General features: G+C 45.7%; 2 protein-coding genes and 1 long non-coding RNA gene across 3 annotated transcripts; all 3 read right to left on the reverse strand.

The window, feature by feature from the left end:
- Window positions 1-11,460: 11,460 nt before the first annotated feature.
- Window positions 11,461-37,479, reverse strand: LOC129384204 (arylsulfatase B-like). The gene is made up of 10 exons (XM_055069424.1): window positions 37,216-37,479; window positions 36,204-36,288; window positions 34,052-34,201; window positions 32,292-32,395; window positions 24,812-24,922; window positions 22,004-22,123; window positions 19,867-19,993; window positions 15,097-15,390; window positions 12,483-12,928; window positions 11,461-11,589 (listed from the first exon to the last, which is right to left on the reverse strand). Exons 1-10 carry the CDS (start codon window positions 37,477-37,479, stop codon window positions 11,461-11,463), a joined length of 1,830 nt encoding a protein of 609 aa, XP_054925399.1.
- A 19,199-nt stretch (window positions 37,480-56,678) lies between these two features.
- On the reverse strand, window positions 56,679-85,633 carry LOC126529397 (arylsulfatase B-like). Its single transcript, XM_072284101.1, has 10 exons — window positions 85,376-85,633; window positions 80,654-80,762; window positions 78,126-78,285; window positions 76,428-76,540; window positions 67,151-67,261; window positions 65,321-65,468; window positions 64,396-64,569; window positions 61,438-61,731; window positions 59,600-60,045; window positions 56,679-57,131 (listed from the first exon to the last, which is right to left on the reverse strand). The coding sequence occupies exons 1-10, from the start codon at window positions 85,429-85,431 to the stop codon at window positions 56,997-56,999; spliced, it is 1,746 nt and encodes a 581-aa protein (XP_072140202.1). The 5' UTR covers window positions 85,432-85,633; the 3' UTR covers window positions 56,679-56,996.
- Window positions 85,634-101,572: 15,939 nt separating this feature from the next.
- On the reverse strand, window positions 101,573-115,580 carry LOC126529393 (uncharacterized). Its single transcript, XR_011889893.1, has 6 exons — window positions 115,359-115,580; window positions 112,755-112,903; window positions 110,969-111,004; window positions 110,748-110,842; window positions 107,648-107,740; window positions 101,573-101,823 (listed from the first exon to the last, which is right to left on the reverse strand). It is a non-coding gene; the product is annotated as an uncharacterized lncRNA (long non-coding RNA).
- Window positions 115,581-144,179: the final 28,599 nt, after the last annotated feature.

The raw sequence follows: 144,179 nt of genomic DNA on the forward strand, positions 1-144,179 counted from the left end.
AGTACAGAACACTCGTCAGTAGTGTGCATGGTAGAGGCAAACCATGGCCACGGGATCTTGTTCAGGGGGAAATGAATGGCCGTTGGGTGTCGTGTTTCAATCTGTATTGCTACAGAGGATTGATGTTGCAGAATTGATTGAGCAGGCGTATGATGAACGGTGTCTACTAACAAGGCAGAACTTGAACTTCCGCAACTTGAAACGCACAACTAGAAATGCTTGTGATGTGTGACGGAATGCTGTGCCACTCCTGTCGTTACGGAGAAAATAAGCGTGGTCAGAGAATCTACGCATATCTGTTTTGTTGTGGTTTTTCTATAATTCTGCTGGAGGGTGTGGTCATAGACTCAGGGGAATTAGACAAAGCCATTAAAACGCGTATCGGGTAGGGAAGGGGCGAGTTGTTTAAGCTTAGCACCGCAGATGCTTTTGCTGTGGGAGAAATAAGCGCTCTTTTCTACCGGACTTTGGCTCATTCGCACCGCTTTCGTGAACTCGAACCATTCAGGGGAGCTGTCTCAGACGTTCGCCTACCACCACCACATCCCAGACTACCTTTATGTATTTTAAGTTTAGGTACCTTTATGTATTTTAGGTAGATGACGAGATAAAAAATTGAAGCTATTGTAAAGGAAGCTGCTTGAACCAGTTATTAAAACAGAACATCGAAGGCAATATGTGCCCTCGAGTTAGACGTTGAATTTCATCTGTGACTTTATGCACGCAGGGTAAACAAATTACATTCCACCTTGGCTGATCAAGCTTGCTCACGAAATATCGATTGTTCGCACACTGAGGGTCCTGCTAATTTAACGCACATGACAAGACATACTTGTGTTACATACATGACCGCATCGTCCCTCAGTATACATTGTGACATACTTCTCACTCACTAGGGATTTGCAGATCACTTTTTCTGTGGACGGCACAGGAACCAGGCTTGTTTGCGATTGAAAACAAATGTAGGCGCTCCCGCACGTACCAACGCCATGGCACCAAAGTTTCACCTTGAACTGCGCAATGATTGTGAAACAGTATGCGTACCACCACAAGCTATCAAGGTTTGAGCGCATTCGGCATGGAGGAAAATTTTCATTTCAGTGTTTTTACATACTGCGTGAACCCTACATCAGTCAGGTAAAAATGACGAGCGACATAACGAAGTGCGTTGCCTGCGTGGTCAAGATTTCTAATCTGGTTAAGTTTCCAATCTGCTTAGCGGTAATCCGGCCGAGGTAATTTTTGCAGGTGTTCTCTCATTCCTGCTGTTTTTATTAGGTGAGGGAAGCACTTTTGGGTACAGTGCAGCTGCGACGCCCTTGCTGCGCCGCTCGGTGCCAGAGCGCACGGACCCACAAGAGTCTCGCATGCGTGTAAGCACTCCCTGACGTCACACAAGCCATGCCAAAAAGCGGTAGCCGTCGGTGGCAGAGACTTGGAGGCGGCGATTTCACATTCATATGCCTGGTCGTAATGTGCATTCAGAGCCAAGTTTTTTTATGTGTATAATCATATTTGCCCCTCCACTATCAGATACAATACTACAATGAAAATAGACTACCGTGCCGTGGTCCCTGTGATAGTACACTTCAGAACGACGCACATGCCAGCATTTCGTGCATCACTCGTTCCACGATTTTAGACGCGATGCGGTTCTGGTAGGCCACTGAAAATCGCGCGGACCACTTTAACGTGTAAGGAGGCTCCCAGCGGAAGTTTACAACCGAGTTACAAACAATTTGAGGATGGCAAGCACAATACCTTTCTTAGTGAGTAACGAACACGCTTTGAAAACTTGTTCTTCAGGGACCACCGTTCGGTCATTCATGATGCGTGTTCAACACATTTTGTAGGGCATAACTCTACCTCGCTCTATTGCGCTCTCCGCGCGACTGATTGAACCCTATGAGATTAAAATGGAACACACCATGTACACGTCATGCTCGATGCGGCGTGTCAGCATCGCTGCAGTGTAATAGCCTGTCGTAGCAGGATTTCGTACGGCCGATCGCCCTGTTCGCAGCGATTTCCTTACGCTGGTAAATTTTTTTAGCTCAGTGGATATCAGTTGTGAACAGCAACCACGAGGTATCGTTTCTACGGTGCTTCATCACTATCATGGCGCATCATCATAGCGCGCAAGGACGACAACAAAGTGCTGAGAACATATTGTTGCGAGGCTGACACATCAAGCCCTACACACTCTCAAGTTCCAGCGATTGCCACAGAGGGCGAAAAATCAACCACAACGCGTTCCGACATGAAGCCCTTAACTGCCCTGTGAAATAACGACAGCGAAGTTTATGTAACCTCCTGTACTCAACAAAAACCGTGCGTTGAATGCCAGTAAAATCAAGCTGGTTCCCTCTACACGACGCTAGGTTTTCAAATGACTACTCGTACGCGCGACATATTCTGAAAATCGCAATACCGTAAAACGCAACCACAGAAAGGTATATACCAGAAAGGCTTCTATCAAGGTATACCCGAACAGTTGGTTGTTTTCTGCAAATATCGCCTGCTATTTGGTAGACTGGCTTGGCAGACAATTGTCGTGACGTCACGCCGTTTTCAAGCATGAAGACATTCATATTCATGCGTATTTAAATCGCTTCAACCGCTCGACAGGGTGCGCATCTAGAGATTATAGCCGATGATATTGATGAAAGAATAAACTAATTTCCTAAGCCATATGCACTGTTTCGTAGAACACTGGTGCCTCTATTATTTATATATGTGCAGTAGCTTTGAGAACCGTTGAAAAGAGCCCCATAAGAGGTGCTACATGTGCATATAGTTTCAGAAGAAGTAACAACGATATTTTTTATACGTACAAAGAAGAAAACGAGCATGCAAAATGTATGCAAAGTTTTTAGCAGTATCGTAACATCAGGCGGAAAAATATTAAATCGCGGCAATATACTAGAGGTTAACAAATACTGTAGGTCATTAAGTCATTGTGCGGTGTAAGCAAAAGTTGTATGCAGGTCATTACCAAAAACATCATGACTTGATCGAAGCGAGATGAGGTGAAATCGGGAAATCCGTTCCAGAGTGATATGTCCCCGGACAGTGGTGATTCGTTAATGAATGGTGCGTTTATTAATATATGCATGAAGCTTTGATAATGAAGCCGACATGAAACCTGCGTGAAATCTTGAAGGGACAGCAGTTGGGATCCAGCGGCATAAACATCTCTATAAAAAGACGAATATTTCCTGATGCTCCAAGCTAAAGACGACGAGGATAACGACAACAACAATTTTTAACGTCTTGAGAAGAATTGCTTCTTTTTTTCTTAGTTGCACTAGAGTCATCTTGTCATTCGATATTGATTCTATGATACATATGATGTAATTTTTATGGATTGGCTATGCTGGTCAGGTGATGTTGAACTTCCCGGAAAGAAATGGTTGGTGCGTGAATCTACGAATGCCTGGAAAAATTTGGTTGGTACACCAATTTAAGGATGCCAGGAAAAATTTTTGCAAGTTTCGGCGCCAGCTCAGAACTACTATTTGTCTCCCACGTGTTCTGCATTTCCTTTTCTCTAATATTCAAAGCGTAATAAGAAAGTGATGGCCCATTTTGGCCCTCTATGCTTACACAGAGGTAAAGATTCCTTTTTCAGCGTGAGCCCACATGCACACCTATACCCTCCGAATCGCATGAGGACTCACGGATGATTTGGGCCTGCTTATAAGATGAAACAAGGCAGAATGAGGCATTGAAAGCATCTGAAGTTAAGTAAGGCAATTTATGACACCACAAACATGCGGTGGTGCTGTCCGTAGCGTTGGCGTATGCTAGACATGTGGCAGATCCCATTCACTCATCCTCAGAAACGATCCTGCGGTCGTAGTTATCGCATTTGCTGGCATAGTCTACTGACGATGTGTACCAGTAAAAGGGTTGCGTAGAGAATAAGGGAAACGCAAACGTACCTATTTGTAGTGGCAAGCTTTGGAAGCAAATGGGGCGGGCACGATTACGAAGGTGAAACTGCAAAAGCCACCTTGCGACCGCAAAAAGAGCATTCGTCTTTCATCATCCCTTCCGGTCCTTGTATTGCCACGCGGCAAACTTGTCCCCATAGCGTCGCAGCAAGGCCCAAGAAAGACAAATGATGGGCTCGTCTATCGTTGTGCACCAACTTCGATGCTCTATAGAAGGCAATTATCACTATAAATAAAACGTAGGGTGAATGGCCATCATAGACACTGCAGCGCAGGCCACCGAGCCCATTAGTAGGTCCGTGCAGAATAAGGAATATCTAACAGTTACTGAATCCTTGATTTGTAACTGTCATGTTAAAAAGTTGTATGTTTGGAAGTAATTCATCCTTTCCCAATTTTTACATATTATTGTTTCCGCAATAACTTTTCTTAGCCTGCTCCGTGACTCCTGGGTGCGTGTTCTCGAGCTCTGTGTCTGCCACCAAGAACAGATGTCAGACGCCGACAGAACAGATGCCGACGATGCCCTCTCGGTGAGCGCATATTCCCCCCTCATCTTTTAAGAGGTTCAATACTTACAAGCATTTGTCTCGCAAACCATATTTATTTCAAGGGAATTTTCCACGTCTCAATGATTTCTCTCGTCGTACTGGAGTGCTGATTGCCGTGCTATCGTTTGATAACGAAGCTTTCCCTCAAGTCTAAATATTTTAAGGCAGTTTGTCGTGTGCGTATCATGGCCACGCACGCTTATATCGCCTTCCGTTTCTCTACCACGGTTGCGCTTTAAAACCACGGCGCTGCAATTTTGCTTCAGAGATTTTCCTTTCCTTCCTTCTTCTCCGCCCTTAAACTGGCCCTCTCAACTACTACACGCAGAGACAAAGCAACAGTGCGCGCATTAGATCCCATGGATGAGATGAATATTTACAATTATTATTAGGGTTATAATTATATTGGAGTGCTGATTGCTGTGCTATCGTTTGTTAACGAAGCTTTCCCTCAAGTCTAAATGTTTTAAGGCAGTTTGTCGTGTGCGTATCATGGCAACGCACGCTTATATCGCCTTCCGTTTCTCTACCACGGGTGCGCTTTAAAACCACGGCGCTGCTATATTGCTTTCCTTTCCTTCCTTCTTCTCCGCCCTTAAACTGGCTCTCTTAACTACTACACGCAGAGACAAAGCAACAGCGCGCGCATGCGATCCCATAGATGAGATGAATATATATATATATATATATATATATATATATATATATATATAGAGAGAGAGAGAGAGAGAAAGAGAGAGAATTATCAGTCATAAGCTCTCGTAGTATAGCCCTCTGGGCCGTTTCCTTTTTTCTTTCGAAAGTAGTCCCATTAGGGTTATTATAATTACACGAAGGTATTTCGCCCTCGTCAGCAGCAGTCCTGAGATAGTTATTCTGGCGGCTAGCTTCCCACGCTATGCGTGCCGCCCCCGCACCTGGTTAAGCTGTTCCTAGACGCTAGAGTTATACTATGTCCGCGCAACCTTGAGCGATCGGAAAGCGCGTTTTCTCCTCTTGGCCGGCGGAGAGGGGAGGCTTTGTTTCCGGCCGCAAAGCCATCCACGTCTCAGTAAGGTGCCTGGTGGTGGTCTCGTGCCGACGATGCCCTCTCGGTGAGCGCATATTCCCCCCTCATCTTTTAAGAGGTTCAATACTTACAAGCATTTGTCTCGCAATCCATATTTATTTCAAGGGAATTTTCCACTTCTCAATAATTTCTCTCGTCGTACTCGAGTGCTGATTGCCGTGCTATCGTTTGATAACGAAGCTTTCCCTCAAGTCTAAATATTTTAGGGCAGTTTTCCTAGTCTCTAAAGCCACTCGAGTTCGCTCTTCTCCTCGGGCGGCCATTTACACGTAAGTATGAGGCTCGGAGCAGGAGCTATGGCGCTTTAAAGTAACTTGGGGCCTGACGAACCAACCGACTGAGCTATCTTTCCGGGCAACATCCAATGGTCACGAGTTCAAATCACCTGCTATGTTCCTTTTTTTTCCTTTTTCTTTCTTTTTAATGTCTTTTCCTTTATTTTATCACTGTACGGGAACCCTCCTAAAAAAAAAGGAAAGATATATATCTTCAATTATGTATGGCCACACATGTGCAGGTCATAAATACCAGGTTCTCTAGCCGAGTGCCATCCGTGCGGTATAACCGAGCTCAGATTGGTCCACCTTGACTGATCAAATAGGGCACCACTGCAGGTTAAATGAGGCGTACAACTCCTACGGGACCCGCCGCGGTTACTCAGTAGCTATGGTGTTAGACTGCTGAGCACGAGGTCGCGGGATCGGATCCCGGCCACGGCGGCCGCATTTCGATTGGGGCGAAATGCGAGAACACCCGTGTACTTAGATTTAGGTGCACGTTAAAGAACCCCAGGTGGTCGAAATTTCCGGAGTCCTCCACTACGGCGTGCCTCATAATCAGAAAGTGGTTTTGTCACGTAAAACACCATAATTTAATTTTTAATTTAACTCCTGCGGGGACGGTAGAGTATCTGCCTCCCGTGCAAGAGGACCGTGATTCAAATCCCGGTGCCGCACAATTCTCCACTGTAAAATACAAAAAAATACCGTGTGTTGAGAAAATTGCACAAACAGGCCTGGAGTGCGGCCTCATCCCGGTGACCAGAACCGGTAACGCACTCTCTCACCAGAGCAGGATTGGCCACCCTGGTGCAGTACTTGGCCACAACCTCCTATATGAACACAACAATCAAACCCCGGCCCTCAGTCCCCAGCTGCTGCGAAGCAACTGACCACGGCGGCGGTCAGACCTGCCACGCTGCAGAGGGTGCTAAGAATCTCTGGCTCCGGACAGGCCGCCATTGGAATATGAACCTGGCAACGTTTAACGCTAGAACGTTATCTAGTGAGGCGAGTCTAGCAGTGCTATTGGAGGAATTAGAGGGCAGTAAATGGGATATAATAGGGCTCATGAAGTTAGGAGGCCAAAAGAAGCATATACAGTGCTAAAAAGCGGGCACGTCCTGTGCTACCGGGGCTTAGCAGAGAGACGAGAAGTAGGAGTCGGATTCCTGATTAACAAGAACATAGCTGGTAACATACAGGAATTCTATAGCATTAACGAGAGGGTGGCATGTCTTGTTGTGAAACTTAATAAGAGGGACAAAATGAAGGTTGTACAGGTCTACGCCCCTACATCTAGTCATGATGACCAGGAAGTCGAAAGCTTCTATGAAGACGTGGAATCGGCGATTGGTAAAGTCAAAACAAAATACAGTATACTTATGGGTGATTCCAATGCCAGTGTAGGCAAGAAGCAGGCCGGAGACAAGTCAGTGGGGGAATATGGCATAGGATCTAGGAATAGCAGAGGAGAGTTATTAGTAGAGTTTGCAGAACAGAATAATATGCGGATAATGAATACCTTTTTCCGCAAGCGGGTTGGCCGAAAGTGGACGTGGAGGAGCTCGAATGGTGAGACTAGAAATGAAGTCGACTTCATACTCTGCGCGAACCCTGGCATCATACAAGATGTAGACGTGCTCGGCAAGGTGCGCTGCAGTGACCATAGGATGGTAAGAACTCGAATTAGCCTTGACTTGAGGAGGGAACGGAAGAAACTGGTACATAAGAAGCCAATCAATGAGTTAGCGGTAAGAGGGAAACTAGAGGAATTCCGGATCAAGCTACAGAACAGGTATTCGGCTTTAACCCAGGAAGAGGACCATAGTGTTGAAGCAATGAACGACAATCTTATGGGCATCATTAAGGAGTGCGCAATAGAAGTCGGTGGCAACGCCGGTAAACAGGAAACCAGTAAGCTATCGCAGGAGACGAAAGATCTGATCAAGAAACGCCAATGTATGAAAGCCTCTAACCCTACAGCTAGAATAGAACTGGCAGAACTTTCTAAGTTAATCAACAAGCGTAAGACAGCGGACATAAGGAACTATAATATGGATAGAATTGAACATGCTCTCAGGAACGGAGGAAGCCTAAAAGCAGTGAAAAAGGAACTAGGAATAGGCAAGAATCAGATGTGTGCGTTAAGAGACAAAGCCGGCAATATAGTCACTAATATGGATGAGATAGTTCAAGTGGCTGAAGAGTTTTATAGAGATTTATATAGTACCAGTAACACCCATGACGATAAGGTGAGAGAGAATAGGCTAGAGGAACTTGAAATCCCACAAGTAACACCGGAAGAGGTAAAGAACGCCTTGGGAGCTATGCAAAGGGGGAAGGCAGCTGGGGAGGATCAGGTAACAGCAGATTTGTTGAAGGATGGTGGGAACACTGTCCTAGAAAAATTGGCCGCCCTATATACACAATGCCTCATGACCTCGAACGTACCGGAATCTTGGAAGAATGCTAACATAATCCTAATCCATAAGAAAGGGGACGCCAGAGACTTGAAAAATTATAGACCGATCAGCTTACTGTCCGTTGCCTACAAAGTATTTACTAAGGTAATCGCAAATAGAATGAGGAATACCTTAGATTTCTGTCAACCAAAGGACCAGGCAGGATTCCGTAAACTCCACTCAACAATAGATCATATTCACACTATCAATCAGGTGATAGAGAAATGTGCGGAATATAACCAACCCTTATATATAGCCTTCATTGCTTACGAAAAAGCATTTGATTCAGTCGAAACCTCAGCAGTCATGAAGGCACTACGGAATCAGGGTGTAGATGAGCCATATGTAAAGATACTGGAAGATATCTATAGCGGTTCCACAGCCACCGTAATCCTCCAAAAAGAAAGCAACAAAATCCCAATAAAGAAAGGCGTCAGACAGGGAGATACGATATCTTCAATGCTATTCACAGCATGTTTACAGGAGGTATTCAGAGACCTGGAGTGGGAAGAATTGGGGATAAAAGTTGATGGAGAATACCTTAGCAACTTGCGATTCGCTGATGATATCGCCTTGCTTAGTAACTCAGGAGACCAATTGCAATGCATGCTGACTGACCTGGAGAGGCAAAGCAGAAGGGTGGGTCTGAAAATTAATCTACAGAAAACTAAAGTAATGTTTAACAGTCTCGGAAGAGAAAAGCAGTTTACGATAGGTAGCGAGGCACTGGAAGTGGTAAGGGAATACATCTACTTAGGGCAGGTAGTGACCACGGATCCGGATCATGAGACTGAAATAACCAGAAGAATAAGAATGGGCTGGGGTGCGTTTGGCAGGCATTCTCAAATCATGAACAGCAGGTTGCCACTATCCCTCAAGAGGAAAGTGTATAACAGCTGTGTCTTACCAGTACTCACCTACGGGGCAGAAACCTGGAGGCTTACGAAAAGGGTTCTGCTGAAATTGAGGACGACGCAACGAGCTATGGAAAGAAGAATGATAGGTGTAACGTTAAAGGATAAGAAAAGAGCAGATTGGGTGAGGGAACAAGCGCGGGTAAATGACATCTTAGTTGAAATCAAGAAAAAGAAATGGGCATGGGCCGGACACGTAATGAGGAGGGAAGATGACCGATGGTCATTAAGGGTTACGGACTGGATTCCAAGGGAAGGGAAGCGTAGTAGGGGGCGGCAGAAAGTTAGGTGGGCGGATGACATTAAGACGTTTGCAGGGACAACATGGCCACAATTAGTACATGACCGGGGTAGTTGGAGAAGTATGGGAGAGGCCTTTGCCCTGCAGTGGGCGTAACTAGGCTGATGATGATGATGATGAACGTTTCAGCGGCCTGAACTGCTCAGGAACATCTTTTGTATTTATATATTGTGTTCGTGTATGTGCACTTCGGAACTGTTGTCGCTATGCCCTTGTCGTTAATCTTTGTTTGAAACTTAAACGTAGTTTGAAGCACACCACTGAACTAAGAGGGAGCGCCGTGCGCCACTGCCTAGAGGCGTCTGCATTTCCACGATCTAAGTCAAAAATAGCAGTTATTTGGGTGCCGTGTAGCTCGTTTGAAATTTTCTTAATGCTGTTTTCAGCGACAAAGTTCAGCTGGCTTCTACCTCAGTGTAAGACAACGTCCTCGTGGTGGCAATATAAATAGTAAATAGTAAATATGGCAATAATAAATTCCCAGGCATGTACTGTACGAGCTGGTTCACTCTGTATCAAGTAAGCATCGTTTGTTGTCTTCATCACACCCTTTTGTGGTTTTCTCGTGTCCTCTTAAAGTGCACGCCCCAAGATGTTAGATCTTATCTCAACTCTGGTTGATATATAGGCTTGCTACAAGCTATGGATACAAAAGGGTATGGAGTTACGGCTCTCGGCAGTAGGAGGTTGCATCAATTAAAGCGTCTGCATTGTTATCGTGACAAGTACTCTGTGAAGCAATTGCAAAGCGGCAGTTTACATGTGGAAGGATGAATGTAAAAAAAAAAAAAACGCGCCGGAAATATCGTAGCACAAATCGCAAGGTAAACCTTTGATCGAAGCAAGAAAGGACAAAATAACTGCGCATTTCACAAATATCACCTTTATTGTTTCGGCAAAACTAGCTCGTATCCATGCTGTAGGCAAATGAAAATGCAGGCGTGGAAAATGTCATTGTTGAAAACGTTATTATGTGCCAGAAGAACGTGCAGGTGAAAAAGCCAAAGTAGCCAGCGCCGCACGAAGCCGAAAGGAAACTCGGGATATTACAGAACTAGCACACATGAGGCAGTGGCAACGCATACGGTGTCAACTGATGGCACTCCGTTGCATCAAAAATGAGATGTATTCCTCAGACGAATACTGAAAATTTCTATATTCATGAAGGTAGTGCAAAGTGTGGAAATGTTTCCCGCATTTGCCGTGCTCTTTCCTAAGCAAATGCGTTCCTTTTCGGCCTACCACGCGGAATCCGCGTTCTTTCGCTTGGCGGGAACCCACTAACTGGCATGCAAAGACTGCAACACCGTTAGATGCACGTTTTCAACACTGCGCAAAGGCAGCGGTTACATGATAAAACTCTAGGGTGCTGGGCAACCTTTCATTGTGAGTCCTGGCAACACATGAGTGATATACATTTAGTAAACTTGAAAAAGGCAGCTTTCATTGCAGTGGAAGGCTTCATTAGTATCAACATGTGCTGAAAATATTTGTGGCATTTTTATGCGCAGTGACTTGTGGTGGTCGTTGTTAGGCCTCTCTGTGGTACGTGTGTTTAGACCTGCGGAAGTGTCATTTTTAATATTTGCTGATTTCGTTTGTTTTCTTCAGCAAATTATTTTGTACAGGTAACTTGAACGTCCGAATGCGTGCTGCCTCAAACCCCTCTAGTAGGACTACGGTGAGTCCCATTTCTAGCTATTCATCACACCAGGCCATACAATTCCTGGATTTCCTGGCTAGGCAACGAAAACAGTACATATGCCTAACGAGCAACGTGGTCGCGCATGAAACAACAGTGCGTTAAGGCAAGGACACAACGAAGGCACGACATGTAATCGCGTTCTTCGAACCCTAGGTTAACACGATGCTGTAATAATTGCCACGATAAAAATACCAGTAACACTTTCTTTTTCTTATTGATAATCAGTCCATCCACGGAGCCCATGTCCTGTTGTGGTTTTCAGGAGAGCTGGCTGGGTCATACGGCAGGTTTCGGGCAGGCACGGCGACTGAGCGATATGCATCTAGACGCTTCATGAAGTCAGACACGATCTGTAAAATAAAGCATGATGCTTAGCACCATGACGTTTTTGTTCAGGACGTATTGAAAAAAAGTTAGCGAACGCGAGCTTTCACGCCCCTTCAGTGAGCACTACCATCGAGAAAATGTTGTCACTAGTTCACTGTTGGGAGGATCACTCTGCACCTTGCTGTTCACTCTTGATATTCTTGCCATGTCTTCTGGCATTTTTCTTGAAACAAGATCTTGCATAGCGTTAACTCTTGCTTTAAAGGCGAGCACCCCGGTGGTAAGTGGCTTATCTATAACTAAGAACTGTCACAACGCTGAAAAGGAACGCGCAGAATATATTGGCATAAATTAAACTGTTGGGATTGAGGTCGCGAACAACACAGTGAATTACGAGGAACACCGTAGAGGACGACTCTGGAATAATTTTGATCACCGAAGGTCGCCACATGCACTTCGCATTACATTTCCCGTTTTGCACCACAACTTAGAACCGCGAAAGAAAACTGCACAAAAATGTAGCGAGCCAAAAACTGTTGAAGAGATGTTTGCGAGCGCGGTGTGTTCTATTGGTTCGTAAGTGCTGTTTGTCTTTATAGCCAGCTTCACTAATAATACTTCCGGTATTACTTTACATCGCCAACTTCTCTTAGGAACACTTTTAGCGAGAAACATTCCGGTGAATACGGGTCCATTTTCTTCATCGAGCCGAATTTTACCTGCCGAGCAGCCATGGCGAGAAGGTGCTGAGCATGGAGCATTGGCTCAAAGTGCCGGCGCGTTCCTACTGGGCTGGGAATAAGATCTGCCGTGCTCCTAAAATTTCTTTAAACATATACAGCTGTCACAAAAGTTCACGATACAACTGCGGTGCTATATTTCTAATAAAAAAAAGTGCTTAGCCAGATAAGCTTACTTCGGGTCGTTCTTTGGCCAAGTTGTTCAGCTCGCACGGATCTTTCTCAATGTCGAACAGGAAGACAGTGTCGTTGGCTGAGAAGTTTTCTTCCGTTCCTTTCCCACACGTGAGGGTCGCCCTCTGCCTCCATCGTCGGGGAAACCTCAAGTTCTTCGTCTTGTAAAGCTTCCTCAGAACGCGGGCAGTTTTCGATTGGGCGAGAAGTCGGTAGAGGTCCGCGTACGGAAGACGGCCACCCGGAGTCTCGTAGCGGTGGTAATTCACACCAGTGGCGTCGATAACCAACTTATACCGGGAGTTGCGAATCGCCGCCACGGAGAGCTCGGCCGGGTATACGGGGTCAATGTTGTAGAGAAGCTCGGCGCGCGGCGCATGCGATCCATACGAGAGATGCTGCCACATGTCGACTCCGTCGACGTCTCCTAGCCTAGCGGTGTCGCCGCCTGAAACGAGTACGTGCGCCTTGTAAATAGAGAAAACAGCGGTGTTGCGCTTGCGATTAACAATTCGCGGGTTAGTGTGCCTTCATTACCTAATTAGCGCTCTCTTATTGTCTTGTGTTCGCTCCGTCACGAGTTCATTCCGCCAGTGCACTGCTCTGTTGCTTATTATAGCAATTTGCCTTGCTCAACTTCGAAACGAGGCTTTCCTTGCCGGTATCACTACTCTGGGATGTTCGACTCTGTACGCGCATTTTTTTTTCATTTCTGTGTTACGAATGAACGAACATCTAATTACTGCATTGAAACGAAACAAACAACAACAACGAAAAACTAAAGGTTCTTCGCATACAAAATTGACTGAAAGGCCCGGCGAGAGCATGTTCAGGTCTCCACTTGTGCCCTGTGCCACTGTTGCACGTGGCCTTACATGTCAATGTCGGCTTCATGTGCATCAATGGTGAACTTCCGATACCAAAGCGCACATATTACACACCTAGGTGAAGCAACATTGTTTGTCATTGCAAGATATTGTGGCGCCACGGTCCCCGTATTCGACGAATGACTGCTCTTGCTTCCGAGACCTTGGTCCGCACACTTCCTTGGTTATACGGTTGAAATGCGAAGTATAAGTATAAGTATGTGCTAAGTATATGCTAAGTGACTGAAAATCAGTTGAAATGCTAAGCATAACTCGCGACACAAAATGCAACATTGAGTGCCTGCACCTCTCAGAGGTCCATGTTATGCATACGAGGTTCGCACAAGAAACTTCACAAAATCAGTGCACTAACTATGCATATTTCACTGTGGCAAATAACTTGGGAACAGTTGCGAAATAGAAAGCAAATCGAAGCTCTACTCTTTTTATATATTTCCGGAAATCTTTAAAGCACTTTCAGTGTTCGCACTGCACATTAAATTTGTGCCATGCTGCAGCTCGGTACCCTTAATTTTTTTTGTCTCTAGCAACTGTTTGCACCGCATAAGTTAGTGCTCTGAACTCTATACGCCGTTCTGTTCTATTCTTGGTGGCTTATTCGTATGTCAAGGGAAAGAAATTACACGCCATCCCGCCCCTCGGAAAGTGGATGTCCCGCGAAGCTATTGAAAATCACCACTACCACTGCTGAGGGGGGTATGCAGTATGCTTTATTGCTTTAGAGTAATGCTATAGTAATGATAATTTAGAGCATGGGTAGTAATGAGGGTAACGGTAATTTTGGCAGCACGCTGGCGCTAGTCGTATTGCCGTTGCTTTTTCCCTTTGCCGCTCCTTATATTCACGTTGCTCCTCGGGAGTGCTGTGTGTTGCACACCCATAGCGATGCTACAATCATGAAATTAGTTGCTAGGCTGGTTCTCTTATATACGAAAGGCTAGTGACGTCACTCCCCACGTACGTCGCAAGCTGCCGTTGCAGCGACAGCTTGCGCCACAGTAATCTTTACCGGGAAACGTTAGCGGGGAGCGCTACGTGCGTCGCTTTGTTATCAGGAGCACCTTATCAATTATGCGGTTAGGATGCTTGTTTTGTGCTTGTTCTTTAATGAAAAGAATCATGTTCTGTATGTTGTAGGTGCAATTGAAAAGAATGTGTGCACTTTTCGCTCCACTTTGGCAAGTGCTTGAAGCCTCTGCCTTACGGGGTTACGAGCCACTGCGCCTGCCTGGCACTACCGCCGGTATCGGCCCGCATCCTTCCTATAGCTGACGCGGACACGAACAATGGCGACCACCGAGATGCTAACAGCTTCGCTGTGAAAGTGCTTAGCGCCTTAAGCGGGAAAGTTTCGCGAACAAAGCACACTGCTAGATGCTTCACCTTACCTTCACTTAAGGAACTCAGAAATATGCACGTGCTAATGAGTCCTGCAGCTATAATGACTACCATGAAAGTAAATCAATTTCAAATGCATGATTATTGTATGCAGAAGGTTTCCGCCGAAGCGCTTTGTCATGCTTGTTTGAAGTTGGCTTTGTTTGATGGAACGAAGTCGAAGAGGGCTTTAACATTCACGTAGAGCATTACTGAGTGCAGATTACATCACATTGGGACTGACCGATCTGGAGTACGAAAATCCAGAACTATTCTAAAATACCGTGCTGCGCCGTCGTGACAGCCATTGTGGGTTTCGAAAAGGCGGACAATACGCTGATCTAAGACTAACCTGCAACACTGTACAGTGTGGTGAACCAGTCGGTGAAGTGCATCAGTTGGTTGGACACTCTACGTTTCCGCTTGATTAGGGTACTCCAGACGAAAGCAGGCACCCTGGTCGACCCTTCCCAAACCGACATCTTGGTTCCACGCAGCGGCCAATTGAAGCTCCTGCTGGAATGGTCGCCGAACGGTGTGCCACCGTTATCGCTGGTGAAGAGCACGACGATGTTCTCCAGCATGCCGGCTTCTTCGAGCGTCTCGAACACTTCGCCCACTGACTGGTCCAGCGCGTCTATCATTCCTGCATCGAACGGATGACGAGTACGGTGTGCCCGTTAGGCTCTATAGGAAAACGGCGGTGCCGTCTCCGTCACCGACGGATTCATAGAGGGTAGTTAGGTGCCATGCGGCAGCGTAGTTATATGCTCAGCTGCCTCGATGCATCTGCCATCATTCTTGAAACTTCACTTAACGTGCGCAAAGTCAGACACTGAAAACAATGATAGAGGTAAGTAATGTAATGTTCAATAGGCTGGCAAGGGTACAATCATTTATTTGTAGTCAGTATCTTGAGGCTGTTCAGGAGTGCGTTTGCTAAGTCAAGTAGTCAGAACTGGACTGGACCATAAAAAGAAAATTGACCTTCATACAAGTAAGTTAAAACGCACATGATATGCATTCTAAAGAAATAAACACCACCATACAAATGACGATGAAATGATCGAATAATTTGCAGGGATGAATATCTTGAAGCAAATTCTTAGTCAATCAGAGACGGCGTAGTGGAGGGCTCCGGAGTTCTTTGACGTGCACGTACCACCGACGTTCTTGCTTTTCTTGTTTCGAAGTTGGGATTCGAGGCCGTGACCTCACGTTTAGCAACACACAGTGCAGCAGGTAAGCTTAAATTACAAGAAAACTTTCTAGCAGCTAGATGCAGCACCTTGAACTATGTAACGGGAAATGCAAGCGTAATTTTAAAAGTGTCCGTTAAAGAGCTAATATGAGTATCCGATAAGATAGTTGAAACTAAGAAAAACAAAGACCGCAGTGCAGTTCTGGTGATGAGTAGATGACACAACAGGACGTTTATTTTGCACAAAAAAAATACGCTTCAGGAGAAATGGATCGCAGACATTCATAATCATGACATTTCCATATTTTCTGGCTCAGTATTTAGTCAGGTGACTCAGGACGCAGATAATGGCATTGATCAAAGGAGCCTTTGTGCGATTTTTGACAAAAACGGACTGATTTATATGGTGATGATGTGTGCCACGAATGTAGCTTTTACGACGCTACTTGAACGGCTGTTTGCACTCGTCATTTATTATTGTTTTTATCTTCTGGATGTATTTCATAATGTATATTATGACGTCATAAATGCACGGGAAAAAACCTCAGGTGGTCGAAATTATTCCGGAGTCCCCTTCTATGGCGTGCTTCATAATCAGATCATGGCTTTGGCACGTAAAACCCCATTATTTAATTTAAATTTAAATGTAAAAAAGCGTGAACCAAACCCCATCATAACCGTGAGTTAAAGTTTTAATACTTTGTTGATGACCTTGTGACCACGCACAGACAGAACGAAACGAAAAGCAGCGCTCTACTCGTATAAGAGCGACAAGCACACTCGTCGAAGTAAGGGCCTATAAGTCAACTTTGTTCAATATTTATAGGATGGTAATTTTTACGCTTCACGGAATTTTAAAGAACGCCTGTGGCAGAGAGCATAATTCTAGTTCTTAAACTGTATTCCAAGAGGTGGATATTACTTGCACGAGAAATTGAAACAAATATTCTAGTGATAAAATAACTTCACTAATTCACTTCATTAATTACTTTATGGTCCATATTGCATTGCCGAACAGCAGCTTGTGAGTTTGTAAGGCGTATCCGCTTGGAATCAATTTTCACGATGACACCAGTTGGGACATATTCATTGCCGAAATTGCCAAAGTGTGCGACGAAATACATGGCAGTTCCAGTCCCTTTTGTGCTTGAATATGTAAAAAAAAAGCGTTTTGTTGAAAAGTAGGCGGAGCACTGCATTTTTACCGGGAGGTATATTATGCATATTTTTAAGCTTATGCTAACTATGGGCCCTATAACGTAAAACTATTCCAATATGTTTCTATTTCAATCTCCTGACGTCAAATTTGCGTAACCACCGGCGCAAGCACCGGGTGGTCACCCACAGGGTTTTCTGTACACACCAATCAGACACTATCCTCGTTCATAGGAGGTCACTTTTGTTTGCTTGAAAAACGAATAACATTGCCTACACTGAGCGGCTTGTCGTATCTAATTGGCTGACAAGAGGCGAGGAGAACGCTCAAGTGGAGAGGGATCCGCTGGGGCAGAGCCAGTGCACTGAAAATCGATAACCGGATGAAGAGGGCGGTGCCGGTGTCTGAGATTGGTCGGCTTTCCCTTCCTTAGCTTGCGGGGGCTCGTCGAAAATCGCGGCGGCATGCAACGGAAGCTTAATAATGGCGCTAAAACTGACCCTCAGCAAAGAAGAGTTGGCAGAATGAGGTGGTAAACGTGCCTAAAGTGCTCGAAAACGTTACACGGCCACGCAAGAAGTTTTATTATACGCAAATACACCCATGCTCTCCGGCAGGTGCGAGTAGCCAGCGTCTCAGCGATCGGCGGCAGCCATCATTTATTCCTTTCGGAATGGGGCAGCCTGCGGCTATTCCGAAGAAAATTCAGTTTTGTTCGGCGTATTAATGCATCTTCATCGCGGACACGTCACGCGGTACACGCGGTGAGTTTGTGCGGTTTTGTGACGTCGCGTGACAGGCAGGTTAAGTGGGTGCTGCCCGAAAACTTTTGACCAATAGCTGAGGACTAATGGCGAAAAGGCGTTGAATCAGAAATAACTTTTTTTCTTTTTTCTGTCAAATTATGCATAAACAGTGTGTACACATCATATCAGATGGGGAGGTAACGCGGTTTTCGTGACGTCGCGTGACAGACAGGTGAAGTTGGGGGGGGGGGGGGGTCGAAAGAAGTTTTTGACCAATCGTGGAGGGCTGATAGCAGAATTGGAATAGAAAAGTTTGGAATAGTTTTACGTTATAGCGCCCTATAAAGTTTGTTCCCCACGCTCACCGGCTACTATTCATTAATTGCAATATGTGCAATGAATAAATTAATTAACAAGTTAGTGATTTCTTGTTAGTTTCTTGTCATTTATTGTCATTTCTTGTCAATGAACGGTGTTTCGGTATCTCGTGCAAGTAATGTCGGGCTTTCTGAACACACTGCTCAAGGACTAGAATTATGCTATCTGGCACAGGCGATTTTGAAAAATTCTACAAGCCAGAAAAAGAAGACCACCCCTTGTACGACTCACCGCACAGTAAAGTGATATCGCTAGCGATCGCGTACATTTTAGAATATATACGACAGTATTCGTGAGCTGCGCCCGAATCAGATAAGGCACGCTTTTTTTGTTGTAGAATTCTCGACAATGCCTAAGAAGTTCTGTATATTGCAGGCACGTTTTGCCCTTAGAGACAACGTGATAACGGTGATAACCTGGTGAAAATGAACGCCAGCATTATTATAACGACAATAAAGGGCAATTATAGTACCTATATTTCACGGTAAACTCCAGTGCATTTTTGGCACGAAACGTATCAGCCGTAAATTATGACTTGTCCTGCTTTCTTGTGCATTGTCATTTGTCTCTATAATGGCGCTAAAACTTGATGTCGGGTGAAACAAAGATATCTATACAGACACGTTGCCTACTTATTGGCCACTGGTCATTCAATCAATCAGATTTGGTAGAAGTTTTACAACATTGCTTCTAGTGAAATTGGATAATTTGTGCGCCGTTCAAATTATTGTTTTTAATTAAACGAATTCTTGCATTTCGGTGCCGCCAAGCAGCCTTGAAACCCTTTCGACCAAAGACACCGTGTTGCAACCTATATTGAGCGCAAGTGCGCATATCACGTACAGGAATATTTTTTCTCGCCATTTAATGCAACAATATACATCTTGCCACAATAATTATCACACACCGTCTTCAGAATTTTTTCTGAATAGCATAGCTTGCCATACGCCATAATAATTTGAACGAAATGGGACCAGTTTTTGCTTGCGAAGAAGCTGCATGAGTGGCCGGTGAGACTTATCGTCCATAACGATCTGTTGGCAATCCGTGGGCTGGTCATTTCATATCCCGGCACATCTAATCAATTATTCCCTTCAGGCCGCAAATTGGCTTCCAATTTCCTCGAGAAAGGGAAGCTGAGATTAGTTTTAGGAGAGATGATTTTACCACAGCAACGTGCTTTTGAAGTTGAGAGGCGGCACTAATTAGAAGAGTGATTATAACCGTTATACTAACTTTTTAACCGAAGGAGTTAGACATCGTTCGTAATGGCTTGACTGAATCTCGTCGTCGAAAGAGTTCAGAAATGTTCCCGCACTTTCAAATATTGGCGCAACAATTTATTTTGAAAATTTAATTTCTATCGAAAAATGAGCAAGTTTGACATTGGAGCACAAAAATTAATAGCCTAAGCGGGAAACTGCTCTAAGCTGGCACACATTCCTGACGTGGCTGTTCCCGCCTCAGTATTGTGGTTGCATGATCAAGCTTTATGTTTATCGATTTACGATTCCTTTGGCTTCGCGGTCGTTAAACAATGGGTCCTTCATTGTCATCCAGGCATGTATTTTCATGTGTTGCAGTTTGTCGACACGGGAAGTACATGTACAAGTGAGTGCATATTATGGGCCTTTGAATTACCCGCAAAGAGAGTCCTCCTCTCCTCTCCAATGTAGGGAAACTTCTCTACGTTTTCTTGTGGTGCCTGGAGAGGTTCAGGGCCTCCTGACCCGTGCGGTGTCTGATGGCTCAGGACAAGGAAGAGGGGCTGCGAGCGGAAATAAATGAAATTCTTATCTCTCCGACGTCAGTCGAAGACGTTATGCATAATGCGGTTGTACTCTCCTCTAATCAATCAATAACATTTTGTTGCAGTTTAAAGGAGTGTTAAAGAAAGGTACCGAATCAGGCTAATCTGTATCGAATTATCTTTCGTTCTCTGTTTTTAACTTGTAAAGCCAAAAGGAAATGTCCAAAGATTTCGCGCCAGAAGTTTGGCACCGATGACGTAAGGGCCCTGCTTCAAGCTTCAGAGAATTTTAACAGGAATTTTTCTTTTCTAGCGCAGGTAAGCTTAGCGAGTGATGCCATGCCGAGTTATCTTTTGAGTGCATGGTAGCTTTCCCTTTCACAAGATTATTCACTAGCTTTTGCCAGACGTAATAAAGACCTATTGTGTATTGAATGACTGTCAGCAGAGGCAATGTTGGCGTTCCCAAGAGCATTTGTGTTTAGATAATGAGCGCAGTATGCTATATAATGACCTCCCTGTAAAGTGACAGGACGACCTTGTTAAGGTTGCAGAAGTGCGCTGGCATGTGGTCGTGGACACCTATAACCTGATGCATGGAAAAACAGTATCATAGAATTCAGTACTCACGAAAGGCTGGTGCTCTGTCTACACAGACAACCTCCACTGTACTGCATCCAAATGAAGGCCACAGTAACATATGATTCACTCTTTTCACCGCAGCAAAACGTTGCACTACCTTATTCATGATGCTCCTCTCCGTGACGTTCTAAGGTATTGAATTTATTTAAAGATATCACAGCTGCATTGCCTTGCAGGTTAAGTTAGACGATTGACGACAGAGATTAGGAGGGAGGGCACTTGCTCACGTATTTGTTCTTTGATAAGAATCGGGTTATTCCAGGTCGGGCATTTCCTAACCCTGCATTGTTACACAGAATATATCCAGCCATACAATTGACCAATCTTTACGAGATAAGCTCAGACCTAGTTAACATGGAACACATGCTTTGGCGGTGCCCCACCTCACGCGACGGCTATGGCGTCACGTCGTCCAAATGGGAGACTGCCCTCAGCAGCGCCGATCTTGAAGCACAGCAATGGGCTGTCCATTGGGCCTGTGACGCAGCAGAGAGGCTCGGTCTTTCTGGACCGACGTGGGAGTGGCCCGATACGTGCTGACGCACGCGTTCCGATAGACCCGAAGAAAGTTTTACCTTACCATACCATACCACGTCATATCGAACAGTTTAAACTTTGTTTGGAGATTTCAAGCACTTATAATATTCTCTGCCACAGAGGCAGCTAGTACGGTGATCGATTGGGCGATCTTTGCTCTTCGACGACGTTGGCGCTTGTAGCCGTTTTACCAGCCATCAGCTTTATCAAAATTGTAGAGGCCAAGAAGTGGGCCCGTCATCACTGATTACTCGGCGTCTAATACATGCATTGAAATTGTCGCTATAGGACAACAAAACGCACGTCTAAATTAGCGCCTAATAAAAATATTTATTTGAAGTATGGCGTTAAAAAACATGTGGCAGGCCAGCGGGTTCCAATGTTGGTTATAAAGGAATGGAAACTGCGGCGTGGACGAATGGAACCTTTGCAATATTCGTTCACACTGCACTGAGGTCCGGATCCGATCTACTTGGTCAGGCATCATCATTGAAGGGTTCAGCGCAGAAGACGCAACTCGGTGAGTGGAAAAGAAACAGAGTTCTGATTCTAATGTTTGCCACTCGCCGTGTCCTACATTTTCCACTGTGTATTTGAACTATAGCCCATATTAGCAGTGGGCGAGTACAGCTCCGACTTAGGGGCTGCAAGGTTAAGTTAGTTCAGAGAAGTGGTGTGCACATCAAACACAAGAACAAAGACGCAGCTTCTGCACTTTGAACACACGTACCCATTAAAAGCATGGTGTTAGAGGTTTTCTTCTTGCTACAGTTCTGCCGCCCATTGATTAAAAAAGAACTACCAAAAAGAGGAAACACCAGAAACACGTATGGCTTCAGGTTGCCTCACCTTTTTTCTGTTGCGAATCAGGTACTGCGCCCTTTGAGTGTACAGCGTTGAGGAGTATTTTCCATCATCCGACCATCGGGGCTCCGTTCCAAACCAGAAGTCAAGACCGGTGCGGTTTTGCTGCATCACGAATTGATTCATTATATGTGGGCGGCTAAAAGGTTATTGAGTCTAGGGGGCTCTTGAGCTCGCCTCATAAAAAACCCCTGCTGCAGTTTGTAATGTAATTCCTGCAATTTGTAGAAATGAGATGCACGTTTCAACATCTGAAATTTGAAAGAATGTGCTAGAAATTTACGTCTCTCCGGGTTGACACCTGCAGGGTGGAGGGAGTTTCATGGCCTGAAAGATTGGATATCTTCCTCATGGCTTAGGAGAGTGGTTGGTTAGATTCTAGGAGATGAGAGAATTGTCGTTCAGCTGCGAAGCTTTCTTTCCGAGGAACTACTACGAGTTTACTTCATATGTTGCTGCTACTTCCATATATTAGTGATCTTGACTAAAAGATATGCTGAAGAGTTCAAAACCATGGGGATGTTAAAATAGATTCTTTTTGTCATTCTAATGCTGAATCAAACTACTCCCGAGCACGTATGTGACTACGTGTGCACCGATGCAATATATATTCCGGTGCGATCGTTCCTATAGTATCTTGATGCGTTATTGGACGGTTAGATGAGGTTATGTTAAAGGCATCAAGAACAGTTTGCGTCAAGCTTCTGCTAGTCATAACTGATTGTAGTCCCCGAAAATTAAATGACAGTTCAGTTAAGTTTCCGTTGATTTTTTCTCTTTTTGGTTGATTTGAAGACCCTTTTGTTGAAATTAAATGCTGTGCGTAATTTTACGAGGGAGGAGTTGTTCTACATCAATTGGCTGGCAATTAGTCAAATAGCTCAGCGTTCCTGGTAGCGGTCTCCCTTAATTTTCACCAATGTACACCGATAGCATGATCACATGTAACGCTTAGTTTTTATGGGACACGCACGTGTGCGAGGGGCCTAATTTGTCTCTTACCGACTGGTGTGCGAAAATTCTCTTGCTCCTTTTAAATAACAAAAGCTGAAATTTAAGAAACTTCAGGTAAGAGAAATTTCACTCGCACAGCAGAAATGGATAATTTTATGGCCATCTTTTTTTTTACTAACACCAGTGATACAGGACATGTACATGACGACATGACGTCGGGAAAGTCATGTGCCTCTCGTAAATAAAAAGCTCAACTTTTAAGCGAATTTTCGTGAAAAAAATTTTATTTTGCACTGAAGGATAGCATAATTTTATTGCTAACTTTCTTACTATATACAGACAACAGTTACAGGACATACACTTATGAGAGATGCGTATTGCGTCTGTCACTGAATAGTGTCAGAACTTACGTGCCTTTCTGTAAAAAAACAAAACATAGAAGGTTAAGGTGAATTTTTGAGAGAGGAATTTTAATTGGCCCGGCAGGAATGGAAAATTTTCATAGCACTTTGTTGTTTTACATACGCGCCAGCGCTTCCCGAAAATGTACGTGTGCATTGAATTAGAATGCGCCTTCATCACATTCAAAATTGTTGTGCGAGGGTTCTAAGCTCATCTGAAATCCCACTTTACGCTGCCCCCCAAAAGGAAAAACCACGGCCGCTGGATAATAAAATACGTGGAAAAACAAACTGCGTATGATGTAAAATTAGAGCTGCAAAATTTTGTTCCGGAAAGTTGGGTGAGAGTGGTGAACTGTCTCGTTAGTACACTTGCATGCCACGTACGCACAGACTATGGCATAATTAACTATATAGCACAAGCGTCAACCAGACGCTATATCAGCGCTTACGGCAGCGGTAATCTGCGACACTGGAAGCAGTAGGTTCCGAGGCACAAAGTACTTGCCAGTACAAGCGTCGTCACACGTAGTGAGGTCACGAAACTTTTGCTTTGGAGAGGAGTGCATCGTCTTGAAGGAAACAGTGCAATATGAGACGCGTGCGCTGGAAAGTGCTATGTGCGCCTGCGCGTACTACTGTCGGCCTCGCAGATTATCGCCGTTGTAAGGCGCTGAGTGAGTGTGGTCGATGCCGGCGCGATATATAGTTAAAAGGGTGGCAGTTTAGGCTAGTTGGTATTCCATAGTCAAAAAAGTTCTAAAGCGCGTTTTGCGCATTAAACTCAATTCGATACGCTAGTCCGTGTTTCTTGTCGTTCCGCCTTCGTTCGCACTTTAAAATTTATAGAATGCAGTTAAAGATGCCGGATGCCGTAGAGTGAGCTTACCATCTGTTTTAAATATGATGTAGTCCGGTAGGACGAAAATTCCGTATTGCTAACATGCGCAACGGGGCTTATTTCGCACAAAGACGGTCATAACTCATGCGATAGAGAGAGCAGAAATGAGAAAGGCAGGGAGATTAACAAGAAGGAAAAGTCCACTTTGCTAACCTACACTGAGGAAACGGAGAAGGGAGAGGTAGAGAGATAGGAAATTAGAGAAAGAAAAACACACAATCCAGGCAGGCCGGTTATTCAAGTTATCAAAAAATATTGAAGTAACTGATTCTCAGACGCAGGGTGGAGAATGTAGTAGCCAGTGTAGATTGCAGTAGCCATGCCCGTGTATTTCATTTCAATCCTTTATCCTCTGTACTGAAATGGGGACGAACTAAGTTTAGGAATGCTTTACAGGGACAATTTCTTGCAATAGCTGCGAAAAAGTGCTCCTGTTACGGTAAGTGCAGGTAGAGAAAAAGCATCTCTGCAAGAAGCAACTAATGTGAGCTCCGGTGGAGGCAGAATGGAATGCGTGGTGGCATCGAGTGCACTTACGTAGGTCAAGCTGTGGGTGTAGTAGTCTTCCTCACCGTTGTAGTAGCCATAAAAGCTGTCGAAACCACGGTAAGTCGGCGTAACGCTCGTCTTGTAGTAGCCGAGATGCCACTGCAATACGGATAAAAGTGACGCACTTGCAAGTATACGAATGCATGCAAGTTATTCCTTTTATTCGCACCACCCATCTGCATGACGTCAAACGCTTACTACAACTGGATGGATGATGGAACGCGGAGAAACACACCGAAGGACAACCACGCTGCAAGCCATATAACTAGCTCTTCTGGCAGGAAAGAATTGTGATGGCAGGTTAATGAACAAATATGTACGACACATATGTTACTACACTTAAGAATTAGGTACAGGAGCCGGCAATGCTAGCGGCGACAAGGGAGCCCGTGGCAGCGTTGCTTGTAGCGTCACCACCGGCGCATCGTGAACTTTTGTGGTGCAAGCATTATCAAAGCGATAAGCCTGTTTCACATGAAGCAATATTCATCACACCCGAAGTGCGATTTCGGTCACGTGCGATGGAAATCGCACTAGCAAAAGTCCACCCCCCCCTCCCCCCCTTGCCTCGCCCCATGCGACTACGACCAACTGGGGCCGAATCTTATAACTGTTCGGAAGGCGAACCGTGCACTTGGCGTCAGCGATTGGTCCAAATTTTGCTTGCGTCCGAAGCTGTCAGACATAGTGGGGCGGCACCGCATATTATGAACACGTCACGCATCAGTCAACCGTTTGCAGAGTGAATTCGCCGTTGGCTGAGAGCGGAACCGGTAAAGACGTAGCCCTTTTTCGTTTGGGTTGATGTGGCTTGGCTGTTGTCTTGTTAGCATGGCCACGTGCGCTGGTCGAGCGACACCGCAGACACGCGGGCGTCGCGCGCGCGTGCGTTGGTTGCTTCGGAGGTTATTACTTGCCTTCGCCGTCTGCTTGGCGTTGCTCTTTCGGCGTTCACCGCGGCTGGAAGTGCCATACGCGTTCGAGAAGATGACGGAAAATCATTCGCAACGCCGCTGCCGGCTTTCTAAGAAGTTTTGCAAACTACGCTACGAATTGCGAAGGTATGACACCCGCTTAAATGGCTTTTTTAAATGAAATATTCTCTTTCATTTTGCTAGCTACTATTTATTTTTTTATTTCTTCGTTGATGGGCAGGACCACGAGTATGCGGCATGCGTCCCATCGCAGTTCACGCAGCGGAGAGAGTTTTGACAGTTTTCAGAGGAGTGTTCGTTAGCACTGCACTTCGCACAAGTCTGACGGCCTCGGCAGTTCTGTGAACTGTAGCCGAATCGTTGGCGCTTAAAGCATCGCAGTGGATTTGGGAAGTACGGTCCGACCCGCATCTTGACATGCCCGGCCTCGATTGTCTCAGGCAGCGCACTTGAAGTGAAGGTGATAATAAGGTGCTTTGTCATGATTTCTTTCCGTCGCACCTCATCCTAATTTGTTTCACATAGATCACGTTTTGATCTCTCCAAGCTTCCACAAGTTCGGCGTCGGACACTTCCATAAAATCGTCAGCGGAAACAATGCTGCGGATTGTGTTCATATTTCGGTGTAAGGTCACGGTAACTGGAATGACCTCAAAGGTGAAAGGGTTCTGTAAATTTTCATACTGTTTTTTATCCTGCTGTTCCGAAAGAGTTACGACTAGGTAGCTTCCTAGCTTAGGGACATGGGCCTCTAGCATCATTCAGGTACTTCTCAACAAAGGAAGGTGAGATTACTCTCACGCTCTTTTCTTGTTTTAATTCCGCTACACACTTAACGGCATCTTCGTAACTAGAGTTCAACAGCATAAATATCTTTGTTTAACAATAACGTCCGACCTTAACTGGACATCACATACTAACACCATTACGTCTTGTGCATTACGAAAACTTTTTTCTCAGAAGGTACCTGTGGTTGGCACCAACTAACGTCTAGGGGGCTTACATTTCATTTGTGAGACCTGTCCTTGAGTATGCTAATGTCGTATGGTTCTCGTATACTAAACCAAGCATATCTAAACTGGAAAGCATCCAGAGAAAGGCAAGTAGGTTTATCCACCAAAAATACCGGCGCAGTGATGCCCATACTCCCTAACGCAGTCAGGGCTTGCAACTTTGGCTGTTCGGGCAAAACGAGCTCCTCTAAAATTTATGCATCAAATACTACACAGCCGACTAAAAATAGATGCCTCTGCATACGTTACCTTTTCCAAATCCTGCGTAGTTCGTCATAATCATCTATATGGACTAAACGAGTTCCTTTGGAATAACTATACCTTTTAGTCTTCCTTATTCCCTATGTTGTTCGCGAGTGGTATAACCTAGATGCATCTATAACTAACAGAGCATCGCAGTCTGATTTTGTTAAGGTATTAGAATATGAAATAATTAGTTAGGAAAGAATAGTTCTTATGCACATATAATCGTCAGAACTCCCATCTTCTGAACTATAGCTGAACATTTACCTCCTTTGTTTCTTCCTTTGTTTTTATAACACTGTAATAACCTGTAATACGCTGTAATACGTACATGTAACCTGATGTGTACTATTTATGTGAGTTGCTCTTGTTATTCATATTATTAGGGTTGTAAAATTGTGCATTGAACCTGTGTAATGTATATCCATTTACATGTTTTGATGTTCTTACCAATCGGTATGTAAAACATGCATTGTATGTATAATCAGATGCCCACCTGCTATGGTCTCGATATGAGGCTAGCAGTATTCTAAATAAAAATAATAAATAAATAATTAAATAATGCGAAATCATTAAATGGCTCGAGGTGGCAAATCCGGCGTTGTCGACGTAGCCACACGATAGTCTAAAAAAGCTACGAACCGTCGAATTTCGGAAGGAGCCGAACCTGCGGCTTTTGGTGGTAGTCGAAGAGCCTACCTTTGGTGTTATTTAAGAAGGTAATTAAAGCAGCTAATTAAGCTAGAGTTAATTAAGGCACATGATTTCACAACCTTTGATGAGAGTAGAACCTACGACCTTGTGCTGTGCGCTCCTTTTGACGGACGACGTAACGGCGCTTCTGCTGACGTGGCCGCTCGAGTCACGTGACTCCGCCAGTAGCGCCGCCAGACGTCGACGTGCTTCTTATGACGCGGCCGCAATGCTTTCGCATTCATCCGCGTAGGGATGACTGAGTGCCTCTTGAATTTTTTCAGAATGTGCCACATGATACCGTGGAAAGTTTTCTCGCTGCTGGCCAGGGATTGCAATACTTTGTTGTTCCCTCGTTTGTGAGGGCGATTAGGATCTTTCGGAAAACAACCATCCATAAAGAACCTTCTGTTTTCGGTAGCGACGTCAGTCACCTACCTTGGAGCTTAACAAGAGGACGCCAGAGAAAGCGTAAAACAGGCCCTGCAAGCGCCAGCTGTACGCTGCAGCTATCACTAAATATGGCATACTAAAGGTGGGCTATCCACACAAAAGTAAACCTTGCCACCCAGAAAATCAGAAGTAAAAGGAAGTGCGTAGAATACACGAAAGATTGAAAGTTAGACAGAAAACCGAACATTGAAGAGGAGGACAGGAAAAGACGATGGCCAATTCCCTCCAGGTGGGTCAGTCTGGAGGCGCCGACTATGTAAAGCAGAAACGAAGGAACTGTGCTGCACCCAGTATCCGCTCAACACCCCCGATCCCCATTACCATAGACATGGCCACACGTGAGAGTTTTTAACCCTCCTTTGCTCGGGTACATGGTGTCAACCAACAAAATGCCTGCCAACGCAGACACCCCTGCCGGGGCTAACACCGCAGTGAGAGCACGCATGGTCATGCCGCTTGCTGTCTCCATGGACTACGGAAGCAAAACTCGCAGAACCTAGAAATTACCGCGAGGGACGCTGTTGCATTGCGCAGCTCCCCCTCAATTACTCAAGTGTGTTCAATCTGTACTTGTAGTTAGGCAGTTTCATTTTCTATATCTTAAAGGTTTATTGTGGCCTCCTCAAAAATGTTTTAATGTTTGGATTCTGATACTTGCAAAGGTGAAGCCCATTGTTGTTCCTGATGAGCGCGTATACAAAAGCTTAGAAATATTGTCACGCTTAACACTTTCTCTCATAGCAATATGTAGTATGCTATTCAAGCAGCTTTTCGAACACAAGAAAGCAATCCTTCTCCCAGTTTTGAACATTGCGTTTAGGCAGCCTATTCAAGCAGGCATAAACTTTTGCTAATACAATGCGTTGCGGAATATCAGATTAGATTGTAACTTCAGGCTTTCCTTGAACTTTAATATTTAGGTTGATTAATCTAGCTAGAAATTGCTCCTATCAGCATCATCTAGCATTAGCATAATACAGCTTATGTACATGACTAGTAGATTAACAAATTGGATTGTTTGCTTTAATTTCTAGCGAAAGAACCATAACATGTGCTCCAGTTGCATAGCTTTTTGCTAACCTGGGATTCTCAGCCCCACTTTAAGATAATGTACTGAAGAAGGTAGAAGCATGTCGAGGAGATTCGCCGATAGTTCCAGTAGTTTCCTACTTTACGCTTTCCATTAGGAGTACAAAATACTAGCGCTCTACTTTGTTATTATTCAAACAAATGTACCTCTAAGAATGCATTTAATGTTTGTGATTAGGCTACGCCACCGCACTACGTAATGCAGAATTTCGATTAAGACTTCTTCGTACAGATTTACAGTGTACTAACAGCGCGAGGCAGAGGACGAGAAAGAAGGCAACGTCCATGTCTGTTAATATGCTACGATGCAACAAGTGACTGCATCTCCTAAAAAGTTATGATGTCGATGTTTACGCCTTTAGAAAAATTCAGAGAGGACTTCCATACGAAATTAAAGCGATCGCGCGGTGATGTAAGAAGCAGGATGACACTAATGTTGATGTGCACAGCACAAATTCCATTGCACATTAAGTTATCACGCATAATATGCGGATTTGTTCAGGAGCAGATGTGACGTTAGCGTTCTGGTTGGCGCTTGCTGCTGTGTTTCGTGCAATAATATGACAAGGAGCAGGCAACGCTGTGCACAATTACGAACAATATACACACATCATTTCTTCGGGGGCTGACCCTGAGGATCTCACTGCGCTGACACGACGACTTCGCCGCAGCCTGATTCCGAATACTGCATATGCGGTGAGGGTAGCTATATGGGTTTGTTGACAAGTCATCGTGTAATTAGGTGCAGCGCAGGGAGGAGGACACGGATATAGAAGGCACACGAGACAGCAAGCAGCGTTGATTAACCGGCTGCGAACAGCTATGACCACCCACCATGGCCCCTCACACTGGCCCCAAACCACCCGTATTATTTTCTCATATTAAAGACATGTCAATAATATGATAACGCACAGTATCTTTATTAGACTTGAAGAATCATGCGGCGTATCACAAAAACTGGCAGCAAGCAACCCTGTGCGTTTTGCCAGCCGCATTGTTGAAATCTAAATCGTATCAAATGGGCCCTCAAAATATCGAACTGCGCCCGGTGCTGCTGCACCAATTTTTTCCGCTCCAGTCGAAGCACGTGAAACAGCCTATAGGTAACTTCCGAATCCGCCACATGGCTACGATAAGATGGCTACGACATCCAGATCCCAGGGACTCTCTTTATTGGTGCTGTGCTGAAGTTTCTCGTTTGTGGCCTAGAATCGATGCGTTAGGTCGAAGCCGAAAGAGTATTTGCTGCCGATTTCCTTATATTCGTCGGTATCAAGGATTTGATGCGGAAATTTTGGCCTTATGCGTTGAAAGATCCGGCGCCTGCCTTGGGAGCAGCATCAGTCTGGAGGTGCTTGTGCGTAGCGAGCCTCCGAAAGTGGATCGCTACGCACAAGCATCGAACAGTAAGGTAGGATACTTGATTGTTTTAGACCTTCGAAGGCGACTCCGCACTTTGACTCATATTGCAGTATGTCACATCACCTCGCAATGTATAAGCGGTAACGTCTGTCGTGCTTTCAGAAGCTAAATACCGATATTGCGCACAAATTGAACGAGGCTAAAGATTTAAGTTACCTGGTCAGTGCGTCTTCGGATAACAGCAAATGGGACTTCCTTTTATCAGTAGGGATGCAGCTTTCTCTTGTTAGTTAGCTGATACGTGTGACAAGGCAGTCTGCGTCTGATGAATGGCGCTTGTTCTTGCCCAGAGTACTCAGTGGTTCAGGTTCGGAAGCACAGCAGCAATCCGCCGCACGTAGGAATTCTCAAGCTTCGCTGAAACATGAGATGTAAATTACAACCAATCGGACCAAGCTGCGTTTCTACCCATAGGTTTACGAAATTTGGCGAGGGTTTTCTCTTGAACAACGTTACTTCCATGAGTGTAAAGCCTTGACTTAGAAACGAATCGAACCAGACGAAATGGGATTTTGCTGCGCGCACAGTCTCGAAAAGCAAACGAGTGGCGCGGTAGTCAGGCTGACTGCTCCAAATCTAAAGAGAGCGCTGTTTCCCGTTGCTTCTCAATTTCTTGCAAACAAGTCAACTTAGAACTCACCGAGCTGACAGTGAAAATGGAATTTTCTGATGGCAGCGCTAAACTGAAGCATGTTATCAAAACAATATGTCGCCTCGCGACATAGCGTGTGCCATGATCAAATTCAGACTTTCAGAGCTATAGTTATTGTTCCTGCTACGGGTATCTGCGGACAAAAGTAGATTAGCGAGAATATTCCTGCTGCTTGAGGAGTTAGTAACACTAATGGTGGGCCAGAAAGTGAAGCTAACCAAGCCAATTGAAGTTTAGGTGCGCATCACAATAATTTAATAAAGCGCCAACGTAAGAAAGCGCACTAGGCACTTTTAAATACCAGCAACATATTAAAATATATCAAAAGAGAGCAATGATCTACTCTGGCCTCTGGCCTGCTTGAAGGCCTTGGTTTCAGGGATAACAGGGGGAAAGTGAACATCTCTGCAACTGAGGTTAGTAAGGGCTATTGGAAGTTTGGTGGCAGTAAAGTAGGGAGACCACAAAGAACGGAGGTGTACGAAAACAAGGTTCCCTGTAGTTATTGAGAAAGTTTGGAGCTGGGAATTCTTTGCGTGCGTGTTTTCCAAAAAAAGATAGGTAGGCTATTAGGCAAAACTAGGACAAGAGCTGGGTGGCGCCACCCACCATCCCGTTTCAAAGGGGACGCTCATAGCATCCATCCATCCATCATGAGTATGCGGAGCGCTTGTGCGTCGTCTGCTGCGGTTCCTCCCCATTTTGTGTGCCTGCTTGCACCGCTGATAATTAAGGGCCACGAGTGTGCGCGATCGAGATACAAACACGTGCTGCGAAGGGGAGGAACCGTAGCAGACAACGCGCCCCGCTTTTCGGCAATCCCTTTGATTGCGTCTTCGTCCCAAAACCTTATATAGCGACCGTAGTCGCACAAAAAGCTTCGCCCTTACTATATTGGCCCCAATTCCAAATAAATATCAGTGGCTGTCAGTCTGTGTGCACCTTCAACGACTATAGAGAGCACGCACCTTTCCAACCAGGTGAGTTTCGTAGCCGAGTTCTTTGAGGTACTGCGGCAGAATTCGCACGTCCTCGGGCAGGCCCCACGGCTCTCCAGCATTGAGGGGTAGCCCTTGCATGCCCGATACACAAAAATAATAAAATAGACGGCATTTGACGTTCTTGCCGCATCTTTCTCAAACGCTTCACTAATTGTTGCGACGCCGTCTGTCATGCTGAAAGCTTTCCTTACTAAATGCCACACAGTCCTAAATTCGTGACTGTCCCTGTGTTCTGCCTCTTGTGGAACGTTTTCCATCACGTGTCGCAGTGACTTAGTGGCTAGGGCGTTGCGCTGCTTAACTCGAGTTCGAAGAATAGGCACGGGAAGTAGCGGCCGCTTTCCAATGGCGATGAAAGGGAAAAACGCTCGTTTGCTTATAGTAAAAAAACGTATTAAAATTTGTGTATAAAGCTTTCAGGGCATATATCATGTGAGTGCTACTGCCATGTAAGGGACCCTGGGCCTCTATCAAGCTGCTGCGACAGCTTTTTGCCCAGGGGTCCCTCCAGTTCCTTTTGTTTCTGGTAAATAAAATTGATTGATTGATTGATTGATTGATTGATTGATTGATTGATTGATTGATTGATTGATTGATTGATTGATTGATTGATTGAACTATGAGTCTAAAGCGTGCCTCATATTCAGATTATTGCCCCGGCAGGCAAAACTCAAAAATTTCATATTTTTGAAAATATTTCTCAACTGCTGTTTTTCAATAATTAGCCCCTTATATTGGCTGAACAACCTTTTGAAATACTCATTCTTTATTTGCCCCTTTTGCCCATTCCGTGGGTGCAACTAATGTGGGTGTTCTTACACAGTTCTGAGCTGTACTCCTTGAATCACGATCACGTCTTGCTTTGCCATCAGCGTTCCGTGTACTGCTGAGAGTCATTTTTCTAACGTAAAGGCCCTGTTCTGTCCTAAGGAGAAATAGGTCGTCTATGCCCGTACCAAGTGTCGCAACCTTCAGTAATTTCTAAAGTAAATATAAAAATTATTGTCCCTATACAAAACCTTCAACAACACTCATTAATTTCACCGCCCTAAGACACACGTATAGAACTATATTGAAATCTCTTTGCCAAAGAAAGAGCGACCGAGAGAAAATCAATGTGCATGGTTACAGTACTTCATTTTGCAATTTATTTGTTTTTTTTTTTTTGTGTCTGGATTGTGTGTATTCTAAGTTTCTCTGCGAGCCTTTCGCTCATACGTGCGTCATATTTAGGTAAGGCGCGGAAAGGCCGGCACAATAACATACTGACGCACACCACCAGGTGTGTTTGTCGTTCAACCTGTGTGTCGCCGTTCGTGCCCTTTTTAACAAAAGACACAAAGCCAACATGCCCGACCGTCCTTCCTAACGTACACCCGTGAGCAAAAGTATACGGGCCACAGGGTCGCCGAAAAAAAACAGTATTCCATTGCAATTAACACGCATAAACGGAAACTGAGAAGGGCACTAGACAATTCGTAATGCCAAGTTTAGACTGCAGTCTTTAATTTCAAGTTGCATTCGCAGACGGAGGAGAAATTGAGTTTATTCGCGCAACGCCTAGTCCGTATACCTGCCTGATATACGCCCAATTCCTGGTCCGCTCACGGATGTACGTCAGTTCCTATTCGAACGCGACCTCTCTTGTATCTTTGCATATCGCTGCAGCGCGTCAATGGTTTCTGTCTAATGTATGAGCAATGTTGAAACGTGTCAATACGAATCACCTGTGCGTATCGGGTAACGGCCGGACATGAGAGCTGATCTCGAAGGCGTGCAGCTGGGCTGGGCGTACAGGCTGTTCAGTATGACGCCATCTGCCGCCAGGGCGTCCAAGTTGGATGTGGGTATTTGCGAGGACCCATGAGGACCCAACCCTGAAGGAAATGTCCTATTTAGAATTGATAATGACAGGAGTGACGGGCGATAAATACGTGTTTATGTAACCCTCAATGTGACATTTCGGAGCTCCTTCTCGAAATCTTCTATCGCATTTACTACAGGTCTAGCAAAGCGTATGTAAGCGGCTCTTGCGCAGGAATCGTAAAGTTATCAAAAGATTTAGATGAAATGAAAATGACGCTGATAAAACAAGAGCCCGAAAATTCGTATTGAACGAGAACTTGTTTCTTTTTTTTATTTCATGATTGCGATGTAAATTAAGACCTACGGCGTAACGGATGCGTTGCGCTCTAACGTAAGGAAATCGTATTCGAAGACAACTTCATTCTGTTTCAGGCTTCTAGAGCGGTTTCGACGTGAGATAATAAACATGCTTGATAACGAAAACGCTAGTTTCGCATTAAGAGGTGGAAGCCTCGACGCAAAGACAAACTCTTTGATGTGACAAAGCTGATTGCATAAAGCACGCCAGTCTGGAAGCCGAGTTAAGCCAGGGGCCCTATAACGTAAAACTATTTCAATAGGTTTTTATTCCAATCGCCTGACGTAAAATTTCCGTAACCGCCTACGCAAGCATCGGGTGGGGACCGACAGGGTTGTGTAAACAGATCAATCAAACGCTTTCCTCGTTTATAGAAGGTCACGTTTGTTTGCTTTAAAAAGGAATAGCACTGCCTACAGTGAGTGGCTTGTCTTATCTAATTGGCTGACAAGAGGCGAGGAGTACGCTCAAGTGGAGAGGGATTCGATGGGGCCGAGCCACTGCGCTGAAAATCGATAGCCGGATGAAGAGGGTGGTGCCGGCGCCTGCGATTGGTCGGCTTTCCCTTACTTGGCTTGAGATGGCTAGCCGAAAATCGCGGCAGCGCGCCACTGAAGTTTAAGAATATCGCTAAAACGGATCTGTAGCAAAGAAGAGTTGGCAGAGCGAGGTCGTAAACGTGCCGAAAGCCCTTGCAAACGTTACACCGCCACGCAAAAAGGTTTATTGTACGCAAATAAACCCATGCTCTCCGGCAGGTTCGAGTAGCGAGTGACTGAGCGATCGGCGGCAGCCATCTTTTATTCCTTTCAGAACAAGGCAGCCTGCGGCTATTCAGAAGAAAATTCAATTTTGTTCGGCATATTGATGCCTTTTAAACGCGTACACGTCACTTTGACGCGGTGAGTTTTAGCGATTGGTGACGTCGCGTGACTGGCAGGTGAAGTGGGTGCAGCACGAATACTTTTCATCAATAACCGAGGATTAATGGCTAAAAGCGTCGAATCAGAAATAACAATTTTTTTTCTTCCGTCCAATGATGCATAATCAGTGTGTACGCGTCACATCAGATGGGGAGCTATCGCGGTTTTCGTGACGTTGCGTGACAGACAGGCGAAGTAGGAGTGGTCCAAAAAAGTTTTTGAGATATCGCGGAGGGCTGATTGCTGAATTTGAATAGAAATGTTAGGAATAGCTTTACGTTATAGCACCTCAGATAATTTCGATACTGCTCTGTGTTAGCGAAATCGACAAAAAAAATTACTTTATCATTGTCTCCGCAATGAGCACGTCACGTGGCGGGGTTTGTTAAAGCCAAGCTTTCCTTGCCTAGTTTCCCAAGGATAGCGTAGCTGTCTGGCTGCGTGACTGGTTGGTGTTGACGGGTTTGTCGCAGTCACTGCTGATATACTTGTGGATATATATACCAAGGTTATGGGAAACTACCAGTGATTGAAGCGGCTTAAACAACCCTCGTATGCTAACCAAGTATGCAGGCATAATAGAAAAGCTATTATACTACCTTCTCACATAAAGCATGAACAAAGAATGTCGGCTCACAGGCCTCTCTAAGGCCCAATGCTTTGTTAGTGGAATGGCGAATTATATTTAGCTGGGTCTTGGACTTTGTTGATTTTCTTTGATTTAGCTACTCAGCGCCGTTTTGTACTTTTCTTGCCTCTGGCCAACAAGATATGCCAATCAATGCCCCTCACAAGGAACACTGATTGGCATATGTTGATTCATGAGGGGCATGTGATCTTCGGCGGTCGGAACGTCGTACAAGGAAAGTGTTGTAGGCTGAAACGCACAGTTTCAGACGGGACACATGCATGACTTTGATAGAGGGCACTGAAGATGACGAGCTCCATACAGCTCGGTGATCCGTATGGGACCTCAGTGAGCTGGCGTGAAACCTTGTAGGGCTCCGAAGTAGCGGGAAAGGAGTTTCGAAGAAAGGCCGATGTGGTGGTTGCAAGGGGTCCAAAGAAGGACGAAGGAGCCTGGTTCGAAGAGAGCGGTTCTGTGGCGGCTATCGTAGAACACCTGCGGAGTTTGCTGTGAGGCAGAGAGACGATCCTAAGGAAAGCTACGAGCCGTTTGAGAACGAGCAACAGTAGCGTGGGCATATTCTGTAGCAGCGTGTGGAGCTGATGGAAGTAGTGTCTCAAAGGACAACGTGGGTTGGCGGCCAAACATGCGATAAAGGGGGGAGAAGCGGGCAGTATCGTAGCGGGACGAATTGTGTCCGAATGTCACATAAGGCAAAATTTTGTCCCAATCACGGTGATCTGCTGAAACCTCATGGATAGCGTTGTGACGAGCATGGGGCTGAGGCGTTCTGTAATTCCATTAGCCTGCGGGCAGTGGGCGGTGGTTAGCTTGTGACGTGGGAAACACGAGAGAAGAATAGCGTCGACAACTTGTGAAAGAACAGACCGACCACGTTCTGTGAGTATCTGCCGTGAGTCCCGTGGTAGAGGATGACGTCGTGAAGCAAGAAGTCTGCAACGTCAGTGGTGCAACTGTTCGGCAGTGCCCATGTGATGGCGTGTGATGTCGCGTAGTCAGTAGCTACGACGATCAACTTGTTCCCCGAAAGGGAATTCAGGAATGGCAGAACGAGATCTTGACCGATGATGTAGGATGGAGGAGCTGGAAAGCCTAAAGGCTGAAGTGTGCCGGCAGGCTGCAAGGACAAACAATTGCGGCGTTGGCAGGACTCACCAGAAACGCTAAATGGTAAAGCCCTGACCAGAAGGACTGAGGCCGCACGCGGTCGTAAGCACGGGATACTCCATGGTGGCCGGCCTTTGGCGCATCGTGGAGCTCGCGGGGAAGAGGAGAACGCAGTGTCATAGGTACTATGAGCAGCAGCTCAGGGCCGTCAGAGTTGGTATTGTGATGGTAGAGAACATTGCCGCGGAGTACAATCAGGTGGAGGGATGGGTCAGAGTAATTAGAGCGTAGGCAATGAAGGTTGGACCACATGTTTGCATCGCTAAGCCGTTGATTGCGTATATAACTCAAGTAGGAGACGGCGAGGACGCAGCTGTCGGAATCACGGGCAGTGGAATCGGCAGGGGTCCACGTGGTAGCGTGATTGGCAGTCGGCGTCGTGGCTCATGGAGCCGAGCTTGTAAAGGATATCAAAGCAGTATTATTGAAGTTTTAGCGTCCAGTGACTGAGAGCCAGCACAGAGCATGGTGATCCGTGATGACTGAAAAGGTGCGGCCAAAAAGTACTGTCGAAATTTTGAGACAGCCAAAACCAGAGCAAGGCATTCGCGGTCAGTGAAGGAGAACTTGCGCTCTGAAGGGGAGATGAGGCGGCTGGCGTAGGCGATGACGCGGCCTTGTTGCCGCTGTGCGAGGACAACGTGTGAAGTGACTTTAAAGAGAATGGAAGAGATAAGTGCAGTGCCGTGACGGTCTCTCACAGGAGGGCACCTCAACAACACTGCACGGGGAAAGGAGTGTGGGGAGAAAAAGATGAAGAGAGAGGAAAGGATAAGGCGGCAGAAAAATAACATAAAAAGTGAATGCGGGGCTCAGAGCCGCGCTCTTAGTTGCGTCGCACTGCAAAAGTCAAGTAGTGCCGCAAGCGCACTCTTGACGATAGAGAAGTGGGCTGCAGGAAAAAGTAGCGCTTTGGTCGTGTCGCAAGGCAGTCCCAAACGCCGATACGATGAATACAAGTCCGTGCGCTCCACACAGAAATCAGGACAGTTAAGTAGGAGGTGCCCGAGCGTCTCCACATTGGCGCAGTTGCTGCCCACGGGGCTGCCTTTTCCCTGTAGCCTGTGTAGTCTGGCGACCATCATGTAGCATCCGGCACGCAGGCGAAAAAGGAACGAGCGGTCCTCACGGGAGAGTCCGGCGCGGGGGAGGAGGCGAGGGGGCGTACCTACTGCAACGCGCGGGTCCGGAGGCTGCGCGCGAAGAGTGCGCAGATCGTCGTCTTGGCCACGTCGAAATGGGTGACCGAGGTGGCGATTGGGAAGCGATCGGAGGGAGCCTCCTTAGCGAGGGTGTCGGCCGCCTCGTTGCCCGGTTAGCCGATGTGCGCAAAGACCCGCTGCAAGGGCAAATCGCAGCCCCGCCAGACGAGATGGCGGAGTTTTGAACCGACCCGCTGCACAAGCGGAAGACCGACATAGTCCTTCACAAGCATGCACCGTAGAAAGCAATCTCGTGAGCGTGCGGAATGCATCACCTTGTTCACGACATCATGAAAATGTGATTTCCTTCTTCAGGAGCTGTATTAGTGAACGGTTCAATGTCGGCGAAGTTCTTGACAAAACGACGGAAATTATAACACAAGCCAACAAAGCTCCGGAAGTATTTGGCCGAACGCGGCACAAGGAAATGTTTTGCGACACGAATTTTCTCGGAATCGCGTTTGACGGCACGAGAACTCACACGGTGGCCTAGGACAGGAATTTCACGACAGCCATAAACAACAGGCGTTCGATAATCGTGCAAGTGAAACTAAACGGGTTGCTAGTAAATCGCTTCGTGAAGTCACGATTCACTGCAGGGAAAGGCATATGATTGGCGGGTCGGCGACCGCGTCGCAGGTTTACATGGTGCGCGGCATCCTGTAGGCGTGCGGCGGCGAAAGTACGAGCATTTTGGTTCGCCTTCGTAGTGTCTTCGACAGCCGGTTGATTTGCGACGCGCTCAGCTTCCGGAATGCAAGTGGTAAAGTTCGCAGCGTACGCCACGAACGCGCGAAGGCATTCTCCTTCAGCCTGGCGTACCAGATTCGCCCGTCGACGTCATTGCCTTTTTCTGCCGCTTAGCGCAGCAGTTTTCGTAGTTGGTGCCATAGCTAGCGAAGCAGTAGGCGGCATGTAAGCACTGCTGATGCACGTTGAAGCTCCACTCCGTAGCTGACGAGGCATCACTGGCTAATCCGGCGCGAAAGACAAACTACGTGCGGAAAGCGTCGTCGCCTCAGCAGAAGCCCTACATCTCCTGTACTAGGCTACACCGCGTTGAAGCCTCCGCCACGCTGAGACTACCGAAGCACTCACTATCGGCGTTCGTTAGTCTCATGATGCAGTACTTCGTTTCACCACTCTTAGATGACAGCGCCATCGCTGTCAACATAGAGCATATTTTACAAGTTCAGGCCGACGTCACGCCCGCTAGAGGAAACTGATGGTGTACCTCGGCATAAAACGCTTTCTTTTTAAAAACGAATACAACATTTGGATGAGCGAGGCATGTCGACCATTTGTAGCGATGAAGCAGAGAGGCCATCAACCCTTCGTATGTGGTGGGAGTATTACATAAGCCAGATTGCATAACTTCATATTGCAAAAGCCCGTAGTGTAACAAGTGCGGTCTTTTCGCAGTACAGGTCGTCGACAGAAATCTGCCAGTATCCTCAGCGGAGGTCGATGGATGAGAAGTAGGTAGACCTGTGAATGTAGTAGAGGGTGTCGTCAATCCATGGCAGTCGGTAGAAATGTGTGGCTTTGTTCAAGAGACGGTAGTCGTCGCAGAAGCGCCAGCTAACGTGCTTCTTCACTAGGAGGACAGGCGGCGTGCAGATACTACAGGAATGTTAATGACGTTTTGATGAGCATCTTGTCAACCTCCCGCTGAATCACTTGCCGCTCAGAATGGGTCACGCGATAAGGAAATCATCGAATGGCGTTGGCTCCTCCAGTATAAATCCGATGAGTAACAACGGATGTCTGGCCCAACGGGTAGTCATGAAACTTGAAGATGTCGCAATAAGACATCAACAGGTGCCGCAGATCGGCAGTGTTTGTTGGGACAAGGTCAGACGCTATCATTTTGTCAAAACTAACATCGGCTTAACTTCACGAGGCGGTGGCTGTACCGGAAGACGAAGAATTGTCTGCAGGGAATGCAGAAGTAGCATGCTCATCGATGGAACAGACATTGCCTAGAGCCGAGCCTGCCAGGAGAATTTGCGTGTGCGAGCTGAAGTTCCAGATGGACAGTAACACTGTTATTAGTGATGATAATGAGGGCGTGGAGAAAGGCAATAGTTCGGGCCAATAGAACATCGTCCATTAGGGCAAACAAGTAAGCACCACCGGAAATGGAAGGCAGGGACGTCAAGTCCACGTAGATAATGGCTTGAGGTGGCAGTCGAACGTGATCGACGCAGCACAAACGCGGTTGACGTCTTGGTGGAGCGTCCGAGTGAAGGCGCATGATGATCTGGCGCACATCACTTCCACACTCAAACAGGGCGGTATGGGCTGATAGAAAGTCCATGCCAAGTAGTACAGTCGTAGAGTGATCGGCGATGCTTATGCATACTGAGCACATCCCAAGGACAGGACGGGTTCCACCTTCGGTGACTGGGATGGTTAATAACGTGGCGATGTGAGGATCTTCAAGAGATGACCGAGCTCTGAACACATCACAGATATCTGCTAGCCCTTGTCATCGAAAGCAGTGACGCGCACGGCATCTACTTTAACATTTATTAGGTTACGTCTACTAGGCAGCGTCATCTACAGACACTATATCTAGTTTTCAGAAGAAAGACCTCTAATCGGCGGCGACGGGCGGCAGAATTAGGTCGAGGGAGATGACCGACGACGAGAGACCGGCGAGCGGGACTAGTGCCCACGCGGAGATGGTGAGCGACGATATGACATAGTGGAAGCGTCATTGCCATTAGCATGCGATTGTACGAAGTGAAGTTCGAAACGATCAGGATTGCTCTCAGGGCGATGGTTATGGGCACAGGGCGCATGAGAAGGCCAAGACATTGCTGCAGTAGCGGGCGAAGTGACCTATGCAATGGTAGCTAAAGCAAATATACCGGTCAGCGGCAGTCCTGCATTCGGCCGGATTGCGACGACATAGGAGGGGCCTTGGGCGTTGATATGGTCAGTCGGGCGATTTCGAGATAATTAGTGGGGCGTGAGGATGCGACGGCACACACGGACGTAGACTCAAAGGTGCGAGAGCACATGTAAGCAGAAGACATGGCCTCAATTTCATGTCTGATAATCCTTGACACGTGCTTCACGATGAGCGGTACCTGCAGTGCGGTACGTCTTCTCACGACGATGTTGCTGTCTTGTTGGGCAGTCACACGAACTGATAAGCGGAGTGTCAGCTTTTGGCATTCTCAAAACGCTTGCACTCTCGTTTGATGGAGTCGACCATCTTGCAGTCCTTGCAAATGAGCAAATTTATTGCATTATCTTCTCTCCCTTCAAAGGGACGTCCCACTTTGTCTGGCTCCGTCATGTACCCTTTGGCTTCGCGACAAAGGGCTAGCACGTCCTGTATACAAGAAACATATAACTCCGTAGATTTTGGGCTAGTGACGCCAGCACCTTCTTCGCCGCGGCCCTACGACCAACCTTTTCAAGCAGATAGTGCTTTTTTGCTTGCATAAATGCTAACTTGCGACTTCAGCTTCATGATTGCCGAAGCAGACCTTTGCTGCTTCTTGTAAGTAAAATTTAACATTTGCCAGCATGGCCGTATCATACCATCGGTTGTTTTTACTTACACGCTCTTATATGGCCAACCATTCATTAATATCGACGTTATTGGTTCTAGAAGTCGCCATGGTAGCTTATTGGCTTCGATGTTGCGCTGCTAAGGAGGAGGCACCGGGATCCCATCCTAGCCACGGCGGCCGCATTTCAATGGGGACGAAATTCAAAAACACCCTTGTACTTAGATTTAGGTGCACGTTAAAGAACCCAAGATGGTCAAGATTATTCCGGAGTCCCCCATGCGGCGTGCCTCATAGTCAGATCAAGATTTTGTCACGCAAAACCCCATTATCTAATTTTATTTACCGGTTCCGGAAAACGTGCCTGGGTCTCTTGGCTGCGCACAGGGACAACGATTGACGTCTCCGCCGCTGAAGAAGAGGCCGCCTATCCTTTCATGGTGGATAAATTCAAGCAACGGCTGCGGCGGAGCTCCGTCATAAGGAGTTCTTACCCATCGTCTCCACCAAAAGTGTGGCGTAGACAAAGACTAGGCAAAATTACATTTACAGTTGCATACATACATACTGTAGTGGGTAATATGCATGTGGCACTGTGCGGACTGCCACCGCTGCGGCGCGAGACACGAGCGCGGGTTGTTGATGCGAAGCGCTAGGACTCGTGATCTAGAGCTACCTGCGATCCCTCGAACGAGCTACAATAAACCCCATTTCATTTGGTGGAGCTGCGGGGTAACCTCGAAAACTGGAACGCCGAAGCCGGACGCTACCGACTGCTGCGACCATGCCTGACGAAACCACCCAGGAAGATGCACCACAGCCTCCGACGATCATCGTTTCCGGTGCATTGCGCCAGCGTGATCCTGCCATCTTTAGCGGCACCGATGATCATGACGTGGAGGATTGGTTGTCATCTTACGAAAGGGTGAGCCAGCATAACAAGTGGGACGACATCACGAAGTTGCACAATGTGCTGTTTTACTTAACCGGCGTCGCGAACCTCTGGTTCCGAAACCACGAACACGATTTCACAACGTGGAGCAGATTCAAGACAAGTTTCACAGAAGTGTTCGGGCGCCCCGCTGTGCGCAAGCTTCGCGCAGAACAACGCTTACGGGGGCGCGCGCAACATCACGGTGAAACGTTCACAAGTTACATCGAAGATGTCATTGACCTGTGTAAGCGCGTGAATCCGTCAATGGCGGAACAGGACAAGATAAAACACATTATGAAAGGCATTGATGAGGACGCATTTCAAATGTTGCTAGCGAAGGATCCGCGTACCGTGGCCGAAGTTATCAACTTGTGCCAAAGTTTTGACGAGCTACGGAAACAACGCATCTTAGCTCGGCGCCCACCGCCTACGGAAGATTCGTTAGCAGCATTGGTTATTGGCGACAACCACACAACTTTGCTGACGCAAATAAAAGAATTTGTGCGCGAGGAGGTCGCGCGACAGCTCTCGATTTTGCCGACCACGGACAAGCCTTCTCAATATTTGGCTCCAGCGATCCGACAGGTAATTCAAGAGCAAGTGACCGAAGCTCTTCCACCTCCGTGTCAGCCGGCTCCTGTGGCCGCGCCTCTGACGTATGCTGAAGCCGCTGCACGGGCGCCTCGTCTGTCGGGATTCTCACCTCCGCCTTCAGCGCCTCTCCAGCCGGTGTTCTCTCATCCGCCCTCGCCTCGCCAGCAGGTCGCTGCCTTTTTCAGCGCACAGCAACAAGGTACAAATCCTTGGCGCACTCCTGACAACCGCCCAATATGCTTTGCCTGTGGTACACCGGGACATGTAGCGCGCTTCTGCCGCCGGCGCTTGCCGGCCTTCGTGGGCACCGCGCGACCACCCAGCTCCGGCTTCCGACCTTTCCGTATGCCTTCACGACCACCACCGGAAGTCTACGCTGCTGATGACATACCAGCACCGCAGTCACAGCTCTACAATACTCGTCGCTCACCTTCCCCTCGTCGGCGCTCACTCTCACCCATGCGTCGTAGGCCCAGTGCCAGTACTACTGAGGCGGAAAACTGATTTCCGCAGTTCCTGAGGCACGAACTGCGTCATCGTCGGAACATCAAAGTCCTCGTTTTTCCCCCGCTAACGTTATTGAAGTGTCTGTTGATGGCATCAAATGTCTTGCGCTCGTCGATACAGGTGCTGCTGTATCTGTGATTAGTGAGAAACTTTGCCGTGAATTACGGAAAGTGACCATGATGCCTTCGGTATTATTGCTTAGAACAGCCAGTGCACAACAAGTTCAGCCAGTCGCTATGTGCACTGCCAGGGTGTTGATTCGAGACATTTTGTATTCGATTGATTTCTTTGTGCTAACTTGTTGCTCCCACGATGTGATTCTCGGTTGGGATTTTCTGTCGCGCCATCACGCGGTCATTGACTGTGCACGTGCTGAGGTTCAGTTCTCCGTTCTGTGCGATTTGCCATCTCACGACTTTCAAGTTCATGATGTTACCAGGATCTGTGTAGCTTGAGATACTGACCTTCCCCCTCACAGCGCGGTATTTGTCCCTCTTTCATGCGCATCGCTTGCCGAAGCGACGGTCATGTTTTCACCCGCTGCCGTCTTCATTCGCCGCCAGCCTATATTGTTGCCTTTCGCCCTCCTCACGGTTCACCATGGGGCTGCAGAAATACTGATTTCTAACCCAAATTCGTACACTTTGGCTTTGCACTGTGGCGAGACTATTCGTACCATCCAGACTGTGGACGCTGACGTTATTGTGCAGTTCCCTGTTCCCGACGACGTGGATACTGCCAACGTAACAGCACTGGCACCCCATGTGCCATCTAACCGAGTACCACCGGATGTTTTTTGTCGCTCTATTGCCGATGACCTCGAGCCGACACAACGTGAGCGGCTTATTACTCTTTTAAATGATTTTCACGCCTCTTTTGACTGCAACCAAGCATCATTAGGCCGCACGAGTACCGTCTCTCACCACATTGATACGGGACATCACGCACCATTACGCCAGCGTCCGTACCGCGTGTCATCCACCGAGCGTCGTGTCATCGCCGAGCAAGTTGAAGACATGCTTGAACGTGGTGTTATCAAGCCATCCTGCAGCCCTTGGTCATCTCCTGTAGTACTCATTAAGAAAAAAGATGGCTCGATTCGTTTCTGTGTGGACTATCGTCGCCTCAACAAGATTACACGAAAAGATGTCTATCCTCTACCGCGCATAGATGACGCCCTGGATTGTCTTCATGGTGCCGAATTCTTTTCTTCTTTAGACTTGCGATCGGGCTATTGGCAAGTGCCAGTGGATGAATCCGACCGCTCGAAGACAGCTTTTATTACGCCTGATGGCCTGTATGAGTTTACAGTAATGCCATTCGGCCTCTGCAATGCACCCGCGACATTCGAAAGGATGATGGACAATCTTCTACGAGGCCTCAAATGGAAGACGTGCTTGTGTTATTTAGACGACGTGGTAGTTTTCTCCCCTGATTTCACCACTCACCTCTCTCGTCTACGCGAAGTCCTTACTTGCCTTACCACCGCCGGCCTTCAACTTAACTTGAAAAAGTGCCGCTTCGGAGCCCGCCAGCTGACCATACTTGGCCATGTCGTGTCCAAAGACGGCGTCCTTCCCGACCCTGACAAACTTCGTGCTGTCGCAGAATTTCCGCGGCCGACTACAGTGAAAGAGCTCCGCAGTTTCGTCGGTCTTTGCTCTTATTTTCGCCGCTTTGTGCGCAATTTTGCCTGCATCATCGCTCCCCTGACGAAGCTCCTGGCTGGCTCTGGTGACCTTCGTGACTGGACTCCGGCATGTGACCAAGCCTTCACCACTTTGCGTCGTCGGCTTACCTCACCGCCTGTTCTACGCCACTACGACCCGAGTGCACCGATTGAAGTTCATACCGACGCCAGCGGCGTTGGTCTTGGGGCCGTCCTTGCACAACGGAAGCCTGGCTTTCCAGAAAATGTGGTTGCATATGCGAGTCGTGCTCTCACGAAGGCAGAATCCAATTATTCTGTCACGGAAAAAGAATGTTTAGCTATAGTTTGGGCCTTAAACAAATTTCGCCCTTACTTGTATGGCCGTCCGTTCGACGTTGTGACAGACCACCACGCGCTCTGCTGGCTTGCGTCACTGAAAGACCCGTCGGGGCGTCTTGGACGTTGGGCTCTTCGGATCCAAGAATTTGACATTCGCGTCATTTATCGATCCGGGCGCCAACATTCTGATGCAGATGCGCTCTCCCGTGCGCCCATGCGATCCGACGAAAGGCCACCTTCATCCATAGAGTGCCCGGTTGCTACGCTTGCTGTTACTGACATGCCGTCTGAACAGAGAAAAGATCCGTGGATTCTGTCTCTCATTGACATTCTTAGCAGTTCTTCAACGTCTACATGCCCTCGAGCCATTCGTCGCCAAGCCACCCACTTCGTGCTACGGGACGCCATCTTGTACCTCCGAAACTATCAGCCCGACGGTCGCAAATGGCTGCTAGTCCTCCCTCGCCATTTGCGTTCCGACGTATGCACGTATTTCCATGCAGACCCACAACAAGCTCATGCTGGCGTCCTGAAAACCTACGAGCGGCTCCGCCAGCGGTACTACTGGCGCGGCATGTATTCTTATGTCCACAAATACACTCGGTCATGTGCAGCCTGTCAGCGACGGAAGACATCTTCTCATCCGACAGGCCCTCTGCAACCTTTACCGTGTCCTGCACGTCCTTTTGATCGGATTGGCATCGACCTTTATGGGCCTCTTCCGTGCAGTGCTGCCGGAAATCGTTGGATAATTGTCGCAGTCGACCACCTGACAAGATATGCTGAAACTGCTGCACTTGCTTCGGCTGCTGCTCGCGACGTCGCCGCATTCATCTTACGGCATTTCGTCTTACGGCACGGCGCACCGCGAGAACTACTCAGTGACCGAGGCCGTGTCTTCTTGTCCGAAGTTATTAATGAGCTACTCGCCGCGTGCCGCACTATTCACCGCACCACTACGGCGTATCATCCACAAACTAACGGTCTAACGGAACGATTCAACCGCACCCTTGGGGACATGCTCACCATGTATGTTGCGTCGGATCATTCAAATTGGGACGATGTCCTCCCTTTTGTGACGTACGCCTACAATACCGCCGTTCAGGCTACCACAGGCTTCTCACCATTTTTCCTTCTTTATGGGCGTGAACCATCCACTACCCTCGACACCGTACTACCATATCACCCGGATGCCTCTGAATTCACCCCGCTTTCCGAAGTTGCTCGCCATGCTGAAGAGTGCCGCCAACTGGCTCGCTATTGTTGTGTGGCAAGATACCACGCAAAGGGTGCATATTTGTTTAAGAGTGCATACACTCTTAACCAAACGTACAGCCCTTGGGGCGTACATTTGCATCACAACAATAGTCGTCACCTATCTTGCTTGCGTTTCCTTTCTTGAAAATGCTGCACTCACTACTTTCCTATCGAGAATGCTCCGTCATGCTGATATCGCACATGCCGTTCGTGACTTGGAAGTACCGCGCTCGCAGAGTTAAAGCAAGGAAATGCGGATAAGACAGATGAAGATTATTGTTGTGGGGCAAGATATGACACGAAGGAGGTAATTTGGTTAAGAGTGTAGAGCGGAGGTGCAGATGAAAAGCGTTCCATGCTATCGCAGCACTCTTCGACCAACTACGTAGACGCTTGCCAGGTCATGGTGTTCTTTTTAGGTGTGAGCTCGGCGCGTATTGGGAAACGTGTGCAAAGCTGGCCGATAGTTGGTGCGGTAAGAAAAATAAATTTCTGCCATGTTATTCCTACGTAAATCAGCACGGTTACTTAAAGGTTGAGAGAAAATAATTATTTCAGACAGTGTGTCAACAGTATATGCTCAACTTATAAGTTTCACCTGTTAGCCCATGCTAAGTTAATATGGCTTTCAATTTGCAAATGACTTTTTTCGGCGGAGCTGTTAAGGGAAGTTCCCCCGGGTTCGTGTCCTTGTTGAGACAAAAAGCTCACCATACGTAGGCCGATCCTGAAGATAGTGCAATACCGGGCCGACCCACAGCGGAGGTGAAGCAGGCGTTAAGCACTTCCTATGCGTGCGCGAATCCCGAAGATAGTGCAATGCCGAAACGATCCGCGGCGGAGGTGCAGTTCGCCATTAAGAGGCCCACATGCATAGCTTCGCTGGTCATTCTTCTTCACAGAGTGGAATGGCACTGAGTTTTTTTATGCTTGTTTTGTTCTGCATAATCGTTTCACAGGGCATAGGCAGTTCACTACTAATGTGAAGACTACTGTAGAGGCAATATGACTGACAGCTCTAATTTCGCCTACTACGAACCGAACAAGGATATCAAAGGCACCGACAAAACAAGCCCTAAGCTGCTGCCCTTATGAGGTGGAGTTCTACGCATGCAATAGAAATCTGCCTTGTCTGTCCACACAAAGCTACTTTGAAAGAAGCCCTCACATGTTTGGCCAACTTCACGTACCAGCCTTAACAAACCCCGAGCAGAAGCGGTGAACTATAAAACAAACCTACTCGCACAAAATGAACTCTGGCATGCAGCCAAGCGGTGCCAGTGCTGGAAAAATAAGATTCGTGTGTATCACACCTACGTTATTTGCCATTGTGTTATTTAATTCTTGAACACATTTATTGTTGGAGGCAGAAATTGATATCTCTGTTCTCTATGTTTATTTTAGGCGCACACAAAAGCAAACTGCATATTTACGCATAAATAGTTACACAGTGTGGCTCTCCATGAGCGGCATCCCTAGGTATTTTCACAACCAGTTCGATTTCCTTGCATTTTTTGCCCGACAGCACTGATGATGAATTCATAACCTGTCCAGCTTAAAAATTTGCAGGCACAATGAAGGCGAAATGTTCATTAGTCCGGAGCAGCAGAAGTAATAATCCTCAAACATATCATTGGTGGACATTTTCAGGATATAATAAAAATAAAAGCCAGCACATCGCATCAACGCAATTTTGTTTATCATGCATATAAACAACGCATGATGTAAACATGTTTGGCTCTTCCTGCACTCAGGTAGCACTCACTGCATTTAAAAATCTGTGGTTTCTTGAACGCCATTTATTTCAAAATCCTGTCACCTACATGCGAAGCCTAATACACCTCTCACACGCCACCTGTAATGTCATCCGCATCGAATGAGATTAGGTCTTAATGCCATTTCTGTAGCTTGAAAACGGGGGTACTGATTGACTTACACATCTAATGGCATTCGCCCATTGAATGAGTTTCCCGAACTCATGCAAGCGCGACTTGTGTAACCTCATTGGTAGGGCCTTGGCAAAAAAATTACGAAATCGGTAAGTGAAAATGAAATGTAATCAGAGTAAAGGCTGCCATAATTTCTGTTATGAACTTTTTATTAATTTTATGACGTGCAGCATGAAGTAGTACTGGATGCTAGTACTTATTGCCGCCCATGTGTACTAACGCTCGTCCGTTTTTTTTTTTTTTTCATTCCTGCATATTGTTTTCAAGGTGGTGCCGAGCTAAAACCTCTCCACCAACTATGGAAGCCAACTTTGCAGCTTCGTCAGCAGGAAATGAGAAGCGAAAGACGCGTGGGACCGACGACGAGACGCTCGCGCTGCTGAAAGTGCGGGATGACTACCTCACCGATTTGCGCTAAGTGGCGCGCAACCCGAAACTACACTTGTCGATTGCCGAGTGCCTGCGTGTGCAAGGTACCGATCAACATCGTCATCAATTGCTAATGTCATTTTGTATACCAGTATGCACAGGGCGTGAGACCGCAATGACATTCGGTATGAATGACATTTATTGTGAATGACATAACACGTGCAGCGTGACAGAGGTATAATTCGACCACAGCTTTCTAAATGTGGTCTCGTCTCGTCTTTATTGCGTACGTCCAAAACACAGTCATCAACTAAACGCAAAAATTCTCTAGACACCATCTCACGATGACTGTCAACCGTAATGCGTGAGCATTGAATCAATATAACAACACAACGTATCGCCACCATCAAAACAAGCTATGTATAATGAATGTACTGTAGCGGGACTCCTTTTTCGCGCTTTCTTGAGAGCACTTGGCGCCATCTAGCGCCGCCACCAGGAAGCCTAGGATGGCCTCCGAAATGCTTGTTGCACTGACGCGTGCCACGCGGCCACAGGGCCCCTCCCTCGCGCTGCGTTCTGTACACGCGGTGCCATCTAGTGGCGCGACCGAGAAGTTCGCGCGTGGCCCCCTAAATGAGAAGCGTTGCACGCAGGTACTTGCGAACGCCGACAATTGTTCTTTCGTTTGCCGCACACTCAGTGGCACGTACTCAGTAACACAACTTGGCAAGACGTTCATTGAACAGCGGCGCACACCCAGTGCATTCATGGCGCAGCTCGCTAAACCGTTGACGTGGATGGCGTTCATTGAAAAGTGGCACATACCCATTGCATAAGCTGCAGGGCCAGCTTATGGGTCGCGAGTTACTATCATTGAGGACCATTTCTATTCTACCCAGCATGGGAAACTTGAGGGATCTTGTTCGTCATTGTAGACCAGCCCATTTTCAGTGCCACATACCTAGTTACCCAAGTTGAGCAGCAAGTTGGCACGACACTTATAATCAAAGTGATGAGGGGGGTGCGCACGATGGAGTTGTGTGCTGATTTACCTGTCCAGCACTACGTTTTTTTTCAACATAGAAATGAGTTGCAAGTGCATAATTTGTGTCGTCTCTTCATCACTGTGTTCGGTGTTTGAGCGCTGGCCCCCTAAGATACAGCATGTACGTATTGCATTGGACGGGACGTAATCTCTAAATTTCGGAAATGAGTTGAAGAGGGAGCCAGCACAAAGGATTCGCCCCCTGCTGCCGGCGCTCTTCATCATGCTAGTCTTGTGAGAGCGAGTGTTCGTGATCATCGAGTCAGATCTGTCGATGTATGTTTGTACGCACGCGACACCATGCTTGTTCATTTAATTTTTAAGCGAACGTTTACTGCCATTTATATGGTCAACAAACTACGCTTATTATTTCGTGTTGTAGTCTAATATGCTGTTATGGCTAGTAACGCTTCATCGTTCAGGCCAAACTGCGGCTTTTTTTCCCGTTTCTACCTCACCATGTTTGCTTAGGCATCAATACGTTATCCACGTATTTCAACGTTTTCAGCTAATTAGAGTTCCTCTTGGCAGTCCTGCGACAAAGCCCCATCCCGTGAGGCCCCCTACTGTGTACTTTGGGTGGCTTGTTGACACCTGTAGCACTGCGCCTGCTTCTGCGCGCGCAGCTCAGGTATCGCGGTAACACAACGTGCATGAATGTGGAATGCGGCTAATAAGAGCCAAGTATGGAATTACATGGTCGAAACACACTGGAGCAAGGAATGATAAGTTAAAAATTAAATACACGGCGGTAATGCTATACTCGAAGAAAAGGGATATCCGTCGGCATGGTGCGTCACAGTGAATTCAGACTTGTCGTTTCAGTAGAGACGATCACGTTTTCAAGAGAAATGAACACAGCGCTTGTACATGGCGTTTAGGTCAGTAAAAGAAGAAAAAAAATACAAATTTGTACTCAAGAGACTCACGCACTTTGAAACCGCGTTTGGTGTCGCTTGGCGTTTGGTGAAACCGGTATTGGTGTCATTACTAATCCTTCGCTTTCATCAAATGTAAGCAGTTTCGTAGTGTTCGCATAAATGTTACTGAATGCAATACGGCGTAAAAGGTTGCTCATAAAGTGAGCGCACAGATTATACGCACGGATTGTATTGTACGTGGGCGTTGTGAACAAGAAGTTACCGGGTGTCTTAACGAAGACAACGAAGGGACGAGGGGGGAGAATAAAGAAGATGGCTCCCACCATAGCCTAGCCCTACTCTGTATTATTACATGTATATGACTCTATGAACGGTTGTTGTAATTAGTGCACAATAAAGCATAGAGAGAATAAATTTGTTTACGTTGTACGAGTGCAAAAAGCCATCGTCGTTTCAGCAGCACTTACCCTTTTGACGCGTTAGCTGTCCCTAAGTCTTGTTTTGGCGAAGTTTTCATTGTCACGAGTCTGGACGTTTCTCGAAGTTTTCATCCGTCCGTGCCTGCTCCAGGCACAATGCCTTAGCAAAGAGGGTCGCGCGTAGGAAGTCGACTGCTATAAGTATACAGCATCTGCAGTGTCTTAAATCTGGCTCACATGTACGCAATGCGACGGTCTTGCTTTGTCAAGGGCAGTATGTTAGACAGTTCAGTGCTGTTGGATGGGTCCAATGCAGGACTTGAAAGTACTGTCATCTGCAGCTGTCCATCACGTGCCGCCAGATTAGCGAGGAGCGCTCATCCGCTATGTAGGTCAGAAAACATAGAGCCAGCGGAAATGTGCCGCTATTGCAGGTGCCGCTGTCGAATTATTAACAATGTGTCAAGGCACCTCAGAAGGCTGTGCTTTGACATATTATGTCGTTGGGGATTTGTAGCATTAGCATTATAAACTCACTTCCCGTACACCACACTTATTATTGACGCTTCCTATAGGCCACACCAGGTACTTTATTTTAATGTTAAGAGTATTTTAAGATGGTCGCTTGTGGTATATAGCACAAAGTTTTATGCTGTATGCCACCGGCAGTCCTTGAAAACCTTTCGAGCTGGGATTCCAAGAGAGGGAGACATTACTTACGCTGAAAATAAAAAATGCCTAAATGAATAAATAACAATATTTTAACAAATAAGCTTTTGAAATAATTACTTTAGCCCTAATATATTGCAATGCACGAAGTCAGTCATTTCTCAAAACTTGCTCACTTAGAAGAAAGTTTGAAACTAGCATCATCTCTGAAATAAGCTCCTTTAATAATGCAGGTAAAAACTACTGTTGCTTTTTATAAATTGCAGCTCAAGAGTGACTGAAACTAATTCAATTCCTCGCAAGCCTTGGGAACCCATGTCTGGAAACTGGTGTCATCCTCAGAATTTCTTCCGAGTGGTTATGGCTTAAAATTCTCGAGGTACGATTCATAAGTAACAATATGCACGGTATAGTAATTAGCTTTCAAATTACTTACATAAAATTAGTTATTAGTCAAATATTCAAATTGATTTGTTGTGGAACTAATGTCAGCATATGAGAGTTATCTAGCTAAGGACAGGCAATTTTCTAGAATCGATAGACAATTTTTTTTATTTCTGTTAACCATAAAATAAAACACCCCGCATATCAACACTGTGTTTACAGGGAAAACGTCAAAAAGTAGATTACCTTTGGTTTCTTGTGATTCATGGAATTGTGGAAACGTTGTTCAGAGAAAGTCTACAGATATTATTCAAGAAGGATCACAAGGTAAGCGTGCAGTCCTTCTCCAGGCAACCTGTAAACTACACAAAGTAACGGCTCCATGCTTCTAGCACGCTGTACAGAATTTTTTTCACAACACAGTTTGGTGTAAGCTCGCAAGATTGAAGATGTTTCAACATAGGGAGGATTGTGATTTACCCGACAGTAGCATGACGGTGCAACACTTCCTTTGTAGATTCGCACTGTACTGTCGTGTAGGTGACAATTTTTCATAATGCAAACAAGGGGTAAGGCGTGCAGACACGGACACAAGAGAAGTAGACATCACGAACGCCGGCTCAGAGTATTAGAAATTAAGCTTAGAACTACAGAAGGTTGAACTAATTGGTAAGGAAAGGATTCATAATACAAAGAAGTAATACACTGAGTACTAATAGTATTCTAGAATACTAATAGTACTATGTAATACTAATAACATAAAGCATACTAATGATGTACACCATATTTAGAATTTATATAAAATATATATACTATACGTATATAGTATTTATTCTAGTACTAGTAGTACTAGAATACTAATAGTAGTCGTTGTAAGACACTTTTCCTCTTAGCATTCTTTAGGAAGAACGGAGCAACGCGAGGTATATGAAGCCTAATTTGTAATTTTACACACATTAATTATACTCTAAATTACTCCACCACTACAGAAACAACGCAGGGAGAAGCAATATTGAAATACTCGTAGCACTATTGCGTGTGTGAGCAATTATGGGCACAGCACACAGAAGTAGGCAGGTCGATGTAAACAAGCTTTCCAAAGAGCTTGTCTTTCCTTGTTTTCTTCTTTATTCTTTTTCTGTGGGATTTCACGTGAGGTGACTGCCGTTTAAGGTAATTCAGTATTATTACCACGTGCGTTGCATTGCGATAGAAAAAATTGACCGAAACAAGAACGCCTCCGCGCCGTTGCCGACCATGGTGGGATAAAGATGTCTGTATGTTGCGACACGTCTTAGAGGTTCAAAATGTGTAGCTCTCACAGAGCTGGACAGTATCAAAGATACATGTATCTTAGATACTATCTTAATATACCATTTTGTTGTTCTGTATCTTAATCGCAATATATTCGGCAAAAGGTGTGTCACTATCTATATTTCCGATAGATCATACAAAGTGTCGTGTATTTTAATATCCAAGATACACATATTGCTAGAAGTCACGAAGACACTCAGGGCGTCTTCAACTGGCGGCGGTTAAAGCAAAGTAGTCTAAGGGATGACACACTTATGTTCGCAAATTTTTTCTCTTAAAAATCAGGATTAGCAAAAGCGAATACTGCGAGGTAGCAGCCATAAGAATTAGACGGCGTTCACTAATTCATTCCTTAACTATATTTCTTAGGTAGAATGTTGTTACTGCAGAGGAGACGAGCCATTGCTCGTAGATGCACGTCGGCTAAAAGCATTAGGCTTTAAACCAAATTTGAGAACTACGTTCTGAACTGCTATTCCACCGAACATGTAGTTTTTTGCATATAACTTTTCCAAAGAGTCCAACATAATATCTGGGACAGCCATACAGATCCCTGCGGATTTTGAGTACATTGAGCGCTCTTTACAATTGCTAACCCAGTAAGGGATGATTACGCGCACAGACGCTCCATCAAAATCAGATGCTAATCAATATAGAAATGGTTTATTAGATTCATTTTACTCCTGGTCGCCGCTGTTCCACATCTTTCTTCTCACCACCAGGCATTTTAGAGTCACGTGAAGTGAGGCACTATTTGTTAACTTAATTCATGGCAGTTCCACGAAATTCGGACAGCATTTCAGCACTAGGAATGATTTCAAGAACATGAGTCAGATCAATATGGCTGCCTTCACAATTATCGAGCAACTTGATAAGGTGTAAAAGTGACAGACGGAAGTGCTTTCGCTCTATTCTCTGTGCATTAATTGCACGACTCTGGCCATCTCCTACTACCCCCCCCCCCCCCCCCCCCAAGGTTCATTTTCCACTTAATATTAAAGAAAGCCAAAGGCTTCCGACATGGTAGCTGCCTCTTTATTTACGTTTCTATAGGTATTTGACATGATAAGAAAACACAAAAGAAACGCATAAGACTCAGGTTAACAATGCAAGCCGATTATATCTTTTATCTTGCATCCTACGTCTCACAGAAGTATTTTTTAACCTGTCTGAAGTGCTCCGCTCTGTCTTCCTTTCTGCCGTTTTTTGCTCTATGTCCTCCTCAGGCCTGAATGCAGCTAGCTGACGTAATATTTTCTGAGGGGTTCTTGAGTACCTGCAGGTGCGTTATTAACGTGGAAAAGTGCATCCGAGATCGCGGTCAAATGTTAACCCTCTTCACGTACGTAGACAAAGTAATCACTTCTTGTTTACCGTTCGTGGCGGTGTAGTGGGTATGGCTTTGTGCCGATAACCACGAGTGCACGGCTGGATTCGGCTCTCCGCCACTGCAGCTGCATTTCTAGAGGGACGAAATGCAGAAACGCCCCTGTACCATGCATCGGTTGCTCGTTATAAAGATTTCCAGCTGGCCCAAATTAATCCCGAGGCCCGTAAATTATAGGCCCGTAAAAGCCTATAATTTGTATTGTATACTTCTTCATGTCTGCTGTCGCAAAAATGGCTTTTTTTTTTGCCTGAACACAGAGAAGAAGATGTAACATCCTGCGGTGGATGGGTGTGTGGACGATGTATTCTGGATTTTATTGTAAGGATTGTCCATGAAGCACCCGTGTGCCGAGGGGTGGTACTGCCATCCACTGTGTCGAGTTTAGGTAAAGCGTAAAGTGGACGAATGTCCCAGAATGCGGGGGCGTGTCTAATAAAATTTCACATGCGACGTGAATACTGTTGCACAGTCTGGAATGTCCACGAGTACCAGCCATTACTCTCGAATGTTGAGCGATATATGTACAAATAACATATGGGCTTTATTCGAGAGTTTCGATACGATGACCGACAAGTTTGATCTGTGTCATCGGGTTATTTGAGCGTTCCTCGTATTCTTGCGCACAACTCCGAATAAAAAGGTAAAATTTCAGTTTACACTTGCGGCACTCTTTCATTCTTCACCGTCACTACAGCGCGACACGGCGACACTATGAGTGCTGCACGCATACCTTATGGAGGCCCGGAGAGGTATCCTCAGGGCTAAAACTTCTACTCTGCGCGAGATCAGTTCTCGGATGCAATGCAGAATAATGCTCATGTAGTGAAATAACGGGGAATGTCCGAGATCCTTAAGTTTTCTAAATGGAAATTCCAACACCGGGAACGTCTTGCTTGCCCATAAAAAGTGCAGGTGTCCCTCTTGCATGAGAAGCTCCAACAGTTGGTATACCCCGTGCGTGGGAGTGATAAACGCTCGACATGATAGAAGCCAGCATCGTAGCAAAGCGCAGAAAAATTGACAGTGCAAGGAGAATTTTATTTCACGAAGAGCATGAAAAAGCAGCATAATTTTAATACATTATTGCGGCTGATGTAAAACGTACGCACATGACCGGTGCAAGTAAGCGAAAGAAAGCACAAACATGTGTGCACACAAGTAGGCGTGTTTTCAGTGCAGACTGTTTTAGAGTACTTTATTTCACAATGCATTTGCCGGGGAGAGGGCCCCTCTCGTCTGTAGTCACAATAATTAGGATCATGATGACGTTTGCAGCAGCGCTTGAAGTCGCAGTGCCGACTTTAAGAACAAAAGGTGCTTCAAGCCTTTTTAGTGTTACGAGGAGTCAACCCAAGGCGCCCATATTCCTTTGTGATACTCTGGGAAGCTTGCAGGGTCTTTAGGCTTGTTTCGTGCTGGTACAGCTACGGCTCGGTACGCATCAATGCGTTTTCTCAGAGAGGCTACGATCTGCGAAAATGAGAACAGAAATCCGCTGAATGAAGGGATGTATAGGATACCGTCCAAAAAAGGATGTTTCAGATCTGTGTTTAAAAAGGAGCGCGGCAAAATTGAACCACAGGGACGAGAACAGCACATACTAAGTGCACCTACAGCTGTTTATTAAAACAAGCAAGGGTTTACATTGTGGGCATCAGCACCATGGTTGTAGTTATGCGCACGCTCCCGACTTTTCTCCTGGTTGCCTAGGATAGACAATTACCTGCCTGTGAAAGCGATCGACGCTGAACTTACGCACTACCTGCAGATCATACCATGGGCTATCGTGTGTATGTAAGGCGAAACAACTATTGGTTGCCTGCTCTCTTCCTTAACTAGGGGAACTGATCACCTTGAGAAAAGTTTCCACCGCTGCCACTATCACTGTCATAGGAAATTCACTCCTTCCCATGCTCTCTACTTGCAGCTCCAGGCTCTGGCTTGTTTCGTGCTAGCGCTTTGTTTTAGTCGCCTGCATCATGCAACAACTTGCAATCCATCTCTTATTAAGCTTAGTGCGGTTGTAATCGTATGGCACGATAGCTTTCCAGCTACGTTTCGTATACATCCAGCATGTATGTTCTAACCCTGTAGTGATTTCCAAGTCTGACAACTGCAGCCAGTTGTCGACTGTAAAGCCCAATGTAGCATCAGGGCCACTGTGTGCCGTCTCAAAAACCGAACATGCGGTGTCTTCCACTGCATCTGAGTGTCTACCTGCGGGAATGCAGACCAGATAGTCATCCACGAAACGGAAGCGCTTCAATATACCAAGCGCGAACAGTTTGGTTCGAATGCTGCTTTGCCCCTTTTGCAAGAAACAAGCCTCAATGAACTGGGCCAATTGACGACCCGACGCTGACGCCATCCTTTTGGTTGTACGGGTGGCCGTTGGATTCAGCAAGCAGAAAGCTCAAGTACTTTCTTAGCATTGTCATGAATGCTCCCAGATCTATCCCACTCTTGATCATCAACCGTGTGCTCCCGTATCTGTCTATGCGCTCCTCAGCTTCCTTTATTATCTCATGCTGCGGCACTTTGTAGAAGAGATCTTTGACGTCCACTGAGAAACAGACGATCTGTCTGCTTTCTTTCAGGAAATCGTCTACAAAATCCGAATTTTGTATAAGGAAGGCATCCTCTACCGGTATCAATGACAAATGTTCCTTCATAAAACGGCAACGTGGCACTGCCAGGAAGCTTTGTCTTCAATCGCCAAACGGAACGGCTCTCCTTCCTTGTGTGTCGTCATCGTGAAGAAAGGACGCAGGCTAGCTTGAGTGCTTTCCTTTACTGCTTTCGTCTGTTTTTCCAATTCCGCTTGTTCGCATGGTTTCAAAACTACAGTTGAAAATTCACCTCGTACTTCAGGGAGCCAACAGCTTGAACAAGCAGCAAAAACAGGCTTAGAAGGACAGATATATAAGCGTGTAGTATGCTTTCCAGAACATACGGCACATGCGTAAGCTCATCGTGGATCGCGCTGAGACAGGCAGTTGTCCATCCCAGGCAACCTTGAACATGTCTGGAGCGAGCGCACAACTAAGAAGTTGCTTAATCAGTTCCTTAGGAAAGGCACTAACAGATTGGCCGCACGTGCGAAGCCCAGTTTGCGCATATGTCTTCATCCCTATTTGTCTTAATAAACAGCTGATAGATGCGCTTCGTATGTGCTGGTCTCGTCACTGTGGTTCAACTTTGCAACGCTGCTTTTAAACACAAGTTTGATGTTCCATCTAGCCCCAACGCGAGACTCAATAAATTTTTCAGGGGTACGAGTATACAAGCTTCGTACTTGAATAGAGTTATTCGAACTCCTATGGTTCAGTGGTCAAGAAAAACTACAAACTTATGTGGACAAGAAACACTAAAGCTAGTTATTTGGTTCCAGAATTTATATCGCATTTCCGAGGTCAGCATGTAAATATCAAACCAGAAGCCAAGCTGAATGGAACCATGTCGTTTTGGAAATAAACACTTTACCTGCATGGTAAATGGGCCACAACTTCCGGCAAATTTAAAAAGAAGACCTAGCACGTGACAAGAAAGTTGAAATCTTGAAGTGACAGGGCAAATATTGACTTTGAGGTAACAAGTGTAAGATTACGATGATGAAATAATGCACAGGGCCACATTCTATCATTGCTTCATATACCAAGCTCTGTGCCAAGGAATCTATAGCGCTGGTGCTCTTCAGCATGAAGACTATTTTGTGAAGCAGATCTCTGAACGAATAAACGTAGATATATTGCGTAGCTTTCTAGAGAAACACGTCGTTGTATATATCAGTAAGGTGATATAGTTAAAATATCTTGAAAAGTGCGCTAAGCAAGCAGCCTGTCATTTTCGGAACAGCCCCTGCGCCCTTGGATAAATGACAAGCAGTATGAACACAATTTTGTTTCTGAATTGAATTATCCTTGGCTCTAAACGCTTACCTTCGGGTGCTGTTCGGCCACGTTATTCAGCTCGCACGGATCCTGAACGATGTCGAACAGGAACACCGTATCATTGGGTGAGAAGCTTTTGCTTGGTCCTCCACCGCACGAAAGCGTCGCTCTCTGTCTCCAGCCTCTAGGGAAGTTTAGGCGATTCACCTTGTACAAATCTTTCAGCACGCCAGCAGTGGTTGACCGCGCGAGCAGTTCATCGAGGTCTCTGCTAGGACGATGACCACCGATTGTTCGGTGGCGGTTGTTATGAGGACCCGCAGCGTCGAGTACCAACTTGTACCGCGAGTCGCGGATTGCTGCCACAAAGGAGTTCGACGAGTCCAGGAAATCGACGTTGTACAGAATCTCCTGGCGAACGGAACCCGAGCCTGTGGACAAGTACTGCCACATGTCCACTCCGTCCACTAGGTTCAAGCTCGATTCGTTGCCACCTGAAATTCGGGGATGATGTGATAGAGCTGCGATTCCCGGATTGCAAAATTTGAATGTGATACCAGATAGGTCGGCTTAGCATGACTCTATTGGCGCATGTATTGGTTTTTGGCGGCGGTTGCAATAGGAAGTGAGCCGGGCACTGAAACACGGACGCAGAACCATCAGCATGTAATATAGCCAGGCATTCGAGTAATGAGCAGTGAAGCACTTCTAAAAATTCGGCGAAATGGCTTCGATTCATATTTTAATTACTGCACTCTGGAATATCAGGGAGGCTACAGTCAGCGTCATTCAACCTAGGAAACAGTTTATGTTTAGAACGAGGCATTCATCATTAGAGGTCGTCCATATCATTATTGAGGTTAAGTCTGTGGACTGTAACGACACCCTCCGTATGGAGTTTATAGCATAAGAAGTGACATGCCATTCCGAAGAGATACTAGCAGTCACGGAGGCGTTCAGGGGTGAAGGGATGTATAATTAGCACATGGCAATACCTTAATATTTATAAGGACTCTGCAGTTACGGCAATCCTTAACTAAAAATGAAAAATAAGGATTAGTTATGCATGGTGTCAGGCAAGGAAGCTATACCTTCATTTTTATTTGATGGCTTGCTCGCATGAAATATCGTAAATCCGAAGTTGGGAATAATGTGACATTAGCTTAAACGGGGGCTGCCTTAAAGACCTGCCCCATGTAGACGACATCGGCCTGTTATCCAGCAAGAGAGATGACTTTCAAGAAATGACTGAGAACGGCAAAGACTATGGTTAGTTTAATTAAAAACGTATCTGCGAAAAACTGATATTCAGTAGCGTAAGCCACTGGCCACCAATGAGGAAAAAAAAAAACAGGAAACAGGATGATTCACAGCAACTCTGAACGAACGTTGGTCTTGCCGAGAATCGGAGCAGATTTCACCGTATTCCAGCAATGGGACATTAAATGTGCCCGCGTGTTCAGCTGAATTTAATTCCTTGTGATGCAGTAAGAGCAGCACTCAATGAGACCTGGTGATGCTTTATTTTGTATGTTCAGTGCTGTTGAACAAGTGTACAGAATAGAAAAGAATGCTTCTCCACAATTTACGTTCTTGCATCCAGCAGAAGGGTGGCAGTGAGAAGAGGTGGTCGTCGCATTTGTGAAAGAAAACGTGCTGCCTCGTACTGAATCTTTTGTGTGCAAATTCAAGGGGAGTAGGTTAATGGTTAAAAAAATACGGATAGCTAATCCCGATGGAAAACTCCATAAACAGACCGACCAGAACAGGAGCGGTGTCCTACGTCCACATATAAATAATACTGAGGTATTTACAGTGACAACAATACTTGGCATCTACATTCAGCGATTTCTTTGGGACGACAAGGCCCCAACGCGTATGCCTACCTGCGATCTTGTAGAATGTTGCGAACCAGTCCGTCAGGTGCATCAGCTGGCTTGACACCCTTCGAGTCCGCTCCAACAGGGGACTCCAGACGAAAGCCGCCACTCTGGTGGAGCCTTCCCAGAGAGAAAATTTTGTTCCACGCAGAGGCCAGTTGAAGCTTCGACTCGAGTGGTACCCGAACGGAGTTCCACCGTTGTCACTCGTAAAGAGCACGACAACGTTTTCCAGCATCCCGGTTTCACCCATCGTTTTGAAGATTTGTCCTACGGAGTGGTCCATTGCATCTACAACGCCTGCATTACGGAAGGGGTATAAGCGTTGATAAGGGCTGCGATATGCTGAACACACAGTAATCTGATAACATGAAACATTACAGACAGGTGCAGATACAGGAACATGTTGATTATGTGAGATTATGTCTGAACAGAGAACGTGTCGTGGCTTCATAATTTCAGTGAAAGTGATAATCAGTTGTTCCTTTATTGCGGCGCATATAGTGAGTCTGTATCTCTGTCGGTGCGCATGGTATTTGCCGTGCGTGCTTATTCCTGGTTAATTACGCAGAGGTATGACGAACGCCGCATTCATTGCGCTGGCGTTGAGCAACCAAGTCGTTTTATTCGAATCAGTTAAATAATGTTTATCAGCAAGCGTTGTCATCATTAACTTATGTACCGAAATTTTACATCTGAATTGAAGAAAACGGATTGTAGAGATACTACACCTGTGGTAAGCTCACTTTATGCAGATCATATTGTAGGTACCTGGATATCCAGAACTTCAGTGGGGTTCCGTGAAACGATACCAGGTGGACCAGTGTGTTGCCATAAACTGAGAAGTTATATGTATGTGACGACAGCAGCAAGACGACAATCACGTTGTAGACAATCTTATAACAGCAATGGCATGATTTCTACGCTGGCCGTTCGACTACAACATATGACATGGCTATCGTTTTGTTCTTCATAGGTAAAATAGTAAGGTGGGCGAGTCGGTTGGGATTCATCGTCCTTTATGGCAACAGTGCAAAGCAAGAAACAGCACCCGTTTCTTCTTTCTTCCTTTCCTCCGTGTTCCTTTGCGCTGTTTCCATAAAAAATGGTGAAGTCTACAACGTATTGGACAAGTGTAAGCAAAAGAAACACGCGAGATACAGTCGTACATCCAGTCGACCAAAAGTTTTGCGGAACACGAGATCTGAGAAAAAGCTGAATATCTGCGGAGCATCACAACGCAGCCTAGTATTCGCAATTATAGCCTCTGCTAGTATAAATGAACAACACTGTGACGTTCGGTTTTGCTTACTACCGTTACAGAAGGCTCAGAAGTTGAACGTTTCCTGAGATCCCATGATCAATATATTTTTTTTGTGGTTGACTGTACTTATGGCCATTTCATGTGGTGTACTTAAGACGATGGTATGTGTACTTCGACGAAGGAATATGAAAACTTCATTAACTTGGGCGAATATGAAATCTGTACAATGTCGTACAGTTTCTACGTGGCGTAGGCTTCTACGATGTAACTTCCGGGCACAGCACCCCAGAGATAGTGCAGCCTGACACGGTACATGCCTCAAAGTGAGAGCTGTCCCAAGGAAGGATGACGACAAAGTGGCACACCAAGGAGGCGTCCAGTGTTTCAAAATGCTGGCTGGCTTTGGAGCAAGGAAGGCATGCTCGCGATAATTGCCTGATGGTTAGAACACTCCGCGGCAATGCTCGACGGCAGAAGCTCGTTTCCCACACCGGTCATACGATATTTTATTTTTCTTAAACCGAGGTGAGATAAAAACCTACCTACCTACTATCCACCCGCCTACCTACCTACCTACCTACCTACCTACCTACCTACCTACCTACCTACCTACCTACCTACCTACCTACCTACCTACCTACCTACCTACCTACCTACCTACCTACCTACCTGCCTACCTACCCTCCTACCTACCTACCTACCTACCTACCTACCTACCTACCTACCTACCTACCTGCCACAAAGCGTCATGAATTAGGCAAAGAATGTTTCCCAATAAAATCCTAAACCGCTCTTGTAATTAACGTTGCATTGACCATGAACTCATGTCTAGTGGTTTCAGCTAGTTGAAAACACAGATAATCATGCTTAAAACAACAGTAGAGGGAAGCACTAAATCCGTCTAGAGACTGGTTAGGTTTCGCCTAAAAATATCTATTTACATTCGTGATAAGCGTTTGGTCACAAGTAGATTAAAATAAGCCCAAATTTCATTTTCTTTTAATTTAGCGCTGAAGCGCCCGTGCCCGTACGTCAGTGACGTCACACATTTCAACTGATTGCTTCGTGCTTGGGCCATCGCGGCAAAGCAAATGTTTCTGGAACTTAACACATTCAGTCTTTGGCTCGTTTAGGATACAATGCGGCCCAGTTTTACCAATAAAATATAATCTAGGCTCAAGCGGATGCCGTTGAAACAGAGTTTTATGTCAAGGAGCGCAAACTGCTCGCGATTTGCTGTGGCGCATCCTTTTCAAGCACAGGCAAGACTTGGCTTCTTGCGTACGTACGCCGCCTTAGTCTATTAATATGTAACTGTAGAATCATATGCCAGATAGGTTTCCTTACGAACTACAGAGGAAAGCTATATCGAAACCAAATTCTATGGCAGAATTTTTGGCGACGAATGCCTTGTTATTAATGCAAGTCTCAGAATTCCTACTAAATGAGTATTTCCTGCAGCACTGGCTATTCTTGATACCGAAATGAGAAAACGTGATCACTTTGGGGCACCTAAATGGGAATTTAACTAGCCAAACGTTCTAAACTATTTGGTTATTCGATGGTAACACCTACTTTATGAATCTATGTAGCAGGGCATCAATGTGCTCAATTTGCGGAATAAGGCGTTTATCTGAAGCTCTCGCAAGCAGCTATGGATACACTTGGCAAGGTATAAATTAAAAAACATATGTTCTCACCAGCAAATATCTTCCTTTTTTTATCTTGGATGTACGGGAACTTCTCGATGTTCTCCGGTGGTGCCTGAAGTAGCTCAGGACCTGCTGTCCCATGTGCTGCCTGGTAGCTTACAACTAAAAAGAGCGGCTGAAAAATAACGTAGGTACCTGCATTTCCACTCGATACGTAACAAATATGCCAAAATCACTGAGTCATTCATTGAACTGAGAGGCAAATTTAGGTAACCGTCACTGTTGTCTGGCGCGTCCTGGTTATTAGCCCAAACATAATTTAGTTTTCTGCAAGCAAGAAAAAACACTTTCAAGGACCTTGCACTGCCCTGGCTCCGCAAGTTAGGCAAGGACTCAAGCCGGCAGCCGGGTGATGTTGCTTTGCTATTTAGTCTACTGCCACCCAAACGGCGTTTTTCTTTCTGTTACAGTTGTACTTGTATCGTTGCTTTCCTGTGTCACGCACCCTGGCTGTGTCCGCTTGTACCTGATACTTTCAGTTCGCTATTATCATGCCGTGCATGCTAAATATTATGTTACTGGTACAGCAATAACTACGCCTTACGCGTGGTGGAACCTAGCTTCATGTATTTTACTGTGCTCTCTCTCTCTCTCTCTCTTTGTCTCTCTCTTTTCGACCACTTCCTTCCATCGACAGTACACCGCATCAAATGCCTTAACATTAAGGTCAGATCTTTCGCCACTATAATGAGATGCACTTTCTTTTCCACGGCTGACACAGTCTCCGATAGGCTTATCCCATTCGGATGTACACTTTACCGGCATCGTTTCTCTATAACCATTTCATCATCACAATGCTTGGTACCTTGCAGCGTGTGTTCGATACGCTACGTCACAACAACTACCTCACCTGATAGAGCTGCACAGCTCGTAACATGCGACGCAACGCAAAAGAACAGCTGGTGCAACAAACCATGATGTTTGGAGCCCAGCAGTTTCACCTTCTGCCTGTTGCGTATGAGATACTGGGCTCTTTCTGTGTAGAGTGTTGTGGAATATATTCCAGAGTCGGACCACCTTGGCTCCATGTTCAACCAGAAGTCCAGACCCGTATGGTTTTCCTGCGCAAGGAGGAGCAATTAAGTACGTGTATAGCCTATGTTATCTGAAAATATAGGAACATTATGCTGTCTTCGTTTGGTTAGTTGTTTGCAGTTGCTGTACGCTACTGTTCGCAATGTTTAGAAACATACCCAAGGGCACTGCCACTCTTTAAATTATAAAATGCTAGAAAAAGTTGACGTTTCGGTCCTTCCACGCAACTAACAGTTGACCTGTGTGAAATTTTCGTACCTTGCGTATTGGAAATTGCCTCACACTTCGGCCAGTTCACGATAGCAAGCATAGATGGACAGCTTCGTGAAATGTGAATAAAATACTCTGATGTGTTGAAAGGGTGTTTCGTTGCTATAAAAAAAGAAGAAATAAAGAAATCCTCAGCAAGAAACTACTCGCAATATTCAAATTCCTATACTACAAAATGAAAGTTTGGCATTGCAAGAAAGGTGGATCCTGCACAAATGTAGGGATGAGCGTTAGGCGGAGGTTTATGTGATGTTTAAGGAAACACTTTAAGAAACGCTATGCAAGCATACCGTAGCGTTAATGATGTGAATGTTAGTGCGAATTGAGGTACATTCAATGCTATTAATGTGAATTCAATGTGTGGCGACGCAGCAGACACAGCAGGCTTCGCCGGCACTTCATGAATCAATGGGTCTTGCTAACACATGAGATGGTGGATTCCGGTTGCGACAAAACCAGTGATAGATGTTCTTTTAGAGCTTGTTGCTAGTCTAATATGCAGACCTGTATTTGATAGGGCTGTAACCACTACGTAAGCATAAATTACGTTAAAAACGAAAGGACCAGTCCACATTCCTTTATTATCCCAAAGGTCAGCGCATTCTTTCTACCAAGGCTTCTGTTAGTAAGACGTTTTACATACCTACCTATCAGCAGTGGTATACATTCAAAAATTTGTTGAGGCGATCGACCTTCCATTTGAGACGCGATTGAGTCAGCAAGAAAATGCACGAAGATCTCATGCTGGCACAGATCCTAACGGCCAAAAAGCTCAAGCGAAGCTGTGAGCCAATTGCAAGTCAAAGTAGAGGTAATACATTTAAGCCAAAGGTGGCGCGAGAACGTTTCATGGATTTCGTTGTCCATTTCACGTACGCTTCATACATACGATGCCGGTATTGCTGTTCGGGGGACATATTAAAATAGTTCATCAACGACTATGTGTGAGCACTGGAAAAAAGAAAGCGTTCGAGAAGGGCGCGTATAGTTTTGTACTCAATGTTCAAGTAATGTGCACAGACAATGTGATATGTTTTCGCACGAAGTAACGTATTGTAGACCCGCTCAAACGCATGTTTGATTTCCTTTATCGAAGCCAAACGTGTCGCTTTCGACACTCTAGTGAGAAATATAATGCACGTTTAGAACTCTCGTCTGCGTGCAAAATAAATTGCGCTTTCTATTCATTTGCATTAACACAAAGTTTCAAGTCGAAGCATCGTGTACTCGTCAGCTAACGAGAACACAGTAATTGCAATAAGTTATGCTTAACCTGACTCGACTCTTGCAAGCATGCCTTCAGTTTCGTTAAATCGGCTACAAACGGCTCTATGCTTTCGATGAATACAGGTAGCTCCGAGTATTTTATTCTTCTGCCTAATGAGGCAAGTCATCTGTAATATACACCCGAACCGTTTTCGCCTCGTTGTGTACGTACATATGTTGCATTGTGGCTGTAGTAGTCCTCCTCTCCGTAGTGGAAGCCGTAGAAGCTATCGAAACCTCGATAGGTAGGCGTCACGCTTTTCTTGTAGCAGCCAAGGTGCCACTGTAATAAGAAAAAAATATATACATCTATCGCCGCGTTTTACGTGCCAAAGCTGCACAGTATGTTATTAGGGACGCTGCCGTGAACAATTGCAATTTCTCTTAGCTGTCTCAGGTTTGTTAACGTGTGCACAATGCGCCAAAACACCAGCGCTTTCGGTCAGGTGCGTACTGACTACATCAGCAGCGCAACACTAAAATTGACCCACAGAAGCGCTGCGCAGGAGGAGGAGGAGGAGGGGGTAACGCTGCTGGTTCCGATTCGTAGCAGCAAGCTGTTTTCCCCTGGAAATCAAGGCCGGTAATTGCTCCGCATGAGTGCCTCTTTCATCGTTACGGGTACAAGTTACCGCAAGTCCAGCGAACCAGTAGCAAGCGCCTTATCACTATGGTAGGAAAGTGAGAAAGCGCTACACAACGAGTTAATTACACTGCGCGATATGGCTTATTCGAAATTTATCAACGCAAGAACGCAAAGTATATCTTTTTAATTTAAGTACCTGCTGCTTTATATAACTTCTTCACAAAAAAGCTACCTATGACCATGGAATGTTCATTTCTCGTGTTCCAATTTTCATAAACCGTATTTCCTTACGCACTGCAAATGGTCAGTTGTTGTTGAGCTAGGTCTACTGTTGTATTTCGGCATTTCTGTTAGCGTAAATGACAGCAGCGCCTTTTTCTTCCGCATTGCTCTAGAAACACTGACTGCACGTGAAGATCGTTTTAAGGGGTACGAAAATTTGTCAAGCTTTCGAGTTGACTTTTAGTCCTCTGTTCAGCGTTTCTTTTCAATAAATTGGCCTTCTGATTGGCCTTCTGATTCTGATTGTATTACCAGGTGATTGAGCACGAGTATTAACAGACTGTTATCACTATGCCACAGACAGGCGACGAAAAACAGGAAGGGTCGCGCGAAGCGCAAATGGCGAGGCATTCCAACTTCCAAAGTATATTACACAGCTTTAGAACAGCGTTTGTCGCCTTACGCACGTTAAACGTAAGCACCTTTGCGGGACGTTACGGTGCGTGTCTTTTCAAGTCCTTTAGTTTACGGAAACACAAACGTAAAAAAACGTTCTAAAACAGGGCACCGTCTGGTGCCTTGTGACAAACGTATCCAAGCCAAGACGGTCCATTAGCAACCACCCTGCTGTTGCCTTGTGAACTCGTCTCGTTAGGCGTACGGGCGCCAGAATCACCGAACAATCTCAGAAATTGGACGTGCTATGTGCTCATAACCAACCTTTCAGGTGAGTTCAGAGAAAGCGAAAGCTCATTTCAACAGTTACTGGCGGTCAACTCGAGTTAGGGCGTTGCCATCACGAGAATTCACGCTGAAGCGGTAGTGATGGGTGCAGGCCATGTTCGACAACGCTATTTCTTAGCGTCCGTAAAGGTTACGGACGTCAAACTCGTCAAATAACGTACGTTATCATAGCGCGCGTAAACCGCAAACACCCAAAAACGTTCCGAGCATGCGCAGTGAAGACGACGCTATTGCTTTACGTACGTAATGCCTTTAAATTCGGTTGCAAACGCTAAACTAAAACTGTCTATTGTCACGTAGTAGCGATGGTAAACAACACCGTAGCAATACTGTGAATGAAGAAACTAACCTTTATTGGGCGAACCTCTGCCTACAAGAACAGGCTATATTTAAAGCACAACGACAGCGGCGAACACCGTTGGCGATAGTGGAAATCTGATATGCCGGTCAAGTGCGTCGGCTTTTATGCACGAGCCATCAAACTTTCAGAGTAATCGCTAGTGCCCGGTTGTCTTCCAGAAAGTTCTGCACCATTCGCGTCGCGCATACGTGAAATCATATTACAGAAGGTTCGGTGACGACAGATTGGGGATGGAACCATCAATCACATTCCAGAAACTTCCCATACATCAAGGAACGTCCCACACGGAGCAATAACACTTGCTACACGGTCAGAAGCGCTCACCAGAAAAAGATAGACAAATTCACGTGGCTATGCCGCCCTCTCGAAAAGCATCGTCACGATGCCAGAAACATAACACGAGAGCGAAACACTAAAAGACACTTACCAAAGAAACAAAGTTCAAAGTAACACAGTCCAAAAAATTCCAAAGGTCCAACTACACAAAGCCCCAAAGTTCATTAGCACTGGTAGAACAGCTTAACTAGCACAACGTGGACTCTTTCAGGTCTTGAGCGGCTGCGATGGCGAAATGACGTGTGGTACAACCTGATAGTCGAGTGCGCCAATGCGTCGGGTGAACTTGTAGAGTCGGAAATAGTGGCGTAAAAGCTTATCGCGGAGTCCTCGTCGGCTCATTGAGGTCCAAACTCAAGCATGGTCGCCGGGCTGGTACTCTACGTAGCGTAATCGAAGGTTGTAGTGTCGGCGGTCGGTCCTCTGCTGGTTCTTCATCCGCAGGTGGGCGAGCTGCCGTGCTTCTTCGGCGCGCTGGAGCTAGATGGCAACGTCAAGATTCTCTTCGTCGGAGACGTGCGGGAGCATGTCGTCGAGCGTCGTTGTCGGGTTCCTGTGGTAAACCAGATTGAATAGCGTGATCTGTATTTTTTCTTGCACTGCCGTGCTGTAAGCGAAGGTTATGTACGGCAGAACGGCATCCCAGGACTTGTGTTCGACGTCGACGTACATTGCTAGCATATCCGCGAGGGTCTTATTCAGGCGCTCTGTGAGACCATTCGTGTGCGGATGGTAGGCCATTGTTATCCAGTAGCTTGTCTGGCTGTTTGCAGAATAGCTTGGGTGAGCTTCGCTGTAAAGGCCGTTCCTCTGTCGGTGACGAGGATTTCTGGGGCGCCGTGTCGCAGCAGGATGTTCTCGACGAATAATTTTGCCACTTCAGCTGCACTACCTTTCGGCCGAGCATTCGTTTCCACGAAGCGGGCGTGGTAGTCCGTCGCCACGACGATCTACTTATTTCCGGATGTTGACGTCGGAAAGGTTCCCAACAAAGCCATGCCTATCTGTTGAAATACTTGGCGAGGAGGTCCGATCGGATGTAGTAATCCCGCTGGCCTTGTCGGTGGTGTTTTGCGTCGCGGACAGTCTCGGCATGTCTCGACGTAACGGGCGACGTCGGTGGTCAGGCGCGGCCAGTAATACCTTTCCTGTATCCTCAATAGCATCCGGAAGAATCTGAGGTGCCCAAAGGTGGGATCGTCGTGTAGGACTTGCAGTACTTGTGGACGCAGCGCTGAGTAAGAAACAAGAAGGTAGTTGGCGCGAACTAGTGAGAAGTTCTTCTTTACAAGTAGATTGTTTGGAAGTGAGAATGAAGACAATCCTCGCCTAAATTCCCCACGGACAAAGTCGGTGTTCCATTCCAAACACTCGAAGACGCTTTTTAGCTTTGAGTCTACTTGTTGCTGTTCAGTGAAGTCTTCCACGCTCATTATTCCAAGGAAGGCGTCGTCACTCTCGTCATCCTGCATCGGTGGTTCAATGGGGGCGCGTGATAGGCAATCAGCATCAGAGTGTTTTCTTCCGGATTTATAGATTACAGTGATGCCATATTGTTGCAGTCTGAGGCTCCACCGCACCAGGCGTCCAGAAGGCTCCTTTAAATTCGCTAGCCAACACCACGAGCGATGGTCGCTGACGACTTTGAACGGCCAGCCATAGAGGTAAGGGTGGAATTTCCCTGTAGCCCAAATGATGGCAAGGCATTCCTTTTCCGTAGTAGAATGATTGCCTTCCGGTTTTGATAGTGACATGCTAGCGTAAGTTATCACGCGTTCCAGTTCCTCTTTCCTTAGAACTATGACGGCACCGAGGCCTATACTACTGGCGTTAGTGTGGATTTCTGTATCGGCGTCGTCGTCGAAGTGCGCAAGTACTGGTGCCGACTGCATGCGTCGTTTGAGCTCTTGAAATGCGTCGGCATGTGTCGTTTCTCACTAGAACTCGACATCACGTTTAGTTAGACGTGTTAGCGGCTCAGCGATGCGTGAAACGTCCTTGTCAAAGCGTCTGTAGTAGGCACACATGCCAAGTAATCTACGCACCGCCTTCTTGTCGATGGGCTGCTGCAACTTTGCAATGTCAGCTGTCTCCTGCAGGCTGGAGCAGACTCCAAATTTACTGATGACGTGGCCCAGGAACAGCAGCTCGTCGTAAGCGAAGTGGCACGTTTCCGGCTTCAGAGTGAGCCTTGATCACTTGATGGCCTCTAGTACTGTCACAAGCCGCCTAATCTCATCGTCGAAATTTTCAGCGATGACGACCACGCCATCCAAGTAAACAAGACAGCTCCGTACTTCAATCCTGCTAATCCCGTGCCCATGACGCACTGGAACGTTGCAGGCGCAAAGCACAGTCCGAATGGTATGACCTTGAACTCATAAAGGTCGTATGGCGTGATGAAAGCGGTCTTCTCGCGATCCCTCTTGTCGGCTTCTATTTTCCAGTAGTCAGTCTTAAGATCCATCGCAGAGAAATATTTAGCCTTGCAGAGCTGATCCAATGCGTCGTCTATCCGTAGGAGGGGATATACGTCATGCTTGGTGATCTTGTTTAGTCTATGATAATCGACGCAGAAACGCAGGGTTCTGTCCTTTTTCTTCACCAAGACTACGGGAAATGCCGAAGGGCTTTTCAACGGCTGGATCATGTCGTCGCGCAGCATTTCGCCGACTTGCTGCCTTATATCTTCATGTTCTCGCGTCAAAACTCGGTAGAGGCTCTGGCGGAGTGATCAACTGCCCTCTTCCGTTATTATGCGGTGCTTCACAACTGGTGTTCGTCGAATCCTCGATGACGTCGAAAAGCAGTCTTTGTATCGTCGGAGATTTCTGAGCTGTTGCTACTTGCTCACGGGCAGACTTGGATTTATGTCGAAGTCTGGTTCGGGAATTATGGTCCTCGGGTGAAATGTGGCGGTATCCGGGAACACAAGCGCATTGCTGGTTTCTTCAATTTCCTAGATGTATGCGAAAGATCGCGAAAGGACACGACGTCGTGTTTCAGTGGCTGCCTGGCCATTACGGTATCTCCGCCAACGACCTCGCTGACGAAGCTGCTAAGAAAGCACACGAAGGAGCAACCCTTGTTTCTGTACCTTTATCGCGGACTGAAGCAGTCCAACACTTAAGCAAGCTAGTGCACCGTATGATACTGGATAAGTGGCATACACCTAAATTTATGCAACATAGATTGCACTCGCTCAATCCATCTATGCAACTGCGGCTGTTACCAGGGCTTCCACGTAATGAGGAAACAATATTGTGCCACTTACGCATGGGCGTCGCATTCGCTAATGCATATACGCTTTTGATTGAAATGGCTGATAGCGCCGAGTGCAATGCCTGCGGTGTCGAGGACACTATAGAACATCTACTGTGCTACTGCCCAACATTTGAAAATGAGAGACATTACCTCTGCACAGCTCTCAATCAGTTAGATAGAAAACCGTTCACCTTGAACAAGACCTTGGCACCATGGCCTCGCATATCGCAGCTACGGAAGGCCACAAAAGCCCTACTGCGAGATTTGAAAGCTACCCGATTGAGTCAGTGTCTGTGATCCGAACTGAGTGACGGAATGATATCCCTAGTGGACTTTCTCTTCTTTTAAACTTTCCGTCCCCTTTTCCCTTTCCCCAGTGTAGGGTAGCCAACCGTGCTCAGTCCTGGTTAACCTCCCTGCCTTTCATTTATCATTTGCTCTCTCTCTCTCTCGATGTATGCGATCGTCGTGCCCGTGTCGATGTGCTTGACCGGCTGGCTAAAGTTGGTCAGCATCACTTTCGCTTTTCCTCTATGCCGTCGAGTGATCCCTCTTGCGATGCGAATTTCACAACTGAGCAGTAGATGTTGATCACCCTCGATGACGCCTTCTACGTCGGTGGGTGTTTCGGTGCCGGCGAAAATAACAATGCTGGAGTGAGGCGGGATGCTCACTTGATCTTCAAGAACACTCAAGGCGTGGTGACTACGAAAGCTCTCCGGCGGTATCACGTGGTCTTCGAAATCGTTATCGACTTCGACTTCAGGTCGATGATTGCGCCGTGTTGGTTCAGGAGGTACTTGCCGAGGATTATCTCTCGTGAACACTGAGGATAAGAACGTGGTAGGGTAGGTCCAGTCATGAACTGTAATTCTTGCCGTGCAAATTCCAGTTGGCATTATTAGGTGTCCTCCAGCTGTCCGGATTTGAGGGCCTTCCTATGCAGTCTTCACTTTCTTCCACTGGGCGGTTATGGGTCCACTCATGATGGAGTATAACTTGAGGCAAAGCGAAAAAAAACACGAGGGGAAGAGAAGGAAACGAAGACACAGCGCTACTCAATTTTTATAGCACATGGTTACCACATATATACCATCGTACAACAGGCCACTATCGCAACATAGATTTCATCCCGGCACAATCAGTCACTACAGGCTGTTACCGCGATAGAAACATGATTTCTTTTTTTGACAGCGACATATATGGGCAACTTATAGATTTATCATTTGTAATCATTCAAATACCTCATTGAACACAGAGTAGTCGGCTCCGGTGTCCTCTAAGGCGGTGACTGCGCGGCTGCCGAGAACCAATGTTAGATACGGGATCTTTTTCCGAGCCTCCTTCCAGTTTACCAGACCACATTCCCGAGGCGCGGCACGTGCAAGCAAGTTGGCGGCCCCCACCTCGTACGCCGCATCTGTGGCTATTCACTGCTTGACTCTTCCCGCAAGTGAAGCGAGAGCCTACCATTGGCCGAAAATGACGACACCTGAGCGGGCTCGCCGATTGGCCGAAAATGGCGTCACCTGAGCGGGCTCGCCGATTGGCCGAACGTGACGTGACTTCGAGACACCAAAGAGCTTAAAAGCCAGAGACCGGGAGCAGCAAAAGAGCATTCCTTCATTCATCTCTTTCGAGCTTCTTGCCACGGGCCGCAGCGTCCGAGTTGCTGCCGGCCCGTAATGACTTTATGACTGTTAATTTCTTGGTCGTCTCACTGTAAATAATGTAAATAAATCTCCAGTTTTCATCCCAAAGTCCTCCTCAACTCTTACACCACGTAGACGTCTGTGGTTCTTTATTTTCCATTACAGTTAGGTCTTAACGTCGGATCACGGCTGCATCGCGTCGACATGTGGCTGGAACATCGCGTCATCAGGTTTTTGCTCGGTGCATTCTTCGCTTGTAGGCTTCGTAGGGATGGCCGCGTGTCGTTGTTATGTCGCCCAGATAGTATCTTCGTCGGCGGCGGAGGATCTTCGTCAGTTCCTGGAACATCACCTGCACCTCAATCGATTGTTGCTTTTAGCTTTAAATATATGGGCTTGCATACCGGGTCCGGCCTGGGCCAGTGAATGGTCGGCGTTGCAGCGACAGGTAGCGCCTGGTGAGGGCGAACGGTAGAGTCGTCGAGAACTCCACTGAGTGGCGGCGAGGTAGTCGGTGATTTCACGTGGGCGCTCCCCAAGTTGTGGACGCGGCGCGTCGACAGAGAACCCTCTCAGTCCCAACTCGCGATATGGGCATCGGCGGTACACATGGCCGGGTTCTCCGCAGTGATAGCAGAGCGGGTGGTGGTCGGGGCTCGCCAAATGTCCGTCTTCCTCGCGTAGCTGCGCTTGGCGACAGTTGGGCGTGCTGGGCGCGGCGGCGGTGGACAATGGAATTGCGACATTACAAGGCCCTTGCGCGGTCGCAGCCCTGACTGGCCTTGACGGCAGGCGACGGCGGCGTAGGTCATTGCCTATGGTTGGGGTTGCAGCGATTGGGGCTGTACCTGAGGAACTCCAAGTGATCGATGTAGTTCATCCTTGACCATTTCAGTGACCGAGGCCACCTGGGGTTGTGACGAAAGCAAGTTCTTGAGCAGTTTTTCGCGCACAATGGCCCTCATGGTCTCTTGAAGGTCGTCGGAACCCAGTGATTAGATGGCACACTGCGGCGTGAGCGCTGGCGGTTCTATTGCCTAGTTCGCATTTCCAGAGTTTTCTCAATCATTCATGCCTCTGTAAAAACCTGACCTATGGTCGTGGACGGCTTTCGGATCAGTCCGGCATCAGGAAGCGGACTTTTTCTCCTCCGACATTTTCGGGTTGGCGTGTCGGAAAAGACGGGCCACCTCCTCCGTGAAGATCACTATGGTCTCATTTGGCAGCTGTACTCGGGTTTCTAGTAGAGCTTGGGCGCGCTTTTTGCGCACGATGTTTGTGAATGTCTGCAGGAAGCTGCTTCGGAACAGGTTCCATGTGATTAAGGTGGCTTCTCGCTTCTCGAACCACGTCCTAGCAGCGTCTCGCAATGCGAAATAGACATGTCGCTGCTTGTCGTCGCTGCTCCAGCTGTTAAACGTAGCGACCCTCTCATACGTATCCAACCAGCTTTCCGAGTACTCGAATGTCCTCCGGGTCCTCCAACGACGGTGGCTTCCTGGGCTCCTGCAGCACCATCGGCGTTGGCGACGCTATGGCTGTCACTGCAGCTGCTGTCTCGATCTTGCATTTCCTGGTTTTCTCAGGTAAAGGTTCGTGCTCCGGGCGTAGTCCTTGCAGCCTGTGGCTAGTTCGATGGTCTTTGGCGACGTTCGTGTTGTATTCGGGGCTCTGGCTTGGAAGACGGCTGTGCGGGGGCGTGTGGTACATGAACGCGCTAGCACCTCCACCAGATGTAACGTAGTAGTCACGGTAAGCAACACAGCAGCAATATTGTGAATGACAAAACAAGCTTTTATTGGGCGTAGCTGTGAACATAAAAGCAGAGTACACTTAAAGCACAGCGATAGCGGCGAGCACAGTCGGTGATCGTCAAAATGTGATCTGCCAGTCAAGCGTTGGTTCCCTCGCGTCGTCCAAAAAGTTCTACACCATTCACGTCGCGCATACATTTAATCAGATTACAGAAGGTTCGGGGACAACAGACATTGTTCGGATCTATCAATAACATTACAGAAACTTCCCATATATGCAGGCGCGTCCCGCGCTGGGCGATAACATTTGTTAGACGGTGAAAAGCGCTCACCCTAAAAAGATAATCAAGTCCACGTGTCAATATGCATCAGCCAGCAGTAGCCGGCAATTCGCTAATTGTACATTAACAGAAAGTGTTATCCTCGAAAGTGGTATCTCGTGTTTATTTTTAAGCAACAGAAGCGATGACAGAGAAACGTAAAAGAAAACGGCCATTCGCTCCGGAGTCAACCGGCTGACGATGGCATACCTTCCCAACTAGGTGTGTTTCGTAGCCGAGCTCCCTTAAGTACTCGGGCAGGATTCGCTCGTCCATCGGCAGCCCCCATGGCTCGCCCAAGTCTATTGGGTAGTGCTGCATGCCTAGTATGGCGTGGGATGAAAAAGAGAGAGAAGAACATTTTGTGCATTTATCACTCGACAGACCGTACTGCTCTGTTCGAATAAACATTTGGTATTTCAAAGCGAATAGCTTCCTCAGGCTCTTTCGCCCGCTTTACTGTGAAACTCTCCCTAGTCAGAACAAGGGCTCCGACGCAAACGGTACGCACGCTCACGTGGCAGGCACCTGTAGCACCGCTTTGAGATGCACGTGCTGTTCTCATGCAGTACCGCCAGAGGTACGCTTGTTAGCGGCTCAGATCTGTATGGAATGACGCACTGAAACACCAAGCTGGAATGTAATACATTCAGAAGGTTAAAAATTAGGCCTTGTTGGTAAGACATGTTGCAAGTGAAGCGTGAAATGTTGCGACAGGTCGAGGCTACAACACATGCGCATGTATTGTATCCTCCGTCTGTTTCCGTACTTTGCAATTCACTTGCAGTACTCAGTATATTCATAAGAACTTTCATAGTGTCTCCAACCAAATAAGTGAATTTTATCAGCCCGACGTTTCGGAGCCCATTCGGCTCCTTCTTCAGGGGGCATTCTTCAGAGGGGGCGGTGGGCAGCTTTTAAAAGATCCTTCGTAAAAAAAGGAGGGGAGAGAGTCGAAGGTGGGGAGAAACTTGACCGAGAACCTTTTCTTGGCAGTCACTATCAAGTCATAATCAATTTTCCCAACTAGACACGTAATTCAGTCAAAATGTTTAGCTTCCAGTGAATATCTTCATTACAGCAAATATGTGTCGTCAAGAGCACCACTTCTTTTATCGAAGCGAATTGCTCTTTCTTAGGCGTTCGACTATTCACTTACATTGACAATCATCGTCGATGGTTTCTGCACAAATATTGTATCGAAACATGCTACCGTCTTTATTTCAAGTCATAGCAGGCGAGCATACGTGCACAAAGCATAACGGTATACACAAAACGGTAAAGTAACGCCACAAGAACAGCCCTAGCCGGATTAAACATAGTACATGTCATTCTTAGGGCCTGAACCGCACGCGTACTATCACGAAGCAAGGTTGGTTCCATCATTGCCAATCTTTTCAAATGGCAGGTTGCACAGTGAATAACCTAGGTTGGTACCACATTGAGTAGAAACCATACAAGCAAAGACAAAACATTACGTGTGTCAATGAAAAAACAGATAATTAGCTGAGTTGGTGCGTCAGGTTCCTCGACCAGAATAGACATAGGGGCATGTGCTTTGATGTTAGTCAAAGCGGTTAGTTGATGCACATATTTCAAAAGTATTTCATACGTGCTCCGTTATTTCAGCAGAACACATTAACATAAAGGTAGCAGCATTGCTAAGAGAAGATATATTTTTTAGGTAGTGCTTTTTTTAGTGCGGTTTAGAGTGATCAGCCTCCACCATGGGACCTGCCATGTATCCTGTCTTGCGTTATGTCAATGAACGCCTTTTAAATTGGGGCAGCTGCAAAATGTTTTTCTTCGAGAAAACGTTTTGTGGCTTATAACTTCGGTTACACTTTCAGGTGCATTATATTATATTTGATGAGGAGTCACTTTCAACATCGTTAGCAAAAAAATCACCTGTGCGTATCGGGTAGCGCCCAGTCATGAAAGCTGCTCTTGAAGGACTGCAAGAAGGCTGGGCGTAGAAGTTGTTCAGAATTATACCATCTGCCGCTAATGCATCCAAGTTTGGTGTAGGGATTTGAGAAGAACCGTGAAAACTGACGTCGTCCCATCCCTACATGGAAAGAACAATCTATAAACGGGGTAGCAATGATGGCATAGTCCTCTGAACCTCTGTGGCTATACGCAATATACGATGTCGAGGATTCGTCAAAGGGGCATATAAGGCTTCAATTTGGCCACATTAATAAAGATAACGTGAGCGTGCATTTTATGCCAGTAGCATAATTGTTTTCACAAGTAAGTAGGTGCGCTAACATATTCTGAAGACATTCTTGGTACTTTCTTCGAATTGTAACACGCGCAGCGTGAGCCAAGGTTCTGCTGAACAATGGTGCATGGTAGGCTGGTAAAACGTATTGATGCGCTGTTCTATACCAACGCTCACTACTTTGGGCTCTCATTTTATTTGCTGCTAACTCTCCAAAGCTCTGATTCTGACTGATATGTGCGTACGTATATTGTGGAACGTTGTGCGAAACAAGCAACCAACTGTTTTCGCAATACCACTCTTAGCTTAGTCTGATGTTTTAGCAGCGATGACAGCAGTGAAAAGCCGAAAATAAGTCTCCAGCTGTTGGCTCGAGTGCTACGACCGTCCCTGAAACGTGCACGAAACAAATGTAACGCGTTCCGCCTTGTAGTTCGACGCCTTGTTGACGCCACAAGGGGCGCTTTGACGTTAAGCTACTCCAAAGTTTTCTATTCCCATTCTGCGACCAGACCACCCGCCATTGGTCAAAACACTTTCGGGTCACCCCCACTTCGCCTATATTTCACGCGACGTCACGAAAACCGCGGAAATGAGCCATTTGATATGATGTGTGCACACACACTATGCATGATTAGACTGAACGGAAGAAAAATAATTAAGCGTGATTCGGCGTCTTTTTCTCCATAATACTCGGCCATTCATCAAGCGTCTTCGGCCTGCGCCCACTTCGCCTGTCTGTAACGCGACGTCACAAAACGGCGAAAACTCACTGCGTCACCGCGTTTAAGACACATTAACATGGCAAACAAACCTGGGGCAGAATTCACAAAGCTTTTCGTTCGTAAGGGCTGTTTTACATTGGCTGATCGCCTTCGCTAATAAGATGTCCTACATAACTATTGTCTGGCACGAATGCTTTTAGCGTAAGAACGTTTTGTGAATGCGGGCCCTGAGTTTTTTTTCTCTGAGTAGCCGGAGCATGCCCCGTTCCGAAAGAAACAGAAGAAGGCTGCCCGCCCATTGCTCTGGCACTAGCTACTCGGAGCTGCCTGTGAGCATGGATTTATTTGCGTAAAAGAAACATTTTTCCGTGGCCGTATAACGTTATCGAACCCTTTCAGCACGTATGCGACATCACTTTGCCAACTCTTCTGTGCTGGTGATCCATTCTGGCGGCACTTTTCAAAAGTTCCGTTGCACGCCGCGGCGATTTTCGACTAGTCACCGCAATCGAAGTAATAGGAAGCGGATTAATGGCAGACGCTGGCATCACCCTCCTCATCCGGTTGTCTGCTTTCACTGCTTTGGCTTGGCCCCACCGAAACCCTTACAAGTAGACGTGTCAATATGTTCCCCTCGCTCGTGCATCGATGCTCGGAGGCATCAAATCAGATTTATAAGTATTTATTGACTCCTTAAATGCATTCAACACGCAATCGCAGACGCTGGCACTACCCTCCTCATCCAGTTACCTACTTTCACTGCTCTGGCTTGGCCCCACCGAAACCCTTACAAGTACACGTGTCAATATGTTCCCCTCGCTCGTGCATCGATGCTCGAATGCATCAAATTGGTTTTATAAGTATCTATTGACTCCTTAACGTATTCTATATGCGTGAGTCATTCATGGCTAAACTTCACTGCATGTTTCAGTAATGTGTCTGAAAACTCTTCTTGCCTCCGTCAGGAGCGATGGCTGCATCAGTGGGAAATAAACCAATGAAGTGCTCCAGGTTTCACCGCCAGAAAAAGCGTATGGCTGACAAATCAGAGTACCGGCCTAAATAAATATGTTATTGTTTTCTCGTTTATGATATTTAAATGCATTCTTCATGGGTGCATGAAACACATGTCAGTGCTATAGACTTGCAAGCCTATTTATGACTACTTTCGCTCTTCCCGTGCCGCCTAGCAGCTGTAGCTTTTGGAGTGAAGTACGTAGGTATTGAAATCAAATAGTCTAAATTTCTCAATATTTTTTATTTTGTTTTCGTCTTCCTACTTCTTCAATTACCTGAGTTTATTTTTGCTCATTGGCATAGTCGACATTGCGGTGGCCTGTATTGGCTTTCCCCATCATTAACTAATTATGCAACAAACAAATGATTGCTTATAATTCAGTTCATTGAACTACGTAAGTGTTTGGTTGCCACCTTGATTTTGTTAAGATTACTTTGAAATAGATATATAATGAAGTTTCAAGGCTTACCAAATCGTCGGCAATAAAAACCACAATATCAGGTTGCCGTTTGCTTGAGTACTTTGAGAGCATTGCCATGACTAGGAGAGCCAGGCAGGATAGCCCGATGCCTCCGAACCTACGACAAGAATGGACAGATTTTAATTTGCTCACGACGTAACTGTCAAAATGTTGCGTATCGTTTCATGGCACCACGTCATCGATGAAAGCAGTAATGTATTTACAGTAACCTTTATTATTGTAGTTTGATGTTATACAGTTGCAACAGGCATGCACATAATGCCATCTTAGGCAGTGGCGCCACTAGAGTATGCGATACGCAGAGTGGCTCCTCAACCCGTCCACCCCAGCGTCTTGCTGACTTGTAGTCCTTGTAATAGTGATTCACTGCGCATACTTTTCGGCGTCTATTTCCTCAGCAGTTGCTCGCTAAATGGTCAAATCTCTGGCACTTGTAACAACTGATGACTGGAAAAAGACATTATTCCATCGTGTGGCTCTTATTATGGCGAAATACTTTGTTAGGCAGGCCACCGTTCTCTCATTCACAAGATTACTCCTAAAAGAAGTACGGCCGTTCAAGTTTTTGATCGTGTACTTGACAGGACACTAACATGACCACAACAAGTAAAATGCGTTGAATAGAACATTCACGCAGTGATAATGGCTGTGCAACCGACTGCGGAAACAAAATGGTGCTGTTGAACGTCATTATTGTCGCACGCGTAATGTGCTCTCCTAAGTCAAAGAACATCACATTCTGCTCCTGTCCTTCAAGGTCTGTCCCACTCTTCGGAAAGAGCTCTCGACCGCCTCCTACAACTTCAAACGACTTTGTGGCTTCTTTCATCAACTTACTGGAAAGTAAGTTCTCGCTCGAAACTCGTTTCGTGGCAATAATCGGTCTCTGCTGTCGGCCAGAAATATGCCTGTATGTCTTGGCGAACTGCGCGCAAAGGCGAATGACATTTGCGGAGACATACCGCCATTATTTTTTACTAGCAGCACAACATGCACCAATTCTTGAGGCCATAAAAGTGGTTCTGAACCACCCTTAAGGCTTGGTGAGGAAACGGTCCGCGTACTGAATACGCTGCTGTGAGCATCTCAGCTTAGTTTTACGGTCGCGTGCTGCCCGTGCAGCACGCAAGCAAAGCGCAAAGTCAAGTTTTTTATTCCAAGGCTCTCTTTTCAACAGAAGCCGGCTCCTCCCTTTTCTGGGGCGGTTTATTTCGTAATATTCTTACGTTGCAAAAGTCACATATAAAGCTGTATTTACATTATTTACAAGAAAGGCAGCGATTCATAAACAAGATGGATGTCGAGTCCGATTCTATATCTACTCGTGAAATCAGCTTCTTCTGGCTGGCGCCACTCTTGGTTGCACCGTAATATAACCCCTGCCTGCTAAGGCCGCGTCTCGGCGTTAAGTATAAGGGAGGTGAACTCGCGGCAAACGAAGGCTTCAGCCAGGTGACATGCACAGCGTTAGTGGGGACACTCAAGCCCAGCGGAGCGATCTCGTAGTTCACATCGCGAAGCTGACACAATATCGTGTAGGTCCCTGTGTACCGCGGCAGCAGCTTTTCAGAGAAGCCGACGTGGTCACGTGATGTCCATTGGAGGAACGGAGCCAGGGGAAAATCGAACGAGCTTATGTCGGATGTCGTACCGGATCTTGTGCTGCGTCCTGAAACCCAATGAGCCGAGAGCGAGCAATGTTGCGTGCCGTGTGAACCCGGGCAAAGACGTGTTGAGCATATTCAGTGGAAACGTTCATCGAGGAAGGAAGCAGTGTGTCAAAGGGCAAAGAAGGGTGGCGGCTGAACAGAAGGTGCAAGCATGAAAAGCCAGCGATCTCGTGACGGGACGAATTACAGGCTTAAGTGAAGAAGGGTAATGTGCTGTCCCAGTCACTGTGATTGTCGCAAACGTATATAGAGAACATTTGTGTCAACGTGCGATTGTGTCACTCCGTTAGTCCGTCTGTCTGCTGGTGGTAGGCGGTGGAAAGCTTGGGCTCGGCAGAAGAGAAGCGCAGTAGGTCTTCAACTACACGGGACAAGAAGGTGCGGCCGCGATCACTGAGGAGCTGCCGGGATGCGCCTTGCTGGAGGTTGACGTCATTTAACATGAAATCTGCTACATCAGTTCCATAGTTTGTGCGAAAAGCTCGCGCGATCGCGTACCGATTCGCGTAATGAGGCGCGACAACGACACATTTATTGCCGGGAAAAGAGCCGAGAAGATCAAGACCGACGCGAAAAATGGTTGGATAAAGGCGTCCAGGATAGCATGAAGGATAGGATGAAGGCGTCCAGCGTTCCCCGGAGTTCTAAAAACGCTGCAAGCTGCCTTAATGAACGTTTCACGTTGCCAACCTTGCCCAATTTTGGCGATGACATTTTCGAAAATGAGGCATGAGAAAGCAGCCAAAGTACGCCTAAAAATCGGCAAAGGCTTTTTTGTTGTTGTTGTTGTTTACGAAAGCATTACACCGATTCGGGAAAGTATTCCTGCACAAACAATAATGACTTAGGCAATTAGTGAGAATCTTTGAGTCTGCGTAAGGTGTCTGTACCGTCGACATCTCGTTACTTTGACAGCAGTACACTCAGATAATTTTTCGTGGAGGCGTGCGAAAGTTTGCATAGTTACTGCTTGTCGATCTTTATTTGATTTTATGAATCTCTAATTCCAGTTATCGAGTGCACGTTTCTTTTAATTTATAATGGATAAAATCATTTATTGCAGTCTTGAGGAATGCAAAACAATGGACTGTTTCGAACGAGTCTGCTGCACGATAACTGCCGTTGAGCACAGGGCACCGGTTCCTGAGCAACCGCACGGGGCTGATAACTTCTTCTGCATAAGCTCGCATCATTCATTAAGAATGACTCGCTTGGAGGCAGCGTGAATACAGTTTTACTCCGATTTATTATTTGACCAGTATTGCCGTGTTTGCAGCCATTTCAAACAATGTGTGGTGCTGCAGTAACACACTCACCTTCAGCATATGCAACATATTTCTTGCAACTGGTAACGTGTTTTCTTAAGGTTATTGTCATGGCGAGGCAGACAATTGAAGGCAGTCTCTGATATACAAGCTCCTCAGTTGTCTGGATGCGTAATTTTGTGAGGTATTTACATGCATGCATGTGCCATTGTATATGAGGCAGATTTTTTTTTTCTTACGAAACAGACTTCGCAGAAACTTCATACTTTTTCGTTGCTTTCGAAATGAGAAAATATTCCGCATTCAACACGAGACTCGGTGGTCGTTTCTCTAGAATATTTGTATGCAATTCGATTACGGAAGTTCACTAGTCGAACACCCCTATTAGCTTTTTTTTTCAGGTATTGGCTACAGAACTGGTGGTGAGCCAACTGCGGTGTGTAATCTGTGGTGTCGAAGACAGCGCAAATTTACATTGTTATACACAAATTGTAAATACACACTTCTAGTATCTAGCAAAGAAAGAAGGCAGCATTTGACATGGCGCTAAGTTTGCTGCTTTTGTAGAAGCAGATGTAAACGTTTATGCTTCAGGACGATTACCGAAGAGGTTCTGTGCTGAATCCTGTATTGATCTTTCTGGCACATCTGTACCCGACACGCAGTTTTTACCTGGCTAAGTGGGAAGAAGAAAGTGAGAAGCACGCTCTTTGTGCCCCGCTAATAAATTGTAGAACTCGAAGAGCAATGTACTCTGTACGGCTAGACGTCAAATGCGAGTTGAGCTTTGGCACGTAACAAAAACAGATTTTCCGTGCCGTTTACAGCCGCGATTACGGCCCCCTGCTAAGGAGACTGCATTGATTAGTGACCGCACTGTTTCATTAAGCCATGCAGATGAAATTGTTTATTGTTCCCTCCTCGAGGACATCGTGTTTTTCTGCTCTGAGTGTATTCTGGTGTGCCGGTTCCGCGGTTTATCTAATTTTGCTAACGGGTAGATCTAACAGATGGTTGATTCAACCGTAATAGTGATTCTGCCTAGCCCCTAAAAACAGCCTTCAGGCCGCGGAACACAACAGGAATAGCTGGCTTCAGAAGTGCAAGCGTCTAGGCCGATGTGCCGTAGTTGCTAGCACCTACCCGTACTCATTCGCGCACAAGGCGCAACCTGTGAGTCGTAACGATATGCTAGGGGTGTGCGCCGACTGAATAAATAACTAGTCGAGGAATAGCGTAATCTAGTGAGTAACCATTCTCGCATTTTACGCTTCAACCGTTTTCGTGCCAAACCACGAGCCGTTAGTATTATTTTCTTTTGTTCGGGTTCAGTTGAGATTTAGCCACGTTCTAAGAAATATTGGTTAGGGTAGGGCTTCAGTTACGACCAAAATTGTGGTTCGGGTCCCGTTCGGAATCGAATTCGATTCGGTATCTGGTTAGGATTCGACACGTTAGTTACCTGCAGGTGGAACAATGTGTACTTTACAATAAGACATAACTCAGCCCGACCCAAAGATGCGCAGTGCAAGGCTTAACTTCCTAAAGCTTTCTTCCACTATAGTATATGCATCGCGCTGGGTTGTCCCGTGAAGGGAAATATCAATAAGAACAAGAAGACGAAGTTTAATAGTTTGTTTGAGAATAACATGGTGAACAGTGCCGACGACAGGAGAAAAAAAACGGAACACATGCGCTGACGGTGGTTACGAACGTAATTATTCACTTTTACTGCCTACTGCGTTCTCGTTCCTGCGTCCAACTGCACCACTTACCATTTAGAAATGGTGGCAGCATTAGACGCCTGGTTGCTCCGGTTGGTAGCTCTCATCGCTGTGCATCTGCTGTTCAGGTACGATATTGTCTGCGCGCTCTAAGCCAGAAGCCACTCTAAGCCAGAAGCCAGAAGGCGTCCGAAGTGCCGTATAGGCTGTGCCGTGTCATCCAGACATCGTACACAAACCAAGCTGGCCGATTTTGACATGCTGGCTTAGAGCATTTCGCAACTCCGACAAATGAAAGTGTCTCGTTCGGATGAGCTGGAGAACGACAGAAATTCATATACAGGTGTCAGTCGACCATCGAAACAGGCAGGTTATCGTGGCTACACTTTTATGAAGTCGTGTTCTGAGGACGCAGCACAATAGCAAAATATTACCCCATGTGTAGCGGCCACGCGTTTGAGTACAATTGCTGCTTGCTTTTATTTTAGGGTGAAAGAGTAACGTATAATTACAAAATTTAAACATAGTTTAGCAAATATTCCGAACAACATGCACAGGAAAATCCGATGCCAAACTCTCGAGCTTAATCTATGGGTCCCGAACATTTACTGCATATATTTAGATATTCAGAAGGACATCATAAAAACTGATTTTTCATGACAGTCGTGGGGACTCCATCAAACGCTGGAAAAGAATTCTAAAAACAAATACGCGCACAGCGAAGAATATAAAACTATGACATCCCTTTCGAAATTGTTTTAAAGAGCTCGTGTCAGGACTGTCATTTACCTTAATCAACGAAACCACTTATTTCACATCCCATTACACAAAGAATATTGGCGACTTACATATCTGCGTCGCTGCTGATCGCAGCGTTTTTATTCATTTGGATAGCTTGAATTTGTTATATTTATTTTATGAATTATAAATTAGATATCTTCTGCAACAGACCTCTCGGCCGCATTTCGATAGGGGTGAAATGTTAAAATGTTCGTGATCAAAACAAATCCGGAACTCCTCACTACGGTGTGTCTTATGATCATGTCGTGGTTTTAGCACGTGGCTCTGCTAAATTTAATTTTAGCGATTGAAGTGCTCCTCAAAGATCCGGATGTGTAGCATCATTTTAGACACATTGCGTCGCAAACGTAATGGCCCATGAATTCAGCCCAGTGGTCTGCCAGGCTGACAAAATAATTCTATTTCTCCAGTCTACACACAATAACGAGAAAGCACCATACTTATGGCCCTCAAGTTGGCCGACTGATAAACGCGGAGGCGGGCGACAAGAAATCCAGACTCAAAATAAGATTGTGAGTGCCCTCACATAGCGTCGCAAATACTATGTGATCACGGACGCCATAGATAGGGACACGTACTGTACATTGCGACATCGGGTGAATTCTTGCATTGTTTGCTCCACGCAAAGAAGCGCCGCCGTATGGCGTGGTTACTTTTTGTATACGGGGGCATAAAGCAGTACCAATGATAGAAATGGCGGCACCAGTGTCAATAAGAGCTTCTACACGAACACCTTCCCCAAACACCACTAATAGATTCCACTGGCGCTCTAGAGAAATTGTAGGCAGTCCGATGGATGCAGTTTCCCCTCAAGGTTTTCCGACTGAAGGTCAGGGGCCTGTGAGCCAGGCCGAAGCGGGGACACTGAGCGATGGTGTGGGTGAGGTGAGCGGCGCCGAGATGAATAGCAGGTGGGAGGCATATCAGCTACGTATGGGGGAGACGGTGAACGGTGCAAAAGAGGTGGGTATGTCATCCGCTGGTAAGTGATAGGCGGACGGGTATCGGAGCGTTCTTGAGGAGCATAACGGCGCCTGTCATCCTGTCGGCTACGTCAGCTGAACTGGAAAATGTGTCCTCCTAGCCGCCGTAATAACAAAGAGGACGGGTAGGGCGCCAAGCACGGTTAAAAAGTTGAACATGAACCTGCGCGGAGATTGAAGCCACAGGTATGTGCGCAGATGGTGTGGTCTCAGACGTTGCCGTAAGTGGAGAGATCGCGGCGATGTCGGCATAAGTTGTCAGTGCAGGAGCACCGGTTGCGTCAGAACACATGGCACGGGGAGTAGACGCGAGCTCTTTAATGATAGCGCGTGAGCCGGTCGCAGGACGGGAGCTAACGTTACCAGAAGCACAGAAAGAGGGTTATGCGTGGAGTTCTTCACGTGTGATGGCGCCGATCAAACTGCGCAGGTCCGTAGCCTCAGGGAGACGACCATCATACGTATCTGCGTGAGCGCGAAGGGGTTGCAGTTCTTCAAGGCGCTGGCATATGGTGATGCCAACTGGCACGCTGGTGGGGCTCTGTGTAGTCAGGGCATTGAAACCAATAGTGTTGATTTCCTTCATTATGCGACGGATGCGATCGCTTTTGAACATGGTGGAGCTCACACGTCGGCACAGGGCGAGCGCCCCTTAAATGTAAGACGTGTATGACTCTCCGCAAAGTTGAACATGCTGGTCGACCTTCTTTTTCGCGATTTCAACACGAATAGCAGGAGCGCCAAAAATAGTACGAAGCTTTCATGTGACAGTGGTCCAGTCAGGAAAGTGGCACTCATGGTTCAAGAACCAAGTTTTAGCGACGACAGACAGGTATAAAGCGACGGTTGAGAAGTTTATGAGAATTGTCCCAAATGTTGTAATTTATGACTCGTTCGTAGTTCTCGAGCCTCTCTTCGACGTCTTCACAGCGTAGGCGCGCGAATACTTGGGGGTCACGCTGACGACTGTTGATTGTCCCGGCGGAAAGTCTTCTTAGACTTGGCAGAGACGGAGGCGTCAGTTGTGCACAGTGGATCTTGACTGGACATTGCATCACACTGTGGGTTGATGCGACGACGTACCCGAGCGGTGATCTAGGGAGAAACAGTGAGAGCACTAGGGGAACGAGGAGCAACCTCCGTCACTTCTGAGAAACTTCTTTATTTTCGAGGATTCCGTGCCGCGTCGACAAAAGTCGCAGCTCTGCTGATGATATGCAGAGATATGATAATAATATGAGTCGATAATGATATTTACAGATGAAGAAGACGCGATGCGAATATTGTGCTCACAATATACATATATATTTTGCTTAAGAATCACTCTGAGGCAGATGCACCAATATACTATTTAGACGGGCTCATAAAAACTCTGACTCAGCAATATATTATTCATCAGGGCTTACTCGAACTCCTACTTCTCACAGTTATTCTTAGTTGGACTCACTCGAATTCAGACTCACCCAAATTCTACTCAGCCGGGCTCACTCAGGCTCATGCTCACGGATGAGTCTGTATCTAGGTGAGTCGACTCATGAGTGAGTTTGCCGACGTATGGTCTGAGAACCCCGCAATTGCGGACTTTCGACCAACTCTCCCGGGCAAGCTTCAAAAATGTACTCAGTAGCAGCGACTGCTTATACACATGCCAAAAGCGCATGTGTTACAACTATTTCTTTACGTTCATGAGGACCGAATTTTGTAATGACAATAATAGTTGCCAGAAATTCTGCAATACATACTGGGCTGTAATCAGATAGACGGCAGAACGAGCGACCAGTTAAACTGATTGGTTGGAAAAGCTGCCAACTCCGACCTTCTGAAAACTTTGAGTTGCGTCCATAGAAATAACAATAAGAACGCAATTTAGCTGTGTGGACTTTCTTAACGTATCTTCATCGCTTTCTGTGTGCCCATTTATGGGAAACGTAAGCAGCCAGTATGCAATGCACGCCAAATTTATATTGATGCATGCAAGCTCCAGCAATTTGTGCCAGATAGTACCCTCGAGTCCCAATGTCCACCGCTCTATAGACGCAAATATTCTCTACTGTAGTTTTGCTGGGTACGCTTTTCATTAACTCTAGTGTGGCCCATCCCCCTCTTCGGTATGAGTCTTGTTTTGAGGCAAAAACCACATTAATAAAGCCGCTCCCAAGCACAACAGCCTGAACGTCTACATGTATAGCACTAAATTTGCCTGATTTGTTTGTAAAAGATGGCATGAAGAAATTGCACAATGCCGTAACCATGGCTGCTTGAAAAAGACTCGACATCGTTGCATTACATTTTTAACGTTCTGCGTCCCTGCACAAAGGTTTATCGCAATCGTTTCTTTAAATTTCGGTTGAAGTGACGATGATTATGTTTGCCTTGTTGAATAACGCCTGTTTTACGTTGATGTAACCGTATTCACCCTTTTACCCAATGCTTTTCTCAAGGAAAGTGAGGTGCTTATATATATATATATATATATATATATATATATATATATATATATATATATATACATATATATGTACTTATGGTTGAGCTCTCTTAGGTGGCAACCACTTGCAGTAATAGACGTGTTAATTATTGCACAATTTACCATTTCACACTTGCTGCATCCAGCCTTGTGACCGCTACACAAAGCAGGTAATGACACGCAAACTCACGCAGCAGAACACACGAATTTTCTTTATTCAGCAAAACTTTCTTAAAGCTTGCTGCACCTTTGGTAAAGCATTCTTTACGCGTTCGTGCATTTCAGTGACACTTCAATTTGAATGTTTGCCTTGGGACTGGCACACCTATTAAATAAGTACATTATTGGGCGTGCGTTTCCAACATATGACATAATTATGAGGCATGCCATTTGGGGGTGGGGTGGGGGCTTCGTGTTAATTTGAACCAACCGGGGTTGTCTAACGTGCGCCTAAACCTCAGTACTCGAGCGATTCCAGCATGTTCGCGCGGGCAGATAATGAATGTACCCTGCTTAATGCCCTATGGCGATGTCGTAATGCATAGACAAAACCAAACACCGACACCAGCAGGCTACTCATTCTAAGCATTTAAACCATCTCAAACATCTTACAATCTCGTAACCCGAAAATTCAGAAGTAAAGTGCGCTTCCTGCATATGACAAGTTCTTGCAGATATATTCTACTTCTTCGTGCCAGCGTGAATGCAAAGAGAATATCGCGGTAGAAAAAAAAATTATCAATTTGAAGAGAAATAGGCGCCACCATACCCTTTGCCCTTCGTTGACCTTCAGGCGTCATTTCCAAATCCCTAAGGAATCGCATATTTGCGCAAAAATATTTTTTCTGACCTAATCCAAGCCGCTGCAACTGTACCCGAGTGCTCCTAAGCAACGCCGACGTATACAAAGCCCTCGGTCGCGTACGCCGTGGTGCGGAGGAGCTGACCCTGTCCACAACTCAACTTACGCTCTCTCCGTGCGAATGGCACGGCCGGAGTGAAACCTTCCGGTAGGAGCAATCTCGGGAGCCATGCTCAGGCGGCCCTATTAGGACCAAACTCGGTCAAATGGCAGCGCATAACTGTAAATAGCAATGGACGGACGTTCAGGGTCATTGGAAGTGCAGTTGGTTTTCTAAAACTCTTGACCGAATGCCTACCCCATGCAGTGGACACCGTGTCTGAGGATGTTCTGGAGCGCGCATACTCAGAGCCTCAAATGCCTGTGTTGAGCGGATGATTAGAAGCACGCGAGCGTAAGCCCGTATTTGGCTCGCCGCCTCGACGACCGCCTTCACCTATTCCTGCCATTACGACGCCGCGCAGAGCTCCGTATGGCAGGCACACTGATTAGCGTCTACAGCAAATACCGGCTTTTCTTTTGCGGTTTGGCTGGCAGTCGATGCTTCGTAATGTTCGGATGCATAGGAGGATAGCAGCATGAGGTAAATGTCCTTGTGATAGTCTACGTTCATAACGTGTCACAAATGCTTAAATAAGCTTCAATAAGTAGCGGCGCAAGCTAATCATTATTATAATTTTAATGTGATTAGCATTTCTATCTTGCTTCGTCCACTTTGGCGTGCTGCTGTTGTCTGCTATCCTGCCCGTGAAACCTTGCTCTCACTCGCGATACCACAGCAGACGCGCAAGGTCACCCGATGCAAAATTCACCGGCGGCGCGTTGGTTGCCCTCTGATGTGAATCATGACTATATATAAAACCGGTTACACCACCTCCCTTGCGATTAGGACATGCCACTTAAGAGCACCTTCTCAGCTGCCGAGTTAGAACGGGAGTGGCGCTACGCCGAAGCTGCTCGTCGTCGCCATGCTGCCCAGAAAGCAGAAGCTAAGCAATGACGTTGGCAATAGATGCAGGAAGTTACGCGCAAGAGTCGCTCAAGCCTAGTTTAAAGATATGCACCGGAACCCCCCTTGGTCTACTAATGAACGTGTCGTCATCCATACGGTGTGTCGCTGCATTGTTTGGATGGCTAGCTCAATAACGTCCACTGTCATCTTGAAATGGGTTCTGCCAGAAGTTATTTTATTTGACTCCTAGTATTCAACACTGCTATTGCAAGCGAGCGAACGCTAGTAGTCCACGAGACTCACCCTGCCAAAAACGATATCCCAGGTCTCGTGTCCCATGCAAAGATGTAATGGTGTACGGCAGTTCGCTGTTCTGCGGTGATTTTCACACCGCTATAATTGGTTGTTGTGCAAACCTCCACCGGGACGAGAATGCCAGCAACATGACGCTGAAAATAGACAGGCGGACGTTTGGCCGTTCATCATGCGAGTTGTAGGTGCCGGTCATGCTTGAAACACGTGCTATCCTGCTATGTTTTGCGGAGTGGTCGTGCGATCTACATCAGTTTCCATTGCATCATTCAGAGAGAAATGGCATTACTTGTATGCTTCAGCACATCTTCGGTATCGACCATTCAACAGATTGATTACTTTTGTAGTCGCCTGAGAGGACGTCGCTGCTGTCGTTTTTTTTTTATTTGACCTTCGAATGCAAGCATTCTGAAGCTGGTGCATTGCGTTTTACAAATCTTTCTTTTTTTCGATAAATGCACTGCGGCGGTACCATAAACGCCTTTCACGGTGTCCAGCGCTGTTCCTGGTTCATTAGGCCTTCCCCCCTTTTTCACGCCATAATTTTCCTTGCGCAGCCGGGCCAACCAGCTGAAATTCAAATGTAATTGCTATGTTGTGCTTAGGGATTCAAGCAGCAAGACTAAAAAGAAAATCTAGTCAACAAGTCAACAGAAAACAAATATTTAACAATAAGATAACATTTTTGGGGTAAAACTTGAAGCTGGTCTAAAATAGTTTTGCAGTGTCGTAGGGAACGACTGCCTTTACAACATTCTGTTCAGCGTGCTCGTTGCGCTTTCGGTTGAGTCAAAATGCATACTTCTAGTATTTTCATGCCAATTATTTGAGCCACAGTGTGGCATGTCGACAAAGAGCTGCAAAAGTATCCGATAGTACGTGAGCAAGAACCCGTGGTCTCTGGTGGAAATGCTTCGATGACATTGGCGACCGGAGAATGACAGCAACTCTGCGTGCAAAATGCGTCCAAGCTGAGTCATCATGCGATTCCTGCCACAGTGACAAATTCATGACACGGCTTCTCGATTGACCAACCCATAGGTGTGCGTCATAGCGCTGTTGCAATCACTCCATTTCGCAAAAATGCTCGCATCACAGTTTTGATGCGCTGTCATTTCAAAGTTGAACGTCATCTTTGTGACATGCAGTAAACAGTCCAGCGTGCTTCATTATTGCACCCTGCCACGGTACATTAATGTATACGCGCATAAGCATATCATGGTGGCCCTAGGAGCTTCTACTGAACTCAAAACAGACCCATACGCGCCTCAGGAAATTATATTGGCTCAAGAACTTTTGTGTGATCCTTAAATTGACCAAGATTTCAAATCCCAATGAAGCCTTTATTGCAACAGCCTCACGTAATGGCTATAGGTAGCCCCAGAAAGGGACTGGAAGAGCTAAACCAACTTAGTTTGGTCTGGTGCATTCCCTCATTACCCATGTACCTTTTGTGCAAACTGGGTATTAACACAGGAAATGAACCGCAAATGTTTTCGTTGTTGCTTCTCTAGCATACGTTAATTTGTTAAATCATTCGCGCCCAGTGGACCCTATCGACCGCACGCTACCTTGGCGTCACACATTTAAAAGGATTTTTTTATGGTTGGGGCATTTCTGGTTCGCGAAAGTGCACAAACCTTTCATTACGTTGATTCATTTGTTCCTTAAGAATTCATATAATTTGCGCTTATTGCCAACCTATTTAGCAGTCACGAGCCGGCGATGTTTAAAGCATATGAGTTAAGAAGAAACTAGCGTGGGGCCTTCCATCCCATCCCCTTTTCATTTATTTATTTTTCGCATTTTATTTATAGATTGTTTGCTGTAGATTGAAGGACCCCGTAATGAAGATATACGTGTCTTTTGTCAATTAGCAAGACTCGCTGAAATATAATGTTACGCATGTATAACCCAATATGCAACTCAACAGTGCAGGTTAAAGAAATATTCCTTTGTGGCGTCTTTAACAGGTACGGTACCCACAACACTTTAGGAAGAGCGCCTCACGGACGCATTGTTTTAATTTTCGTGCATGGAGCCCGTCCACACAGTTCCCTGTTGGATGAAAAAATATTACGTGCGTATTAACCACTTCCTTGGTGCTTTGTTCTTTGAGTTTGCCGAGCGTAATTTTTCAAGAAAAGTGGTCAAAGAAGACACCGCGGGTAAAGCAGAGAGTGACCATAAGATGCATTTATTTAAAAATAAAAACTACATAAGCTAATCCTTTTCCACTGTGATAGGCGATCGAAAAATAAAAGTCACACCTTGGCGAAATCAAACGAGTTGCATACAGCGCCTGCCAAGTGACAGTCCCAGCTTCATTCCCTGAGGGTACTACGAGAAAATAGACTTCGTCTTTTGAATAGATTCCCGAATGGGCTAGTGACAAAGTAATTCTTGAGGCAAACAATCTCTTAAGTTGTCATTATCTCTTCATTAATGAATCAAGATGTTTTCATAAAACTGGAAATCCTTAAACGTTTATAGTGCATCCACATTCGTGGAAAAGAAGACAACGTTGTCAGATATTACACTTTTGCTTACTTGCAATTATGTTTCCTTAACCTGAATCCTTTAAGGACGCATCTGGCTGCAGCCTATTCTTGACCCAAAAATGGAAAGATAACCGAAGAGGAAAAAGATACGATAAATCCATAGCGAGATATAAAAGGACGACAGAAGAGCATACCTCACAAGCATTAACTCAAAACTAAACTTCTATCATTTTATTGCGCGAATGCTGAATATACAAAGGGCTATCAATGGAAACAAACTAAAATGCATAAGCAGCTGTCTCACACAACAGCGAGCATACGAATGGATTGTTAGGAAGGCCGCTCAAGCACGCCATTAAAAATGATATCTATAAAAAGTGTAATCGATGCTTGCCTCAAGCATGCGTCGCCATGTTGGCTGATGTAGACGGCTTCAGTTACTTCTCTATAGGAATTCCCTGCCTAGATATCTCAACAGCTGCCTAATCTAACGCAATTGTTGTTGAACCTTCCACGGACGGCTGTGTCTGGCCATATGCGAGTCTGAGGCGGAAGGCACTAAGGCTTGCTATTCGCACGCAATTTCTTAGCCCGAAATAATATCACGCTAAGGCAAGGGTGCAACCGAAGTGGCAGCGAATTTAACTTACCGCGCTGTAATGAGTGCGAGGAGGAAGCAAAACTGGGATTAAGCGACAAGAAATGAAAGAATTATGGTCAATCGACAGCTTTATCACACAACATGCATCTGCAGTTGAGGCCATATTCCTTACAGAAAATCCCTACATATCCTTATTCGGCAGCTTTTATTTCTGAGTGTCGGTCACAGCGCCGACAAGCGCAATCGCGCTCGCCCGTTTACCGCACCCGCGTCAAAAGAATTGCAGTGGAAGTTTTACGCATTCTACTTAAATTTTTGTGAGAGGCAGCACTGATAGGCAGGTGGTGACATATTTGGCGCAGAAAGAGACGCTCAAGTAGACCAATTCTCAGCCAAGACTGCCCAGGCTAATCTTGCCGGTAGCAACATCATCATCACCACCGCCACCATCACGATATTTCAAAGCGACTCAATGTCTTTATTTCAATACTAATACGGAAAGGAAAAATGACAGCTGCGTACTAAATGGCGACCAGCATCGTTATGTTCATCGGTGTCGTATGTGATTGCGCTGCACATGGTCGCAGATGCGGTTCTAATGCTGCGCGTAGGCCCAATATCAGCTCTCTCGGCAGCCGGTGCCGTCTAAGGGGATGGTCGACGATGTCGCCGATGTCGCCGATGAGCCACCGACGACGAAACGTGGGCTCCCTTATTGATGCACGCGACCTTCTTTGTGATGCCCGATTCCGAATCCACGAAGACATAGCCAGGGTCCTAACAACTGGATGGTAATCGGCGGGATCAACGCAGCGCGCCATGACTGTGCGGTATAGGGTGAGCGCCTGGCTTTGCGCTCAACATGCATCCAGTTATTTAGCCTAGAAGTGCTAAAAACCGTTAGAGCGTTTACAACTGCCTCGAGAAATTGCAGTTGTTGTGCGAGTCATAGAAGCTTCGATCTGAATTAGCTACTTAAGCCGGACGCCGTACTTATGTAGAAATAATTTGGACGTGGGGAGGTGCCAGAATTCCAATCAACTGAAGGTGACTTAGTATTGACTTCGTGCAGCCTATGAGGTGAAACTATACGCATAGGTTTCCCATATCGGAATTTACTGCTTTGTTACACAATCTATATATATATATATATATATATATACACACCCGCCGTGGTTGCTCAGTGGCTATGGTGTTGGGCTGCTGAGCACGAGGTCGCGGGATCGAATTCCGGCCACGGCGGCCGCATATCGATGGGGGCGAAATGCGAAAACACCCGTGTGCTTAGATTTAGGCGCACTTTAAAGAACCCCAGGTGGTCGAAATTTCCGGAGTCCTCCGCTACGGCGAGCCTCATAATCAGAAAGTGGTTTTGGCACGTAAAACCCCAGAATTTAATATATATATATATATATATATATATACATATATATATATATATATATATATATATATATATATATATATATATATATATATATACAACTGCGCCGCTCTCGCTGGCTTCTATGCTCACGGTATAGCATGGGGTTGAACGTGCTCCGAGTGGAGGCGGTAAACGGTGGAGGCCGCAACCTGGGGCAGCAGCTTTGCATTATGTGATGGAAGGTGAACTTGGCGCTTCAGCAACACGCCTTCGTCATTCGCGGTTGTCTCGGTCGGAATGGTCGGAGGCCGCGGAGTTGGCAAGGTGCAGAGCTAGTCCCGACTCCGAGGCTAGCTCAGCGGCCGGCGTGGACCGACAGGGTGGACCGATCGGTCGGGGGCCGAGTGGCACGTGCTATGTTGGTTGACATATAACCGATGGCGTGCGGTACGGAAGCCGGAGTTGGTTCGGCGATGTCTTTACTATCACGCGCCATTTTTGCTAGCGAGAAAGGCGATGAAGTGATCGGTATCACTGTCGTGCCGATACCTGTGCCGAGATCATTGTGCGTGTACTTGCACGAAAGAGGCCCCTAGTGGAAGTCTGAGGCCGGGGGCTGCGCAGTGTCGCACATGTCGGTCGACGAGACGTTATCGTAGCAAGTCGAGGAAAGGAGGCTGGCCTGATGAGGATCGCATAGGGGCGCCGGAAGAAACCCGCTGTCTTAGGGGCACGTGCCAGGCTACGGAACGCTGAGCCGGAGCTGGAGATCAAGTGGCAGGAAGTCGAGGAGGACATCGTACTTTAACTCCTGGACTGTTATGTCCTTCAGCTGCAGAGCCACTTCAAACTGCGCGAACCGTGCACCCGCATAGCGGAAGCGGAATGGCGGTAGGAATGAGCTAAACTGGCGCTCTGGCCAGTTAGCCATGGAAACGTGTCGCTCGGTGAAAGGCACGTTCTCCCGGATCACAACTGTAGGAAATCGAGGGGTAATCGCGGAGCGCCCGACCTTGAGGACCAGCGCAGCAGGCTTCTAGAAGAACACTGCGCGTGCCTTGCTTGCGCATCGACCAGGCGCCGCCCAACTTTATTTCTCTCTTCTTTTGCAGCCAGCTCCAAGGTGCCGGCTGAGAGTGCCCACCATAGCGTCCCCGCGTTGCGGCATCGGTGGGCGCTGTAACTCTTTCAGAGAAATATGTGTGATCTGCTGTGGTTCCAAACGGACAGTCAGTATCGATATCCAAGAGAGAAATACACCGACAACGTTTATTGCCACATCATCCATGGCACAACGTTTGCTTTATAAGTTCATACCAGCGCTCGTCCCATCTAGGCGGTGTCGCTGTGTATCTGGTTTTTCCTGAATAGTGCCCTGCCAATATGAACGCAGGCTGTAGCAACCAAATGGACCAGCTTTTTGTTTTGACAGAATATGTCCCGAGTGTATGTATTTCTGGTAAATTATTGCGTGTGGTTAAGGTGGCTGCACATAGCATCTAATGCGCCTATACTGCTGCTGTTACGAGGGAGGCCCTTTCTTTTCAAGGACGAATTGCACGCTAACATTAAAGAAATAATTCTTGAACGACATATTTAAAAAGGAAATAATTTTGGGAGACAGTGGTGTTGTGAAACTTACACGAAAAAAATATCGCCTCCTTTTTGTTGTGTAATTTATTTCTAAATATAAATTCTAATCACGGAGTTTAATAATGTTAGTGACCCTCGGGCTATGGAACATGCAGTATTGGAAGGCTTCGCGAATAATTTTGGCCACCTACGGTTTTTCCCTGTACACCTAAATCCAAGCTCACAAGTCGTTTTTCATTCTGCCACCATAAAAACTTGGTCCTTGCTGCCCGACAAGAAATCCGCTACCTCATACTGGAGTACTTTAATGGTAGTATTAAAGGACTGCTCGCACCATAAAGGCAGAACGCCAGAGCTACGGAGCAACCGTATGTCCAAATAACAATGCGTTTCTCTTTTGTATGTAACAATATTTTGAGAACTTACATGCTCTCATTATTTGTCTGACTACAATGCCACATCATAATTAACTTTACTGCTCTACTATTTCACCACTCGAAGTGACGATGTCATCATAGAATACGGCACCCCGACATTTGTTAGAAAACTGATAAAAACCTAATCTCACCCTCTGCTCTTCGATTCAGAGCAAGTTTTGCTCCTTAGCTTAAAAGCAAGTTTGATCTCCGACTAATAACTCGTGAAAAGGTCGCTTGAGGTCTCTCGGCTGGTAGGGAGGCCATACCGGCATCATTTACACCGGCGGCGAAGCCTTCCTCTCCCCTGTGGTGCCTGCGACAGCCTCAAGTGAATTTTGCTATTCCTGGAATTACAAAAAAAGTCCAATCATCCATCGCCGGCTCTGAAGCAACTTACGCTCATATTACTGCACCAGACGTATCATGACCGCATACATATATATACCGATGGTTCCACCTCCCCTACCAGCTCAACTGCCGCATTCGTCGTTCCAGCCAAGAACGTTACAGTTAAATTCAAATTGTCGCACACGACTACATCTACATCGGCAGAACTTGCAGCTCTTCATGCCGCTATGATGTACATCACCGAAGAGCCTACAGGGAAATGGGTCGTATTTTGTGACTCTAAGGCAGCCCTTCACAGCATTAAGTCCGCATTACGTCACAGAACTTACGAGCAAATGACATCTGAAATCAGGGAACTGCACCACCATGCTCTGGAAAGTGGACACCACATTATATTTCAGTGGATTCCTGCTCACTGTGGCATCGTCGGCAACAACCTAGCTGACAAGGCTGCCCGGTGTGCCCACGAAGATACCAAGACGCGTCCAACACCTTTGGCGAGGTCGGACGCTGCCAGAGAACTTCGCCAACTCGCGCGTAAGAAGTCCCAAGATCTCTGGATTTCAAGTGGCTTCAATTGCAGATTACGTAAACTGGACCCCACGCTACGGCTACAACTGCCATCTAGCCTTCCCCGCGGCGAAGCAACCTTGTTGTGTCGCTTGTGGCTGGGAGTGGCGTTCACGAACGCATACTCCTACCGTATGGGAATGGCCGAGAGCCCGATGTGCGACTCCTGTGGGTGCGAGGAGACCATCGAGAACCTATTGTGTACCTGCCCTCGCTACGATGTCCAACGCCTCTCTCTGCGGGAAACTTTACGCAGACTGGACTCGAGATCTTTCACCGAGTCAAAGATACTCGGACCGTGGCCACACCCGTCACTGGCTCGAAAAGCGATTCGTGCACTAGTGCGGTACTTGAAGTGCACGGGCTTAACAGACCGTTTATAGTGTCCTTGTGTATGGTGTCGCTCCCACACGTACTCAGTGCTTCCTCTCTCCCTTTCTTCCTCTTTCTATTCCCCTTTCCCCCACCCCCAGTGTAGGGTAGCAAACCGGATGCTGTTCTGGTTGACCTCCCTGCCTTTCCTACCCTTGTTTTTTTTCTCTCTCTCTCTCTCTTGATCTCCGGCACAACTATGATGCCGCCTATTCAAATACATTTAAAACGCAGAAATGCTTCTCTGAAAGAACTGATGAGGCAATTGTAATGAAATTTGTTTTAATTAAAGAGAGAAAGTAAATTCTATTGATTCTTAAAAGCGTTATTTTGATTTGAAGCCTGCAGTTCTTCTTACCGAAATTGTCGAAAATCAGTAAGTTTGAAAAAGAATAGAAGCACTATCTTTATATATCAATATATTGTGTACAAGTAACACATATTTCCGTTACGTTGACTGTATCAGCTAGAAGGTATAAAGTGATCAAATTCAGTATATAATTTACATCTTACGTGAATTTGTCATAATGTTTACAATAGTTTCTCAAAAGTCCTACTCACATAGTAGCGGTCGATGTAAACGCCATGTATAATAAACAATTTTCTACGCTTTCTCCCTCCCCTCGCCCCCCAAAAAAGCAGCCTACAAACCATAGCCAATGCGGAAAAAGCGCGGTACTCGCTAAGAAAGACATCGTCTTTAGAACGAAATCTATATATAATCCTCTATATTCGTAACAAACTCAAACATTCTGTCCACGCTTGAATACACAGAATATTGACCACATCTGCTCATGCTTACGACTAGACATTGTGGGGAAGTGGTGGTATGCTTACGCAACAGAGCTGGCTCACTTAGCTCCGCTGCAGATTAAAGCAGCCCTTTTTCCATCGTTAAACGGAGAAATATTTAACTACGATTCATGCGCCCTATAATTGTGGCAACTGCGGTAAAATGGTCCTCTATATAGCTTTCGGGAATAATAGTGATACCTTCTGTAAATTGTTTGTTTTTCAGTGATCATTTCACAGAGGCGAATCTTGTTATCGCTCGGCGCAAGAGGTGCCTGCATGTATCGGAACTCTCTCTAATGTTGTCACGAGGCAACCTTGTCTACTCAAATTGCATGCCCGACGTGAACAGTCTGCATTCTGGAACGCGCGCGTGCACCATTGATTACTATGTAATCTATGACGAGTCACGACGAGCCGACGCGATTGAACCTTGGATAAAGTTTAGACGTCTGATGATCGTGTTCGCCGCTATCATTGCGCTTTGACGGTTACTGATTTGAATGTTCGCCCAATCATAGAGCTTCATACAATAATTACTAGAGTAAACAATGGTGCTGGTATCTACGGGAGCTGCAATCGGGGCGGCTCAACCAGAATAGGAATTATGGGATGCACATGGATTTGCCTAAACTTCGTTCTTCTGGCTTCGAACGGCTCCGTGACTTTGTAAACTCGTCATCTTCAACAAAGTACTGTGTAAAAAATAATTTAACGAACGTCAATAAAACTGTCCGATGGCATGATTCAAACACAGGAACTATGATATAGATGCGCGATATCGAAACCATCACGCCGAGGACGCATGTATCGACAAATGGATTTTTTTTTTCAGGCTAGTCAGCGCATTGGGACGCTTGGCGTGTTCCGATCAGACCACCTCGACAGGCTGAAAAGCTTCAATTACGTAGTAGCACTCGTGTGGCTTCGCAGAGTATTTTGGACATAGAAATGTATACATTACTGTGATATGTAGAACAATGAAGGCAGATGAAGTGTACAATAAACAAAGCCATATGAGCGTCTGAATTTACAAGAACGAAGATCAGACAACTCCACGTACTTCCCATCATTCCCATGGTCGCTGAACGATCGCTGCGTCAGAGTTCTCTCCAGTAATGATTGTACGAAACTCTAGGCGCACAATAAAGAGTTACCTCGTTGCCTCATGTCATTGGCAGGGCCTTATTTTTCACAACCATGAGAACGGGACAATATAGTTTGAATTTCTGCACACACCCTGGTAATTTTCCAAGAAAAGATAACTTCTTGTTTTAGTGACTTTGAAAGAAGCAGACAACACATTTTCATGTATTTTATTAATACAGCAGGGTAACCTTTATGCGAAAATGCTGATGATCTTGGCATCAAGCCAGTTGTCGTCGCCGACTACTGAAGTCTGCGTATCTTTTTTCCACCGTTCGGCCACATGTCATACACTACGAACCAAACGACTCTGTGTCCTTTTGCACTGTTCAAACGCATGATCGCAAGTTGAGGCTTGCTTGGTTTCCGCAGGACAGGATTCTGTATGTTCAATTTTTTGCCACAGTGAGCAATCTAAAAAAAGGAAACCCGAGGACGAATCAGCAATTCACAACACACTAGGCAACGCATCTATATGGACGTCAAACAAACCATTTCTTTTTTGCATGTAACCAAAATAAAACATTTAAAAAATGACGCAACGATAACTTTAGGAACTATAAGTTAATGAAAACTCACAGAACATTTCTTGAAGGAACATGTCTGGAATACCAAGGCCTCTATGACTAAGCTTCCTATAATTCTTTTCACTTATAGCGTACTGCATATGGTAAACAAAAACGAATGTGTTCACTACATGCGCATGCTTTTAATAAATCCCACTAAAATGCCGCAAAGTGCTTGACACTGCAAATAGCAAAAAAAAGCGCAATTCTGTTGATGTGTGGTGTTGTGCAGTACGCTGCGTTCAATTAGGTGTGCAACTCATCTTTGGCGGCGCAGACCAAACTGCCTGTCACACCTAAGCTGTTTTGGGATGGGTAGCATACGATTGCGTGGAGGAGCGGTAGAACACCGGGCCTTCAATCTGAAGGTAGTAAGTTCGAATCCTCCTCCAGCACGCCATATCTCCAGGCTTCGAGTGGTGCCCGACACCAGCAAAAAATGCCGAGAACCAGTGGGTCTATAGCAGTCCAGGTACGATCAAATTAGAACGGCCCACTAAATTTAAACAAAGACACTTCCTCATACGCCAATGTATGAAAGCCTCTAACCCTACAGCTAGAATAGAACTGGCAGAACTTTCGAAGTTAATCAACAAGCGTAAGACAGCTGACATGAGGAAGTATAATATGGATAGAATTAAACAAGCTCACAGGAACGGAGGAAGCCTAAAAGCAGTGAAGAAGGAACTAGGAATTGGCAAGAATCAGATGTATGCGTTAAGAGACAAAGCCGGCAATATCATTACTAATATGGATGAGATAGTTCAAGTGGGTGAGGAGTTCTATAGAGATTTATACAGTACGAGTGGCACCCACGATGATAATAGAAGAGAGAATAGTCTAGAGGAATTCGAAATCCCACAAGTAACGCCGGAAGAAGTAAGGCAAGTCTTGGGAGCTATGCAAAGGGAGAAGGCAGCTGGGGAGGATCAAGTAACAGCAGATTTGTTGAAGGACGGTGGGCAGATTGTTCTAGAAAAACTGGCCACCCTGTATACACAATGCCTCATGACCTCGAGCGTACCGGAATCTTGGAAGAACGCTAACATAATCCTAATCCATAAGAAAGGGGACCATAGACCGATCAGCTTACTATCCGTTGCCTACAAATTATTTACTAAGGTAATTGCAAATAGAATCACGAACACCTTAGACTTCTGTCAACCAAAGGACCAGGCAGAATTCCGTAAAAGCTCCTCAAAAGTAGATCATATTCATACTATCAATCAGGTGATAGAGAAATGTGCGGAATATAACCAACGATTATATATAGCTTTCATTGATTACGAGAAAGCGTTTGATTCAGTCGAAACCTCAGCAGTCATGGAGGCATTGCGGAATCAGGGTGTAGACGAGCCGTATCTAAAAATACTGAAAGATATCTATAGCAGCTCCACAGCCACTGTAGTCCTCCATAAAGAAAGCAACAAAACCCTAGTAAAGAAAGGCGTCAGGCAGGGAGATACGATCTCTCCAATGCTATTCACAGCGTGCTTACAGGAGGTATTCAGAGACCTGGATTGGGAAGAATTGGGGATAAGAGTAAATGGAGAATACCTTAGTAACTTGCGCTTCGCTGATGATATTGCCTTGCTTAGTAACTTAGGGGACCAACTGCAATGCATGCTCACTGACCTGGAGAGGCAGAGCAGAAGGGTGGGACTAAAAATTAATCTGCAAAAAACTAAACTAATGTTTAGCAGTCTCGGAAGGGAACAGCAGTTTACGATAGGTAGCGAGGCACTGGAAGTGGTAAGGGAATGCATCTACTTAGGACAGGTAGTGACTGCTGATCCGGATCATGAGAGTGAAATAATCAGAAGAATAAGAATGGGCTGGGGTGCGTTTGGCAGGCATTCGCGGATCATGAGCAGCAGGTTGCCATTATCCCTCAAGAGAAAAGTGTATAACAGCTGTGCGTTACCAGTACTCACGTACGGGGCAGAAACCTGGAGGCTTACGAAAAGGGTTCTGCTGATATTGAGGACGACGCAACGAGTTATAGAAAGAAGAATGATAGGTGTAACGTTAAGGGATAAGAAAAGAGCAGATTGGGTGAGGGAACAAACGCGCGTTAATGACATCTTAGTTGAAATCAAGAAAACGAAATGGGCATGGGCAGGACATGTAATGAGGAGGGAAGATAACCGATGGTCATTAAGGGTTACGGACTGGATTCCGCGGGGAGTGAAGCGTAGCAGAGGGCGACAGAAAGTTAGGTGGGCAGATGAGATCAGGAAGTTTGGAGGGTCAACATGACCACAATTAGTACATGACCGGGGCAGTTGGAGAAGTATGAGAGAGGCCTTTGCCCTGCAGTGGGCGTAACCAGGCTGATGAAGATGATGATGACTTCCTCATTAGAACATAAATTGGCCTCCTTGGTGCAGTATTTGGCCACTACCTCCCTCATGAGCCTTAGAATTAACCTAGAGCCCTAAGTCTCCAGCAGCTGGGGAGCACCTGACTAAAGCGGGGGTTAAACCTGCGATGCGGCAGAGGGTGCTTAAAATCTCTGGATCCGGACAGACGAGTAGAAACTGAATCTTCTGAAGTTCAACACATGAGCCCTCTCGAGGGACGCTAGCTTAGCAGGACTCTTTGAGGAATTATCAGGCATTGCGTGGGATATCGTCATAGCCAGTACATCACACCCTCTCAGGTCAGAAATGACTGTTTTAAGTACAGCTTTGTCTCGAGAGGTATTACGGAATGGAATTCGCTCCCGACTCTGTCATGTCGGCCTCATGCGTTGAGGAATTTTTGCAATGTGTACACGTTATTCTTTTTGCCGCTAACTAATATGTAATCATAACTTTGCCAAAGGTGTATCTGTTCATATTGTTTCTTATTTTTGGGGGGAAGTTTGCAAGGTGCATGGAATCTAAACTGATTCGCGTCCCTGCTGAAATGTCTGCAGTTGTTCATTTACTTCCTTTTGTTGTCATACTGTATCCTTGTATGTGTTTGTATTTTCCACTCCTGTAATGGCCCTTCATGAGCTGACAGTATTATTAAATAAATAAATAAATAAATAAATAAATAAATAAATAAATATTATTGGCCTTAGTGAGGTAGATGATCTGGTGAGGCTTATACAGTGCTGGCAAATGGCCACTTCCTCTGTTCTGGAGGAATTCCAGGTAAGAAGTAGTACGGAGTAGGATTCCTAATCCATAAGGGCATATAGGAGAACATTGACGAATTCTACAGCATTAATGAGAGGATAGCAGTAGTCCTAATAAAGCTTAAGAGGTATAGATTAACAGTAGTACAAGCCTACGCTCTAACCTACATTCATGATGATGACAAAACATCAGTCTTATGAACATGTTGAATTAGCGATCAGAAAAGTACGAACTCTAGTATGCTGTAGTCACTTCAATGCAAAAGTGTCGAAAAAGCAGGCTGGTGAAAAAGCAATTGGCAACTACGGCGTCGATTCTATGAACACTCGAAGAGAGATGGTAGAACTCGCGGAAAGGAATAAGCTGCGAATAATGAGTACCTTCTTCAGGAAGTGTAGGAACAAAAAGTGTACCTGGAACAGCCGTAATGGTTAAACAAGAAACGAAATTAATTTCATACTTTCTGCCGATCATATCATAGGCAGGATGTAGAAGCGCTGGCTAGGGTAAAGTGCAGTGATCAGAGGTTAGTGATTGCTGGGATTTTCCTCAATGTCAACCGATAGTGAGTAAAATTAGGAAAAAACAGGACAACCTAGACGGTAAAAGTGTCCCAGTTTATGCTGATGCTTGCTAACAAATATGCATCTTTAGAGCAGAGAGATGAAGGTTACATAGCGATAATCAACTAAAATGTAACGAGGCTGGTTTCAGGAGCATTAATTAAAGTGGGAGGCAAAGCACCAAGGCAACTAGTAGGTAAGCTCTCTCAAGCAACAAAGTACTAAGGAGTAAGGAGAAAGTAAGGTGTAATCGAAATTATAACGTGTGAAAGACTGAGGAAGCTGTAGAAAATGGATGCAGTTTGAAACCAGTGAGAATACTTGGCATAGGACAAGCCAAGATGTATACACTGAAATATAAGCAGGATATTATGCGGCCCCACATGGGCGAATCGCGAATATCGCGAATTGTCTTGACTGTGCTATGGGGTCTTTCAAAGAGAACCATTAAATCGTAGAAGAGCACGATAAGCCAAGTACCTGAACGTTGGGCCCACATGGAAGTATTCCACGTGAGGAAAAAAACAATTCATTTGAAAATAATCGAAAATATTCTAACTAAGCGAATATCCGGGCCTGTCGTCGACGGCGTTCGCAACACTCATTTGCTGTAAGTATTCTTTTTATACACCACTCTGCCCAACGTAGAGTTGGCGTGCTTTCTCGTCGCATGAACGACGACGTTCCTCCAGTTCTTCGGTGAGCACAGGCTTTAGTGGCAAACGAAAAAATATTTCGCTTAAGATAGCGGACCACCATGCAACCCTCCTTCCTGACACAAAGCGAAGAGTGCCGATGCTGCATTATACCACAAACAAGAAATAGCACAGTCGTTACTTATCACTCCTCCGCGCTAAGCCCCATCAGCTGCCATTAAAAAATGTCTCTAGGTAAAACCCATCATTGCATTTAATGGGAAAAGAGTAAAGCAAAGGCGAGGTGCGATAAATTGAAAGCAATGGCTACCACCGTCATGTTATACTTCAGAGCGCGATACTGGAACTTTTCCTTAGCCAGAAATTTGAACATCTGGCAACATGGCATCATGGAACATGACATCACCAAAAACATCTACGGCATCAGCAATCGTACGTCTGAATTAAGTAAGCAGAACAGCACATGCCTATCTTTAATTTGTCTTTGCAGAGCGCAACGAAAATGAACGTTCTATAATATCCTATCGCGTGAAACGCCCAACTGACTATATATCAAATATAGCAAAAGAAATATAGCAATATGAAACCAAAATGTACTGTACAGCCTATGAAACAGCTGTAGTTCGCTTGCACATGATAACCTAAAGTAAGCAAAAAAAATTAATTCATCAGAAACACGTCCTGACCTAACCGCTGCTCTTTCAAATTGCTTTTGCGCCTATGCTTTAAATGTCGGCCTGCAAATTTTCTACGCAATAAAGAAGAGCCGCTAATGTTTTTGACATCCGTGTTATGTCGTGCTTAAGATGATGCATTGCCATTTATTCACTCGGGAGTCACATCACCGTTATCGTTATATAGCAGTTGCACGCGCCACATGCTCAGAATTCCAGTTCTTGCCGCCATTTTCTTTCGCGTCTTTCTTGGTGCAAAGGCTACACTAATAGGTCGCTGCTGTGCGTGAAGTGCTTCAAATGGAGGCCTGCTCCTTGGCGCCACGCTGAAGGCTTTCGAAAAGTGCAGCTCCCCACCATTTCAAGTTGTCGACTTGTTCCTCTGTATCAACGTCACAGCTACGCATAAACCTTAACTTAAAAGTGGCTATGGGCTGCCTACATTTGAAAGGCGAAGAAAACTAGACGCCTAAAAAGTAGATTTTGGGTGCCGTTTTGAGCCACTGTGTACGCACAATGTATATCTTGCATTGACGCGTACCTTATCTCGCGAACTAGCTGATTCACTGCGGTATATTTTTTTTATCTTCAGCAAACATCTCAAAATTTTCCTAAAAACTTAACCGCGTAAGAGGCGGCAAATAAACTCACGCTTTCTGTTGGAAGATCCGCACACACTTCCAAGTACAAAACAGAGCGTGTAATCAGCCAGTAGTAATTCGTATGTTCTTTCGCTAAGCCGTGCTGAAATTAGGAAAGAAGAGCGAAAAACGTTAGTTGAAGCTTACGAAAACAGACGAATAAGAATGAATACTGTAGAACATCCTTGAAAAGGTGCTTGGGCATTACCAAAAGTGTTAGTGAATATATTGCCGTCACACCCTTTTATATGGTCCTTGAGAAAGTTCTGGCATCGCTGTACAAAGCGTAAATGCAAGGCTCTAGCAACACCTCATTCCACTTTATTATTATTATTATTATTATTATTATTCCACTTTATTATTCTGACTGTATAGTTGGATACCGTTTATTTATTTATGCTTCACCCATAGTGCCAAAGGCAGTGGAGTTGGGAAGATGGAAAGCGTCAAGTAAAAATATATTTTGAATATAGGGTGGCAGCAAACACTACTTTGACGATTGATTGAATAATTATTTTTATTGTTAATATTATTATTACTAAACTACTATTATTCGTAATAAATACATATACGCACTTGAAAGAAAAAAAAATGAATCAAAGAGCAGGCTTTCACCTCCCACTGGAAGAGGCACAACGTGAGCATACACCTGTCAAGCATGCCCCATTTCTAGCTTCGTTTAGCTGTACCGCCTCACACTTGCACCGATCTTATGCCCCTTATCCCTTGTGATATCGATTATACTTCTATAAAAGGGATCGCTCGCATACTCGGTGACGACAGTTTCCACATTGCAAGACGTAAGGGCTCTAAAATCCCACGGAACACCACTACCGCACCACACTTCAGCGACTGGTACATGTGTTCGCGGTATCCATGTTCAGACGAAGGAGGGTTCGACGAGCCACGCCCATGCAAGGCACAGGTCTTCCAGGTGCCAGCAGCTTGGTCCCAGCTCCCTATACATCTCAGTACACCTGTCGACTACTCTGCCATGTGCTCAAGCCGGCTTATCCAGCAAAAGCGCAGCACTCGCGGTTCTTCGTTCCGGATGTGCGATAGCGTCTCATCCCTTGCCAAGAGCGTGCGGTTGTGTGCTGACTTCAATATTGATACATGCACATTGCGTGTTTCTTGTGGGCGATGCACACGGGCGGCGCGACGAAGACGACCAACACTCTCTGGCTCACGAGCTGTAAGCTGAACTGGCCAGCGCTGCAGTTATGCCTTGTAAATATACTTTGTAAATAGTCTCCCGTTCTTTATCCTTCATTAGTGTAACAATATGAACCTCGCCTTGGAAACGTTTTTCTGTGTGTGTGGATTATGAAAAACGACCCAGTAAGCCGCAATGAAGGATACGCGACGAGCCTTCACCGCCAAGTAGACGGTGATGAAGTTGCACAACCGCACGCCCCTCCGTGCTTGAGACAGGTGGCGCTTGCGATAACGTCCGGGCAGCTCGACAGCAATGAACTGGCAGATCATCTATACCGTTCGTACAGCGATTCAATAAATACAGCTTCACGCCTTCCTAGAATGAACTCCGCGGTATTGTCCAATACTTGTGGTTAAGTTCATCGTTTCTTATGGTCAAGTTCATCGTGACAATGTATTCAGCGCTCACGTAGGCGAATCTTTGCTGCAGTGTTTTAGCGTCAATAAAATCAACTTTGGCTTCGAAGTGGCCCACCTTCTTCGTCTGTTGCTGGCCCTGAACACGCTCCCGCTGTTCGAAGGAGCGGTTACCGTCTCGGCCGTGTTCTTCAACCACACACTCCAAGGTGAAGTCCAGGTATATCATTGCGGCTAGGGCTGCGAAACGTGGGTGCATGCAACGTTGCCAGAGCGCTACGTAGGGCGCAATTGTGCAAAATTCCCGGGTGTGAACCCCAGCTACCTGTTCCTGCGTGCATGTGCACAGGTATTCGGTCTCTTCCACTTTACGATGCCCCCACCACTTTTATAAAAAGGTATCGCTCGCCATTATAGCCGCAACAGTTCGCGCACTCTGCAGGAAGGAAGTGATAGAAACGCACAAATGGAAGATACGAAGAAGAGAAGGAAAGAAAAGAAAAGACACGATGGCAGAGCTTAAATACCAACCTGAAACAATGGCAAACGATAGAGCACAGCAGTAGCAACAACAAAAATTACGGCAAGCCACGCTGTTCGAAGAATTTCCAAAATACGAATAAATTCTGATGTCCTGGCACTCGAAAATAAATAAAACATACGCTATAACCAAAACGCGAACTATCTTTCAGGAAATTAAGGAGGGCGCGGTGAGTCTGGTCACGTCAAGACACACATCTATTGTGGTACAGGAATTAGCACTACAAAATTGCACAAACAAGAAGTGTAGGCTAAACTGCCTCAAAACTTTACACATACATACAACAAATAAAAAGTTTCACTCTAATCTACAAATACGTAATCAAACAGCAAGTACAAAGCACGAGGTTATTATATAGGCAAGCCCATTAACCAAAAACATTCGAAGTTGGTACAATATAAACGTACAACATATACCATTCACAAATTATTTGGGAAAGAAGGGCACACGAAATGATTTTGTTTTGCAAGCATATTCGCGTACTCTAAACTAGTAATACACGCTTTAAGAATGGTAGTACAGTTCCCTCGAGTACTTGTCGCTCTAGATGTCGGCAATCAAATAATAAATATTGCTGAAATATTTTGCATGAAGTCCACAACGTCGATGACCTATGTGTCCTATCTCAGAGCCTTATTTGTGTCGTAGTTTCTGTTTCTGTTGTAGTTCCCATAGAGGAAGCACGCTGCTAAATTTATCCGTGTCTCGCTTGTTTAGCACACCCTAGACAACGCACGCATAGTCAATGATAGACGTTACATACGTCTTAAAAATGAATTCCCTGAAAGATTTCGGAAATGCCTGCATCTCGGCGAAGGAACCGTATTAGATTTTCACTAACCTCACTCCACAGCTATGCTTACGTAGAATTTGTTCTGATTCAAACGGAAGATGCCCCAACAGTTTTAAACTCGAAAACATGATATGTAAACAGCACTGTAATCTTGCAAGACCGTTATTATCAAGACGCAATAAAATGGCGTCTCCGACTTACCTTTAGTTTCAGTGCTATCAGGCTTAAACGAAATCGTGTTATTGACTGAAGACCCTTCTGTTGCAGATGTCGTTGCCGAATAAATTAATGTCTCCCTAATTGTACAAAAATAGTGCAGAAATGTCATTAAAATGGTTAAGAAACATGACACTGTCAGAGAGTTTTCAGGTTTAGCTATACACACGTTAGCAACACTTATTTTTCATGGGTGACCAGCTTACCAATTGTTGGCATAGGTGGTTAGAGGCGAAGGTGGCCTGCGAAAATGTGCGAAAGAAATATTGAAGTTGATCTTGTAAATCCAAGAAACTTTTGGATTTAAATGTTGACTTTGTTAGAAGGCAATACGTGCACGCGCAAGTTACTCCACCGATGATGACAATATAACACTGCTCGCATATCGTACAAACATCAGACACGTCATACAGTGTTCAGCGGTTGTGTGGCACTCGTGTGCTTTCCACAATACAAAGAACCTATAGAAACATTCAATTTTGTTTTATTCTAATACAAACATCTGCAGCACATCACTACTCCCATTTGGGAATAAACTAGAAAAACTGTAACAAAGCCAAGTCATGAATAAGCCATATCGTTGCTTACTTGGTCACAAACAAGACGACAAATATAGTGCTCTTTATATTTCGCATAGCGTACAACATTTACCATGCTTCATTAATTCGGAATACTTTAATAATCACATTAAATATTAAATGATCTCGTTAACCCTACGGATGTCCGCGGCTGAAGTATATTGCCTGCGAGTGCACTGAGTAAGCATACAACTTGTAAGCAAGCATTTTGTAGCCGTTTGCATTGTATGAATTGATTTGTTTGTGAATTTCCACGCCAGATCCATTGACCATTGCTATTAAACTGCTTGCTCCTTCTTTCTAAACCCTGTTACTGGCCACAAAGATTGTTCCAGATAATTTATGTTGGTTATTCATATAATACCCAATGTAAGAGCGCCGTATTACACAGAAGATATACATGTTCCAGATAGAGTTCATATTCCGAGGTTGTGCGACCGACGTTTTAACGACTGCCCCACACCAGTTCCTCTGTACTGACGTAAGAGTCAAGGCATGTTATGCCGGTCGAAGAAACTGGGACGAGGCAAATGTCACGACACGTTACGACAAATGTCATTACATATAGCGGTTGCATGGTTCATATCGTTCCACTTGTCAAGGGATGTGACATGTGAGCCGCGAACTCTCAATACTTGTGATTACTCTTCGGTACATGGTATAGCGCCTCCTGGCAAGGTACGAACCGCTGTTGAAGAAGCGAATCGTAGGGCTACACGCGCAGCTGCAGCCAGGCAACTTCGGGCTCAGCAAACCGCTCTGCAGAGAGCAGCACAAACTGCAGCTCGCCGTCGACGCCGGGGGAACATTTCAGTTCGTTCTTGTTAAAACTACGCAAACAGACTTCGCCGCGAAGACCATTTAGTGCGTGCTGTCGAAAATGCGGCCCGACAGTTTCGCCACCCGAGACCATCAAGTGCGTGCTGCCAATAGTGCGACCGGGCAGCTTCGCCGCGAAGACCCTCAAGTGCATGCTGCCGAACATCAGGCACGACAGCCTCGTCGCAAAGGCCCTCATGTTCGTGCAGCTGAAACTGAAACCCGGGAACTTCATCACTTCGGGAGCGATTTACGGCAGTCTCCTATGTAGCCGCTCCTTAACCTTGCGCTGTGACTGTGCTGCGTGTGCCATGCAGGCGTGTGACGTTTTTGTTTCTTCTTTTTTCACCAAGATGTGCTGGGAACCAATGTAATTAAGTAAAGTATTCAATGAAATGTTCCGCATATTTCTGTCTATATGTTGCCAGTTGTTTTAGATGAGCTCATATTTCATCACGAACATCTTTTTGTAATTGATATTTTTTATCGCACACCTTGGCCCCAGTTTAGAAACGTTAATTCAGGGTAACTACAGACATTTAGCAGACGGTAAACATAGTCAAGCTGAGTGCCTTACGCCGCCATTCGATCTTACCCATTTGTTTTCTCACTGCAGTCAACAAATACCGTGTATGGTGCGCTTCCTCCCGTCATTTCCATCGTGATGCATTTAAAACTCAATTGAAGGAAAGGTTCAGCAGTTTGGTTAATTAAGCCATATCTGCTGCTTATTTCCTGCAACAGCTGAAAAAAAGCAAATGATTGAGGTCATAGTATAACTATAGTCATTTGTATCTGTCCAAACGCTTGCTACTATGAAACATAAGTGTTCCGCCAAACAAGTCTACTTGAAATTTCTGGCAACAGGGTCGCTGAGGCAGCAGCCTGGCTTAACGATGCGGAATCACTAGTTAAATTTCTGCGAAGAAGTTTTCTTATACAAAGACTGGTCCACTGGCGCTCACTTTTTCATGACTTAGCAATACTTTGTCGGCAAAGAACCTTTCCGTGTATTTGTACGGCTCTTCGTTTTCATTCTTCATTGACCTATTCACCTGCTCACGTCACGCAATAGCTGTTTCGCTGGAGCCAGTGGCTTGGAACAGGCGACGGCATTCAAATAACGCTCTCAAATTAGCGGTTGTAGGCTTAGAAAGCTACTCACAGACTTCCTATCATGCATGTATGTATGTATGTATGTATGTATGTATGTATGTATGTATGTATGTATGTATGTATGTATGTATGTATGTATGTATGTATGTATGTATGTATGTATGCGTGTGTGTGTGTGTGTGTATGTATGTATGTATGTATGTATGTATGTATGTATGTATGTATGTATGTATGTATGTATGTATGTATGTATGTATGTATGTATGTATGTATGTATGTATGTATGTGCGAAGTTTCAAGCAATCAATACGCAGTATTTTTAGGTCCGAGCATGTTGGCCGACTGGCTGGTGCAAGAATATGCGCCTCAGATAGCTTTTTCTTTTTTAAACAAGCTGAGGAGGTCAAAGTTGACGTGTACCTGGTATTATTTGTAGATAAACTACTGATTCAATTAAAGCAGGCAGCTAATTACCGTATTTACCCGAGAAGAGGCCGGTCTTGATTGTAAGTTGACGTCCCAAATTTGGTATGGCAGGAAATAAAATAATGACTATCCTATAACTAATAACTATATTTATATAACTAATCTTTATAATCTTTATATATCTTTATATAACTATGTAACTAATAACTATTCGTTAAAAGTAAGAACAGCTACAAAACGCAAATGACACCTATTAAGATTGTCGCGCGCAAGCACGCACTTGGCCTGGCTCACTGAGGCAGCACTTTACCGGCAACAAGTAAACATCCTCATTAGTTGTTTAGGCCATGCGATAAGTCTTCATTACAAAGATACAATCTTAAAGATTTATGAACCTTTTTTCGTGAAAGCGATATTGTATGTCAGCATTAACACGTAGTATATCATTGGCCTTCTTTTCTGAAAGTGATATCGTGTACATGTAGTACTCAAAAGTCAATCGGTGTTTGTTTCGTTATATTAGATAGAGTTGAATAATTGACTCGTGTTTATATGCACAAAGTGAAGAATGTGCTGTTTTATATTTATTTATCATGACTGCTTAAACATGTTCACTAAATGTGCCTTATTGCCAGAACGTTTTCTTATCACATTTCATCATTTTTGATTATCAAACAATATTATTTGTCGAGAATCCAGCGACCTGTAAGCCAATTCTTTCTGGTATTCGGATTCTATATATAGGCAGGAGTGCGAAGGCTTTGACCAGGGAAATCATGGAAGCATATCATATTAGAAAAAGAGAGAGCACTTGTACTAGATAATGACACGCATGCTTGCTTACCCTTTATCCGGTGACCGCTTTTTCACCGGCTTACACATTCTGAAGGCCGCGCAACATGACTTTTTCAGTCGGAAGCCTCTCAAGTGTTATCGATGGTTCTATCTGCTGTGTGTGTTGACGCGGAGCCTCGTGTGATCAAATTATGTGCGCGATGGGAATACTGGTGTACGTTCTAGAACTTACATGAGCACCAGCAATTACGCGGGGAGGTTCACTGAGCCATGTATAAATAGCCAACGCGTCTGACCTGCCGATCAGATTTAGGCGATGGCCACATGTATTCGCCTCTACCTGTTGTGCTTGCGTTGTGTTCGTTGTTCTGTGGGCACAAGTTCGCTGAGTAATAGGTTATTTTCATGATAACAACTTTCGCTACTGTGCTCTTCGCCGTCACTACAACGTGGCAATATCGACGAGAGGTTTAACTCCCTTTATGGGACGCCATTCTTCTATCATCGGGGTGTATTTGGTAAGGACACCGCTGGCACCTTAAAGAAGGGAACATGTCTGTCGAACTGCAAGTGTGTGATTTGGCACTGCGAACGCGCTTTTACTGCAGCATGCAGCTTACTGGCGTGCCAAGGACGAATGAATTGGTGACTGTTCTGGTTGTCCCGTCTTGAGCATGAGCTGAAAGTCGATACTTTGTCAGAGTATGGTAAGAGATGAAGCAATCAGTTTAGCACGTTCATGTTGTATGTGGCCCGAAATCTGGGTAAAGAAGTTTCTAAAACTAACAACAAAACTTAATTGCGTCTCAGTCTGTTCATACAGATATCCAAGGTGCTGACACTGGATGTTTACTCAACTCACCTTATCTGCGTCATTGCTCTTCTCATCAGACTCTGCGCAGCCTACATAGGCTACTGCAAACAACAAACCGAAGCTGGCTGTCGGCCATAGTACGTTCTTCATTTCAACTGTAGGCTGTTTGCATCCAATAGCTTCGACGACGGTCCGATAAAGCGCGGCGTAAATTTATGCCTACGTTGTTTTAACAGCTCCTTCTGCGTCACACACCGCTTTGCTGCTGCATTAGCCATTGCACAATGAAAGAAATACTCCGTAGGGCATTGAGATGAGCAGCTGGACAGCAAAGTCTGAAAATGTCGTTAGCATCATGCTTCATCCTAATGCCAGGGATAAGCTCCTCCTTCACAATAGAACAAATGAACGCATTTTTGGACAATGTCTTTCTCTTCTACGCAGAACATTATAATATAAAGTACGATAACACGCGAAAAAGGTTATTTCATTACACGCTATCTACTAGCCTCTTCTGCGCTCAGAGATAATAGGGCTTTCTTTTTCTCACTTTATTTACTTCCAGTAGAAGACGCAGATGATTGTTACCATGCAAAATCGCTTTTATTTACTTGAGAGTACTTATTCAGGGTGCTTAATTTTAAAGTTAGTGCACAAAAATTAAGCGCTATATAGTAGGCGCCCTAGTCGATGCAGTAGGCCTTTCCGTACTAGTTTATCAGAAAATGGGTTAGAACTTAGATCACCGGATATGTGAAAAAGGAATGAATTTCAGTAGTGAGAAAGATTGCATTGCATTGAATATCACGCAGGTTTATTATTTTAGAGGCCTATGAGTTTCATACAGTCAAGCAAAAACTAATACTTAAAAGCTCAAATATCGCGAAAAATCAAGGTATTCAAGTACTTCAACAGTTCTCAGCTCCAACGAGAGCACGTAATTGGGGACATGAATAGGAAGCATGCCGAAAGTTTTAGCATACCGAGGTGGTGCTACGAGGTGGTGCTGATGTAAGGCATTCAGCCTCACCAAGAGAGAAATTTAACAAGCAACTTGTCTGCCACAATATTCCGCTTATTACTCGAGGAAATCAGCGCAATTGTCACATTTCTCCTCCAGCTTGTTATATAGAGACTAGAGGCTGACACTTAAGTGTCAGCCTTTAGTCTCTATAGTATATCACTTAAAGTGATATAGCTCGAGAGCGTCTAAGGCGTCACTATTATTGAGAAGAGAGCTTTAGCTATTGAGAAGTTGAGCTAAATCTGAAACGCACTATGGAGACTCTACCATGACATTCCAGTACTAGCCTGATATAGTAACTTAATAGAGTAATATTACAGTAAACCGTAATTAATAAAACCACGATGCTTCCTACGAAAAATCAGCTTGCAGAGGATGTGTATGCGCTTTGGCGGGCTTGTATTCTTCACACAACTTGAGTCACCAAACGCAAAATTACGAGATGTTCCTAATAATTTTATTGCTGTTACGATTATGGTGTGTGTTTATATTGTTGCATCAGCCAGTTAATGTTCGAATCGCTCGAGGAGTGCTTTGGTGTAGGCGTCATAACGCTGCTCGTCACCGATATAAAAGAGCTGGGATATTTAGAAAACGCAAGCAGCAACGTGAGTATTTCAGTAGTCAGAGTCGTCAATAGGGTAACACGAAAAGCTGTGAGCATCTTGGTGCATTCAACGAGACTTGTAAACCACTGAATAGACAAACTCTTGGAGCCCCAGAACCCATCGACCAAGCCGGCCTGTAGAATCCTTTAGGGATGAGAGCCAACAGAAAGCATGATGGTCAGTGACAACTTTGAAAGGACGACCGTAGAGGTAGGGGCGGAACTTCGCAACCGCGAAGACAACAGCAAGGCATTCTCTTTTCGTAACCAAGTAGTTGCGCTCCGACGGTGATAGGAATCGGCTTGCATAAGCAATAACGCGATCCTGGCCCCGCTGATGGTGGGTTAACACAGCACCTACGTTATGACCACTGTCATGACCACACAATTCTTTAGAGGTATCGCGGTCGAAGTGGGCGAGGATGGTTGATGAGGTGAAAAGAGTGACAAGACATAAAAGGCGGCGGCTTCGGAAGCAGCCCTCGAGAATTGGACGCCTGTCTTGAAAATATTAAGGAGGGGCCCAGCAATTGCCGCAATATTTTGAATGAAACGACCAAAGTCCGAGCATAGCCCTACAAAACTTCCAACGTCTGTGGCTGTCTTCGGAACCGGAAAGTCTCGGACAGCGCGAGTTTTGTTCGGATCAGGCCGTACTCTGGAAGCGTCGATGAGATGATGCAGAATATTAATTCGGCAGCGGCCAAAACGACATTTTGACGAGTTGAATTGCAGCTTCGCCTTTTTTAAAAACATCAACTACAGTAATTCAACACTACAATTGCTATCGCAATAAAATAACGTCAGGACAGCGCCCATACTTTGTCCTCAGCGTGACATGAGAGGAAGCAATGGCTGATAGTACTATTTATTTTTTGCTGTCATGGCAGAGAGCAAGTCGCAAAAGGTAATTCAGATCGAAGCGGGCAGATTGGTTGTTTCCATGTTGTAGCGGAGTCACACGGTGACCGGCGGAAGTCGCCGCGTGGTCATTCGTGTGGCAAGCAAAATTTTCTGGCTGGTAAAAAATCAGCGCCGCGACAAGCAACAGCCATGGATTTCCCTTCGCGAGGGCAAAACCTGTCGCGTGTTTCCATCGCTTGTCGCTGTCGCTCAGGAATCGCGTGCATGCGGTTGCGGCTTAATGTAAAATCTCGAAGAAGCGAAGCTGTCCCCAAAAGGGATCTTCCGGGAATATGGTCCCTGCTCACAATCGACCGCTTTTGCCAACTTCGCAGGTAGCGCATACAGGCTTTGAAACACTGCCTCTGCATACAAAAGGTGACTTCTCGTTTACAGTGCCCGGCTTGCTCAGAACAATACTGCAACAACTTCCGGGCCTGCACCGTGTGGAGCTAGTTAAGTTCAGTCAGGTTATCCTTCTTGACTTCTCCGGTGTGTGTTCGCCGCTTATGGTCAACTGCATCTAACTTTCCTCTTTTTTTATAGGCAGTAACCGCTTAATAGGCACACGGACAAAGTTTCCGCACTGTTGCATTAGTTGATGGGAGCTCATGCTCTGCACTTTAGTCTAAATGTTACTCTTGACAAGGCGTACACAAATGGCTGACATTGCTGTTGGGACCAACATACGCGTACAAGTTACTTAAACGAGCATGAAAATGTGTAGAGTCCGACATATTAAGGTCCTCTTAGCAGAATTCAATAGCAAAAAGTTACAAACAACCGTGCATCTTCTTGCATAGGTCATTGACCAACTTGTGTCACGTATGTGCTTGCGCTTTGTGGAAATGTCTCAGTCAAGAACCTTGCGGAAGTAGCCTCAACAAACGCACAACGAAATGGCAAACACTCAGAGGGAGCGATGCTTTCTTGTGGCTGCAGCTACGAGAAGAGTATCTACCAGGCCTCCAAAGAGCAAGCCTCTAGATGCAAGCACAAATAGAACATGTAAACATATCACGTCTTTGTCTTTTTGCAAGACAACTCCCGGGGAAGGAGTGGGGGGGGGGGGACATCCTAGTCCTTGATATAACGCTCTACGACAAACATCAGAGATCTTGCGCGATTATCACCGATGAAATTATTGCTTTCCCTAATTATCTCTTCATTATTCTTGTATTTGGAGAACTGAAGTCAGCCAGCACTCAAAGCACAATTCTTATTTTCGTTTCTTTTTTGTGATGTGGTGTGGTGTACAGCATCTCGCTCTGGACGGGCAGGAAAAAGGGGGTTAGTGAAACATGCTGTACATCGCGGAGAGCAGCGTGAGGTGAAAGTAGGTGTTGGTATGGAGGTGCCTCCAGGCCGTGACTTCTGCTCTGGTGAAAGATGGGTGTGGTGTTGTCATCATTCTGTTAGAAAAGCGGTGGCGTGGAAGTGTTTTGTGGTAAGTGTGTAGTGCTTTTGGATTGGGGACGTCGGCCATTTGTTGCAATGCCCGGTAGCTGTGACCTTAGGCTTTGGGGCGTTTCCGCCATCATAACTGATGTTTCATAGGAATGCGACCCGCAATGCTAATGTAGATTTGTACTTTGGCTCTTTGAAGCCTTTCGAAATAATTTCCCGAAGACGCTCCGAAATCTGTAATATCGCTGTTTTCACAAAGCTTCCGCATGCCTTTCCTATACTTTTACACCGACTCACTTCAAGGCAATAAATTTGCAAATCAAGTACGAAACATCGTTCTTGCAAGCTAGGAACTAGTTTTCAGCGTTTCTCAGGCCGCCGATTATGAACTACGCATAGAACATAGCAAGGCCATGTGAGGTGCTTGCGTGCCCACCAATTTCCTTTTTTTCAAAACTGTCTGTGCTCCGTAGTGCTGTTCCAACTTTTCAACGGCTGAAACCATTGCCCTTGCGCAGGATTACCCAATCACGACGCACATTACCGTTGAGACAATGCGTATGCATCTCAGGCATTATGCTAGGACCCCTTCCCACCACTTGGTGTGCCTCACTGCTGCAAGGCACTGCTCGACATTTAGCGGTATTGTCAGTGCACATCGTGCGTCGTTTGCTTCAGGGTACGCACCTGCGGCCAAGCTAGCGTTTCCTCCGTGGTGTTTGAGCTGTCCACAAGTACATCTAATGATTCCGGGACTACAGAAGAAGACAGATCTACCGGCCCCTGCTCTAAAACAGCTGAGCTTACTTCTTCTGCATGAAAAGTACAGCAACCACGTGCACATCTATACCGATGGATCGACTACGTCGTACAGTTCTTCTGATGCCGTGGTTATACCAACGCGAGGAATGACACTGCGGTTCAAGACATCGCATGTCACGACCTCAACGGCGGCAGAACTAACGGCCCTGCGTCGAGCACTGGAATTCATTGATTCTGAAAGACCTAGAAAATGGGCTGTGTTCTGCGATTCAAAACCGGCATTACAGTGCACGCAGTCAGTTCTCCGACAGGGATGTCATGACCAATTGACATACAAAGTCGTGAAACTTTACCATGATGTCCAACAAAAAGGTCACGAGGTCGTTTTTCAATGGGTACTTGGTCACTGTGGAATCAGTGGCAATGATTCCGCCGATAACGCTGCTCGCACAGCAGATCAAGGAGAGCACAGCGTTTCAATTCCGCTTTCGAGGACTGACGCTGCAAGGCAGCTTCGACACCTGGCACGCAGTCTCACAGTGACCGAGTGGAACTCGCCAAACTTACGACTTACGCGACTGCATCGACTAAACCCCTCCCTGCAACTCCGACCTCCACTCGGACTTCCTCGACGTGAAGCTGCGCTTCTGTGCCGCCTTTGGTTAGGAGTGGCCTTCACAAAGGCATACTCTACATTAATTGGAGTGACTGACAGTCCAGCATGCGAGGTCTGTGGCACCGAAGAAAACAACGACCACCTGCTGTGCCACTGTCCAAGATATGCCCCAGAGAGACAAGAACTTGCCAAAGCTTTCCAAAAACTGGACAATCGGCCGCTTTCTGTGCAGGTGCTGCTAGAACACCACCCCCATCGCCCGTCGGCCCATAAAGCGGTGAAGGCGCTTTTGTGTTTCTTAAGGACGACGGGTTTGTGCGACCATCTGTGACTATTAACGCGATTTCTGTAAGACCACACGCGTCAGCAAACTCGCCGCAATTTTCTTCTTTCCTTCCCTCCTCTCTCTCCCTGTGATCTTTGTTTTCCCCTTTCCGATTCCCCCGGTGTAGGGTAGCCGACCGGACGTTATTCTGGTTAACCTCCCTGCCTTCTACTTTTCTCTTTCGTCCTCCCTTCTTTTTTGGCGTTGCTGTAAGAGGAATCAATTACAGGCGTGAGAAGCGTCAATGTCCTGGTAACTAACTGAAAAGGTACTCCAATTACCTTTTCATGTGTTTACTTCATAGCAAATGTTGGCATTGCACAATTCTGCTGAACAAGTCTGCTGAACAGTCTGCTGAACAAGTGCCCAAAGGCTAGCACTATTGTCTACAGTCAAAGGGCCCGTCCTTAGAATGATTTGCCAAATGCATTGACGTTCCAGCACACAGTTCACCAAAAGCATCCTTCGAGCAGTTCTGCGCGATCTTAACTGCAACGCCTATGAATTTTTAGCATATTTTTGGGTATGCGTTGTGCTGCTCTTCGGACTTGCACCAAGGACACTTGTCCTCATTACTGTTCGGTTGCTCTCTGCCGTTCTTATGACTTTCGGCTTACTGGAAAAACGTGGCCTGACTTCTCGCTTGCACTCCACAGCAGTGCTGCTGAGAAACACGATGCGAATGAATTATTTCTACCCTTGTAGTTGCCAGACTCGCCTTCAACCTGGACACATCGCCTTTCTCCGAGGACGCTGCTACATTGGCGGTCATCCTTCACATCGCCTCAAGCAGCATGTTGTCAGCCTTCACTAAGGTCTCTCATGACTTGATGTCGGCAGGCAGGCTGCTCATCGCTGGCACAAACGTAGCACGCTGTCTAGACGCGAGGCTCACCACTAGCAGGGATGTCGACCCGTAACGCCGAGATTAACGTCCTGTCAAAACGAGTTAGGCATGTGGCACGTTTTGTTTGTTTGCGCCAGCCTTGAGGGAACGCTGCTGTACCACGCAAGCCAGAGATCGCCACGTCGGCATTATAACTTGCGGTTGTACAACTTCGTTTTAAACTAAAGCAAGGTCACGCCACAGATTGCTTGCTTGAAGGACTGAAGCTGATGTTTCGATGCGAAAGCGTCAAATGACCCGTTGAGGGAAAAAGCCGGCGTCCGTAGCAGCAAAATGGCACCTAAATTCCCAGTGGCTGCGATGCCAAGTCACGAGCGCGCCTCTGCGGAGCAGAACGAGCGAATCAGAACACCTGCTGCCGCGCTAGCGCTCCAGGAGTTACGTGAAGGGAGAGGACACCGCCGTGACGCCACGTCGCCAGCGTGACTCGGCAGAGCAGATACGATGATGCGATGCCGCGGGGCGAGGTGGGTTGTCGGTAATGCAGTCGCGTGCGCGTGCGGGTGCCTCAGTCTGGCCCTCGGAAACCGGCGCACGGTCCGTCTCTCTCTCTCTCTCTCTCTCTCTCTCTCTCTCTCTCTGCGTCCACAATGGGCTTAGCTGTAGCGCGCACCTGCCGGTGGCATGCGGAGTCCTTAATTTCTCAGCAACATCGTCCAAATGATTCTGGTCTACAGCTAACATGCTAACGTAGAAACTGTGGACGTGCGCTCACGCTTTGTTCCTTTGTGTCCCCCCATTAAGTTATTCCCCGTCAGTGTAACAGTAAGCGCAATACAATCATTAACGTCCACGAACTAGCCTCCTTCATTGCTTAATCCGCGTCAATTTGATCACAAAACTTGATAACATTACTCCCAGCGTAAAAATAGACAAACCGCTCAGCGGTGTTCAATTGGAGATGAATGCTTTCGCAGTCACAACTCATAAGAAGGGCTTCGCTGTCCTTGCGATTTTTGTTGTGTTCTCAAATCTAGTGGTAAAATATTCGCCATATATGTACCAATTCAAAAGCTAAGTTATCAATTTATTATCAAAAAGTTATTTATTAAGGAGAACACAATGAATACTCGCCGGTTCTTCAGATTGCTGCTAAAAACATGCATTTGGTTTCTTCTAACTAGAAGGCTGAGCCTTCTTTCTTAATCGAAGATTTTCTTGCCTATTCCTTTGACTTTTCTGTTGCAGCTGTCTTACCGACCAGGTCACGCACAGGATGAGAGTCCTACCGTCACTATGCCTACTTGTGATTATTCCTGCGCTGTCATTCCATCATTGTTCCATCGTCGTCGTCACATTGCCGCCATACCTTTGTCTTGACACTGTCGCCATCATTCCAGCTTCGATCGTCATCCCATTGTAGTTATACTGTCTTTGACCGAGTCGCCCTAACTCTAGCGTCGTAATACCGTCACGCCATCGCCGTCATCGTATTATTTTCACCGCAGCTGGTTGTTGTCTTGCACGATTGGCTGGTGGTTGACCTAGTGTGAACACACAACGAAAATAGTGCAAATCGAGGCGGCCCACGACGACAAGCGATGTCTGCATTCTGTCGCCGTCATTACACTGTCATATCGTCGTCATCACTCCACGATCGGCATTACGTTCCCGTCACGTCATGGTCATACGATCGCGTCTTCACATAGCCGTCGTCATGCCGTCGATGTCATTCTGTAGTCATCGTGCCATTATTGTCGTGCCGTCGTGGTGAATGTTATATAATCAGCACCCCAGTGGGCACTAATCTGATGATTTTCTGTGACGCCCGGAAAGCGCTGACAAATTCAGGTTTTCTGCAGCGTGCATTTCTTTAAACACTCATTATTCTTGCTGAGCTTAACCTCATCACACCGTGTGAAACAGCACTTTCTCGAATACCCTGCATGCCTTTAGAGTGGAATGAACGTAAATTTAGTATTTCCCCACAGAACGCCCAATCGCATGACTTTTCCCGCGTGTCACCCTCGGCGTTCTCAGTGTCCAGGGGTAAGAAGCACTAGTACAGAAGTACAAGTGCTTTGTAGCACCTCATAGATACACAGGACAGCTGTCCATTGTCAGAGCGAAGATACAAGGACGGTGGTCGCGATTGACGTATGCGCTAAAGCAGCTACCGAGCTTGTTTGCTTCTGTGGTCTACGAGCCTGTAAGACAGAGCGCGATAGCAACGTGTGCCGCCTCAGAATTTTGTGCGTAGATTTTCATTTAAATAATTACGAAGTCTTTCTTTATAACTTCTTAAATCTAATTTCCTTCTCTCTCATCATTTCCGGTTAATATCCCTGCCTTTCCTCTGTTTATACGTATATGTATATCACCCCATTTCCTTCTCGCTATGCTGACTTGTTTCTTTATTATTAATTTTTGGTCGACGTATCGATCGGACATTTGGAGCGCATGTTTCGGGGTGGACATTCTCCACCGCATATTCTCGCAGTAAAAGGTGCTACAAGCCAAGCCAATCTTCATGTATTATTCTGCCGGAAAAGTTTTTACGGTGGGACATTTCACCAGGAGCGTCCCCAAATAAATTTCGTGGTTCAAACGCAGCAGCCTACGCAGCGGCAGTGTGACGATAGTCGGGGTGGTAGCCATGCACAGCGCGTCTGCCGTGCTCCTATGCCGGCAGTTTCGAAAATTTGTACATCGCCCTGGCAAACTATCACTTTTGGGTTTGAAAGGCCATCCGAATTCAAACGCCAGCGTATTGCGTTCCAGGCACCAGTGAACGTAGAAAACAATATTCATCGCCCCTCTCAGACAGCTGGCCGGCGGCGACTCGCTTCGAAAGTTGATGCATAGCATTTGTACTTCTTCTTGACCTCTAACAATTACCATCGTTTCTATTGTTCGAAATATCAGCAAGATGCCTCTGAAATGTGGACGCGTTGTCGCCGGTATTTGTGTGCACGTGCGCGTCCTATTTCGTGCACTTGAACATTTGCTGTAAAGAAATTCTTTCTGGGATTCTACGTTCCAAAAAACATGGTTTGATTATGAGGTAATCTGGAGGGAAGGGACTCCGGACTAATTTTTGCCACCTGTGGTTCTTTAAGGCGCACCCAGTGCATGTTACATGGACGTTGTTCCTCTTAACCCACATTGAAATGCGGCCGCCGTGGCTGGGATTTCATCCCGCATACACGTGCTTAGCAGCGCAGCACTTTCGCCACTAAGCAGTCACGGCGGGTACTAAAAAATAATTAAGCAGATTTATGGTAACTATGTTACTACTTAGCTGAAGATTACGCTTTCTTTCTTGTCTGTATTTCCGGCCTCTTCAAGTAATGCCGCTTATGAAGAGAGATTTTAAAATTTGCTCTAAGTCAAACAAATCGCAAGACTTCCCGCTCTAATCTGAGTGACTCTACCAAAATAGCAATTCCATAGGACTTCAAGAAATGAATATTCAACGATCATAGACTTCCTACTAAGTCCCTATAGTACTCCATGAAATACTTCGGCTCTTCGATTCTATTGACTTCCTCAGTACTCCTGTATACTTCTTCATGATGCTTCTACCCTTCATCTTTCTTCTCGCTCCCCCCTGCGCCTTTTCTTTTTTTTTTGTTCGTAGCTCTTCCATTGTGAACTTACAAATTCACATGAATAAACACAGATTTCTCTCTATTCTAGTAGTTTGTTCTTGGTTCGTGGGCCAGTTATTGAGATCTCCTTTTCTTCTTTTTCTTCTCTTCTTTCGTAGGCTCTTTGCCTTTTTTGTCTACTCCGCTTGAAGCTGACGCTTCGCTTCCACCGTAACCAAACCGTCCCCCTCAGACACAACGTTTTTGGTGCGCCACTCAGCTCTGAGTGACACTCCGACTCGGCTATCCAATTTTCTTAATGTCGTCCGCGCCCACCGGGTGATGCAACACTGCGGGCTTTTTCCAACACGTTCGACGAGCCCTGCGTTGTCACGTGATCGGCTACTGCAGTGCGGGGCCAGTATCGCACAGTCCACAGCCACCCACGCGGAGGAAGGGAAAAAGTGACCATGACGTCAGGCAGAGCCTTAGAAGGGAAAGTTCCTCTGGACTGGCCGTTCCTTCCGTTTTATCCTCTCATTCAAGACCTATCGGGGCATTGATTTTTGTAAGAAAAACCTCTGTAAGGTTGGCTGTCTTCTCAAACCATTATGATGTAAGAGGTATTCTTTTGTTACGCCCGCGTCATGAACTGCCCACGCAACCAAAGTGCGCGAGTGCTTTCCTTCAGTCGACTCTCTCCGTTTTACAATTGTTATCACCTATAATATTTTTTTTTCAGTGACCAAGATAGCTCAGATGTGTACTACCTGCGCATTTACATTTCAGTTAAGCGTTTCATCTATGGCAGCCCAGGGGAGGGCAGGTGAAGTCGAACGTGGGGTCATTGCGACGATGGTAATGCAAAGGAAGCGCGGTGAGTGGTAATTATGTGTGTGATTTTACTTAATGAATCACTTTTACCGGCGAATCGTTCTTCACATAAGGTCTTGTAGTGTAGAATCAACGGACAAGCCGAGTTGCTTAATTCACTGCATGATCAAACAGTTAAGAAAATCAAAGTTATTTAGCTACATAGCTGTGGATGGATCTTTTATAATAAGCTTCTAAAAGTTCTATACCGTTCTGAATTATGCCTACAGGGTGATGTATACACTGTTTTCCACCTCTCTAATGGCAGGAACATGCAGCTAGACCAGCAGGGATTGCGTGGGCCAGTTCTTTTGTTCGGTCTACTTGTCTTTCTGGTGTCTTTTCACTGCCAAAACTCTTCAGAATCAACTCTAGTTGCATAATAAGTCCTAAAAAAGGCTTTTTGAACACTGTTCTAGATCAATGCAGCATATACATAACGCATTATGTTTTCCCCTTGAACCTGGCTCAACTACCCCTCAACATAGCTATGATAAAGGCAACCTCCCTATTTCATAAAGAGAGTTCCTTACGTATCCCGTATGCCAACTGGTTACACATGGTTTAGGGAGAGCGAGATTTGAAAGTGGATTCCACTGTATTTATATTTTTTTAAAGATCAGTGTGGAGAAGCGTATCAGAAAAAAACGGCAGCAGAACAATATAGAACACTATCAGATGATAGGTTTAAACGCCGGAAAATAATACGCAGGCTAGGAAATCGCCGTATTACTTTCGACTACGTCGGTTTCCTTAAATTGTCCCCCCCCCCCCCCCCATTATTATTGCTCAAGCGTTCTTGCATTCTGTCCCCGTCGAAATGGCGGAGGCAGCGTGCTGTGAGGTGCGGAGGGCTACGCTCGTCCGCAGCGTCAGCTGCTGAGGTCAGTCCGCGGTACCAGCGTGTGTGGCGGGGATCATTCCTCCTGCAAAGGCCGATGGCAAGCAGGTACGAGTAAGGCTCGATCTGACGCTCCCTTGGGTGTTGTCGCCGCTGACACTGGTGGCACGACTCCCCCGCGACGAAGGGCCGCTTTCGTCGTTGGTGGAACGAAAACGTGAGAAGAAAAGCATAGTGCCGTGGCAGACAGGCTGCGCGGTGACTATGACAACAATATGACGCCAGGGTAGTGCGCGTCGTCTCTATGGAAACAAAGTGCTGCATAAGCGGAGGTCTGTCTGCGGCGGCTGCTGCGAATCGCTCGGACGCGTCACCCACGCGCTGTCTCTCGCAATCTCCCGATTTGCGAGGCATACGCGCCACACTTCACTGCGTTTGGAACGTATTGCACAAGACCGATTCTCCATGCCAGTCAAGACATTACGAAAGGAAAATACGTATAGGGGCATGCTGAAATTTCGCATTTGGGAGTATCGTCGGTGACTTTTTCTCCCCGCACACATGCAAAAGCAAAAGAATGCCCACACTCTGAAAAGATCAATTAACAATTCAAAGGGGACTCAAAGGAAGTTAGCAATAAATATTCTGCTTCAGCTTACGAAGGCAATCAGATTATGTAGCGTTTTGGTTTTGTTTTTGTTGATCATCATCGTGAGCCTATTTATGCTCACGGCCAAAACATAGTACCGATCAGTGCCCGCAGCAGCAATGAAGGCCTCTCTCAGCGATCTACATGCACCAAAAAAGTAGTACGGGGTGCTGATTTGGGGCCCAACTCCGACATAAACATTAGAAAAGTTACCTGCGGCTGGCGTGATTGCTGTATATCGCTGTAATCGACTCATGCAAAGTAATAAAGTACCAACCAAATCAGTACTAGCCACTTTTCCTGGCATTTTCTGCCCATCAGAGGTCAAGGCCAGCCCCTTTGTATTCAGAGTTGAGCCCCTTGCGCCGCGTTTGCTTCAATGTCGCAATTGCTGGCGTTTCGGTCATAGCATCGGCAGGTGTAAATCAAGCCAGCGCTGCTACACATGCGGAGAAAGTCACACTCCCAGTGGTTGCACTTCCGTAAACGAGTGATGCTGCTTCTATGATGGAAGTCATCCTTCTGATTACTCGAACTGTCCTGTGCAGGACCATGTAGTACAGCTACTCGAAGTTATGGACAAGACGTTGCTCCAGAAGAGTCACTATGAATATTGTAAAAGAAAGACCATTTGGCTATGCTGGATTTGCAACTACGCAAACTACAGTACCTCAATTATCTCTTATTGCCGCCATAGAAAATGCTCTTCAAAAGGCTGTGGCTAAGGCATTGGATAAGCATTTGGTGAACTTTGGTGCAAGCATCGCACAGACTAATTCTTTGCAGATTAATACGGTAATGCAAGCTACTGGTCTATGGTCTTTTGCAAATGAGCTCATAGGTTCAGGATAACAGATTAGTGATGGAAAGAGGGAAACAACTATCTCTGGAGATGCTTCAGCGTCTACTAGTTTCCCTCCTACTCACTCTGCTTCTGACAACCAGACTATGCAAAATTCATAAATTAGAGACGCAAAACGTAGAGCGCGGGCTTAAAAAGAGCTATGTCGATTATCAGTGAGGATTCTTCTTCATTTCCCTATTCGAAATTAAAGAAATGGCAGTCTAAGTATACTTTGAAGGAAAGTGTATCAAAGACGTCTCTTTCAACTGCAGCACCTTCTTCATCATATGATTGTTCAGGGTACTTCCGTGGAACTGCTGCTCAATATTATCAGCTTCTGTAGATCTATTTTCTCTAAATAACCAACTTAATGAAGATATAAGAAAAATACAGTAAACTTGGTTGATATTGGAGAAAAGCTTCTCATTTAAAATTTCACAGATATTTTAGGCGAGACTTCCCTACAAGATGGATGGACTCATCTTTATTTCTCCTAAAATATGTCATAAAGCTAAAATTATATTTCAGCTGAAGAATCCCGAGTGCGAGATGCTGGTTATAGAACTCATTCTTCCTTGATGTTGCCCAATTTATATAGTGAATACTTATTTTACTTCCGGTGTACAGAATACTAGCTTTCTTGCCAGTGTTCTTGCAAGCTTTCGGCATGATTTTTTACTTACTGGAAATAATAATTCGCATCAAGTTACGTGGGGTTTAAAGACAGATTCGCGACGTAACTGATTGTGGAATTGGTCATTAGACAACAACCTTTCTTGTGAAAATTCTGGAATAGCTACAGTTGTTCGTGGCCAGAATAGGTCTGCAATCGATTTATTTTCTTTAGTAGTAGTCCCTCTGTCTTAATGTCTTAATGGTCGACTGTTGATTGTGCTTCTAATAGTGATCAACTGTCACTATTCAATCAAATAACCGACTCTATTACAACAACGGATAACCAAGTTCTAACTTTCGTAAACTACAATACATTTAAGAATTCATTGCGGTCGGTCCTTCCGTCCCTGTCAGATGCTTCCAATGAACAAAAAAACAAAGAATATTTGTTCTGCCCTTGAAAAGTGTAGCAAACAATCCGAATTTGCAGTTCAATCCAGTAACTGGTAATCCTACAGCCCTTGGGCGAATACCGACTGTTTACGTGATTCTAAAGTAAGGAAGGAAGCCTTGAAAAAGTTGTACAACCAGTGCGCCAAAAAATGGAGTGATTATAAATTTTACAGAACTGTATTCAGACATGCAGTTGCTAATCCAAAGGACGTCTATGATCGCAAGGATTTTCATTATCTATCAAACTCTAAATACAGGAGTGCAATTTTCAATTTTTTCGCAACAGAAAAATAGTTCCGCGACCGAGTAACATCGACTCGATGGCATCAGTAGATGGATCCCAATAGATAATAAATGACACAAATGATAGAATAAATCGCAAAGGATTCAGAAAATCGATTGACTTCCTTATTATCTCCATCTACCAAGTTACGAATTCAGTCATATGATATTACAGTGATCGCTATGCCGGAGCTGGCTATGGCATTAGAAAGTATCACATTCCGCCCCTTGTGCGGACGTAGTAACTGCAAAAATGCTAAAGATGTTATTCATTGAGTCCCCAGATGACCTTTTAGGCGTAATAAACTATTCTATTCAGCTTTTGAGGATGCCTTCAAGTTGGAAACTCGCTAAAATTATTCCGGTTTTTAAAAATAATGGTAGTGGATTCTCGCTGCACAATATTCGAGAAATTTCCCTAACCTATAATTTGGTTAAATTAATACAAAGTATTCTGAATATTTGTTTTATAAAATTAGTACAGAAAAAAATTGCCCTCAGCCCTCTTAAAATTGGTTTTAGATCTGTTTGTTTCATTCGGCCTGCCCATGTGGACCTGAAAAGCAGGATAAAACTGACACGACGCCAGACACAAATTGCAGCTCTGGTAAATGTTCATATATCAAAAGCCTATGATTGTGTAGAACATGACGTATTATTGAATCCATTAACAAACCTCTATTTCCTAAAATACATAATAAAATGGTTTAGTTAATTTCTAACTTAGAGAGAATTTTATTGCTCGGTGAAAGGATTTTCTTCAAATACACAGCGACAGTCGCGTGGGCTTAAAGAAGGAGCTGTCACTTCACCTTTATTGTTTAACATATTGCTAAGCTCTATACCTTTTCATGGTGGCATACACACACACATATATGCAGGTGCCATTGCGTTATTTGCATTGGACAATAACATTCACTACTTATATAGTCGATTTCAAACATATCTGTGCGCCATAGAAAACTGGTTACAGAACCTTGGCCTCCTTCTTTACGTCAAAAAATGTTAAATAATAGTTCTTCCTATATGGAATCCAATACATATAAACCTTACCTACCGCCTGCAGAATATACCTCAGGTGGACTCGGTAAAATTCGTTGGCATAATACAATATATAACCAGCTCAGTTGGCTCAAGCACATTCAATATATATTTCAACAAAAAAGAAGTGCCTGTCGTTTATAGGCTAAGAAGGCTTGAAAACAGTCGATCGGAACTGCGGAGAGACTCTCCTGTGATGATTTTTAAAATTTACATGCGGCAAATTTCGGAATTTTGACGCGTTTTTATTAAGTGGCACCGGCAAATAAGCGAAATCCCTTTGTTTCCCTGGGACTGCAAGCTTTACGCCTGCGCTTTAGTTTACCAAAATTCGTTGCCAACAATGTATTATAAGAACTCACTTACCGTTTGTTTTGTGTATATTTCGGCTATTAACTGTCCAAACGTTCTTAAAGATGTATGACTCTCCTATAAAATTACAAATCATTTTTATGTCTCAGCCTGTAATATTTTTTTCAATCTTCCTTGCCTCGGTTCCACACTCGATAGGTCGTCTTCGTACAGGCAATTAATTATTGGTCCCAGAGATGTACGATTATGTGAGATCCCTCCTATTGGCAGTGAGGGAATCTCCAGATTATATTTGACGACTTATATCCAAACAATGTGAAACGCCTTTCTTGCAATATAATAAATTGGCTGTTACAAACTCACTTATTGGAGCTAAAAATAAACGCCGTCCTAGCAACAGATGCATCGTAATCAGAAGAAAAATCTGGGAATGGGAATCTTCTCTTCGGTTTCAGACTGGTCATTCTGTTTGAAACATCCTGACTAGATCCTAATAAGCATTTTTGGCTGAGTTTCTGAAGGTTACATTGGCTTTACGAAAAGTGAATTTCTCAATCTTGGAAATTGCAGTACGGACGGATTCTCTATGTTCAGCTCTGACTGCAAATAGTGGCTCAGGTAGTTCACGTACATTTCATTAATACCTTCTCACTTAGCACTAATTAGATCCGTATGAGTGCCTGGTCATAAAGGATTACTTATCAATAAATTAGGAGACAGCTTGGCGAGCGTGGCCCTTAGTGGCCCAATTATTTCGATCCTTTCTGTATCAGCTTTCATAACTGCTGATGGGTTCAAGAGACATGCAGTCAAGCAAGACTCGTTGAACCTGTCATTAACAAATTTAATTGACCACCGACCCCTCCTATTACCTTGGAGCAGAAACTTTTGCCATAAAAGAAAAATTGAAGCCCTTTGTTGCCAAGTTTAGGTGTCGAATACCCACATTAAACTATTATCTTCATCGATCCAGTCTGGCGCCTTGCACCTTGTGCTCTTGCTGTGGTGAGCATGAAAAAATGGGTCACTTCCTCTTGTCTTGTTGCCGTCTATCATCATTAAAGCGTACTTTAGAAAGGTAATCTCATGGTATGGTATGGTATGGTATGGTATGGTATGGTATGGTATGGTATGGTATGGTATGGTATGGTATGGTATGGTATGGTATGGTATGGTATGCTATGGCATGAAGAACTTTATTTAGGTCCTGAGGGATCAGTCTGGGACTGATGCGGGCCGCTCCCACGCCGGTACAGAGAGGCCGAGCCCCTCTGCCGTCACACGGGCCCTTTGGACAGCCCTGAGTTGGTCCGCCAGCACTTCACTGTGCAGCATCCGCTGCCACCACTGTTCACCTCGAAAACCATCACCGGCCAACGCCAAGCAGCGCCAAAGCATGTGTTCTAAATCGAGCAAAGCCCCACACTTACTACACTAGACTGAAACCCCGCAGTCCGGATTAATTTTATTCGAGATGACCGGGTTAGGGTACGTTCGAGTCTGCAGAAGCCTTAATGTAACCGCCTGTGGCCTATTTAATTTAGAATGTGGCAGGGGGAATACCCTGCGCCCTAAGCAATAGTGCTTGGTGATTTTGTTGTAGATTAACAGTTGGTCCCTATCCTGGATTTAGTATAACGATTCCTCATATTCCATCTTTCGGAGCCTCTTCTCTGGGACACTATAATAGGGATGTTGGTTCAGCTGTTGTGAGAAAGAAAACTGAATCAGAACAATTCTCTTGCTAAATTTTTAAAATTTTATGACTTCATTATTTCAAGTTTTTCCACCAACCAACCAACCCGATTTTTGGCCAATTCCCTATAGTGGGTATGAGCCACTCGTAGAGACAAACAAAGAAACAAACAAACAGGCCAGGTTCTGCGACATCATGCAAGCAAGTAATGCGACTTTTACTCACTAATCTCCACTTTAGGGGGTATACTATACAGCTCATTGCTTTCGCTTCTTGTCGTGTTTGCCACTGCATACTACTCAAGCCAACAGTTTCCTGTAAATGTTGGTTTATACGCCACCGTAAAGAGAGGTGAACGAAAGGTTTAGATCTGTCGGTAGCCGCGTACCGTTGCCGCATTTATTCGTATTTAGGCTTTGGTCCCATTGCCGAAAGCTTTCAAGCGGCGACCGAGCATTCGGCATGGATCTGGTGTTGACATTGTGCCAGTTTTATCGTCCGTTGCCAAATCTAGCAAGCTCACTTGTGATGAACGAACGTTCCCGCGTGTAGCATCACAGGCCTCGTCAAAAGCGACGCCTGTCACATTGCCAGTCAAACTAAGAAAGGTGCACTCTCTTCAGAATGATTGTTTGCCGAAGTGTTCTCGCAGGTAGTCGACCTTCGTCGTTGATTGAGCCACCTACACCTTTGTACGAATGCTTTCTGACATGAAAGCGACGATAGCATTGAGAGTGATACGTGCTACGACACTGTGTAAGATTACCATCGAAAAGATTGCAAAATAATCATCATGTAAAGTGCGGACTGAGTAATTCAAGGCGCTGGTCTGTTGAATGCTATGTGGTGCTTTGCGACTGCGTGAATTTGTTTGTGCAACCTCAACGAGCACCGAGTGTACGGCGACGTTCTCCGAGCGATACGGAATAAAGCGGAAGATATGTTTGTCGTTGTATAATATTGACTCATTATCATTATCAGTGCCACATGGCGGACAGCAGACGCTTGGCGGAAAAAATACGCTGGTCGCGATGCTTGGATGCTTCATTTATTTTGGGTTCATAAGAAGCTCCCAGGAAACTGACTATGTGCACATGCCGATTAGTTAGCTTGATGTCAGAGGCCGTAGTTAGTGCTACTACTGCTCACATCTAGACGTGCACAATAGGCACCCTGCCTGGCATTTAAGCGGAAGGGGTTTAAATGAACAGAAGGAAGAAATCCAAACGCGAAATCTGTAAGGAGTGAATCTCAGTAGTGCGTGTCGCTAACTTGAAAGAGGCGTGTGGGTGGGTCCCTTTCCTAAGCTCACTTTTAAGTGCGCCGCTAAGCCTGTGTTAAAGGCTTCTTCCAGTTTCCTCGTCTGCTTTGATAACGATAAGTAACCTTTCCTTCATTGTCCTTAATGCCAGATTCCAATCTCCTTCATGCTTTTCACGAAATATCTACAAAATATTCCTTTGCATGCATTTCAGTACCAGAGCCACCCATATTTGGGGCTGGTAAGTTCCTTCTAGATAAAGATTTTTTGTTCTTATTTTCACTGATTAGCTTCCGTAATTCGCAAAATATCTACAAAATGCTCTTTTGCATGCATTCAGTACAAGAACCACCGATGTTTGGGGCCGGTAAGTTGATTCTAGATCGAGACTATTTTTGTTCTAATTTTCACTGATTAGCTCCAGTAATAGCCTCGAGATTATATTATCGTCTTTTATATGCTCGCGTGTTATTCCGATCTTTTTTAAAGAAACTGAGATAGGGCTTATACACCCTTGCCACTACAGCGATCATGGGACCACGCTGGTTGCAAGAGGTGGCAGGTGGTCGCTTTTGTCGAAAGGCAATCGTTTTGGTTCAGTCGCTAGCTGTTCTGTTTTACAGTCACGCGACCACAGTCGCCATACTGCCGAAGCACTCAGATGTCCAGGAATAGGACGTCTGTATACGGTGACGCTTATTTTACCACATTGTCGACTGGCCGGACGCGCATGGCCTCGGAGATTGCGCGCGCTGGCAGGTACAGCTTTCGTCGCCCCGGGAGCCGAGCTCCTGAGCAAGATAATGTAATCCGAGATGCGCGCCCAGCTGCACCGAGGGGGCGCAGTTAACCGAGGTGGCCGTAGAAAACAGACCGCGCGACATGTCACCGTGTGAATTGCCTGTTCTTTCCTTTTTTCGCGTGTTGTGGCAGATTTTCTCAATGTATATCTCAGGCAATTTTTCAGCTCTGCATCCTGCTCTGGAGTAGAACACGTTGTGGGGCTATTTAGTTCATAGCTTTCAAAAGATGAAGCGCCAATAGATAGAGCACAATAAAAAAGAACAAAGACAGGACAAGGCACTACTTGCAACTGTGCAAGTAGTTCCAAGTAGCTCCTTGCCCTGTCTTTGTTCTTTCTTAGTGTGCTGTCTCGGTTGGCGCTTCATCTTTTGAAATCCTGCTCTTCTTCGAACGTTGTGCCCTATCATCTGTATAGTTCATTGCTGATCTTATTTTTCCTGCATCTTTCTATCTTATCAATTGATTTTGGAGTATCTATAGTACGTAGTTATTTTATATTTATTATTTTTTTCCTAGACAAGTCATGTGTGGCTTCACACACTATCTACTGTCCCTGAACTGGTGACTTATCATAGACGACCGAGTCTACGTCTAAGCTGTGTAGTTATTTATTTATATATTAATTATCTTTCTCTCTTGTATTTTTTTTTACCCTTTGCAGTGCTGTGCTTTGGCAATTGATATGGCAATTTTCGCATTTGTACGCCTACTATCTACTGCTACGGTGTTCGCGTAATATTTACTAGTTATTTTCTCGTGCATTATTTTTTCCTTTTTTTTTGTTTGACTTCGCCTGCTATTGCATTATGCCAATAATGCTTTTTTTAAGTGATGCTTTCTTTTTTTTTTTCTTCGTCGAATACAGCTGATTTTACTTTGATATAACGGTACTCTTCCTTACACAATGCCTTTCTGAAGGCATGCAAGGTATTCATAAGTGAATATATACCTAAAAAATAATATAAACATGCCGCAAGCAGACATGCAGATAAGTGACTACTATTTTTTTGTTCGATGAAAGTGGCATTTTATTCATTACTTTGCTTTTGGTAAGGCCTCTTCGGGTGGCAACTACGTGTACTAATAGACGAGTAAACAACGGCATACTTATTTTTCATTTCACATTTTGTGCACAATTCCTTGCGGCCCCCAGCCTTGTGGCTGCGGCACGCAGCAGGTTGGATTGCTTGCGGCACAAGCAGGCTCACTCAGAACAACGCAGAGAATTTCTTTAATTTCTGTTTTAGTATTCTAACTTGCGAATTATTAATATTCTTTAAACCGTTATTAAAGCTTGCTGCGCCTTAGCTGAGACCTTCTTTTTATGTTTGCACGTTTCAGTAAGACTTCACCCTGAGTACTTGTCATTGAAGTGGCACTTTTCATCAGAGTTTGTTTTGACCGTTAGCTGACAAAGCCAACGCTAAACACATCTGCAAGCATAAAGTTAGTCTTTCTGTATTCTCGTATAATAATTTTGAATTCTTTCACGTGTGAGATGATGCATGTCATTACGCTCAACACTGGTGCCTGTTTGTAAACGAGGTTCAAAATTTCAGGAATCAGAAAAATGACCTCCAAGGGAGTTGGTGCCATAGCAGGATGGAGTGGTTTTGTGGCGATTGCTATAATAAATTAACTAATACACCACAATTAATAAATATTACTTATTAAAATTGACTATTGAATAAACTCATACGTATACGCGCCAAAAACACGATATAATTATGATGCATGCCGTGGGGGTGGTGGGGGTGGGGCTACGGATTAAATTTAACCACCCGGGGTTCTCTAACAGGCATTTCAATCAAAGTATCGATACAGCGTTTGCAGCATGTTTCTGTGGATGGATCATGCTACGTCTTGCTTCACACCCAATCACGACGGCGAAGTGCACAGACGAAAGCAAGCGCGAACAACAGCAGGCGACTCGTTCAAAGCTTTGAAACCAGCTCACAAGACGCTGAGCATATGTCCCCATCACTTGTTTACAGAACATCACGAACACTTGCAGATACATTCCACTTCTACATCCACAGTGAATGTAAAAATAAACGCGTTATAAAATAAGTAGTCGCCAGCATGCACTTGCCCCTCGTAGACCGTGAGACGCCATTTTCAAACAAGTACAGGATTACATAGCAGTGAAACAACATTCTTTTTTATCGCCTCATCCAAGCCGCAGCAAAAGTACCGAAGCGTCGGAAAGCCTCCCCGACGTGCGAAATACCCTGGGCTGCGAACGCCAGTGGAGAAGAAGCCGGGCATGCCCCATCACTCAACTTACGCTCTCTCCATACGAACGAGGTGGCTGAAGCAAAACCTGCCAGCGCGCGCAATCTCGGAGGTCCTGGGTCGCACTTGCCAGTGTGAACATCGATTGCCTTGAGTCACTTTTTAAGCGCGTAAGCATTTTAAATGCATAAGCGTTTCTATGCCTGCCCAACCAGGTTACCCGTACGTCCACCCGTCCGTCTCTGCCGCCATCCGTCCGTAAGACGATCGCGTTCAAGATAGGGACCGCAGCAGCGAGCGAATTGACCTTCATGCTTCGTCTCGCTTCAACGCGAACTAAGCGACGAGAACACAGCGCACACGAGGCTATCAGCATTCGGCGCACTCTGTCCCCGTCGTAAGTCGCTTTCAAGATAGGCTCCGCGCAGCCGCGCCATACGCAGCCACCGCCGAAGCACTGTTGATCACGGTTGATAATAACTCGACCAGGGTGGATAAGGCGCTAAAGAGCAATAACTTCTTACAATCATCGGAACGTAATCAGCGCACCCAGCCTCACCACCTGCAATAATAGTTTGCTTGCGCCATCGATTCACATTGCGCCGCCATCCGCAGCAGTCCGTGTCGCCGTAGCGCTGTCTGTTATAGTGGTTGGATCAAGTTTCATAACATTGAGAATGACATCGGACTGCGTGGAGATGAGCACAAGTGGCACAATGCTTACGCATGCTTGGACAATTTCCAGGGAATTTCTGTGGGAATTTTTTGTTCCTCTGTCGGCGACCTTGTCAGTTCGCCGGTGCGAATGAGCCCTTAGGCTGTCTTGTGAATATGCGCTGCGTTGGTGGTTCATTGTTTATTAACACCGATCCATAATCTCCTTCCAGCGCCACCAGCGTATCTGTATACGGGTAAGGGGAATGTGTTCCATAGTTTTTTTTCTTGTATCACAGTTCCAGTTACAAAGGCAAAACTATTGTGATTATGGCTTCAAGCCACTAGCGGCTACAATCGCTTCAGAACTCTTGCCAAAGATCAATGTTTGTTAAAAAAAATGCGCGAGAACCAGGGACAATGATTATCGGTGTAGCCGAGTAGCGGAACGCTTCTAGAAAGCTCGTCACCTTGTTAAAAGAATGACGCACTTCAAGGCTCATGTCTGTTACCGTGAGGGTACTTAGGTCGCGTTTGTTGTTTTATTGCCTAATTCTACAGCGAACTGAGCCGCTAAGCGCTACATCTGTCACATCAGTGTAGACCAAGCACTCCACCACAGCGTCTACGCCTGCAGATGTCCCGAAGTTCTCACACGACATCACGTTTTTATTAAAGGCTTGAAATAGCCCATGAAGAAGGTGCCCCGATACTCGGGCGCTAGAGAGCACACACCATCTGCATCGGCTGTGGAAATCAAATGACCGACCACCAATCGCGAAAACAGAAGAATGAAGCAAAGGAAGCTGTCTGCACTTAGAACAGTAAGCCGTAATTTAACTGCAGTAAACGCTACTGGTGCCGGTACTTGTCCATATATTGATGTATGGCGTCTCTGCGTGGCGTCCTAAATGTATGATGGTGCATTCGAAAACTTTAAATAATCAGCCGAATACGTGGTGTTTTGTTTTTGTTTTTTAGGACCACAGATGCCCAGTAAAGTGGGTAAGTAATATTGATACTTTTTTAATACCTTTCACATATCATGCATAATGGGAAGAGAGAAGCGAAATGATGGCGACATTGGAGCTAATCCAAGAGATATGCAAAGCTATCTTGAAAGCACGCCTTTGTTTTGCCTGAAGAAATATATCTGCGGACCCATTATTGGGACGCACGAGCTCTTGTATCATAATTTCTTAACTATTCAACTATGTGCAACAGAACTCCTCTAGGTGAGCACATTATCCCGCACTTAACCGATGATCTCTCATTATGAACGTTTCCATTTCACAAACAATCGCCTCATTATGACTTTTTCGTGTCATAAATCGTGGCTAACTGTCCACAGATGTCTGTCCTTCCTCGAAGCCGATGTAACTCATTTTAGTCTGCTTCCTGCGCACAGCGACATCTCCAAACTCTGCTCGAATTTCCGAAACAGCTCATGGTTGTTGGCTGTCACCAAGCTTCACACAGCACTTCATTCAGTCTCTTTGTTCAATTCGCTCTGTATTTTTCGCCAGTTGAGAACAGAGCCCAGACCAGAAGACAGTACCAAGCAAAACTGCATCTGCACAGCAGAATATCCGAGCGAATGCCACGGTAACTGCAGGCTAGACATACAAATGCGCCTGCTTCCACGGCGCACAGTGTTCATTACCTTTGTAATGTAGTTCGTCCCGAGATAAACGACGTGGGATACTTTTCAGGCAGACCTCGTGCGTCCACTCAACTGCAGCGCGATACGGCTCACTTCATCTTTGGCGCTAGCCTAGTGCAAACTCGAAGAAAGAACCACCAATGTTTGCGATAGGACAATGATCAACTGACAGGTCCTGGCGAAATCCCACGGTACGACGGAGGCTTCGGTCATAGCCGCCTCGTAAAGCTGCACAATCTTCAACTAAGTAGCGTGGCCTACAGCAGCCTTCACGCATTCGAAGCGAGATTCATCAGGCTTTCCCCAGGCTGCGTGACCGCATTAACACCGCAGAAAATTAATCCCTGCATCCTGTGCCTCTTTGGTTCCGACAACAGGTGTGACCATGGTCGCATCCTGCATTGCGGTTGACAATGGACTGACGCAGTAGATACAGTACACAGTGCAAACTTGCACAGCAGAGACTAAAGTGACAGTAGCTTCGAGTAGTATAGCCGGTAATAAAACAGGGCAGTTGACGCAGTTTTTGTAGAAAATCAGAATGCAGGTAGCTAAATTTTCGTGTTCACCCTTCTACACCAACCGCTGCGGTGGCGCAAAACTCTCTTAAGAAAGGAGTTTCCGGCGATCATGAATAAAAGCAAAGCACACCTTTTACTCATATGCTCAGTTTATGTGCCTTCTCTGCACTAGCCCAAGTAGCTCTCATCGATGCCACTAGACACACGGTATCGAGCAAAGCCAACGGTGACTAGAAAGCATCGCCGTGCCATGGTTCAAGTGAATGGCCAAGCTTCTGGTGGTCGCGTGTAGTCCCTAAAATCTTTGTTTTTGCCAGAGCTTATGCGTTGCACCAACTGCGTAGCCTGACCACTTATCTTTTGCTTCTCTTTCTAGAAGCGGAAACCACCGAGAACACATTTGGTAAGCGCATGGCCTTGGTCACTTTGCGTAAAGTGTTTTTAGGCCATGTTAGTAAGCTGACAACCGAGTATCACTTTACCTCGCTCTTAGATTGCGCTGGCATGTTTCTCGCTGCGCGACCCGTAAAGACAGCGTGCGATGCAATGACGCTAGCCCTTTCGGCTCTGGTGTCCTATAGAAAGGACACGAAGAGAAATTGTTCTAAATTGTGAAGCAAGCTGTTAGCAAGCTCAAAAAAGAATTTGAGCTATTCTCCATACACCTCCACCACCATAGGCGACACTTTCTTCATCCTTGTCTTCGTCAGAAAGCCCTAGTGGTGAAAACAAAATGGCGGAACGCAAGAAAGACGACCGCAGCAGTACCCACGTCATCTGATAATATTTTGCCCAATACCTACTGTCTCGATAGCGATCATAATTTTTCGGTTGTTTCTGATATGATTCGGGTGTACTTGTATCGGGAAGTTTTGCCCCTCTTGTGCGCATAGCCCGCAGTACGCCATGATCTGTTTGTCCTAAATATAGGACACCAGCGCTCAGTGGTTTTCAAGCTTCCAGCATGAGTTGCATGTAGAGTGAGGGCACTGTTTGGTCTGACAGCGTCCTATTTCTCGTTTTATTATTCCAGAGGCGATAAGTTAGCCTGAACTGCCGTACTCAGTGGCAAGGGGACTCCTATAGCGATAAGTCTGCGTATCAAGGACCCAAATATGTTTGCTGCACTATAGAAAGTGTGGATGTTGGAGCTAGATGACGACGATGAAAAGACGAATATATAGTTTGCATGTGCAGGCTTGGAGAGGTAATTTCTGCGCAGTAGATAAAGAATTCGCCATCTATGACGAAAATACATCCGACAAAGCGGCTATCAAGTAGATAGAGGCCATTCAAGTGCAATGGTGAGCTGTATATAACGAGCCCAAAGAATGTTTGGAAAGCCCTTCACGCACATGAACCACTGCGACATTGCCATCATGCAAGTTTTTCTTTTTACGTTTAGATGTATGATGCAGCTGAGAATATTATGCAACTTTGAAATACTTCGTAACGATTTTTACAACCACCAAGCCCTGGTGTCCTATATACAGAACATGGCGCCATATCTCATACTGATCGAATATTCCAAATATAATCCATTTTTGTTGTTTCTAAGGCGGTAGTAAACCCATACAAAACGATCAAAAATATTCAGCACGTTAAAAAATCTCAGGCCTGAAAAGGCTAGCTGAGGACGAAGGAAGAGCCGAAGGAGTCTTCTGTTCTATTCTTGCATCATTTTCGATTCTGTGGTTTCCGTCACAACTGGCAATAGTTACAAGCTCCTCACATATAAAACACGTTGCAGGCAATAATTTCAACTGCGCCTTTAGCGAATTCATTACCTGTTTTCAGACAGTTGTATTGGTTGTAGCTTTACAGTAATTCGAGCCCCTCGCTGTATTTTATTCTTGCTCGCTGCATAGTCCACGATTTTCGTATCCGTGATGTCATGAGGTAGCATACGATTATTTATATGCCAGTTGCCTGCTTCTATGTTCATGAGACCCGTGACGTTATTGGCTGAAATTATGTTCTACGTCGACCGCTATGGCCATTAGTAGCGCTGGCTAACACTCCCACGGCTGTTTTTGTGCGCATATACAAATAGAGAGTTCCTTAGCTTCTATTAGTGCTTGCGGAACTCCAGGTTGCCGGAGATGTGTGCAGCAGCAACAATTGGTTCGTGGCCGCATCTACTGACACAAGGTTTAAACGGAAAGCCCATACTGCAGATCTTATACTTCAGTGACCTACCGTGTTATACTCAACTGCTGTTATGAAGCGCTGGTAGTAACGCAGGCGTTAACCTACAGCTGCTTCTGAATTTTCTTCGGTGAAAATGTTCACGTGAAACAAAAAAATTCCAATGGATATTGTAGTTGGACAAATCGACACAAGATGCCGCTGCCATCTTTGCTACTGTCCTCATAAAGAAAGGAAAGAATTACGAGAGATCAACACAACTGCAGCCAAGCGTAATCTTATCGGCCTAACACGTGATCACCAAGTCATAGCCTGCGGTAGGTTTTAGTGTTGGCGCTCTCCAGGCAAAGCCAACGTTGGTAGTAGCTATGGCTCAACGGCCCACCAAGTGTACATCAGTTTCGAGCTACATGGAACAAAATATTCTCAGCCATTACGCCAAGTCTCAGAGGTCACGTGTGAAGTTACGTATGTATATTCAATATCGTACGTAAAGTAACTTAAGTTCATGTGAAAGAAACTCCGTAGACTCGTTCTGACTGTATTCTGTTCGATGTTTATATCAGCGTAATTATCTGTTTTGCTTTAAATCGTAGATCGCAAATTGTCTTTACAAATAGAATTGGCTGCTAAATTCAAGCTGGCAATGTATGGCGCGAGCCCTGTCGAACGTGAGCGTCCTTCCTTCACTTGCGAAAGTTCTATTCTCCGCAATAGTAATGTTTTAGACACCTTGCAACACTATTATTCTATCCTTTCAACTGGACATAATCGCTGCCCTTAGCCCTCATCTAAGAAAGCACCGCCTGTAGCATGTTTTTGCCCGCTTCGCCCTTTGTTTCTAGTAACACTGGCAGTATCCGTCTCTCCTCTTGAACTTGCGTGCATGAAATTTTCTTGCAAGAATATCCTAATCATACGTTTGAACTTGGGCTGCGGCAAGGAAGTGAGTCCGTGTTATGGAATAAACTCCTTTTTGCCTCTCTTCTCAGCTTCTATGAAATCTAGGTAAGGATTTGTGCGAAGTTCTCCTTTTGACAAGTGACTGCCGCCTAGAACACGGTTTCTCTTGCTAAATCAAGGCCAGTATTCGGGCAACGTAAAGTCCACCACACGTTTTCTGGTGAACCTGGCCTGCTCGGAGTTTTATAGCCAGCCCACCACGCGTTGACAGCGGCGCACTCCGGCGTAGCAAGGCTTCCAGCCGCATGTTCTTGGAAGTTTGATTGGCTAGGAAAGAAAGTGCAGCCTTTGTCAAGTGTATACGGGCTACATCGCGCCTTCACGATATATGTTATTCGGCTGTGTGATGTGATTTCCTGATGTGCTCCTGACACTCCAGACACCTGAGTGGTGAATCCGACAGCAGATTTTCTACTAAAACTAATACCGCGTGAGGGCTTCTACTCACTAGCGAAGAGAAACGACGATCGCCCCGGTGCTTTAAGCCTTCGATACACCGAATTTGCATAATCCAAATTACCGCTTCATTCAAATTTTGTTCTGGGTCCTGGCGTCAGACTCTCCTTCGTACGAAGAGCGCAGCGCAAAATCTACACTGTGCCGCGCCGGTCAGCATGCTACATGTGGTGACCCTTTAAGTTGATTCGTATCAATCATGAGATGTAAAAAGCGTTGCGAAGGTCACTCTGCCATGCAGCGGCAGCGGCCTAACTTACCACGTGATGATATCTAGAGGCTGGATATTTAGGCACTAAAAACTTTTCTTTTAGGCGCCTAAGACAAGCACCTAAAGCGTGATTTTAGCCACCATAGAAGGTGATATAGGCACAATGAACTGCGCGCAAACAGCGACGTGTTTTATGTTTTGTATAAGTATGGCCCATTTTCACGGTAAGAAAAAGGACGCCGCGTTCACTTGTGAGATTTGAAAGG

This window comes from Dermacentor andersoni, chromosome 8, assembly GCF_023375885.2.
Source record: "Dermacentor andersoni chromosome 8, qqDerAnde1_hic_scaffold, whole genome shotgun sequence".
NCBI lineage: Eukaryota > Metazoa > Arthropoda > Arachnida > Ixodida > Ixodidae > Dermacentor > Dermacentor andersoni.

Bases quoted from the DNA above. Each gene is read 5' to 3' on its own strand.
- LOC126529397 (XM_072284101.1), bottom strand. From the start codon at position 85,431: ATGAGAGCTACCAACCGGAGCAACCAGGCGTCTAATGCTGCCACCATT. The intron at 76,541-78,125 runs GTGATTTTTTTG...ACGCCATACTAG, and splicing joins GCGCTACCCGATACGCACAG to GCATGCAGCACTACCCAATA. The intron at 67,262-76,427 runs GTATGCCATCGT...TTCTTATTACAG, and splicing joins AAACACACCTAGTTGGGAAG to TGGCACCTTGGCTGCTACAA.
- LOC129384204 (XM_055069424.1), bottom strand. From the start codon at position 37,479: ATGTGGTCCAACCTTCATTGCCTACGCTCTAATTACTCTGACCCATCC. The intron at 34,202-36,203 runs GTGAGGGGCATT...CATTTCCTTCAG, and splicing joins TATGCCAATCAGTGTTCCTT to GGTTGGGTCCTCATGGGTCC. The intron at 24,923-32,291 runs GTGCGTGCTCTC...TCCGTATTGCAG, and splicing joins AAACTCACCTGGTTGGAAAG to TGGCATCTCGGCTACTACAA.